The sequence below is a fragment of the Elgaria multicarinata genome, chromosome 11, assembly GCF_023053635.1.
Source record: "Elgaria multicarinata webbii isolate HBS135686 ecotype San Diego chromosome 11, rElgMul1.1.pri, whole genome shotgun sequence".
In the NCBI taxonomy this organism is placed as follows: domain Eukaryota; kingdom Metazoa; phylum Chordata; class Lepidosauria; order Squamata; family Anguidae; genus Elgaria; species Elgaria multicarinata.
Window position 1 is genome coordinate 12201984 of NC_086181.1, and position 121896 is coordinate 12323879.

The 121896-nt window shown below is 45.4% G+C and overlaps 4 protein-coding genes across 11 annotated transcripts; 2 read left to right on the plus strand and 2 right to left on the minus strand.

Annotated features, from left to right (window-relative positions):
- Positions 1-10903: 10903 nt before the first annotated feature.
- COPZ2 (COPI coat complex subunit zeta 2) lies at positions 10904-37823 on the minus strand. Of its 2 annotated transcripts, XR_010025953.1 has the most exons (10): positions 37635-37823; positions 35506-35574; positions 32054-32135; positions 30355-30446; positions 29113-29168; positions 25122-25199; positions 22080-22131; positions 21838-21965; positions 18207-18245; positions 11653-11715 (listed from the first exon to the last, which is right to left on the minus strand). XR_010025953.1 is itself a non-coding variant. In XM_063136450.1 (9 exons), exons 1-9 carry the CDS (start codon positions 37773-37775, stop codon positions 11668-11670), a joined length of 657 nt encoding a protein of 218 aa, XP_062992520.1. In that variant the 5' UTR covers positions 37776-37823; the 3' UTR covers positions 10904-11667. The 2 variants fall into 2 exon arrangements, 1 of the variants encoding a protein (XP_062992520.1); XM_063136450.1 differs by lacking the exon at positions 21838-21965 and having other exon boundaries at positions 10904-11715.
- A 12657-nt stretch (positions 37824-50480) lies between these two features.
- NFE2L1 (NFE2 like bZIP transcription factor 1) lies at positions 50481-81273 on the plus strand. Of its 3 annotated transcripts, XM_063138539.1 has the most exons (7): positions 50481-50572; positions 56078-56304; positions 56606-57105; positions 73844-74059; positions 75478-75567; positions 76113-76274; positions 78025-81273. In XM_063138539.1, the coding sequence occupies exons 3-7, from the start codon at positions 56608-56610 to the stop codon at positions 79345-79347; spliced, it is 2289 nt and encodes a 762-aa protein (XP_062994609.1). In that variant the 5' UTR covers positions 50481-50572; positions 56078-56304; positions 56606-56607; the 3' UTR covers positions 79348-81273. The 3 variants fall into 3 exon arrangements, with proteins under 3 accessions (XP_062994609.1, XP_062994611.1, XP_062994610.1); XM_063138541.1 differs by lacking the exons at positions 50481-50572; positions 56078-56304; positions 56606-57105 and adding an exon at positions 71389-71502 and having other exon boundaries at positions 76113-76337; XM_063138540.1 differs by lacking the exons at positions 50481-50572; positions 56078-56304; positions 56606-57105 and adding an exon at positions 73400-73658 and having other exon boundaries at positions 76113-76337.
- A 1822-nt stretch (positions 81274-83095) lies between these two features.
- CBX1 (chromobox 1) lies at positions 83096-95964 on the minus strand. The gene is made up of 5 exons (XM_063137620.1): positions 95750-95964; positions 90294-90464; positions 88564-88741; positions 86787-86881; positions 83096-84492 (listed from the first exon to the last, which is right to left on the minus strand). The coding sequence occupies exons 2-5, from the start codon at positions 90443-90445 to the stop codon at positions 84348-84350; spliced, it is 570 nt and encodes a 189-aa protein (XP_062993690.1). The 5' UTR covers positions 90446-90464; positions 95750-95964; the 3' UTR covers positions 83096-84347.
- Positions 95965-100793: 4829 nt separating this feature from the next.
- SNX11 (sorting nexin 11) lies at positions 100794-119721 on the plus strand. 5 transcript variants are annotated; one of them, XM_063137778.1, is made up of 9 exons: positions 100794-100886; positions 107608-107705; positions 108114-108165; positions 110699-110785; positions 113657-113757; positions 115186-115284; positions 116220-116432; positions 117435-117572; positions 118275-119721. In XM_063137778.1, exons 3-9 carry the CDS (start codon positions 108142-108144, stop codon positions 118459-118461), a joined length of 849 nt encoding a protein of 282 aa, XP_062993848.1. In that variant the 5' UTR covers positions 100794-100886; positions 107608-107705; positions 108114-108141; the 3' UTR covers positions 118462-119721. The 5 variants fall into 5 exon arrangements, with proteins under 5 accessions (XP_062993848.1, XP_062993851.1, XP_062993852.1 ...); XM_063137781.1 differs by having other exon boundaries at positions 107611-107705; XM_063137779.1 differs by lacking the exon at positions 100794-100886 and adding an exon at positions 100889-100974.
- Positions 119722-121896: the final 2175 nt, after the last annotated feature.

Consider the following 121896-nt stretch of genomic DNA (forward strand, 5'->3'; position numbering starts at 1 on the left):
GGAGTAGACTTCAGAATTGTGGGATCTACTTTGCTGTTGTTTTACTAGAACCCAAAGTTCTGCCAAACAGTGACTCACAGGGCAAAGCAATTTATGTACTATACCCCAGTAAGGCCTGCATTCACAAATGCTAACCTGCCTCTGAGTCATTATGGATAAGGGATTCTAACTGCCTAATTTAGACCTAAACATTGCTATTAACCAACTGGAGAGACTTGGGGCGTAATCCTATGCATTTATTTATTTATTTATTTAAGGATTTTTATGCCGCCATTCAGCCAAAAAAGGCTCTCATGGCGGCTTACAAAAGTATTTCTTGACAGTCCCTGCCCACAGGCTTACAATCTATGCATGCTTAGACAGAAAAAAGTCCTGCAACTCCCAGCATTCCCCAGCTAGCATGGGAGCAATGGCATCGTGTCCAGCCCAAAGCTTAATTTTTCCACCACCACGAATTAAGTTCTACCTAATTCAAAGAGCTTTTCTACATCAAGTATTTATTGTGCATTCGTGATTCCTTACTCACAGTTGTTTACAGGTTCTTTAGACAAAGGGCTCTTCTACACCAAGCAGGATATTCCACTATGAAAGTGGTATGAAAGCGGTATATAAAAGGCAGGAGCCACACTACTGCTTTATAGCGGTATTGAAGTGCGCTGCAGGATCTACCCTAATACTTTATAGTGGTACTGAAGTGCACTGACAACTGTTGGGGCACATGTCACATCTACACCAAGCAGGATATAACACTATGAAAGTGGTATGAAAGCAGTATATGGTCTGTGTCATGAGCCCCAACAGTTGTCAGTGCACTTCAGTACCACTATAAAGCATTAGTGTAGATCCTGCAGTGCACTTCAATACCACTATAAAGCAGTAGTGTGGCTCCTGCCTTTTATATACAACTTTCATACTGCTTTCATAGTGGAATATCCTGCTTGGTGTAGATGAGCCCAGAGTTGTGATCCTTCAGTTTCACTTCTATTTTTTAAGAGTACTTTCCGGGGGGAAGGGGGATTAGAGCAGGGGAAATGGCATATTATTTCTGAAAGCGAAAGAAAAGGTAATTTCCTACTTATGCAATCATGATATTCCGCTACAGCACAGCACCACCAAGAAGTTATGTAACGGAAAAGCAGGAAAAGAAGACGCTCTTTCTGTAGAGTATGGATCTTGGTTCTGTGACGAAAGGGAAAATAGATAACATGGATTAAAAGCCCCATGTAGAAAAGCTCTAGGTGCCACTTGAATAACAAGATACAGTATATAATGTACGTGATCTGCAGGGAAATAATTGTTTTTTAGTTTTCAAAATGAACAGCTTTTTTTTTAAAAAAAGTCTTACCTGCCTTCCAGATGTTTTAGACTACAACTTCCAGCATTCCTGACCATTGGTCATGATGACTGAGAGTGATGGGAGATGAAGTCCAAAACATCTGGAGAGCATTTGGTTGGAGGAGCCTGGCTCATAAAGTTGAACAAGAAATATGCAGACACAATGAGGATCAGAAAGAAAAAACCTTGCTGATGTTAGGCAGCCCTGGGTCTGGCCAGTGCACCTGTGTGAAAGACCGCCTAGGAAGCCCAGGTGTGCTGCCTTGAGTTCCATGGCTGAAAGGTAGGACATTGTTTTGGGTTTCCTATCAGATTTCTGTGGGTAGGGCTGCCCTGGATTGCCCTGCAGACCTGACAAAAAGAGTGTTGATAGTCCGTGAAATTCAGGTGATGTCTTTCGATGGGAGGTACATTATCCTAAAACGGCTATAGAGTAGTTATGGTTGGAGGCTGCAAAGGGAGGGACTGAAGTTTAGGTGGAGACAAAGAGAGACACTGATGCACGTGGCTGGCATTGGGCCTGTTCAGACAAAATGCTAAGCCAATTAGGCCACTAACCCTTTTGCAGCAAATGTTTAGTGAGCGTGTTTAAACTGTGGTTATGTAGCCACCATGGTTAGGAATGGTTCACACGACACACTAAGCCATAACGTTTAGTTCAAAATGCTTAACCACTGTGGTTTAGTGTGTTGTCTGAACAGAGTCATTATGAATATGCAACCCCCAATGAGATTGCAGCATGTTGTCTGAACACAGCCATTGGGGGTTATTCAAAAGTTAACCCAGGCCTGGCCCTACCATTAGACAGAGTGAAGTAGTTGCCTCAGGCAGCAGATGCTGGGAGGTGGCAGCAAGGTGTTGGAGGAGAAACCTGTGTGCCATGCAGCCTGCCTTGCACTCCCTAACTGAAACTGCTGCTGTCAGGTGTAGTGGAAGATTCTATCCCATCATCAGCATTAAGGACAAATTCTTCGCCCAGTCCAGTCAGCTTTTACACATGGAAAGGGAGGCAGATGCCATCTTGTTCTTCACCTAAGGCAGCAAAAAGCTCTGGATTGTTTTTCCTTCAATGACCCAGAGTTCTGGGTTCACACATTGCTTCAAATAACCAGCGGCTGAAAATGGATGCACAGTGGAATCAGCGGGCGTTCAGGAGGCAATACACTCACTCACTCTGGTTCGCCCCTACCAAGTCACAGTTTAAACAACGCATGAATTGCCGTGACGTGTGCACCAGGTCACAGATCCCTGGCTGTCTCCCTAGGGATCTGATACGGGAGAACGGGAATTTGGCTGGCTGTTGAAGTTTTTAAGCTGGACCTCCACCTATACCTGACTTCCCCAACTGGGTGCCCTCCAGATGTGCTGGAGTGCAACTCTCATCATTCCCAGCCAGAAAATTAAGAGTGCAAACTTATGCATGTATAGACAGAAAGAAGTCCTATAACTCCCAGCATGATTGGCTGGGGAATACTGAATGGTGTAGGATTCCCCCCCCCCATCCAAACATGCATAGGATTGTGTCCTAAGTAATGAACATTTTGCTGCCTCCCTCTGCTTAATGGTAGAGCCAGGCCTGGTATGCCTCTTGCATTAGCTGGCTTGGAGCTCAAGTGTTTTCTCTGATGTTGGCTTAAAGGTTGCTGCACCTTACTATTGTTATCTTGTTTCTAATGGCTTAGAACCAACCCTTTCTTTCATTCTATCTGGACATTTGATCAATACTGCTGCTCATCACATATGCACACACTAGTAAGCCCCATCCTACCAGCATACATGATGTTGTGACTTTGGTATCTGATTACACTGAGTAGGTCTACCGCTACAATTTCACCTTAAAGTGTCACCGGATGGAAATCAAGAACTTGACAAAAATAATGTTCACGTTGCTCAGTGATTGTGGGTTGGATTCCCCCAGGGTGGAGGAGGGGGAAAGAACCCCAAATCTAGAGTCCTGCTAAGCTCACAGGGCAAAAGGTGGTGGTGGTAACAGCTGCAGGGGAAATAATAAGTCTGCCAGCTCTAAGACTGGCGTACGTTTCCCCTGGGCTGACAGGGGAAAGAGAGGGCTTTGGCTCCAGCCAAGGGCTTCGGATCCAAAGCTGACCCGGATCCACCCTGGCTCAGAATGCTTCCTTTTTGCCGTTGCTGTCATGGGAGCACTGACGCAGAGTGGCAAGGGCAGTGGATATTTCTACACCCACCAGTAGGCAGCTCTATATTGGGGGAGGGGGGCAAATGGGACAGTGACCCTCCACCTGTCCGACCCCCCTTCTGGCAGAAAGATCCCCCTGCAACATGTGCAGCTACTGAGTGCCACCCCTGATCTTCTTCTGTCCTCCTCTGTCAATTAAACATCTGCCTTGCCCTCCACCCTACCAGCTCCAATTTCCACCATTTGCCACTACTTGCTATGGGCAGAGAAGGAGAGCCGTACCATCCTATGGCCCCTGGGATGCCCTCGCAGGAGTGCAGCCTAGTTGCGTGTAGTCCCCATTGAAATCAATGAGACTTAAGCCATGACTAACTTGTTCCATTGAAACCAATGGACCCTCGGTGCCTGTTTGCCTGCATGCTGCTCTGCTTGTATATTTGCAAAGTAAAACAAATGTTACAATGGCCAGAAGTCTCCGGTCAGTATCACTCTCTACCTAGTAGCTCTGTCCCAGAACCACGGTTAGGCTGGTGGCTCCAATGTCAGTGGATCAGTAATTCTGCTCCAGGTTGCAGTCAGAGACAGTCAGAACTCCAAGCTGGTTCGGACTGAAACCTGGAGCGGGTTCACCACCCCATTGACAATTGAGTCACCAGCCTCCACTGCCCAGAAAAATTAAATGTTCCACCGCACAACAAAATGTTCTTACGTAACCACTGGAAATCTGACTCACTGCTCCAGTCCAAGGACTGGAAAAGTGCATGTATGTTCCATGGATGCGAAGGCTTCCTCCTGTCTTTTAACCCCTGATGTTATACTTTTGCATACGGCTTTGGAGGATAAGATGTAGTAAGAGAGGGGGGGAGGGAAAGGAAAGGGGAGCGGAGAAACAAAGCAAAGCAGCCCCATTTGTACTTGCATTTAGTAATCAGGGAGGGTTGGTCTACATTTGAATGAAATTTCAGCCTTCTGTTTGTTAGGGAAGTATCCGATTTGAGTAAGGAAAAGGACAGGGGCAGGCTTTGGAGGAGTAGAGCCTGAGACATAATTTTTCTCCAAGAACTGAAAATGCACAAGGACCGTGAATGACAAACTGCCTCTTGCTGTTTTGCTTCCCATGTACCACCGTGTAGTGGAGGCCCGGTGGCTCTGATGTCAGTGGGGTGGTGAATCCTCTCCAGGTGTCAGTCAGAACTCTAAAGGAGCTCTCCAAAGTGCTGAGCCCTATCCCCAATACGAGTTCAGCACCTCGGATAGCTCCTTTAGACTTCCGACTGGTTCAGACTGAAACCTGGAGTGGATTCGCCGCCCCAGTGACATCAGAGCCACCCGTCTCCACTGCCACCATGCATGATAATATCAGCAGGACTCTGGCACCTGCCATGGCATTTTGAACTTCTTGATCAGCCTTCCCCAACTTTGTGTCTTCCAGATGTGTAGGACTACAGTTCCCATCATCCCCAGCCACCAAGTCTTCTCTTGACTAATTCCCCCAAAATGCCACAGCTGAAATTTGCCGGGATGCCTTTTTCTCTGATGTGAAGGCCCTGTTACTCCCTTAAACTAACATGTGTGGAAGCCAGCTGCGATTGCTCTGTGGTGAGGAAAAGGTACTCTGCACATGTGCAGAGCAACTCTGTTATTTATTTATGAGGCCTGGCTTTCAAAAAGAAAGAAAGAAAGAAAGAAAGAAAGAAAGAAAGAAAGAAAGAAAGAAAGAAAGAAAGAAAGAAAGAAAGAAAGAAAGAAAGAAAGAAAGAAAGAAAGAAGAACACAGGGAGCTCGTACACGTGTGGGTTTAAAGTAAATCTGCATTACCAAGGAGTGCCAGTAGGTGGCGATGCAGGATCACAAATAGGGCTTCCAAATGCATTAGACGCTGGGTGGGGACCATCGAGGGAGCAAATTTCTGCAAAAGAGACTTCACTTGCAAAGAACTACCTACGAAGGGCTGGTGCTTTTCACAAGAGGAAAAATTTCCTAGAGCATCAGGGAAAGCTAAACCCAGGACGAGGTTGTCTCCAAGGGCAATTGCAAGCATAGGGACTGGAAGAATCCACAATGGATTCAAATGATTCCAGATTTCTATGAATCCGACTCACAGAGTCTGCAGCAGACCGGCTTTTCCCAAGTTGCATGCATAGAAAACATTGTCAAAAAAAAAGAAAAGAAGACATTTCCCCTGTGGGGTAAAGCATAAAAATGCACTTTTGGGGGGGGGGGGTTGCACTTTTTCGCAAGTGCACATATGATCAGATGTGAATTTGTGGAAATTTGGGAAATTGGAAAAACACTGATTTTGTCAACAGCATGGGATGAAAGCCACCTGACAATTCGCAAAACACAGACGGGATGGATTTTACAAAATCTAGGCATCCCTACGTGAGGTGCCCCCCCCCCCCCCCCCCACAAAACCAGGGCCATGGAACAAGGTTTTCTCCAGTAATCTGCAGTGCTTTATTCTGGGATTTATTCATTCCCTTCCTGCTGTTTTCCCCAACATTCTTCACCTCAGTTGTTGCTCTCTCTAATCCTAATTGTGAACATGAGTGGGAAGTTACTATAACCCTAGCATTGTAGGCCTCTTGTAAACATCTGGTTGGAAACACAACTCTGGTCTAGTAAGGCCTTTGCTCTGATGCAGCACAGCAGCACTTACATTCTGAGGGCATCTTTTCCATCCCATTTACCGCCTTCCTACTAATTCTTTCTGCAGGTACGTGGTACTTTGGTTTCATTAAAGTCCTCTCCAGGGTTTAATTTGAGCACCTAGACTCAGTCCCAGGACATGGGAACTAGTGTGCGAATTAGGTCTGCCAGCCAATTAAAAGACATCCGCAGCTCCAAGTGTGGTCACCTGATGGGCCGTTGCATGACGTAGACCCTGGCGGAAGCACTGCTGCAGTCGTTGCCCCATTTGTAGGATGAGGTAAAAAGAGTCATGTTGGGAGTGGCTCAGGGGAGGCTTCGGCCCTCCAAAATCCAAAGCCCCCTCATCTTTCCCCCACCCCACTCTGCAACCAAGATTCCACCAGCCAGGATGGAAAAGTAGGTCAGCATTGCTGGGGTCCTTATCTGCTCTCACTTTGAGACCAAAAGGAGAAATTATCAGGATGAAAAGGGGGGGGGAGAAGGGGGAGGGAAGAAAAACCAGGGGAAAGAGGGGGAAAGCTGCCCCCTCCACCTTCCTCATACACCCTAATTGTATGAGATTTCAGCAATTAATTGATGAAGATCTGCTTCAATCTGCAAATAAATAAAACCATAATCTTCAAAGAGAAAAGAGCATATTTTGTGTTTAGATGACGTATGTATGTACGTATGTATATGTAGTTTATTTATTTAAAATGTTGTTGTTGTTATTTCTTACCTGCCTCTCCCTTTGGATCAAGGCAGGGAACAACATTAATACAACAATACAATATAAATCAAAAGGTTGGATCTGCCTTCAAGAGGAAGGGCTTTACTTGTGGAAAATCCCTCCGCTCAGTTTTGGGGATCCCCTTTACCCAACACACCACAGCTCACCCCATCCAGCCAGGTCTCCTGACATTCGGTGCAGCATTTTCAGGGGGCTGTAGTATCTGCCATGGGAAGGAAAGTCCGCTTCCATCAGTGTGGTTGCTCCAGTGTAAATCTGGGTCCAACCCTTACTATTATTTTATTTAAGTAGGGTAACCATATGGAAAGGAGGAACAGGCTCCTGTATCTTTAACCGTTGTATTGAAAAGGGAATTTCAGCAAGTGTCATTTGTATGCATGCAGCACCTGGTGAAATTCCCTCTTCACCACAACAGTTAAAGCTGCAGGAGCCCTGCCCTGTTTTAAATCTGGTCACAGTATAGCTGCAGTATAGCTCCTGCAGCTTTAACTGTTGTGATGAAGAGGGAATTTCACTAGGTTCCCCATATATACAAATGACACCTGCTGAAATTCCCTTTTCAATACAACTGTTGAAGATACAGAAGCCCTGTCCTCCTTTTCACATGGTCACCCTAATTTAAGTACATTTATATCCCACCTTTCTTCCATCCTGGAAACCAAGGCAGCATAAATGGGATTCCCATGGCAGTCTCCCATAGCCAGACTTACTTAGCTTTAATAAAATAAACATATCATGTGACCCTAGGCCATGCTTTTTCTATACCATACTGAGGGTAGTTTACAACAGTAGCAGGCACCATCTTAGAAGAAGCACTGTCCTGTGTGGAAAGAAGGAGGAAAGATTAACTATGCATTTTTATAGTTAATATTTTTTTAAAAAATGTAGCCGATCAGAAGGTTTTTAATCAATTAATCTGATTGATGGACTAAACCAGGGGCAGGCAGGTGTTTTGGATTATCTCATCACCCCCAAATGGCATAGCCAATGGTCAGGGATTATGGGAATTGTAGTCCAAAACATATGGAGGTCACCAGGTTGCCCACCTATGAAGTACACCGTGCCGCTCTGAAGTTTAACACGTATTTAATGCTTTCAGAGTTGCAGATTTTGTTGGAGAAGACGGCATAGAGAGTATAACATCTGGGATGAGAGCATATGTATGGTTTCTAGAACTGTTTTTGTCCCAGCAGCTGTTTTTGTTATACGTTAAGCCCCCCAGATTTTAGAAAAGCCAAAGCAGATGCAGAACTGCAACTCCTTTTCTCCCAACCATCTTTATCTTTTGATGGCTTTGTTTTGGTTCTCTGTTATTCTCAAATCAAAAGAGCTCTCTGGTGCCCGTTGGCTGCCTTTCCGTGTATTTACATACACTGGCCATGTAGTCATACATAAGGAAATTTCACATCTGCTGGGCCATGATCTCTCTCTCTCTCTCTCTCTCTCTCTCTGGTCCTAATGTAAAACAAATGCTAGGTTCCCCCCCTCCTCCTGCTCAATCCTCAGCCACCCATGTTATAAATAAAGGAGCGAGGCCACATCTGACTGTAAAAACAACAAACTTGGGCCCCATGCTGCACGTTGGGGGTACAATGGCCCCTAAAAGAAAAATAGTTCAGTGCAATAAAATGCACTGCACAGCCTGTAGCTGGGGAATCATTTCTGGATGACTTATAAACCTTTCCAAAATCAGGCCCTTTAATGGGGTAGGGGCGGAAACGGTGATTTCACTTACAATTCCCTATGGTTTGGGCAAGATGAATACTGCTGTTCTGTTCAGCTTTCCAAGCCAGTCCAATGGTCTGGTGTGCAAGGGAAAAAGCAGACGGGGGGCCTGGTTAGGGTTGCCATCCGGCCCTAACCTTGTTTCCTTCACTACAGGTATAGGAATTAAGCAAGGGAGGCCTTTTCTGGCCTCTAGCCTCACATCAGCCTTCCTGTGCACTGCAGTCTTCTTTGGAGACGTTCCTGCTGGTAGCCCCACCATCTGAGTTGAAGTGGGTACCAACTGGACAGAGGGCCTTCTCAGTGGTGGCCCCATCTGCTTATTAAACTCTTTCCACTGAGAAGCTCTCTTGCACCATCTGCAGGAGCCGTGCAAGAATGCTACTGCCCAGTGGATTTGCGGGAGGGATGGAAGCAGACTGGGCACCAGGAATTACCATTGGTGGTGTAACCTAATGGATGAGAGAATGAGCTGGTGAGTCCATGGTTCAAATTTTGCTTCATCCATGAAGTCATTCAGCTGCCTTAGGCAAATCACCAGATCTCCACCTCCTCTCCCTGCTTGCCATATGTAATAATACTGGCCTACCTTACAGGACTAGTGTAAGAATTATTGTGATATAAATGATTACTGGTAGGTTAAATAAATAAATAAAAAAGAGGAGCACATGGAAAGTCAGGAGAACAATTAAAGCTATTAAGGCTGCAGTACTGGGATATTTCTGGTACTTACAGTACAGTAATGGGATATTTCTGGTACTTAGGATTGTGCTGGAAGTGTGCAGAAGGTTAAGGCTCAAGGATTAAGCTGGGTGGAGCAGTTTTGAAATAGCTAAAAGAAAAGCTGCCCCAGGCGGGACGGAAGCCAACCATTCATTAAAAAGCAAAGAAAAATCAATCTGCTACAAGTTCCAGCAAAGCAAATTTAGGTTGCACTAATATGAAGAAATTCTACTTCATGTGTAAATGTGGCTATTATTAATCGCAACCCCTTTTCCAAGGGTATCAGAGTATGACATACATAGATGGTATCTTTTTTTTTAAAAAAAATGCTCTTACACATAAGGTAGGATAGATGGAAAGAGACAGGCCAAGTCACCCAGCAAAATTTCTGGCCTCTTTAATTTTAGGGCAAGTTTCAAACGAGATTCTTAGTGTCTCCTGTGTAAGATTCTCTCCACCATTCCGTCATTCTGGATGGGTAATGAAGCAAATGTTTCAGGGGTACTGTAAACATTCCTCAGCCTAGTGCTCTCCAATGTTTTCGAATACAACTTCCATCATCCGCAACAGCAGGAGCACTGGTCATACTAGCTGGGGATGATGAGAGTTGTAGTGAACACATCTGGAGGGCACCAGATTCAAGAAGGATGTTGTAGAATCTGGTTCTCTGAAGCTTTTGGGAAGTGAAACACACTGGTGTCCTCCAAATGTGTTGGACTACAATTCCCACCATTCTATTGGCCATGCTGATTGGGGATGGTAGCATTTGTAGTCCCAACATATCTGGAGGGTGAAAACTGGCTTAACCCAATTGTCCCATTTAATTCCACTCCATGAATGGAAAAGCGGCTTCTTGCAAATGGACCTGCTCTATTCAATGCAGGGGTGGACAACTCACAGGCTGCATGCCCCCCCCCCTATATTTGTGCCCCCCTCCTGAATTTGCTGTAGTGGGTGAAAAACTGGGGATTTTGCAAGGAAACTTGCTTGGAAGCAGAATTGGGCTCATGTAAGCTTTTCAGGTTTCTTTTACCTCCACCTTAAGGTTTCTTCTACCTCTGCAACCCTGTGTTCATAAAAAAATACTGTGATGGCTTCACCTGATAGGCAGGTGAGATAGAGATGACATCACAGGCTAGTAGAGGGTAGTATCATATCTGTCAGTAACCCTGAAGTTCAGAGTCATGGTCGGCAACTAGTTTGGCTGGATAACCATTTCAATAAGGCAGTAAGTTGGTAGATCAAGGCCCATCCCCTGCCCCCAAATGGCTTGGCTCCAAGGCCCATTGTCACAGCTACTGCAGCACATCTGGGATTGGCAACCAGGTGGTAGGGGTCTTACGGCACCAGTCAAGTGTCCTGTTTTGGCCAATTCACTGCCAACCCTTCGCTTACAGCAATCAACACAAGGATCCATTATGAAAGATCTCTCTGTCACGTGAAAGGGAGAGGATTTATCTGGGACTGCAATGCCATTTTACCCCCAAAACGGTCAGGCTTCAGTTGCCAGCGGGGAGCAGTTGTAAGGGAACCAGAGCAACAACGGTGAACTAAATAGAAGCACCGCATTTTTAAAATGTTACTTAGATCGGTAAGCATTTTTATTTTTACTTTCCACATTTATTCCACTGCTGCATTCAGTCTAATCCAGACTTCTATTAGAATACACACCACACGTACAGCCTGCTGCTTCCGCCAGCCGTCCAAAGAATCATGAAAAACTGGCGAGACTGGCCCAAACACACGTCTTCCTTTCAGCCATCTTTGTGAATCTGCGGAAGGGGTTCTGGTGTATTCTGGAATATCGGCCAAATGGCCAGGCTGGCAAGGGTCGATGGGAGTTGTAGTCCAACACAATTGGAAGCCACCAGGTTGCGGGAAGGCTGCCCAAATGAATTTGTGCATGATCAGAGATGCCGCGGATCTAATAACCAAGACCAGAACGTGCTGCCAACATTGGAGAAGTTAGACAGATGGGCCTCTGGCAGGCTCGTATTCTCCCAGTTGGGTCAAGTTATGCATGCCATTGTAAGCAGCCACGTGATGGAATCAGGGCTTGTGGGAGACACAGACATCACCTGCCACCCTCCTTGGAATTCCCTGTTCCCTCTGAAATAATATGTATTGTTCCCTGTTGTAATGTAAAGTATTTTGGGGGTGGGTGGGGGGGTCTGTTTTGAATGGGCTATTCAGACCCATTAGCTGTACAAAAGCCCTGCTTCCGATGGAGATGAAAAGGGCTAGGACCGGTCTGTTGACATTTAATCCTTGGAGGCAAACGGGAAAGGCTTCAATAAGGCAGTAAAGCAAACAGTTCAGTCAAGATGCTCCATTTGGTTTGGTTGTTTTATTTTAATAAGGACCACTTAATTTGTTCTTTGGCAGATTGCAGAACCTATGAACAAGTGAAGGAAGAAGAAGAAAAAAGGAGAGAAATGAGAATGATTAATTCCTTCCATCTCAGGTATTTTGTCACATCCTTTCCCAATCAGCCTCACGTCTACTCCTCCTACGCTCCCAGAGGCAGTTCTATATTGGGGGCAATTGGGGCAGTGCCTGCCACCTGTCCCCCACCTACTGGTGGCAAAGAGATCCCCCCCCAACTAGATACATGTGCAGCTGCAGAGTGCCACACCTGATCTTCTCCTGTCTTCCTCTGGCAATCACAATAGAACAGCCTTCCTCAACCTGAGGCGCTCCAGATGTGTTGGACTACAACTCCCAGAATGCCCCAGCCAGCTCTGCTGGCTGGGGCATTCTGGGAGATGCAGTCCAACACATCTGGAGCACCCCAGGTTGAGGAAGGCTGCAACAGAACATTCAACATCTGCTCTGTCCTCCATCCTACCAGCCCCAATGGGCACAGGCTGGCATCGTATTTCCCATATCATGGCATGTTCACCTTGCTGGCTGGCTAAGAGCATGTCCAGATGCAACAGTCATTCCCAATGTTCTGGTTCAGCCCACTTTTTGACGACCTCCCCCCACCCCACCCCTTCGCCCAACATTTCTGCTCTAATTATATGCAGGAGCATTCACAAGATGGTCTCAAGATCTACCGAGAAACAAAACAAAAATGTTCTTGTTTTGGTCCCGCTCAGCATTCGGTGATTGTTCACAAGGAGCCCACTGCAGGTTTCATTTTCATGTTTTTTAGATATCACACTGCATTGCGGACCAGTTGGCTGACATGGCAGTATAAAATAATAATTAAACAAATGAATGAACTGATAGGTTGGATCCAGGCTTAGTCATACTTAGGATAAATCCACTGGAAATCAATGGGCCTTAAGTTAGTCATGACTTGCTTGTGATATGATTTCAATGGGCCTACTTTAAATATGACTAAATCCAATCCAATGTGTTCGCTTTCTCGAACTATGGAGACGGCAGGAATCCAAAGATCTTCCCAACCCAACTCTATGCTGCGAGACAGGACCATCCAACACTTGCCACCCCACTGCCACTCATCATCCTACAGCAGCCTTCCTCAACCTGGGGCACTCCAGATGTGTTGGACTGCATCTCCCAGAATGCCCCAGCCAGCTGGCTGGGACATTCTGGGAGTTGTAGTCCAACACATCTGGAGCGCCCCAGGTTGAGAAAAAGGCTGTCCTACAGCAATTGTGCAGAACCTCTTTCAACCTGAAGGCTGAATTCCATTCTGGAACTCTCGGGGCCCACATTCCGATGGTGGGCAGGGCTAAAGCAAAAGGGGTGGGACCAAAATTCCAGCATAGTTTAGCGTCAGGCTCCTCCTGCCAGAAACTGAGCCTGAAGAGAAGCATTTCAAGCTTTTAGAATTGGTTGAAAAAAACACAACTGTACAAAAGTTGGGAAACCACCAAAGGATTGGTTGTTAGGGAATAGGACTAGGACCAGGAGAAGGGGGCATACCTTTCTGTGGACTTGATTTGGGCCCTGAGTCTCAGGTTCCACACCCCTGTTCTACAGGTTTCAAACTATGGTGCCCCTCAAGCAGAAAGCAGGTGCCCTGCAGAATATGCCCACAGTACAACTTATCCCAGCAATATGCATGATGGAGATGTGACTCATGCTGCAATCAATTGCTGTGGCTCAAATTCCCTACAAGTAATGGCTTTTAACTTGGAGACTCTTCTCCAGGGGCCAAGTCCTGGTGAACCTTGGCTCAAATGAAGTCCTTGAATCAGTCCTATGAAAAGGAATGCAATTTTTGAGGCGTCTCAAGGAGAATAAATCGCTGGACGGCTAGATAGACTTGCTTTGGCCATACCGAACGCTAGGTGGCAGCTGTGCCTTTTAGATGGAGAAGAAATGTTTGATGGGAAAAGCTCACTGAATGCAAAATTAGGATGTGAGGCACTTCAGGGATTTTGTGGGGCCCTGTGCAAAAGGATGTCGAAGGCCCTCCAACTCTGTCTTTTGGAATTATCCTTAGACAGAGGAAAAAGTCCTACAACCCCCAGCATTCTCCACCCATCTAAACATGCATAGGATTGCAGCCTTAACTGATTTTATACAGCTCCCAGATGGGGCTTTTAGTACAGGCCTGCAGCAGGGGTTTATTTAGGCCAAAGCAAGATAGGTAGGTAGGAATCTGGGGGTTGGGTTGTGCTTAAGCCTTAATAGGGTGACCATATGAAAAGGAGGACAGGGTTCCTGCATCTTTAACAGTTGTATTGAAAAGGGAATTTCAGCAGGTGTCATTTGTATATATGGGGAACCTGGAGAAATTCCCTCTTCATCACAACAGTTAAAGCTGCAGGAGCCCTGCCCTCTTTTGTATCTGGCCATGCTAGGCAGGGCTCTGCAGCTTTAACTGTTGTGATGAAGAGGGAATTTCACCAGGTGCTACATGCATACAAATAACACTTGCTGAAATTCCCTTTTCTATACAACTGTTAAAGATACAGAAGCCCTGTCCTCCTTTTCATATGGTCACCCTAGTTTAAGCTAATTCACTGTGTCTGAATACAATACCCCCGCTTTTACTTACTTTATTTTTACCTTATTATATATTACCCCATCCTCCGTGGATGGTCTCTCAGGCCAGATAACCAATGTTTACCAAAAACAAAAAACATGCTAAATAAAAACATTAATTGTGTTTCTACTTATCCACTTAAAAACACTCACTGAAAACAAACCTTTCAATCCAGTTTAAAGCAGTGGAAAGTGCTGACAGATCCAATTTCGGTGGGGCTGATTCTTTCAGTTAGAATCAGCTGGAACTCCAAAGGAGCTATCCAAGGTGCTGAACCCTATCCCCAAAATAGACCCATCACCTTGGAGAGCTCCAGTAGAGTTCTGGCTGAAACCCGGAATGGATTTTCAGCCCCACCAGCCTTTTCTGGTCCAAAAAGAACCATAAGGAGGGAGAACCAGCAGGGGGCAGTGAAATCACCCCATTGGCAACCTGGGCAGCAGAGTGAGCAGATCACGGGACACCTGGTTGCAGACATCCCCACGATGGAGAGATGTACTGTTTTTCTATTTAAATTGTAATAATTTATTTCCAAATTTATATCCATACATATACTGTAAATTAGCATAGGCAATTTTATGCCATTTATTGCCATCCTTATTGGTGATGTGTATAAGTGGCCAAGCTACTGTTGAGTGACATCACGTCAGCACCTCCATCTAAAAGTGACACTGGGGATGATGGGGAAGAAGGAAGAAATCAAGGGAGGGAATCGAAGTTAGGCACTTCTAAAGTCTCTTGATTTCAGAGGAAATCCCATGTGCGCTTAGCTCTCTTTCAGAGGAATTAGTGGGCCACCAACATAAATGGCACAACGCTGCCTATGCTAATTTATATGTATAGATATACATGTGGAAATAATTACTATAATTTAAATAGAAATACCACACCTCCAGCCAACTTTTATACACAAAATTAAGCAGTGGGGCAGACAGAGCCAGGTATCACGAACCTAACAGACCCCATCCAGCCATTGGGGTATTTTTGTTCCCCCCCAAAATGGGCAAAGCAAAGGGAGATGCTCATGCTGATATTTATATCCTGCCTTTTTTCCTCTTGCAAGGAAACCAAGGCAGCTTGCGCGATCCACTTCCTCCTCTCCATTTTTATCCTCTCAACAACCTTGTGAGGTAGGTTAGGTTAAGAGTCAATGACTGGCCCAAAGTCACCCAAGTAAGCTTCATGGTGAGGTGGGGACTAGAACCCAGATCTCCTTAGTTATAGTCCAGCACTCTAACCACTTCACCACACTGTCTTTCAGATTTGACCCAGGGATGTACCCTCTAGGAGGCAACAGTGTCCCTCAGTGCCAGTCCCTCTCCGACTTTCTCCCTGGCCATTCTGTTTTACCTGGGCAAAGTGTTATTGCAGTTGCAAGATACCTGGTAGTCCCATAGCACTAATTAGAGGAATTGTTGATTGCCCTTGCCTAAAGCTACAACTATGCTACTATGGGCTAACACAGACTCAAACGGGTTTAATATTTCACTCCCTTTTGCCAAGGAATCCTGGGAAAAGTAGTTCTGCAAGGAGTACTGGGAATCTCTAATGGAGAATTCTTAGGGTTCTCATTGTACTACAATTCATGATAGACCAACTATATAAAACCCATACCAGTATGGAGTCTAGGGCCGAGTACTAGTAGGACGTTTTGCAAATTAGGGCAAAAAATGTTAGCTCCTTCATAGTGAATGCAGGAAGCATTGCCTTCACTCTGAGTTGGCTTTGTAACAGCATGTCCTGAGCAAGGAGTTCAACAAGAGCCATTAACCAACTAGGGCTGTGCAGGGACCCCCCCCCCGATCCAGACCTTCCAGATCAGATCTGAACCAATTTGGATCGATCCGGACCTCTTCCGAACCAATCCAGATCTGAATCCGGAGCAAGATCCGGAGGTCCGGATTTCTCCCCATAGACTTACACTGGAAAAGAAAAATGCCTATAACTTTTTTATTTTTCAGGATACACACATGTAACTGGGCACCATGATAGCTTCCACATAGGATCTTAGGCATGGCCACTTTGAAAGAAATGGGATCATCTCCTGGTTTTTAGCGAATTTTTAACGATTTAACCCTCAACCATTCCCCCGATTTACAAAACTGCATTAATCTCCATCATTTTTCAAGATACACACATGTAACTGGGCACCATGATAGCTTCCACATAGGACCTTAGACATGGTCACTTTGAAGGAAATCGGATCATGCCCTGATTTTTAGTGAATTGTTAAAGATTTCAGCATTCCCCCCATTTACAAAACTGCATTAATCTCCGTCATTTTTCAAGATACACACATGTAACTGGGCACCATGATAGCTTCCACATGGGACCTTAGACATGGTCACTTTGAAGGAAATTGGATCATGCCCTGATTTTTAGCGATTTTTTAAAGTTAAACCTCAACCACAATATCCTTCAGAAATAAAATGTGTATTGGAAGGTAACAATGAAAGTGCATCTCAGGACAACAGCATTTCAAAGGGAACACAGTGTTCCCTTTGAAGTGCTAACATTGTCCTGAGAAGTCCGGAGCTCCGGATCGAACTGAACCGATCTGAACCTCCCCCGACCCGATTTGGACCCTATAACCAACCAAAGGTCTGGGCACTGGAGGTTGGTGGTTCCGATGTCAGTGGGGCAGTGAATCCACTCCATGTTTCAGTCAGAACCAGTCAGAACTATAAAGGAGCTATCCAAGGTCCCCTGGGTGTGGGAGAAGAGTATGGGCTTAAATATACGCTGTTCCTGATTCAAAAATTGCAGCCAAGTCTGTTTCCCATAAGCATTACTGAGGCACTGTCTTCCCACCATCATGAACCAGACTTTTATGCAACTGAAAAGACTGATCCCAGGTGGAAACCTATTTCCAGATAAGGTCTCATTCTGTAGATTGGGGCAACTCAGTTAAAGCAGAGGGAAGTATTTTTGCTGATGGGGCGAACAGCAGCAGTTCAGACCGACCAGTTTTATTTTGTCAACTACTAGTAGTTGACAAGAGTCACTTAGCAAAACCTGGCAGGGAAGCCCTACTGCCTGTCCCCTTGGGCTACATGCCATCAGGATTAACTTGGAGAAGTTGATTTGTATGGAGACAGCTAAAAAAGTGGGGAATGAGAAATCTAGGGGGGGTGTAATTCACTGTCAGCATTTTCCAACCTGTGTTTGGATAGCATCTGGTTACAGGCAGCTTTATTTCCACACTTGTTTCATACTCTGTATCCTTTGCTATGTAAACAACAGACACACATGCACTTACCTCCATGACCACATACTGATGTGATGCACATTCTGCGCAAAAACATCAATTAGACTCCTAATGCTATGCTTGTTTTTAAAGAAAAGCTGCTTTCGGGGAAGGGGAGGGGGAACTAACCCTTCACCCTACTCTTTTCTCCTGTGGTGTTTCAAATACATGTTTTACAAGGGCAAACAAACATCTTTGTGGGATGTGGGACTGTCCATATGGAAGTGGCAAAATGTTGCATCTTTTCTGGAGAGGTCCTAAGACTGCTTCCAACACATAGACCATATACTAATAATAGTAAACTCATTCTCTGAACGTGGATCTATAGGTAGCCAAACGTGTCAGCAGGCTTCAGGGGAACCACAATATTTGCAAAACCCAAGTGGGGGGATGCCCAAAGAGTCCAATTTTGGGTGCTTCTGCCCAGTGGCCACAGAATGGTGAGTGTTTAAGGGGGGAATGACAGAAAGCAGTGGTGGTGGTGATGAAACCAAATAGAGAATTCGGGGGGGAGGAGAGAGGAGTATTACCGGCAAGCTGAAACCCTGAACAAGATCACTCCACGCTCAACAATTTGTTGCAGTCTACATCACAAAATTTAGATCACACAATCTTGCTACCAGCTAAGACAGCAGAATATGAGACAAACTCCAGGTGACTTGAGTAGACTTACCTGAGTGACACTGTGCTCTGATAAAGAGCTGTCATCCACCTAAAATGGGAGGGGGAAATGGTTAGGATAGCTAAGGGAAATGAAGATTACCTGGGAAGAGGGGCAAAGCAAGGGGAAGGACCAGAGGAAAGTCAAGGAAGCCATGAAAGGCAAGAAGTCTTCCTTAAAAAGGGGAAAGTCTCGCCCAAATGGAGAAAATTAAAACAACAAATGCAATCCAGATTGACAACAAACCAAGCAAAGAAAGAATTAAAGCTACATCACACCGGGGATTAACACGCTCCCTACCTTCGCTTCTCTGCCGGTGTTTTCGTTCCTCAGTTACTTCCTCTTTTCAAAACAGGAAGTACAGAACGAGCACGAGGCCCATTGAGTCCGCTGCTTTAATGGCGCTGCTTCTCTTGCACGCACAATTCCGAGTTTAAAAAAACATCGGACTTAATGAGGGTGTTTTTTGTCACGCAAGAAAGGCCAGAAGGGGCGGAAGGCACGTGGGAGGCTGACGACTTCATGCGAGAGACCTGAGCAAATTCCGTGAGTACCCAGTAACGAGTATGCGATAAAACGCTCGTCGGATGGAGCTTTTAGCAGAGCAAATTGTTGAAGCATAAAAAGGGTAAAATGTCCTTCAGATAGATCAGAAGCAAGAAACTAGCCAGTGATACAGTAAGGATCGTTTTGTCAAAAGGGATGACGATTTTGGAGAGATACCTCTAAACCTCTTTTTTCAGGAGGGAGCCTGTTGAACTTCGCCAAACAGAGTTATAACAGATAGGATTTCAGAGCTAATTGACAAATTGCAAAGTAAAAGCAGGGCTAGATGGTATCCATGTGGGTTGAGAAAGAATCTTGTCTGAAATTCTGGAGAGCTGTTGCCAGGCAGCGTAGAATGAGTGTGGGGAATCTGTGGCCATCTCAATGTGGTTGGACTCAAACTTGCAGGGCATGGCCTATGATCAGGGATGATGCAAACTGTAGTCCGACATCAGGAGGAACCCAGGTTCGGCACCTGGTGTTGATAATACTGAGTTAGAGCTCCATCTGACGAGCGTTTTATTGCACGCTTGTTACTGGGCACTCATGGATTTCTCGGACGTCCCGCACATGACGCTGTCTGCCTCTCGCGTGCCTTCCGCCCCTTCTGGCCTTCCTTGCGCTGCAAGAAAAACCAGAAAAAGTCCAGTTGCTGCTCTCTCCTGCTTTGTGTGGGAGAAGCAGTGTGATTACAACACCTGACTGAATGGGCCTTGTGCTCCTTGTTTACTTCCTGTTTTCAAACAGGAAGTAACTGAGTGACAACAGAGAAGCGACGGTAGCCAACGTTTCTTCCTGGGTGTGATGGAGCTTTTAGATGGGTCAAGGATTTAATTTGGTTTAAGTCAACTTCCTATGTTCCTAAATTCTCTATCAGTTCTTGGGACTGCTGGCAGCTACAGTCACCCCAAGGACTTTTCAACTACAGGCCATAAACACGGAGTCACAATAACTGCTGGGGGTGGGTAAATGCATGCTGGGATAGCTCTGCAAGAGCCAGAAGCCTGGCAACTGATATAATCCCCTTCCAATCCACCATCAGAGAAGCAAACCTATGTGAACTGTGTTGCTATTTAAAATAAAGAGCAAGGCATTCACACAATACTCACCCAGGTTTTTTAAAACCACCACCATGCTGCAGGCTCACATCAGCCTTATGCAAAGCAATCATGCAAGTGGAGAGAGTCTCTGTATAGCCTGAGTAAATGTGAACATGGGGTTGGATCCAGACGCAGTCATACTTAGAGAAGACCCATCAAGATCAATGGGACTTGAGTGATGACTCACTTAATTCCCTTTGATTTGAATGGCTCTGCTCTAAATATGGCTGGATCCCGCCCCATGGCTTGCAGTGTTACAACTGCTTCTTCACTTCTCACCTTTAAAACTGCAACTCACACAGCATGCTTCGAAACCTACATGACCACGCCATGCCACCAGTGGTGTAGTGGTAAATTCTGAAGCCCAGACACTCATCACGGCAGCCTGCCACAGCCACGACCCCAAGGAAAGGCTAAAAATGCCAGCAGCTGTACTGATCCATTTTTTTTTAAAAAAAAAACAGTTCTAGCAATGCTCATCTCTACAGTAGGTCTTTTATAAAGCTACTGGCTCTTGATTGCCCATTCAAGACCAGGCTACTCCAAAAATACTTTGCATTAAACTAGAAGCACATCTTCACGAAGGGTTTGCTCCGGAGTTGCTTCGCAGCGGCAGCACAACATCTACATGATGCAGCTGGCATTGTGAAGCCAGCCAGGGGCAAACTCTGGAAACTCTGCTCCAAAAAAGTTGGGCACAAAAAGTCACCATGGGTGCCCCGACTTTTTTGGCAGCACAGCCCATGGCACCCCCTGATTGGTCGCCATGGGTGCCCCACACCTCTACAAAAGTACAAAATATAAAAAGGGGGAAGGAGAGGAACGGGTCCATTCCTCTCCCCCTTTTTTTAAAAAATACAGTATCCACGGATACATATAATAAAAATAAAACAGTGGGGGGGGGAAGGAACGAGGCAGCAGAGGAGGACACAAGAAGGACTGGGAGAACCAATTCTTTTCGCTCTGGCTGCCCATTCCTCCCCCCATTTTCATTTATTTTTTATAATCTCCATCTGCAGAGCACCACAGATACATTTAATAAAATGGGGAGGGGAGGAACGAGGCAGTCAGAGGGAGGAGAAGTGGTTCTCTCAGTCCTTCTCACATCCTCCTCTGCTGCCTCGTTCCTTCCACCCCATTTTTATTTTTATTATATGTATCTGTGGAGCTCCGCAGATAGAAATTAGAAATAAATAAATAAAAGGGGGGAGGAATGGCCCCGTTCTGTTCCTCCCCCCCGTTTCCCCTCCCCCCCCCGACACGTGGGCTGGAAAAATCACACTTCCTTCCCTTGCAAATGCCGGAAAGGAAGGCAAGTGCGGGTGCAAGGTGCCTCATGGCATCAAAGCGCCCCCTTAAAGACGGGGGGCCGGGGAAAGCTCACAGCTATATATTGTTGCTGAGAACATTCATTTCCTCTCCCCAGCTACTTTGGGGATTGCAGTTAAGCTCAGAGGGAAGAGGGAATTCTGAGGGGGGTGGCAGATGAAGTTGGCATCCCTGCTCAGAAAAAGCTCCTGGTGCTGCGTCCCAGCAAGCCCTGGTTCTACCACACCACTGCAAGCCATAGACACACGTGCGGTTCACATCTGGGGAGAACACTAGAACATACCAGTGGAGGCTGGTGGCTCCAACGTTAGTGGGGCAGTGAATCTGCTCCGGGTTTCAGTCAGAACTCTAAAGAAGCTATCGGATAACTGCTTTAGAGTTCTGACTGGTTGACTGAAACCTGGAGCAGATTCACCACCCATCGACATCAGAGCCACCAGCCTCCACCGGACAATACTGTGCTGGATGGCCAAGGATCTGTTTTGGATTAAGGCACTTTCCTATGCTCCCAAGTTCTCTAGCAACTCTTGGGACTGCTAGCAACTAGTCCTCAAGGGCTTTTCACCACACGGGAGAGGGAATCTCCCCTGACAATGAGGAATGGTGTCAATCCAGCCTGCCGGCATGCTGCATTTATACAACGTGCTTAGAAAGAAGTGGTGTCTTACTCCTGCCTCCTGTTTCTGAGAATGTTCCGCTATTTGTAGAACCTCTCGGGCAGAATTTCACTGTTTTCTGAGTTACCCGTGATGTAATCAAAGAGAACAAAGCCATAAGCTGCCGGCTCCAGGTTCGTCTGGGGTGGAAAGAGTTTCAGGAGGAAGATGAGCAGGTGGATTAAGTGTAAAGATGATTCCAAGAATTAAAAGAAAACCAAAAACATGGCAGAGGAGAGAGGGTGACAACTCACCCTAAAATTCAACTTCTGGATGACTTGCTGGGGATCGCTTTCCAGAATCACACTAGATTTGAAAAAGAAAGAGAGAAAATAAGCAACTTGTTCTGCATCTCTGGTCATGGACAACCCTGGAAGTGACCATAAGAAAGGTCTTCAAGACCATCTTTTTTGTCCTTTTGTGCTCAATAATGGTGTAGTTGTTATTCGGCTGTTATGAGGTGTCCTGAAAAGTGATTCCGGTACAGAGAAATTGCATTTTCCCCTAGCGATCTAGGGGAAATATTTTGTTTCTGTCCAGTGCACTTATTTGAAGAAACAGATAGTACAAATTTAAGCTGAGAAATGCCACAAGCACCTATTGGCCAGTGCCTAGGGCGTCAGAAGTGATGGACACCGCTGCAGGGCTCCTCGTGCAATGTTTGACACTTATTCTTTTTCTGCAAGCATGGCAGCAATTCATCAATTCTAATCCCCTCTCTTGAAAAGGAGGAATTTCCTTTACTCATGAATCCCAGGCTGAGCAAGCCTATGTGTCAGGGGTGGGCAACCTGCATCCTTACAGCCACATGCAGCCCTTCGCCTAATTTCAAAAGCCCTCTGCAGGCAATCAGTTGAGATCTCTGGCAAGAGTGATCTACCTCTTCTTCAACAGCCCAGTGGGTGGGTTGGAAAGGCTGGGAGAGAAAACGGGGTTGGCAGCAGAGATGGGAAACAGGTGACTCCACCAACTTTTGATCACTGGCTACAGCCCTCCCCAAGGCCAGCATGTGAACCTCCATGTGTCCCATGGAGAATGCAGCCCTTAACAGAAAAAAAAATTGCTCACCTCTGCTGTCATTGATATGTGTCCTTTGAAAATCTGCTCCTTTTGGGGCCTGACGGATCCCCACTGCCTGCCTGGCTCGGCTCGCATTTGCAAACTCAGCTACAGGCTTTTTCTGAAATCTGGGAACATTCTGCAGGGTGTGTGTGTTTTTCCTTTCATCAATAGTAGGGTGACCATATGAAAAGGAGGACAGGGCTCCTGTATTGAAAAGGGAATTTCAGCAGGTGTCCTTTGTATATATGGGGAACCTGGTGAAATTCCCTCTTCATCACAACAGTTAAAGCTGCAGGTGCCCTGCCCTCTTTTAAATCTGGTCACTCTAGTATAGCTCCTGCAGCTTTAACTGTTGTGATGGAGGGAATTTCTCCAGGTTCCCCACATATACAAATGACACCTTCTGAAATTCCCTTTTCAATACAACTGTTAAGGATACAGGAGCCCTGTCCTCCTTTTCATATGGTCACCCTAGTCAATAGAAAATTACACAAATTCTGGCCATAATGTGTGTCAATTCCAGCTGTAATTTGCTCAAATTGTGACCACAAATTATGCAAAATAAGTAAATTATGGCTGCAGTTCACGCAAATTTCACCTGCAATTTGCACAACTTTCCACTGATGAGAAAAAAAAATGAGAACCAGAAAATCCGCCAGATGGCCCAACTCCATGCAGATAGAGTTGGCCCAGCTTGCAGGTAAGCAAGCCAAAGTCCAGCAGGCTAAACTGCTGAAAGCCCAATGAATTCACACACACCTGGACAGATCCCTCCAACATCCCTACCTGCTATACACACTGACCGAGGCATAAAAACACTGAACACAGAGGGACTTACTTCTGAGTATACACGCATAGCATCGCACTGACTATCTCAAAAAGTAGAGGGGACACATTTCAGATTAAAGTAGTGGCACGTTTTTAAACATGGGTTAATTGAATTCACATTTTAAGCTGGATTCATTAGTGGGGTTAACGTTTAGCTGTACTTTCTGGACAATCTCCAGAGGGTTTTTTTTTTGTCTCTGTGAATTTGAGGAGCCTTGAAAGGCTTTGGGGCAATATTGGTATACTGGATTTTAACAATTTCTTCTGAGTAAGAACTTTCACCTATTTATTTATTGATAATACTTTTATACTACTTAATATACTAAAATATCCTGTGTGGTTCACATTAAAAATGCAATATAACAATGTAGAATACAACAAAAATAATAAATAATTAAAAACATTACAACAGAATAACAACAGAATCCCTTCCAAGAAGGGAAAGCTCATGTGAACAAGTGTGTTTTTAGGAGGTGTTTAAAACCTGCCACTGTTTTCTGCCTCTTTGTCAGGATGGGGCTACGGCTCCCTGATTTAGTTTCTGACTCTGATTCGGAATTGGAGGCAGAACTAGAGGAAGCCCAGCCAAGACAGGAAGTGGGAGAGGAAATTCCCCAAGATTCTCCAGGAGTTAATGAAGAACCTTCCCAGGGACTTATCGAGCAGGAAGGCTGGGCTCAGAGACCATCTTCCTCCCTTCCCATGTAAACCTGGCCTTTGTCGGAGGGGGAGGGAGCACCTGAATTGATAGATGCCAGAGCTCACCACCGAGTTAAGTGGGCAGAGCTGAGGGGAGGCGGAAGGCGATCCGCCAGAGTAGTTGCTTGTCAGAAGTTCAGCTGGGAAGACCCTTCCTGAAGGCAGGATCCCAGAAAGAGCTGGTCTAGCACAGTGAAAAATCCATGCAGTAGTTGAAAAGGCAACTGCCCTGCTTCAGTAGCTATCGTAATAAAAGTGCTAGTTTGCCAATTAGGCCCAGACGACAGCTCCCAGCCTTTGTAGTCACTTTAGAGGTCAAGAGGTGCTATTAACTGAATAAAAGAGTTTGTGGATTGCACAGCAAGTCTCTGTTGCCTCACTACTCAGCAGGAGGGCTTGGTATCCCTGACACTCTTGACCACACATGGGACATTGTTCAAAAGGGTGGGTGCCACTACTGAGAAGACTGGCTTACATACCACTATCTGGCAATAGTCCATTAGTCATGGAATGACCAGTAAGTCCTCCTCAGAAGATCTCAGGGGTCAACTGGGTCTATATAGGGGAAGCCGGTCAGCTAGGTATCCTGGTCCTGACTCATTTAGGGCTCTGTAGATCAACAACGAAACCTTGGCTTAGTAGCTAGTATTAACTCCTTCATCTCTCTCTCCCCTTAACATGTTTTCCCTCTTCCACGTGAATCTCACCCGCCGTCAACGATCTCATCCACTATAAGAAACACTCCATCCATGTTCTCCACCAGGGTTCGCTTCTCCACGTTCTTTCTAGATGCAAGACAAAACAAGGCAGCTATGAACGCTAGAGACATATCACCTGCCCTACAGATATACACAAGTAATCCCTGTCCACTGGAGACTCTGGGAAATGAAGCCCTGCCCTCTTTTGCATCTAGTCACTCTAGTATAGCTCCTGCAGCTTTAACTGTTGTGATGAAGAGGGAATTTCACCAGGTGCTGCATGCATACAAATGACACCTGCTGAAATTTTCTATAGAACTGTTAAAAGATACAGGAGCCCTGTCCTCCTTTCCATATGGTCACCCTCCTTTTACCAGCTTTGGGTGGCATGCCCAATATGGCCATTCCTGGACCATATTAACTTAGCTACAGTAGTACAGTCATTGATAACTTCAAGATTGGATTATTATAATGCACCTGATGTGGGGGCTACCTTTGGGCTTGGTCCAGAAGCTGCGGCTGGTGCAGAATTCACTGCTGAGTCTGCTAACTAGGGCCTCGTTCTTTAGCAAGTTACACCTCTGAAGGTAGGCTGAGGTCTACTCAGCGTCCCTGCAAGGTAGGCCCCACCTGAACGTCCTAATTCCTAGGCAGCCACCTCCCTAGCCCTGTCCTTAGCCAAGAAGAGCCAGCCCTTTGAGAAATAAAACCACACACACACACACTTTAAGGACCAAAGCAGGTTTATTTACACAAACTAAAATCTAACTTGTAAGACTCTGGTCAGGCAATAAAAGCCAAGGGGAAGGGAGAGAGGGGAAAGAGAGAGAAAGGGGGGGAGTGAGGCAAAGTACAAAGGAAAGGTTAGCAGCAAGCAATCACAGCATAAAACTTGCCACAGCTGGTCTCCCCTAAAGTATCCAGACACTTAAAGCATAAAAACCTATCTAAACCCCAAGCAGCATCTCCCAGCTCAGAACAAATCTTCCACCTGATACTCGTGTAGCCCACAGGAAGATGGAAAGCCTTGGCTACCTGCTTCTTTATCCCCTTGCCAGTTGACGGGTCCCATGACCTGCCTCCACCAATCCTATCCCCTGACGAGGCCCCATTCCACAACACATTCTTTCTCACAGCGGGGACACATCAACATCCCAATTAGCCTTGATAAACTCCCAGGTGCTGTGGTAGGAGTCGAGACTGCCGGGCACAGCCAATTACCCAGCTATGAGATCGACCTTGAGGAGGCTTCTCTGGACTCCCTCCTTCTGGCCCAGCAGCCCAGGCCAAATTAGATAGTGAAACATAATCATCCGGACAAGACTTAGTTGAACAAGACCGCAGCCATTTTGGACTGTCCTTCACAACACCCTTGCAAAAAGAACTGCACTTGCTGACAATAAGCTACTGGGCCAGGTTCAAGGTGTTGACGTTATCATATAAAGCCCTAAACGACTTGAGACCAGGTTACTTTAGGGACCACCGCCCCCCCCCTCGTGCCTCTGTCCGACCTTGCGGTCATCTGAGGGAGCATCTCTGAGGGTGTCACGTGCTTCTGCGGTTCGCCTCAAGAGCATTTTCAGCAGAGCACTTAGGGTTTTAGCACTCACCCTCTGGAGCGCTTTGCCAAGTGACATTAGATATTCAGACGTCTTCTTAAAACCCATTTCTTTACAGAGGCTTTCCCTGAAGCGTGACCCAGCCAGCTATGGTTTGTAGAGCACAACAGAGTGCTCAGTTTTATTCCTGATTAATTTGTCTTGTGCTGCTTTTATCGTTACATTTATTGTTGTTTTTATGGCATTGAATTTATGTTCGCCACTTTGATACCTTTGTGGAAAGCTGTAGATGTATTTGGATAATTCATAAAGGATGGCAGGGGCAGCTGGAGCTTCAGCTATAGATCCCCGTCCACTGAGAAATTCTCCTGTGCCAATCCCATTGAAAAGAATCAGAGCAGTGAGCTACTCTAGAGCACAACAGTTTCCCAAGGAGCTTTGCCTTCATCTGCAGCATGTAGCTTGGCTTACTTGCTTGAGCCATCTGACATTCTTTGTTCTATAGGCAGCCTTTTTTGCAGTGTACTTATTCTCTATTTGTGACAAAGAACGATCTAGATCAGTGGCAGGCAGACTTATTTATTAAATTTATAAAGTGCTGCATAAAACAAATTTATCTGGACTTCAGGTATGCGGGATCTACTTTGAGTTTTTTGTTAGGACCGGAGTTCCACTAACTAAAGCCAAATTAAAACTAGTGGTCTGGGGTGTGGTGGAGAACATACTTTTAGAAATAAAAAAACAGGGTGCTTCTGAGCATATGCTGAGACCAGCAGTGGGTTTTCAACACCAGAATTGAGCCCGCAATCCAATCACACAAAATTCCACCCCTGGTTCCCATCCCCCATGTTTTCTTCCATCTTAGTGACGTAATTAAGAATGGGGAAAAAGAAGCCTTTTTTGTTGCCGCTATTCTTAAATGATTGAGATCCCTGCCAAGAATTCCATTTTCTTTTTGTGTTTTTGCAGTTCGCAAGTTCTCATTTTGAAAAGGCCTCATAGTGGGCAAAGTACCTGTGTGTGTGTTATCTCTTGATGTCTCTAGTCCCAAGGTCAGAAAAAGGGCCGCTTAATTGGACTGAATGATCTCAGCTGCTTTCTTTTGGGAACTCTCTCCCCACCCCACCCACACACACATACCCCACACCCCGTTTGTCCAATGCTGGGCCTCAAGGCGGCTTTACAAAATTAAAACATATACAGGTAAAAGCTATAAGTAAAAATATACAGAAGTTAAAAACACAATTAAATAAGTTTCAATATTAAAACATTTCCACATTTAAAATACATATTAAATTTTAAAAGTCTAAAACATACTGTAGATCAGCCTTCCTCAACCTGGGGCGCTCCAGATGTGTTGGACTGCATCTCCCAGAATGCCCCAGCCAGCTGGCTGGGGCATTCTGGGAGTTGTAGTCCAACACATCTGGAGCGCCCCAGGTTGAGGAAGGCTGCTGTAGATGGAGGTCCACATTATTCAGCAAAGGCCTGCTGGAATAAGAAAGTTTTCTCCTGCTTCCAAAAACACATCAAGGAGGGAGCCAGTTTAGCTTCCCTAGGAAGGGAGTTCCAGAGCACTGGAGCAGCCACCGAGAAGGCCCTCTCCCGCGTTCCCACCAGGTGTGCCTATGATGGTGGTATGACTGTGAGGAGGGCTTCCCCTGAACACGGGCAGGCTCGTAAAGGAGAATACGGTTTTTCAGACCACCTGGACCTGAGCCATATAGGGCTTCATAGGTCATAACCAGCCCTTTAAATTGTGCCGGGAAACAGACTGGAAGCCAGTGGAACACCTTAGAGTTGCCAGGGGCTTGAGCATATAACCAGGGGGTTACAGTTCCCCATTGTCTTCATCTTTCATTTGCCTTTTCTTTTTGTCTGGGCCTGTCCTATTTGAAGACCCGCACCTATGTACATATAAACGCAGCTTTTAAAGCTCAACTAAAAACTTTTCTTTTTCCTAAAGCTTTTAAAACTTGATGTTGTGCGGACTTTCTACTGTTAGTTTTACCCTACCCTGTGCCTGCTTACCCTACCCTGTTGGCATTCTCTTCCCCTCCTTATTGTTTTACTATGATTTTATTAGATTGTAAGCCTATGTGGCAGGGCCTTGCTATTTACTGTTTTACTCTGTACAGCACCATGTACATTGATAGTGTTATATAAATAATTAATAATAATAATAATAATAATAATGTTATTTTTCCCTTGAAAGATTTGTTTCCAAATGGATTCTGGTTCTTGTATGTCTTTTATTCCCAATAAACACGCTACCTGTTGTTTGTTTGTGTACTTCGTTCTAAATTGTCTCAGTACTAAATCCAGAGCCTTCCTCTTGGTTAATGCTACTGTTGAAGGTTTTAGGCCCAAGTCTTAGAAATAGAGGGTGCTAGTTTCCTCCCCACCCCATTTCATAAATAGGGATTTCCCATGATACTCACCGCAGCATGTGGTTGAGAGATTCAAAGAGACAGATGAGAACTGACATCAGCATCAGCTAGGAAATAAGTGGGGGCGAGAAAAGAAACTCACATAAACAAATAGAAAACCAAGGGTTCTGCTATTACTGCTAAACATGTATTTCTCCCTAACTGCACTAGGTGACATGCAGAACAGTCTGGAAACAGGTTGCTTTCACATGAGGACCCTGTAGCTCTGTTGAGGCACTGCTTTTCTGAAATCATCTGGAAGGAGAATCAAAATGGATCAAAAGAATTACTATAGCACTGTATTATTTGGCAATGAAGCATCTCACTGTATAACAGGGGTCCAGAACCTCAGGCCCAGGGGCAAATCCATCCCTCTAGGGTTCCCCAGATGGTCACACACCCTTTCCCCCAACCACTGATTTTTTAAAAGGTTTTCTGGCTTTTGTATACTTTCTTCCCCATTCTAAAAGGTTGAAATGGTCCTCCTAAGGCGTAGAGCATTTTTCCCCCAGTGATTTATTGCACACTCATGATTGGCCACTCAGGGAAGTTTGCAGATGTTGTATATGACATCGTCAACCTCCAGGATGTCTCCCACACTTTCCCCTCTTTAACCCACTTTCGAAAAGATTGGAGATAAAGTGATAAGGGATGCCACTACAGTACATTGGTAGCGCCATCTAGTGGTTGTATAATGAAAAATATAGACTTTATTGAGAGAGGAAGTCTTTGATTCAAAGCACATGTCCACCCATGTAAAGAAGCTGATTTATCCTGCAAAGAATCTGAAAGCAGAAGCCCCGGTAAACTTCAGGAGAAAAGGCCTGATGTGGTAAAGCCCTTAGTTACTGGCAGGAAGAACTTCAAGCAACAATATGCTGGTATTTTGGCCCCACCCCTTATTCCCATTGGCTCTGCCCACCATTGGAACGCAGCCCACAAGAGCTTCCCCTAAATGGAATTCGGCCCTGGGACTGAAAGTGGTTCTTCACCCCTGATGGTACAAGATGTTCCTATAAGGTTTATTCAAGGTCCTGCTCAGCAAAGGTTGCCTACAACGTTAATTAGAAACGTGTGGCTTCTTCCTCTAATGGCTTCCTGTTCAATATGGCCGTGGCATTACTGCTGAATTCTGAGAAGCACGCGTGAAAGACAAATAAAAATCAAATACAATGAAAATACAAAGTATTCTTCAGCCACTCTTTTGCTCATTTCCATGTTAGCTAAGAAGCAGTTCCCAGAGGAACCATTTACCTCATTTTCATGGGGACTCCCCACCACGTAAAAGAAAAGATCAATGCTGCTTTTATAGACAATGGTCAGACCTTCTAAGAAAGCAATCTCACCTGAGAAGAATTTGAGAGAGAGAGAGAGAGAGAGAGAGAGAGAGAGAGAGAGAGAGAGAGAGAGAGATGATTAGTAGGCAGGGTCTTGAAGTATCCATCATGCCCTGTCTCATTTGCTTGTGTATTGGCTTGTGACCTTCTTCCTGATACCCATACTTTTGATATCCAACTACTCAGCAGTACTCATATTGCATCTTGTAAGGTGGTGAAACTACAATGAGCTACATCTTTGGCTGTGCAGGCTTGTTTGCCTTTAAAAGGTGACCAAACCCCTAGTGTGCAAAACTGTCTTAGAGTTGAACAGTTAAGTGGTTCACCTTATCTTTATTTGGCTGCATCTGGTCTAACCACAGTGTATCCTAATATTAGCACAGCAAGGCGGAGCAATTCTGCTAAGGGCCAGGGACTAAGGGCCAAAGGCAGGCCTACTAGTCTTCATAACAGACACCATTGGCATGATTTTTTAAAACTTGTTCCGCTTGCATAGGTTTACAGCAGTAGGAGAGAAACAGGATTTGGGCTTGGCAGACAACCTTGTGACTAGGTGGCAAAAGAGAAAAGCACTCCTGTCCTTCCAGATCACAGCTGCTATTTGTACACTGGTACGTCTCTGAAGCACAAACCACTGGAAGGGAGTTGTGTAGGTCAGCCAGTCTAACACATTTATTCATTATTTATATATTATTGCATTTATATCCCACCTTTTTTCCTGCAAGGAACCCAAGGCGGTGTACATAATCCTCCTCCTCTCCACTTTATCCTCACAACGACCCCTGTGAGGTGGGTTGGACTGAGAGTCTGTGACTGGCCCAAAGTCACCCAACGGGTTTCCATGGCCGAGTGGGGACTAGAACCCGGATCTCCCGACTCCCAGTCCGACACTCTAGCCACTACACCACACTGGCTCTCACCATTGGGAAGATGCCAGGCTGGGAAAGGCTGACCTAGGTAAACACGTAGTTATCATCTCACTCTGCTCCCTTATCAGGAGCTAGATTTGTTTTGTGGTCAGACCAAATTCACTTCCCCCCCCCCAAAAAAAACCCTTCTTAAGGTAGCCTGTTGACACTCGCCCTTCTCTGCCTTACTCCATGCCCTGTCTCTTTGTCACTGTAGCCCACATGTAACAAGAAGCCACGGGTAACATGGGTGAATTTCCTCGTGGGGATTCCTGTGGCAGCAGCTGCCATTTTGAATATTTGGAGAACTGCAGGGGTGGGCCACAGTTTGATGTTACCCGCAAACCTGGTGAGGGTGGGGTTTTGGGTGGTTGGCAAGCCACTCAAAACACTAAAATGACCCATGGGTTCTGGATGGTTTGTCAATCACCCCCAACATCCCACCCTCACTAGGTTTGCACTGGAAAACAAGTTATGCCATGGTTCGAATATTCAAAATGGCAGCCGCCCCTGCAATTGGAAGCCCAGTGGGGAAATTCAACCATAGTGGCTTCTTGTTATGTGCAAACCATGTCTGTGTGGGCCTCTCTTTCTGTTCACTCCTAGCTGCTTGAAGAAGAGAGCTGGGGTTGTAGGCCAGGCGGTACAACTCAGCAGGCCGGATTATGCTCTCCTGGTTGCCTCTAAGTAAAGTGGCCTCATACTCACTGTCAGTCTTGTGGGTTTTGTTGAAGACGTTTCTCTCAAAGCATTTCTGTTCTTTCGTAGATGGAAACATGTCATCATAATACTGTAGAGAGCCAGAGCAAGAAGCTTAAATCAAGGATGAGACAGGACAAGAGGGAAAGAATAATCTTTGTCCAAGCCTATTTACACCAGGAGTGGGGGACGTAGAGGCTGTGCAGATGTTACAGGGCTCCAAGACTGAGTCCAAATGACACAATAGTCAACAGTTGATTAAATAGTCCACGGTAGACTAAATAGTCCATCATTGACTATTGTGTCATGTGGCAAGCATTTTCCACACAACGGTTGGTTATTTCACAGAAATAACCAATGGAAATAATCAACAGTGTGCAGAGTTAACTATCTGCACAACCGTTGATTATTGTGTCATCTGGCGGGCTCCGTTGACTATTTCACGGGCCTATAGGGTCGTGAGGCAAGAGCGGTGGAAACCCCTGCCGCTTTTGCCCCGTGGGGCTTTGTGGGCCTGTGTCATTTGTCCCGGGAAGCGTGTGGGAGCCGCCAATCATGCGATGCCCCACACGCCTCCTGGGACGTGCACAAATGCAGATATGGGCGGAGGGGTGGAAGGACCTCTTCTGCAGCATCAAACCGTGGGGAAATCCCGCCCGTGGCCCAATACCCAAAGCCCATTTGTGGATATCGACAGGGTGTGGAGGGAGACACTCATTGTCTCCCTCTGCGCCCTGCCGATATCCACAAATGGATAGCGGGGGAAGGGGGAAGCGATACACTCAGCTGACGCTGTCAAGGACAGCGTGAAGTGATCGTCTCCCTTCCCCCTCCCTCTGCTTTTCATTTGGAAATGGGGTCGGGGGGATGCTTCCATCCCACCAACCCCATTTCCAAATGGATAGCCCTAGCGTGGCAGAAATAGATGCTTGCCTGACGCTGTCCTTGACAACGTCAGGCAAGCGTATCCTTCAGCCACACCAGGCAGAGGGAGACGCTGACCTGTCGCTGTCAAGGATATCAGCAGGGATGGGACATGCACGTCCCAGGGAACATGGGGCACCATGATCGTGCCATACGGTGCTGGTTCCCATGAGAATCCCCCTTCATGCTGGGTTACCCCACAATTGGAACAGGAGGAGGAGAGCGCGGCACCAGGTACTCTCAGTGCGGGGACCTGGCACGAAGGGGGATTCTCATGGGAACTAGTGCTGCTATTCCGTGGAGAGAACAGAGGGGTTGGGGTGGGCAATAGTCAACTCTGCGCTAATAGTCAGCTCCACGGATGACTATTTAGGGGGTACCCAAGACAACATGGTAATAATCATCTGTGGAGTTGACTATTTGCACAGGGTTGACTATTGTGTCGTCCGAATGCAGCAGCATCCATAACCACTGGTGTTCCTGGCTGGCATGAATGGGAATTGGAGTCGAACATCTGCAGGGCTCCAGGTTCTCTGACTTTGGTCTATGCTTAGAATTAGAGATTTTATTTCCCTCCTATGGGGAAGAACATTTTCTAAATATGTTCTGATGCCCCTTGGATGGACATTTGAGATTCCTGGGGGAGACACCACCCATTTTTTAAAAACAAACAAACAAACAAACAAACAGAAAAAGTCTTCAGAAAGCCACATGAACTCTACCTCCAAGCAAAGTTGGGTGAAAATAAATTAAAACCCTCTGTTTCCCCAAATGTAGGCAGTTCAACACCCTCCCTTGTTTTGACTGGGCTGGCTGGGGCTAATGGGAGTTGAGGTCTAAAACATTCTTCTCCATTCAAATTACCTGAAGTTCAAAAGCCCCTAGATGTAAAATTTGGTAAACATCTGTGGGAGAACAGTCTTCATGGGAAATAGACAGCAACAGTTATCAGCCATCATAGCTAAATGGGGCCTTCATATTCGGAGGCAGTATACCTCAAACACATGAGGGTAACTTAAGAGTGACCATATGAAAAGGAGGACAGGGCTCCTGTATCTTTAGCAGGCCATAGCTAGGCCTAAGGTTTATCCCAGGATTGTCCTGGGGTCAAACCTGTTCATCTAAGTGCCACACAGGGCATCCAGCACTCAGGCAGGGACGAACCCGGGATGATCCTTAGGTCTAGCTATGGCCACAGTTGTACAGAAAAGGGAATTTCAGCAGGTGTCCTTTGTATGCATGCAGCACCTGGTGAAATTCCCTCTTCATTACAACGGTTAAAGCTGCAGGAGCCCTGCCCTCTTGACCAAATGCAAAAAAGGCAGGGCTCCTGCAGCTTTAACTGGGCACTTCTTACAACAGAACACTTCTTACATTCTCATGTTTTAATGTTAGGGTAGGCAACATGGTGCCCTCCAGATGTTTTGGATTACAACTCTCACAACCACTGACTGCGCTGGCTGGCGCTAGTGGGAGTTGAGTTCTAAGACATCTAGGGGCACCAAGTTGGGGAAAGCTGCTTCAGGGAGTAAGCCCCTTTGAACACAGTGGGAATTACTTCCAAGTAAATGTAAATAGGGTTACATTGTAAGGTAGATAGAACCTTAGTACACCATCATATTTCAACAGAACCAATTGTTTATCTGTGATTTGGGATTTTTTTTTTATCTTGTCTCCAAAACTGTAGTACAATTGGAGAAGATGCAGAAAAAAGGGTGACTTGAAGGATGCCCTTCATTACAAAGACTGGCTCGAACAACTTATCTTTTTATGACAAAGGAATCTGAAAATGTAAGTGTTGTAGAGAGAATGAAGAGGGCATAAGTGGTGAAATGAGAATGAAAATTATTCCTTGTCAGAATTCAAAAATGTTGGTTCATTGGTCAAAATGGATGTGTTTACCTTTAAGAGAAAAGGAGGTTCTTCCCACAGTTTTGAGAATCGACTGATGATACCCACTGAACCCAAAGACTGTTTGCTTATAACCAGTGGGAACAACCTTTTAAATGGACTGGATGGCTACATGGAGGAGCAGTATAGCTGGGACTGCTAGTCGTGGTGGCCAGAATGTCTCACTTTGAACAGGATGCTGGAAGTTAACAAAAGAAGATGAATGTTGCTTTCTTGCATATCCCCCGGAGTGTGTGGTTGGTCTTTAGCTAAACGATTCAGCAAAGTAATTCTTAACCTCTGGGATATGATCAACAGGCCTGCCCCAATGGATCCAGAGAATGGTCTGAGGGCCCATGATCCTATTATGTTGTTATAATTAAGCCAGTCTCACACCGATTAGCGTATGGATGTGAAATAGTCTGGGAGGTTCAGATAAGCCGCTCTGGCTTTCCTAAAGGACACATGGGATAATTATCATTTGTAAATGTCAGTGAGACAAATAAAATAAATCTAAGTCTATATTCCATCTCTGATATTTGTCTGGCCTTCATGGATCCTAAAGAGAAATTCTGTATTCCCTCTCTGTAAAATGGTGTTCATAACTCTACCCTGGTCTTACCAAAGCTGAACTAGAGGTATCCTACCTTGGCCAAAAGTCGCTGCCCAAAGCTGTCCAAGATGAAAACCGCCTTGATGGTGTAAAGGGACGGTTCCTAGGAACAACATGAATGGTTTTTTAGGGGCAGGGCTATGATGTACAGCCCAAAAAATGGTAAGTTAACCTCATGGAACATCCCATTCATAATACGTGCACACATCATCACTTGAATCTCCATGCAAGAGAACTCCCGTATTGCTTTTGCTTGTACTGTTGCTGCCATTGTTTTTATAAAGCATGGAAATAGCATATTTAATTCACATTACAACCTAATGTTCCCTCTATTTCCAGTGTTCATGCTGTGAGTGCCATTGCTTTTGTAGCCAAAGCAACACCACCAATACCCAAAGGGGAGGCATCAGTAGGCCCAGGGGAACCTCAAGGTTTGCAGAAGAAGAAAAAAAACCTTTAGAACAAAACCCTAAGGGTGTGGGACCCCCCAAAACAGGCGATGAGAAGTGAGCATGTCTGGTACCCATGGAATGCTGGCGGTAGGGGGAAACCGAAAACCAGGGAAACGGGATGGAATGGAATGGCTGGAATCATGAATAGCAACACTCTATGCTGCAATATTTGTTGCAGTTCCATTTGTATTGTTTAGGGAGCAATCTTATGCATGTTTAGACAGAAAAAGTACTACAACTTCCATGATGGCTGGAGGATGCTGGGAGTTGTAGGACTTTTTTCCATCTAAACATGCATAGGATTGTACCAATAATAATAATAATAATAATAATGATAATAACAATGTTAGGGTGACCATATGAAAAGGAGGACAGGGCTCTTGTATCTTTAACAATTGTACTAAAAAGGGAATTTCAGTAGGTGTCATTCCTATGCATGCAACACCTGGTGAAATTCCCTCTTCATTACAACAGTTAAAGCTGCAGGAGCCCTCCCCTCTTGACCAGATACAAAAGAGGGCAGGGCGTTTGCAACCTTAACTGTTGTGATGAAGAGGGGATTTCACTAGGTGCTGCATATATACAAATGACACTTGCTGAAATTTCCTTTTCTATGCAACTAAAGATACAGGAGCCCTGTCCTCCTTTCCATCTGGTCACCCTAGACAATGTGACACCACCAACATGCATGGAACTTCACAGTATAACATGCACAAAAACCCAGGGCATGATTCAACGTTATTCCATACCCAACAATTACTTTGGCTTGTCGTTATGTGCAAACCAGGTCTGTAGCTTTCTAATATTGTTGTCCTCTGAATTGCAGGATCCGCGGATCCACCTCCATTTCCCCAGCTCCAGAGTGTTGATGTCTACCTAGCCTTTATAGTCTAAGACCACCTGATACATTTATATTGTCACATAAGGTATTTTGTATATAGGCAGGACATAAATTGAAGAAATAACAACAACAACAATAATAGCATCTTTAGGTAATTACCACACCACCCCTTCCCCTATAGGAATTACTCTCATATTTGGAGTTCTCCCTGAAGCACACTTACTTTAGATATTACTTCTTTAACTGTAGCCTAGTGAAACCTGCAGATGACACGATGCCACGTCAGACTGCAGGTAGTGGCTAATAGGATAGAATATTTCCCCAAACGTTACATAGTAAAGTAGCATGACAAGGGGAGGATTCGGTTACCCTAAGTTCGAATATATATATATATATATATATATATATATGTATGTATGTATGTATGTATATATATATATATATTGGGGGGGTAACATCTCATTTTTGATATGCAGGGATTTGGGTTTCTTTCTCTCTGTGTGTTTTTAAATACCTCGCCCCCCTTCCCCACACACACACCTGCGGTCTGAAGGGATACAGTCAGGTGGGCCACCTCATCAGTCAGGTGGGCCACCTCATCAGTCAGGTGGGCCACCTCATCAGTCAGGTGGGCCACCTTGTCAAGGCCATCGTATCCTGTCTATATCCTCTTTTGGAAAACTTTCCGATGCGCCTCCCCAGGAACACGCGCATCTTTTCATCTCTTGGGCAAGGCGCTTCAGAAGAAAGTTGGTCAAAAGTTTAGAACAGGAAAGGTTGGGAGGCGGCTTCTGGGGGGACGTTTCCGCGCAGGCATTTGATCCCGTTCTCGCTCCGTCACACCATTCGCAACCCTCCCCACTCTCGTACCAGCATCAGCCCCGCGGGGATTTCCATGGCTCCAGCCGGCACTCCGCCGGCGCGATCCCCGCCGCCGCCGCCGCCGCCTCGTCCCCTTGCAGCGGCCCCGAGGTGGTCGTGCTGACGTGGCCGGGCCTCTGCCTTTTGCATCTCGGAGCCCTCCACGGCAGAGATCAGCTCCAGCCGAACTGGGGCTGCTCCGCCCCGCTCGGGCATTGGGTGGGCTGCAACACCCTCCCTCCGGTTTCCAGTGAATATATAAGGCAAGGCTCACTCCTAAAATATGTCCACGCTGGGAGCCGGGAACAGCGGAAGAGGGGGGAGCAAAGAGGTGGCGATTTGTAACCGGAGAGGAAGGCGGGATGGTGGGTCGTGGGGGCGAGGAAATCACAATACGAAGTCACCATCGTCTTTGTTTTTCCCGAAGAATCCAGTCTTGCCCAGCCTGGCGCCGTCCAGATTTGTTTGGACTACAACTCCCAGAGTTGGCTGGGGGATTCTGGGAGCTGTAGTCCAACACATCTGGAAGGCGCCAGGATGGGCAAAGCCAGAGATAGATAGATAGATAGATAGATAGATAGATAGATAGATAGATAGATAGATAGATAGATAGAAAAAGACAAATTGCCGAGAATGGGTGGGGAAATGCCGTGGGGAGGGGGAGGGGGAGTTGGCGGTTATCCATCACCATGGTTTGCGATTCTTAAAAATAATGTATTTTATGGAACTCTTTTTATGTGCAAACTTGAGGCAGGGCGATTGAAACGAGCGTAAGTGTGGCGGTAGTGGGCAGCTGGCTACTGATAAACTCTTGTCCTTCTGGCAGATTTTATTAACCCTCTTTCCTCCCTTTATCTGATAGCCGTTTCTCTTTCTGGATGTTTATTATCAGGGCTAAGCTGGAGCCCAGGATTCCAAAATTGGTTTTGGACATCAGCGTGCTTAATGCCTGCATGCGATATTTTAGTCATCCACACTACTGCTTTATAACAGTTTTGAAGTGCACTAACAATTGTTGGGGCCCACGACACATTCCATATACTGTTTTCGAACTACTTTCAAAGTGTTGTATCCCGCTTGGTGAAGATCTGGCCCTTATAGCAACCTTGTAAAGCAGGTCGGTATTATTATCCCATATTGCAAGATGGCTTGTATAAGGCAGCCTTTCCCCGACCTGGCGTCCTCCAGATGCGTTGGACTACAACTCACATTATCCCCAGTCAGCATGATCATTGGCTATAATGGTGGGAGTTGTAGAACAACGCATCTATGGGACACCAAGCTGAGGAAGGCTGAATTGAGGACTTACTTCAAGGCAGAGGGAAAGAAAGCTCAAGGGTTCCCCGGATAGCCACACCCCTTCCTGTGAGCCCACGCTCTTTTCCCCCAACCACTGATCACTGGGTGGTTTCTCTGTTTTTGTTCAGCCTTTTCCTCATTCCAAAAGATTGAAATGCCACTCTTAAGGCTTCGTTGCTGGCAAGAAGGCTACAACATGTGGGTATTTTCTGTACTGTCTGTAATTTTGGCCCCACCCCTTTGCCTTTAGCCCCGCCCCCACTGGAATGAACTTCTCTGAAATTGAATTCGGCCTCAGGCTGAAGGAGGTTCCTCACCTCCACCATTCTATGTATTGAAGCTGACTGGGCAAGGCGTTGAATCTTACTTCCCAGAGGATAGATCGGCCTTCGGTCAGATTCAGCAGGACTCGTCTTATAGTCATACTTCAGGACTTCTATGTGTTCCTATGTTACGGTATTAAGGGTGCAATCCTATGCATGTTTAGAAGGAAAAAAAGGCCTACAACTCCCAGCAATTAAGTTCCTGGGATTTTTCCAAACCTCTGGGTAGTCTTACCGCTCAAAGATAAAGAAGAAAAGACCAGAATACAACACTCTGTCCCTTTCTGGAGGACTTTTATCCAGCGTAGGACTACTTTCTGTCTATTATAGAGCTGGGAAACTTTCCTGAACCTGAGCACGGTAATGGGCTGGATGAGGGCCAATAAACTGAGACTCAATCCAGACAAGACAGAGGTACTGTTAGTGGGTGGTTTGCCTGTCCGGCTAAGTGATGTTCACCCTGTTCTGGAGGGGATTGCACTCCCCCTAAAGGATTGGGTTTGTAGTTTGGGGGTGCTCTTTGATCCAGAACTGTCACTTGAGGAACAGGTGAACTCAGTGGCAAAGAGCACCTTTTATCAGCTTAGGCTGATATACCAACTGTGCCCTTATCTGAACGGAGATAGCCTAGCTACAGTTATCCATGCTCTCATAACCTCTCGTTACTGCAATGCCTTATACGTGGGGCTGCCTTTGAAAATGTTCCAGAAACTTCAACTGATACAAAACAGGGCAGCACATTTACTAACAGGGACTGGCTAACGAGACCATATCGCGCCAGTCCTCTTCCAGCTTCATTGGCTGCCAGTCCAGGTCCGGGCCCGATTCAAAGTGCTGGTATTAACATTTAAAGCCCTAAACGGCTTGGGGCCAGGCTATCTGAAGGAATGCCTCCTCCCGTATGTACCTGCCCAGACCCTAAGGTCATCCTCAGGGGTTCTTCTCCATGAGCCCCTGCCAAAGGAAGTGAGGCAGGTGACTACCAGGAGGAGGGCCTTCTCTGCTGTGGCACTCCGGCTGTGGAATGAGTTCCCTAAGGAGGTTCTCTTGGCACCTACACTATATTCTTTCAGACGCCAGGTGAAGACCTTTTTATTCTCTCAATATTTTAACAGTCTATAAATTAATTTTAACTTTGCTGTTTTAAATTTGTATTTCTGCACTGCTGCTGATTTTATCCTGGTTGTGCTTTTATATTGTATTTTAAATCATGTTTTTATACTGTTGTTTTATACTTTGAATGGTTTTAATTTTTGTGAACCGCCCAGAGAGCTTTGGCTGTTGGGCAGTATAAAAATGCAATAAATAAATAAATATTGTTTGTTGGGGGGAAACAATATCAGGGGGGAAAGTAGTATGAATGTGGTTCTATGTGTAAACAGGATGAAAGCAAGGCACTTCTGAAGAAATAACAAAGACTGCACCTGAGCATCTGCAGAGTGCTCTCTTCTCTCCCCTGCCCCTCAGATACAATCCATGGCTAAATAATACTCACATTTCAATGGGACTTTTAGTTTAATTTTTATTAAATTTTGAACTGCAACTTCTTCTTGAATCCATGTTCCAACAGAAATTCCTCATGCTGTTTGCATGTATGGAGAATGTAGATAGGGAGACATTTTTCTCCCTCTCAAAATACTAGAACCCGGGGTCATCCCATGAAGCTAAGTGGTGGGAGATTCAGGACAAATAAAAGGAAGTACTTCTTCATACAGCGCATAGTTAAATTATGGAACTCACTACCACAAGATCTAGTGATGGCCACCAATTTGGATGGCTTTAAAAGGGGGTTGGATAAATGCCTGGAGGCAAAGGCTATCAATGGCTACTAGCCGTGATGGTTGTGTGCTATCTCCAGAATTCGAGGCAGTAAGCCTGTGTGCACCAGTTGCTGGGGAACATGGGAGGGAGGGTGCTGTAGCACCATGTCCTGCTTGTTCATCCCTGGCTGATGGCTGGTTGGCCACTGTGTGAACAGAGTGCTGGACTAAATGGACCCTTGGTCTGATCCAGCATGGCACTTCTCACGTTCTTATGTGTTCATGAGAATGCAACAGGAGTTTAAAAGCGCCAAGCTTGGTTAACCTGACATTAGGGCCAACAGCTCTTTGCTGGTGTGAACAAGCGCATTGTAAAGTGGAGATGTGGCAGATCTAAAGCCGTAGCTACACAAGTGGGAGCTGTGATTGACTGTCGCTTCCCGGCACAGGCATACTGCATATTTACAAACATATAACTTCCCTTTATACTTCATGATGTTCACACGGTAAATGCAGATGGAATGTGGAAAGCACAAAGAGAATGAAAGTGTGGATGTGTGCTTACTGGTTGTGTGATCCACACAATTAGCACTTACTGGTTGTGTGATAGCATCCGGTTCAGGCCAGCCTTGCACACACAAGACCAGATTGCAATTCTAGTTCAGACAGCTAGGTCATCAGGTTAAAGCTGTGTTCTCAATCCGTCCATAGCCCCTGCATCTTTGGAACAGCTCCAGTCAAACAAAAAGCATCCCCTCCGTCGTCTGGCCGTTTAATGAACACGTTAATGATGCTTAGTTCATCTGAAGAGGGTCCAGATGTTTCGCTACTAATTGCTTCAGTGGAGGGGAATACTAAACACCCACAAGAAGGGTTCTAAATGTCGAGGATATCCAGTCTTGAAAGGATAAGCAGACTGGTGGAAAGGTTTTAATTAGTGCATGAAGGGAGGGGGCAGTTAATTAACTTGGATTCTTCACTGCATTCTGATTGTAGTTTGATAAAAGAGGAGTTATGAGAAAACAATGGCTTATTCACGCAGGCCTTGCATACCTAAACAGCTGCCTCCACGTCAGTGTTCCATTCTTGATTTCTAATGGCATTTGGGTTGCCAAATTTTGGTTCAGAAAAATCCTGGTTCCCTGGGCGGGGCTGCAGCAAGGGAGAATCAGTAGCTTACGGAAGCTTGGAATAATCTAGTGGATAAATTGCAGAAAAATCTGGTGAGGAAGGAGGCCTGGTAGAAATTCTGAGGTTCTGACAGAAGCTGTAACTCAGAATCTGGGGTTTATTGGGTTTTCAGACAGTGATATTGATTCCCTGAGTGCACACAAATTTATTGGTATGTCTAGTAAAATATTGCTTGGTTCACTATCCGAAGTGCAATATTCACATTGTGAGCTACCTCAATGCTCTGGGGTTGCATCAGAGGTGTAGCCAGGCAGATGGCAACCCCTGATTGGTCGCCATCCGCCCAGGCAGTGGGGAGGGCGCGACCTGAATGGCTGCTGGAACGCTCCTGCACTGCCTCCATGGGGAGAAGAGTCTCCCTTAAGCTGGGGGGAAGGTTCTCCCTTCCTGGCTTCAATCCCCACAAAGTAGTGGGGAGGGAAGCCAGGGAGGGATGATAGAGGCAGCAGCAGCGACAGCAATGACTCTGGCTCCCCCCACCCATGATCCATATAAACCCCACACTCGCTCCTTTGTGTGGGGATAACAGGGTGCAACCCTGCAGGAACAAAAGCAGAGGGGTTTCAGGGAATGCGGTGCCAACTATGGTGGCAGCTGCAGGAGCAATTTGTGGTGGATTGTACCCCGCGTCTGGAATTTTGAGGGTGTTGTGGGCACTCCCGCAAAATGACTGCCATACGAGTGGTTTACCCATTCATAAAATGGCTACCATGGTGAGTGCGGGCAGTCACAAATTTTTCATTACCTAGAATGCAAAGTGGTGAGTTAAAAGAAAAGTAACTTGCCCAAGAACCTAAATACAAGACAGAGGTGGGAGTTCTGAGCTCCAAAACACGAACCACTCTTTTGAACCCAAATAAAAATGGCACTGGAGGGCAGCTCTTTGCTTTGCAGTTTGCCAGTCTCCCAGTTAAAATTAAAAAAAGAAAAGAAAATTACAAACCCAGGCGAGGCAGGGAGCCCGGTGGGTGCCATTTGGATTTTTCACCACAAGCACCAAAATGTGTTGGCCTGGCCTTCTGTTTTAACCTCTGTTTAACAAAGACTCCTGTCCTGTGGCACTCTGCTTTTGAGTCTACATTTGCCTCTGCTACTATCTGCAGGATCTATGAACAGATAAGATTCAACAAGGGAATTCTTTCATCAACCTATATATTTCTCTGTAGTACAGAACATTTATTAGATCAACCCAGTCCTTGCTGAGCCACAGCCAGGGGTTGTGAGATGGAAGTTATTTTTAGATTTCATTCTGGGCTTATTTGAAGTGAGTCTCTAAAGTGCATGACATTTGATGAGTGACTAGAATTCCAAACCAAACTAAACCACACAAATGTTCCTTCAATTAACGAGAATTGTGCTTGGTCTTAATCTGATTTGAGTGGACCAAGCAGCTCCATTAATCACTCATGATCCTTACAGTCACTGCTGCAATTTGAGCTGTGTGGGAGGCTTGGGCAGGGGAAAATATCTCCTCTCACTGCCACTAAAAACTCACTCAGTTGCTCAACAAATAAATAAATAAATAAATCTAAAAATAAATCACCCAGGTATAAAAGGTGGACCCTTAGGTTAGGACTAACCGGCCTAGGGTTCACTCATGGAATAAACAACCTTGTTACAGCTACCGGCCAACTATTCCTTTGTTAAGAAGAATGCTGGTTAATATCATGAGTGAAGGCTGATTGTTTCTTTAACGGAAATAAACGGTAAGAGATGGCCTCATTCTGATAGCTGAGGGAGACTGTGCCCCCGTCTTGACAGCAGCACATTGGCACTGGGAGGCCTCGGGCTCCTGCACTCGTGCTCATTCCTGGCATCTGCACCAGAAGGACCGCTAGTGTGGAGATGTTGCCACCAGATCTCCTCCCTCTGGCTGTCCCGTTTCCCTACCTCTTTATTTAGTTTTTAGTTTTTATTTATAGATGCAAAGGATTGCATCTATAGATTTAAAAAAAATTAAAAAGGGAAGGGAAGGGGGGAGGAAGAGAGGGATGCGGGCCGCCCAAATCTGCTCTCCTTCAGCTATGGTGACCAAGCAGCGGTTGCCATCAGCTATGGCATGCCTCCATGTCCAAAAAAGTCAGGGTAAGTGCCCGACTTTTTTAGAGCAGAGTTTAGGAGGTTTGCCCCTGGATGGCTTCGGGATGGCGGCTGTGTCATATAGATGACCTGCCACCACTCCGAATCCACCCCAGGGCAAACCCCTCGTCAAGACAGGCTTTTGAATGACACTGGGGCAGGGAGGCAGCCAAATTGCTCTCTTCTGCCTTGTAGGTGTTCCTGTTTGTTTCATTTATGTTGCGTCTGTATATCTGTAAATAAAGCAGATATTACAGAGGCAACTTAAAGTGTTTCAAGACAAGTCTTTCAGGGCTAGGGACCCTCTACCTGGAAACTCCCTTGGTTTCCTCTACTCCCTCTTCCAAAGGAAAATTAAACCTGATAGCACTACACATCAAATGTCTGTCATCTCCTAGAATACGTAATAATCCTATTGCCATAGTTCATTTCAGGTAAAATTCAGCTACCTCTGTGTCCCCCAAAACGTCTCCAGAGGGTCGGAGCACCCTCCTAACAATGTGCGATGGGGTTCAGAGTGACAGAGGAATGAAACACTTTCCTACTGTGAACTTCCTTAAATTAAGTTATCTTGGGATCCAAGTCATTATCTCAGTAATGCTTACAGCCATTCAAGGTTGGCCACTTATGTTCACCATGTTGCAGATGAGGGACTGAGCCTGAGAGAACAGTGGCTTGCCTAAGTCTATGTACAGTGCAACCCTGTACATGTCTACTCAGAAGTAAACCCCATTGGATTCAATGGGACTTACTCCCAGGTAAGTGTATATAGGATTGTAGGCTAAATTAGTTTGTGGCTGAGTGACATTTGAATCAGGGACATTCCAGCTCTCACACTTGTTACTTGCTTATGTGAATACACTGTGGCTGTGTTCGGACAACACAATAGTCAATGGTGGGTTAATAGTCAACTCCACAGTTGATTATTAAGGGGGTACTCCCAACACATCATGATTATAATTAACTGTGGTGTGGATTAAGGCCAGCATTGAGTTGACTATTAGTCAACGGTGTGTTTGATTGACACATCCCCCACCCTTTCTCCCCTTCAGTCCTCCCACTGGTATCCCATCAGCCACTGCAAGTCCTGCTGGCTGGACTAGAGCGGCAGCTGCCGCATTGGTCGCTCTTCTGAGGGGACTTTGTAGTCACTGAAAATACCCAACTCTGTGTGACAAAATAGTCAACGGTGCCCAACACATGTCACGATAACCAACAGTTGTCCAAATAATCAACTCCGCACAGCATTGGTTATTTCAGCCAAATAACCAACTGTGGTGTTGGTGACACAATAACCAGCTGTTGACTATCTAACCCACTGTTGGTTATCATGTCGTCCGAACCCAGTCTGTGTGTGTGCATGTATATGCACGTATGACTCTTCACTTCACCTGATTTAGGGGTTCAGGACAGTGTACATAAGCAATAATAAAACATCTACAAATACAACTTAAAACATTTGGGTGAGTAAGAACATATTATAATAACACTACCTTTCAGCCCTTGAAGCAATAATCATTTCAGTGACTGTGAGCGTGTGTAAAATGCCTTTATACCACTCGGTAACTGCACCTGGAATTTGGGGACTGAACTTCCAATCAGAAGGTGTAGATTCTAGTCAGGTTAGATCTCGGCATTGTTCTTTTTGGTAATTAGCCACTGGATTGTTTGGTACAGTAATCATCCAGATGTCTTGATGGGTAGCCAGGGATGACAGGTAAGGTTAGATATGGCTCTCGCAGGCTGCTGGATATAGCACATGTGACTGGGATGGTGAGTTTGGAAACTTCAAGAGATATGGAGAACATGGTGCCATGGAGTTGTTCTTTGAACTTGGTTTTAGCTTAGCTCAGCATTAGAAACCTGATGGAAGAAACCAATAGAGCAAAGAGGGCTTGGGACAAACATGGAGTAACTTGCAGCATTCCCTTAAGCCAACCCTCCTCCCCAAACTAGGGATTTCCAGATGTCTTTTGTTTTAGAGGAGTGTCTCTTTGCCACTCTAACCCAGTTAGCAGCTTTGTTGAGCAGGTCACACCCATGTTTATGTGGGTGCTGCTTTACCCAACACACCTGTTCAGGCAGCTGGCTCCTTTTTTTAAACACAGTATTAAATTACTGTATTAAATAGATCTGGTGATGCAACCGGTTCCACAAGCATACACTGGATATGGGATGTGGCAAGAGTTGTTTGATCATTAATGTGTGTGTGGTGGTGTGCCTGTGTAAGATCATTTATCCTTAATGTACTTTAGCTGTTCTTGTAGGAGGCTGTTTCTCATTCTTTCCTTGATATCCTTTCATTATTTGTAAATATAGAAAAGTTGATTTCTGGATTGAAATTCCAGGAGTGTTCCTTCTCTTGGAATTGTAGTTCCTAGCTGTATCAGCAGCACCCCAAATCCTTTAGCTACAATGACTACTTGGTATGTTAACATTTGCATGCTTGTTCAGGTAATGCATGTTAGAAGAAAAAGATCCCTCATACTCATATAGTTTAATGCTGAAAAAACTGATTCTAGATTATTTTGGCTTGCAGTTGACCTCTTGCAGGTTAAGCTTGATTTGACTTTTTATTTGCACTAGAGCTATTTTAACAGAAATGATAAGCATGGTAAGCTGCTGTGTGACTACTCAGAAGAAAGCAGGACTGAATCACTCAGCAGCTTATTCCCCTGCCCTTGCCCCCCCTCACCCCCAGCAAAAAGCTCTTATCTCCAATCAACAGCTGGAGGTTCCCCATCCCTGGGTTAGAGTATTGGATCTAGACTGGGGAGACCTGAATTCAAATCCCTGCACAATTGACAAAGCTTACTGGGGCAGGATCTACACTACTGCTTATAACGGTTTATAATGGTTATGACAACTGTTCAGGCCCAGGATACATTACATATACCGTTTTCACACCATTTTTAAAGTGTTATAGCCTGCTTGGTGTAGATTGGCCCTGGGTGTCTGGCCAATCACTGTCCCTCAGCTTAAGATACCTCAAAGACTTGTTGTAGGTATACCACACTGACCTCCTTAGAGGAAGTGTAAGATAAAAAATAATAACAAGCAAATAAATTACATTTAGTTCACTTAAGCTTTCTCCCAAATAAGTGTGCATGGGACTGCAGCTTTAAAATTCATAGGCAAGTGTGCAATTTATGTGGATGTGTGGAGTGGAATATAGGCTGTGCTTAGTTTAATTTCTGAAATGAGAGGTGCCTAAACTCCCTGCCTATATGTAAGACCCCCTGTTCAGGAAATGTATTTCTTGATGCCAAATGCATTGGGATTGCTTGTCATGATTATTCAGGGCACTCTGGCATGCTTACTACGGTTTATCATTGCATCAAAATTTGTTCAGGGCTGAGTACTGCTGAACTGCCTGCCTCAAATTAAGCCCTGAATGAAAAGAGGGTACCCTTAGGATCTGTTGTAATAGTAAAGCCAAATCAAGGAGTGATGGCAAGATGTTCTGTATTGATTTGTTTGATCATCGTACACAGGTGCTGGTCCTCCAGTACTTTTGACAGGGCAGGGAACACCTTTGACATCTTTTAAGCAGTACCCAATCTAGGACAGGTTGTGAAGATCTCGCAATAGCAGGGTGTGTTAGTCAAAGTTAGGGCTGGGAGGAGAACTGGTACACAACTCATAATGTCATCAGCAATGAAAATTAGTAATTAAGATTACACAATTTCTTGGTAGTAAAAAGACAGAGAAGTTAGGTAATGCTTGGTGCTATAACAATTTAGTAGGTCAGAAATGATGGATGCTTCCAGACGAGGCTTTTATTGTGCCAACCACCCTGTTTCATTCAAGGGATTTTACAGAGAGGTCCAGACATTGCCTACTTCCAGTTGTAGTCCTCCCATGGTTTTCTATCACTTCTTTTATCTTTTTTTCTTACCACACATACATCTGTTAAATAGGGAAAGATGGAATAATTATACAATGTCTTTTGATTTGTAGTGCTAGGAGTCATCTATCTGGAAACATCCTTAAGGGCTGCTTTTGCACATAACACTAAGCCATGGTTTATTATATTTGTTACATGGTTTGTTGCTTTAGCCATGAATTGTCTTGCAGATAAGCAAACAAACTACAGCCTGTTACTCCTATTTCTGGTTTGTTTCTCTCCTGCTCAGTTTGCCAACTTTGAGAGCACTTTCATTTTCAGGTTGCACTTGCTGGGCACACCTTTGTTTCAGGGTAGACAGCAGTACAATCATGCCAGGGATAAGTCATGATTCAAATATCATGACAAGCCATTGTTTAAACAAAGTAGACTTCATAAGCCAACAACAAATAATGGGTTTTATTTGTGGTTTCTAGTTGGTTTCAACAAACCACAACATGGCTTGGCGTTACTTGCAAATCAGACCAATGAGAACGAAAAGGCCTATGAAACAAAGCCAAGGGAGACCCTGTGAAAACTGGCACTGGTCACATGAAAACAGGAGCATGTGTTATATCATGTGAAAATGTAGCATCAGCCTGGTCTACATATGCAGCAGAAATAGAGTGGAGTGCCACTTCAGATTGCATAGGTGTTGTGTGTGTGATATTTTTTTAACACTCACCTACATAAAATACTCCCCCCCTCCAGTAAAACAAAAAAACAAAACTGGAACAGTAGGAAGGTTCTGGTCCAGCGGGCGCCCTCCCAGGCCTCATAGAGCCTGTTCAGATGCACAGGGTGGGTGGGTGCATGGATTGGGGTACTATGGAGAGGGAAAGGGTGATGGAACCACAACAAACAGGCCTGCCACACGATTGTGGAGCCCTGCCCTGCCCTCTGATTCTGCTACACTCTGTCCCTCTCCCTAGTTATATCACTGAGCTCCACTTGGTGTAACCACACATCCCGCCATCCTCAACACTCTGAATGGATGCCTGGGAGCAGCTCCATTGACAAAAATGGGGGGAAATGGCCAGTGACCATGGAGACAGTCTGTGGTGGTGAGAGCATTGCTGGAATTGGTAGGGTGACCATGTGAAAAAAAGGACAGAGCTCCAGTACCTTTAACAGTTGAACAAAAAATGGAATTTCAGCAGGTGTCATTTGTATGCATGCGGCACCTGGTGAAATTCCCTCTTCATCACAACAGTTAAAGTTGCAGGAGCCCTGCCCTCTTTTGTATCTGGTCACTCTAGATAGCTTCTGCAGCTTTAACTGTTATGATAAAGAGGGAATTTCACCAGCTGCTGTATGCATACAAATGACTCCTACAGAAATTCCATTTTTTGTTCAACTGTTAAAGGTACTGGAGCTCTGTCCTTTTTTTCACATGGTCACCCTAGGAACTGGCACATCTTGAAAACGGAGTTTTGTAACTCAGTGGAGGTATACTTGCACACACTCTTGTATCTCGCATTTTGGCACTTAGCTTTTAAACAAGTTTTTATGGATTTTTAAAAAACTGTTATGGACTTAGTGTGTGTTTTTATCTTGAAAAAGCCTCTGTTATTGGGGAGGGGGGAGCTTTAAATGTTTATTTTAACGTTTCATGTCGTTTCGCTTCGAATATTACACTAGTATTTTGGGTAAAATTTCAAGTTTTAGTGGCCATTTCCGTCGGGTATTTTTGTTCAACACTGATAAGGCGGTGATAATTTAAAGTTCAGGAATAGTAGTGATCTCCATTCATACAAGTTGACCGCTGAATTGCCTTTTGAAGTCTTCGGTTGGTTGCTAATGGCAACACTCCCAATATGGCGCCCCTTCGTAAGACTAGACGCGGGCCAATAAGCGCTCCTGGAGATTACGTATTGTGGTGGATGGGGGACGGGCAAAGACTGGCTGCGGAAACCTGTGTGTAAGGACATATTGTCCAAAGACAATGGGAAAAGAACTGGTGGCTTTTTGACTGGCGGTTGGTTGCAAATGCTGTCGCTCACACCACGTGGTGTGAGGAGCCTAGCATACGTTTAACGGATTGGTGAATTTGTGCTGTCAGTCAGCGCGCGGTCCGGCCGGCCCCCTACCACAGCGATTGGTGCTTTTTGCTTGTCAGTTTTTTTGGGTCACCCTCCCCCGCTCACCGCTTTTATCTGTGGGCGCTCTAATTGGCCATCAAGTTGTCACTCGCTGTGAGGTTTATGGGTGGAAGGCACTATTTGTCCTCTGATTGAGCAAATGAGCTGCCACTCTTTTCGCTCCTTGAGGAGGATTGGATGGGGCCGCGTGGAGGTGGGGAGAAGAGTGGTGGCAGACGGGTGCTGGTGTTTGGGCTTGGGACCGGTACCGGGGCAAGGCCACCCGAAGGCAGCAGCGAGTGTTGAACGGCGGTAGCTGTAAGGGAAGGTATGCCGCGAAAGAACGGGTGATGCTAGGTTTATATGAGGGGAAATGGATGGAGCTAAACAAAGCAGGTGGGAGAAGAAAAGGGGCGCGTGAAAGGTACCGTGGGGGAGTGAGGGGAAGGTAATTGGGGGGGGGCGGCAGAGGGGTAGACCTGTAGTAGATAAAAGAGGCCTCTAATTGGGGCGTTGGTGGGGAGGGTCTTTAGGGGACGGAGAGTAAAGAACGGGGGCGCGGAGTAGGCCAGGTAGAGGAGAAGAGGCTGGACGAGTAGTGGTTAGGGTGTGAGAAGAGGGGGGAGAGCTCAGAGGAACGGGGTGCAAAAGACAGGCTGAGGAAGACGGACCTGGGGGGGGGGGGGCTGGTCATGGGATGACTGTGGAAGGGTAGGGGGCGAATGGAAGTGAGCTCTTGGAGCGCGGGGGACGGGCTGATGGGTGGAGACGGGAGAAGTAACGCGAATTGAGGCGTGGGTAGGACCTGGAGCCTGTGGAGTAGTTCGATAAGAGTGGGGTGTACAGAGGGGTTCTGGAGTTAAAGGGGACGGGGTGGGCTAAAGGGGGAAGCAAGAGAGGCTGGGTAAGTAGGTTTGGGGTGTGAGGGAGTTAAGAGTTAAAGTGGAGCTGGAGAAGTGAGGGTTGGGGAAACTCCCTTTTCTGGTTTCTCTAGTGTAGGGGAAATGAAGGCAGCCTAAAGCGAGAGTTCAGGTGGGACGGAGGAGGAGGAGGAGGAGGAGAGTGTGGGAAAGGTTGCTAGAGAGTGGAAGAATCTCTGTGTGACTGTGGGGTGGGGTCTAACTGGATGAGGAAAGTAAAGAAGCCGCAAATCCAGGGTGGATAAGAGGGGAGTGGGGTTGAAAGAGCTGAGAGATAGGAGTAGCACGGGGAATAGAACCAGATAGCAGTTGAAGGGAGGAGTCCTAGAGGAACTAGTTAAGAATAAGGGAAAGCCTTCTAGGATGGATGCAACTTGAAAATTGAGTGTGTTCCCATGGCTGTTTGTAGAGAAACCAATTCATTCCAAGGGCTGTTCAGTGTCATTCAGAAGAAAAAACATTTGTGTGGATTTATTTTGTGACAGTACTACTAGGGAAATCCTGGCCTATCTCATAAGGCTGTTATAAGAACTACTCTAATAGTTTCCACAGGAGTAGCTGTGTTAATCTGTTGCAGAAAAAGTAAGAGAGAATCTTGTGGCATCTTAAAGATGAATGCATTTATTCTGGCATAACCTTTTGTGGACTACAATCTACTTCATCAGATGCATGAAGTGTTATCCAAAGATTCATATATATATATATAAGTAGAGTACACATAGTTGATGAGAGAGGGAATTAAATGCAGAAAGTACTGACAGCGGCAGTCATATTATTAACCAAAAAACATATGCTAAAATCCATAGTAGTGTAAGTTGAAGAACCTAATTTGAATTTCTGAAGCCCCCTCCCATTCTCCATCTTAAGAATGTAACCAAATGTAGACTTCATGACCACTTTCCCTGCCCCCTCCCCTCCCCTTTTTCTTTGTTTATCTTGCTTGATTAAAGGTTCTGAAGAACTGAAAACCTTGTATTATTTTTACTGTAAGAGTGTATTATATTTATTTATTATTTTTATTGCATTTATATCCTGCCTTTTTTCCTCCAAGGATCCCAAGGTGGCATACATAATCCTCCTTCTTTCTATTTTATCCTCACAACAACCACCCTGTGAGGTAGGTTGGGCTGAGAGTCTGTGACTGGCCCAAAGTCACCCAGTGGGTTTCCTTGGCCAAGTGGGGACTAGAACCCAGATCTCTTGACTCCCAGTCCGACACTTTAGCCACTACACCACACTGGCTTATATGTGCTCTTACTTAGCATCCATATAGTGTTATTTCTGGGTGTTTGCGTACAAAGAGTAAGACATTTATTATGGTATAAGTTGTTGTGGACTATAGCCCACTTCATGAAATGTTATCCTGAGTTTCCAGTATATAGGTTCTATTCTATTTCCAGATGGTATAATAAGCATAAAGGTTTTCCATCACACTGCATACGTTAATATGCCATGAAGTTTGTGTTGATAGAATGAAATGTAGATGGCACTGTAAGTATCTCAGGTGCTTTAGTGGACCGTGCGTGTGTATATGCACACACATGCATGCCAACACGTGCCTGTGACTGATTGTGGGGGCAGGTCTTGATGTTTCCCACAGACAATTATGCTATGTCCCAACCTGTTCTGACAGACTTCTATGAAAGTCAGTTCACAAAGACAATCTATTTCTGTATGTGAGTGCGTGTAAGTGTAAGCACTGAAGCATCCCACTCTCTTCTGGGGGCGCCTTATGTGTGATTGTAACAGATTGTGAGGCTATATTTTCTTATGGCTAATAAGAAAAGAAACCTATGCATTCCTATCCATTAGGCATCATTCTATTTCTCCCTGGAGTAGAGTGCTAGAAGAGCAGAGGCACATGCTAGAGTGTGTGGAATGATTATGGATGAGACAAAGAGCAAAATGGGAGACTTCAGGGAGTAGGAAAGCCAGTGTGGGTGTTATTGAGGATCGAGATTACTGGAGTTAGGAACAGAGGCCTTAGCTAGACCTAAGGTTTATCCTGGGATCGTCCCGGGGTCATCCCTGTTCATGTAAATGACACACAGGATATCCCAAGAGCTGGCAGGGATGACCCCGGGACGATCCCGGGATAAACCTTAGGTCTAGCTAAGGCTGGAGTATTTGGTGATTAGGAGGGTTTTTAAGGAGATAAAAGTGGGGAAGTAGACTAAAAAGGAAAGTAGGGGATTATTATTTGGAGAATCTTTGGACAGTACATACATACAATCACACTCTCTTAAAATAGATTCATTAACCCAGAACAACTGTTGCTTACTGATCCCATACTTACTATCTTAATAAAATAGATTGAAATCCCCATTCCACAGAAAACACACTAAGTAATATCCCCTTTTGTACGCCATGTTTTGACTGTTTGGATTGTGAGCGTGAGCGAATCCTTGAGGCTGCAGACCTGTGCGCATATACCTGGGAGTAAGCATCCTTGAATTTATTGAGATTTACTTGCAGGTAGATAGCATAGGATTGCATTGTAAACTGTGATGGGCTAACTATGTGATCTATTGTATGCAACCTTGGAATGAGGTGAGGGTATTGGAAAAATGAGCAGGTAGTTGGTTAGGGCAGGGAAGTAGAAGTTTCTAGAAGGGTGAGGGACAACTGTTAAAGGCGTGCTTCCTTTTGTTGCTGTATAAATAGGACAAGCTCTGAACTAGCCTGTGAAAAGATTTTGTGGTATTACCTACCTTATCGAAAATTCTCAAGGCTCTTTTCCTTGCCATTTGGATGCATTTTAAGGAGGTTTAAAATGAGACTGAAATATGAGCCAGGAAAGTCACAGTGATCGAGAAGTTAGGATTAAAGAGGAGGCATGTCAAAGACCATGTGGTAAGGGGATTCCTACTCTCCTAGATATTTAAAAACAACAACAACAACTTAGAAATCACATGTCTCTGATGGGTAGGGGAAGAGAGAGTGCTGAAATGTAATCGGATGCCAAAGCAGGGAGTTTGGGTTAGTATGAGTACACAATTACTCTTAATAGATCAAGGTGTGGATTTTGAAACTTCTTGTCTCCTACTTACAGATGGTGATGAGGTTATGATGTAGATTAAAGATTGTGATGTAGATTAAAGCAAAATGTTACAGGTTCATTGGGATAAAAGTTGTGTTGAAAGGCCGTTTCTCTAAGACCAGAAGGATGTGTTGAGGTACATGCCAGCAACCATTGTGAATATTCAAGCCGTGGCAGTCAGTCCCTGTGGCTTATTGTGATGTGTGAACCAATGCAGGATGGGTTGTTGCCATGCTTATCAAACCACCCACAACCCAAAAATATCCCACGTGTTGTGAGTGGTTGTTAACCACAGCAACAAACTACCCTTGCTGGGTTTGGACATCACAATAAATTGTGGCGAGTGCCTGCCACAGGTTGAATATTCACAATGGCCACCAGCACATGCTGCAATCCGCTGTAGTTTAAATAAGCCATGGTGGGCTGTGGCGATCATGCAAACCATGCCGATCCTCTTTTTACAAGTGCTTATTTATACTTTTAAATTAATTTTTAAATTTTACACTGGTGATAAGCAGTCCTTATATATTTTCTCTCTGTAGCAGTTTTGGAATGGCTATACTGAGCCTTTCTTATTCCCATATTTCGTAATTACAACTGTCAGAAAGTGCTTTTATATACATTTTTCTTGACAACATGGAATCTGAATAGCAATTTAATGCTATAAAAGCCACCACAGTATATTGGTAGATGGACATTTGCTAGGTAGTAGCTACTCTGATGTGGGGGTTGTTCTTGATCCCCACTGCCACAACATCCTTCTCAGTATAGCTTCTGGGGCTCACTCTTGCTCCTTAAAACCATCAGAGGGTCTGGATGGTAGATTAAGGGGAATTGGAAGGTGAAAGAGGTCAGATCTCTTTCCCAAATAAGCCCAAGAAGCTAAATTAATGTGACAGTGAAACACTGGCCGACCGGCAGTCCCCCCATCATCCCTCCCAGTGTGTATTCCATAAGCACTGATGCTGTAAACTTGTTGAGAGTTGGTATTCAAAACTTCAGAAGAAAAAATGGTTTGAGGTTCCTTTCAAATTAATGTGCATATAATAACAAATATTTAGGTTCTGTACCTTGTAAATAGGGGAAATGTGGAAGTCCCAAAGTGTAGACTCATCCCCTGAAAAGAGTGCAGGAAGATAGGCAAACGTCATTGAGTTTACATACAACATCATAGATTTGTATGTTGTCAGTATACTATGCAAAGAGATGGATGTCAGAAAACCTGGCAGTCCCTGGACTGGGGACCAGAATTAGGAGGAATTTGACCATCTAAAGAGGTGGCTTAACAAAAATATTTTGAATCCTTTTCTTACTGCATACATGTAGGCTTTGTCCTTAAGTGCCATCAGGTTGTGTATGTGAATTGGGAGAAATAGCTGTAAAGATGCCTTGCCTTGTATGTTGGTTAATACCTCCCCACCCTTCTAAAGCTGAACCTAGGCACTTGCACTCATTTTAAATTGGCCAGAAAGTCATGCTAAATAAAGGCACAATCAGCATGCTTCAAAATCATTGACTACAAGCAGTCAGCAGGTAGAGGATAAAGGGAGGCAGACGCCAGTGTTCTTGCAATGTTGCTGTTCATTGACTCTACTGTGTCTTGTTGAGGAGTGAAAGGGAGGTGGTGAGGTTACAGTGGAAAGGAAAACGTTTATGTTGCCTTGAACTATAGAATGAAAGTGGATAGGAGAATGAAGGCAGAACTGAACAGTTGCATTTTGTTTCAGGATATTCTTTTTTTGGTGAACTAGGTAGACCCTGTGTATAGGTTTCTTTGGGGCTCATAGATCATAAAAGGTCTCAGTGTTTAACTGTGCTCAAAGTGTGGTGTCTACAACGCCTTATCACCTTCATTTTTTTGGCTGTGTTTCAGTTTCTGACGAAACCCACAGCAAGCAGCGGAAGAGCCTTTGAACCTTCCTCTGCTCTGGAATCTTGGACTTTAACTGCTCCTTCAGGAAGCTTCTCAGAGCCGGAGGAGGAAGGAGGAGGGGGAAGGAGTGAAGTTACAGCTGTTCCTGAGGACTTGTCCCATCTTGTAGTTGGTGCTGGAAACTGGAAAGACTCAAGGAAGTTGCTGCATGTGGACTCTTTGAGACAGTAAGTCACGTGGGTTTATATGCAACCACCTCGGCTCGGTTACAAAATAGTTTTGCATCTCTTAATAAGCAGAGAGCACCAGAAATAGGAGCCCTCTTGCTGTGAGACAGTTTCTCTCCTCTGGAGATTTTTAGAACGTGATTCTTTTGGTGGCAGTTTGATTGCTTTTAGATTTTATTTTAAAATAGGTTTTGAACACTGTAATTTGAGTGCTTTTGTTCTTTAAACAGCTGTGTGGAGAGCTCGGTTGATAGATAGTGTGGGTTTATTAAACTTCTGCTGCATGCACTTTCCTTTACAGAAATGCTTTCTCTGAAGAAATATTTCACAGAAGGACTCATCCAGTTCACCATTCTCCTCAGCTTGATCGGTGTGAGGGTGGACGTAGATACCTATCTTCCCCCTCTGCGGGAGATCTTTCTGGGCCAGAGCTCTGCTTACACCCAGACACAGTTCCACAACCTGCGGAACACTTTAGATGGTTATGTCATCCATCCCAAAAGTGTAGACCTGGACTACTATTTCACAGCTCGCCGGCTTCTTAACCAGGTGAGGGCCCTGGACAGATTTCAGGTGCCCACGACTGAAGTCAGTGCCTGGTTGGTACATCGTGATCCTGAAGGTTCTGTCTCTGGTGCCCAATCCAGTACAGGCATTGCCCTTGATAACGGCAGTGGCTTGCAAGATGGAACTGTTCCAGACAATGTAGTAAGGGAAAATGGAGCAGAACAAGGATTTGTTGAAGAGCTGGAAGATCTAGGTGCGGTGGCTCCTCCAATGAATGGTGATCTAACTAAAGAGGTATGTTGTTGTGTATAGTACAATATGCAGGCTTCAGGATCTCTCCATGACTTTGAGCAATAAAGATGTTTATCATTGCCCATGGTTTAACATCTCGCTGACTTGGGACACACGGGGTGGGGGGGATGCTAGGAATTTTTCCTTTTTTTCATTGGAGGCATGTTAGTCTGAAATTAGGCAGGTTCTTTTTGTTTGTAGCGTTTGTTTTTGTTTTGAGGCATCTTGCTCAGTAATGGCACCTGCTTATTTTGCAGCATTAGGTAATAGTCTCATTGCACACACATCAAATGGGTGGTGATTTACTCAGCTCTGTAGTACTTCCAGGGGATTTTTCTTTTTGGTTTTCAAAAGAGCACTAGGTAGGGCAGGTCTTTTCCTTCCTTCTAATTTCTAATCCCCGTGCGCAGTGAATGCTACCTTTTCTAGTTCCTTCCTTTCCTCTCCCTCCTTCCTGCTGCTTCATAAGGTTTTCTTTATGAAGGCCTATTCTGGTTTAGCCTGTTTGTATTTGTGCTTTGCTTAGTGATGAATGCAATCAGCTGATTGTTTACATGGATGCCGAAGCCCCTCTCCCAAACACAGTGTGGAATGGTCATGTCGATCTGCTTCCAGACCGCCCTAAATCCCTGGCATCTTGTGTTGCAAATGGACAGGGTTACTAGAGCTGATGGCCAGGCTGGGGGTTGTTGAAACAGCTGTTGTAGTTGTCTTCCGTTCCTGTCATGTTCCCTCATCCCCCTCCACTGGCAAAAATAGGCTAAAGATTTCAGACTTCTTGCCCTTGGAAATCTAAAAGTGAAACTTGCTTTGCATGTGGGGTTTCCCCTGCAGCAGAAGTAGCTTTTTGAGAAAATGAGAATGAGTTACTTAAATAGATTTGTGTGTGTGTTTAAGTATGTGACTTGCGTTTAAAACAGTTATCAAGGCTTAAAAAATGGATTTTTCTTTTTCTTTTGTTCTGGAAAAGCAGGAAATGCATGGAAGAAAGTCGTGTGTGTGTATGTATGTATGTGTATGTGTGTGTGTTCTTAAATACATCATATCTTTTAGACCGTCCTTGGGTGAATGAGGGGGGAGATGGTTGTAGGACTGCAGTTCCTCATGCTTGCAAACTCTCCTCTATCTGAAAATGTAAAATTTAACTACCCATTGTCATTTTAAAATTGAGACCATTATCCACCTGCATGGTGGGGTGAGAGGGATGAAGATTTCAGAGCACTTTATGTAGAACCAAGTTCTATATAAACAGTGGTTTGTCCACACCTATAGAGTGGTGGTGGTGGGGGGAGAGATTGAGTGTTCTTCCCTGTGTGTGCACACACATATACTTTCTACTAATGTTTTTAAGGTTTACATGGTAGAAAATACAAGCATACATCACATTTTGTGGATTCTGGGCAAGGACACTTCAGAGGCTCCTAAACTATGAATTTAAAGATCAACACTATACTTGCTCACCCTTCTAAACTCATGAGGCCTCCAAAGTTTCATGACGTTGGCAAAGGAGAAGTTACTGAGGCACAGCTGATTGGAGTGTGTGTGTGTAAGGAGTATGAGGAGAGAGAAATCTTGTAGGAAGTGCAGAAGCTCCTATTTTGCTGTAGTGTGTTGTTTTGTGACTAAGCCTTTACACCCCCTTGAGCCCTTCATTTTCCTTGAGCTGCCCAGCCTTTTCTGCCAGTCATATGTGGAGCAGGGGCTAGAATGGCCATGCCATGGGTTTATTATAATTTGGTAATATTTCACATGGCACTTAAGTGGTCAGCACACTTAATTTTGTCTGTAATATTACATACAGCAATGTAAGACAGCCAGTGTTCCCCTGTACTTTAGATTGTGGACTGGGGTAGATAGTGGAATGCCAAAGTGGGAGGTCAGTGGCTGAGGTTAGACTTGAACTGGGGTCTTTCCAATTCACAGCTCATTCTGTTAGCCATTGTATTATACCAGCTTTATCTTCTCTCAGTATTGGTGTGCAGGTAGTCGGACCACGCAAAGTTGCAGCATTGTGTGGAGATAGGGACGCAGTCACTTTGGTGGCAGTGAGGAGCTCTTTTTTCAGACATGGGCCACAGAATATTCTGGATTTGAGATCAATGATCCAAACTTAGAGGATGGCTGGCTGGACTCTTCCACTCCCCTCCTGAGCAGGAACAAATGGAGGACAGAAAGGAAGGATTAGGAAGAAATTCAGAGAAGATGAGTTTGTATATATCGCACACACATTTCTACTTACCAAGTTCTGGCACTTTAGAATGTTCAAACTGCCATATAAATTCTATGGGTAATATCTAAGTCTGCCCACATGCCTGCAAGACCTACCGCTAGCGCAATGGGGAGCAAGCAGTTGTAAAAACAACCCAAAGCGAGCAGAAATGCTTGTTTCCAGAACTGGTCAGGTCAGTGGAGCTTGCAGAAGACAGCTCTGCTGACCCGTCCCAATCTGGAAACAAGTGTTTCTGCTTGTTTCCAGGACTGCTTTTAGAACTACTAGCTTTCTGTTGCATGAGGGGTCACTCCTGTTTGTGCAGCAGATCGTGTGGGACCATAGCAGCAGCCACGGATATTGCCCAATGTGTTCTTATTTTCTCCTTATAAGATACTGCTTACAGTTTTAGTGACAGTGATGTACTAGATGATGCACAGAACGGAAGAAGGCTTATGTTTTACTTTGGATGGGCAATATAAAGATGCTCAGGAATTGACCAAAGTAGGGGAGAGGGCTGTTATGGCCATAGAAGAGCAGAAAATGGCTGAGTTTGTACATTACAACAGCCCACTGTGGTGTAATTTACCTGCAGGTCAGTTGTGCCATGCCAGGCATCCATCATTTTTGCATGGTGCCCATGGGCACCCAGTGTGCTATGGCTTGTCATTTCATGTGAACATAGGTGGCAGGGTTTTTTTCAGGGTAAGAGAACCCTCAAATAATCCTAAAACAAGCCATGGGTTATTTGAGGGTTGTCTTACCCTCAAATAGCCCATGCCAGCAGGGTTCACATGACACAGTAAGTCATATGCCCACAGGCACCCTGCAAAAGTGATGTTCATGGGTTCTCGGCACGATGCATGGGTAAATTAAGCCACAGTGAGCAGTTGTGTTGTGCAAACCAGGTCAAAGTCAGTAGAGTCTTCAGGAAAGGCTTCATGAAAGGAGGTCTCGCTTTAGCTTGGGTTTAAGTACTTGCTTGATGCTTTTTGGATTGAATGTTCAAGTATGGGACACGAGATGATTGGCTGGAAACTCAGCCATTTACTGCTAGTGCTAAGCACTAGCTTTGAGCTAGGGCTCTGTACCTTTCTCTGACACAGTGTTTTAACAACTGTCTTAGTTTTCTTCCCCCACTCCTTCCAACTATGCACTTCATTTAGTGCTGTTGTGTGATGGATTGGCAGCTGCACTAATACATGTAGTTTCTTTCCAACCTGATGGAATGGGTACATAGTGCATCAATAATTGGGAATGAAGTAAGTGCTAAAATTGTATCACTTAAGCCTGTAGGATGGAAGGGAAAAAAGTGGACCGACTATCTAGGCTAGGCTTATGCTGTCTGCTCGTGTGGTAGCTCCCAGGGGTCTATGGTAGAAGATTCTTTTTGCCAATCCTCTTAAAAAACATGCTGGGGATTAACCCTTTAACCTTTAAAAGTAAGCTCCATTGCTGTCTTATAGCTGTAGGGATTGTGGAGTCGGGTGGGGCCTGCTTTGAATACTAGGGATGAAAAGTAGCAGCAGGAGGGACCATGAACAGTTTGATGCTGTGCTTAACATAGTTGGATTTGGATATGGAAAAGCAAGTCTATAACTTTACTTAGGTTTGAAGCTTATTAGGTGGCTTATGCAAGGCACTGTCTCTCAGCCTAACCTCCTTCACTGGTTGATGTGAAGTTTAAATACTGGTCTGAACTCCTTGGAGGGAAGGGCAGGATATGTCTGTAATAGATAGATTGTGGATAGGGGAGCAATAGGTTTGAGGTATTATGGCCCTGTGATGAGAGACTTGTATTAGGAGCTGGAAGCAACTGGGTTCAAATGTCAATTTGTCCATGAATTTACCGTAAGACTTTGAACTTTCTCTTGCTTTCTCTTTCAGCTTCAATTTGCCATAAATAACATCGGAATAGACTATAAAGCAATTGGCAGAGTACTGGATCCCCTCGATTAGTATAAAAATGGGGAACAAACTGCTGTAGAAGTAGCGCTTGTGGGATATTTCGAGGAAAGAGAAGCTGCAGCAAGCAATGCCGTGAGGTCTTGCTTCAGATGAAGGTTTTTTGGTCTGACCTTGGTCGATGCTGCTGTAACTGTGAGCGGTGATGTTAATGAATGCTTTGTATCAGAAGTAAAATGACCAATATGGGCAGAATGGATGATACAAGACAATGGTGATATCTGTTGGCTTGCTTTCCTTCTTTGCCCCCTAAAACTTGATGCAGCTCCCAAATGCATTGCCAGGTGTGAACTTGTGTTTTGTTTTGCTTTTTGAACACCATTTCTCAATGTATGTTCTTTGTCCACTGGATGCAATGAGCCTGCTATGAACCCTAGCTGGCTTAGACTGGATCCACCGACAGGGAAGTGTTCGGGCTAATCCAAATACCAGCTTGCGTGGGAGGTAAGCATTGCTGCAACCCTCAAAACATTTTTCCTCCCTTACTCCCACGCTTGCAAATGCCATAACTGACTGGCTATGGGCCTACACCCCCTCCTGCAGCAGCCACGCAGCCTCCCCCTCCCTGATCAAGCAGATGTGGTGTCCCCTGTGCTGAGAGAGCATCTTAGTTTAATTGTTTGTCTGGAGACAGTGGCAGAGCAGGGTTTGCCAAGACTGAGCCCTGGAACATGTGAACTGGTAATGAAGAGCTTCTGATCCTTTAGTTTGCCATGTCTTAATCACAAGCTAGACCCCATCCGATAAGCAGAGAAATCAATTTTATTGATTTTAAAATTATTGTTTATATCATATATTTCCATAAAAGAAAACGCCCAGGTGGTTCAGAATATAATCAAAAACATTAAGACCAATAAATAAAGACAATATAAAACTTTAAAAATAGATAACTAATTTTATAATTTTGGGAGGGACATGCTTGAATCGCAACACTTCCCTTTTCTATATGTACTTGCTATTTGAAAGCAATGAGTGAACCTTTCAAAGCTGGTTTCTGTGCCATTATATCATTTGAATGGTTCTCAGTGGATGGATTGAAGACGGTCTAACTCCTCCTTGGGTCTGTTCATCAGTGGATGCTCCTGTTCTTCTCTATTCTTGTCCCTGTTTATAGTCCAGATCTGTCAAATGTTTTCTAAAGCAGTTCTTCATCTCAGATGCATTTTGTTCTTCTGTGCTTATCACATCCCCCAGTCTTTCTACCCAATGTTAACTTTCACAGTTGCAAGAATACTGCCTCTTAGATCTTCTTTCCCATGCATGTATGTTCATGCACCTACCTAAACAATTTTGCATTGTCCCAAAATTCCCTTGGAGATATACAAGATTACTTGCTTGTGATGTGAAGCGTGGAATCTTCTTTCAAAGCTATATTTGGTTTTGGTTTTCTTCGTTGGGATAGCTGAAGCATTTGCTGGGGAGTGGGTTCATAGGTGTAATGTTGAAGGCATTACATTGGGACAGAATTGAAGCTTAGTAAATGGGAATTCACATGTCAGTCTTCCAATGTGTCTTTACTGTATGGATGTTCTTTGACCCCAAGTCATTCTATAAAGGACAGGCTGGTTCTTGCCAATTGTTGAAGGTACAAGCTTCTCCTACTTTTTCTTGGCATCCAAGGTTTGTGTTGTGTTAGTGCCCTGAATGGAATATTGCCTCTTGGTTCTGTCCCTCTCTCTTGCTGTTTTGGTAGCCAGTGAACGGGTCACTGTGTCTGACTCCCCACTTCAGCCGCCCAGCCTTTTGTGGCTTTTAGCCAGAAGTGGCTGTGAAAGATGGCAGGTACTGAGATTAAAGTTGCCTAAAACTTGTGATTTTCTTTGAATTTCCTTTGAATTTCTTCCCTCTAATCCTTGTTGTGTTTTGGAGTTGGGTGAAGTTAAACAGTAGTAAATCAAAGGCACTTTACTCTGCTCATGCTCAGAGGAAGTTCTTTGCTTCAAGGTGAGCATTATTATTATTATTGTTATTATTATTACTACTACTACTACTACATTTATATACTGCCCCATAGCTGAAGCTTTAGCTCAATTTAAAGTTTAGATGATTGGAATCAGAGGTAGGAGGGAGAAACCCACCCCCCTATAAAAATACAAAATATATTTCCAAGTGTTTTCTATGTACTATACTGTGCATGGCCAAAAGTTGTAGGTTAGCAACATCTGCAGGGCTGTAAGTTCCCTGCTCCAAAATATAGGGGGGATGATGATGATATTATTAACAACAACAAAAACAACAGCGGCATATTGCAGATGGGATCCAAGTCTGAAAGGAAGTTACTTTTAGCGGTCTTATCATTGAAGTGAGAGATGAACCAGGAACTTTCAGTTCATAGTTCATGCTTTTAATACTACACTACACCAGCTCAGAAGACTGGGTTTGAGATGCCCTTTTGTAGAAAGACCTTGGAACAGGAGCTTCCTTGTAGTCATTAATGTAGTGTATTACACACTTTGGAAATGTATGTGTATGGGGGAAATCCACACTTCTAGCCAGTCACAATCCTATTTATGTGCTTTTGTGAACATCCTTCACCTTGTATTTTGAGATTTAGCATCTCCCCCATAGAGAAGAGTGGAAGTCTTGCTCTTTAGATTTTGGGGTGGATTTTCAACTGTAATTGCTTTTCCTACCAAACTTTTTCTGCCCTCTCCTGCCAGGCTACACAGAGAGCTCTCTCTGTATCATATTACCTGCCTCCGCTGTTGTCAATACTTGCTTTGCAACCTTGCCCTGGAATGAGTTGCCTTTAGTTGCCCTGACCCCATCAACCCTGGTTGCTGTAGGCAAGAATTTTTCCCCCTTCAAGTTTACGTTGCATTTCAAACTTTCTTCCTTCTCCTCTCCTAGCACACTTCTGTGGAACTTGCCTGTTTGTGTTCATGTTTGCCTTTCTCTCAAGCTTGGTGCCTCCTTGACTAGCCTACCTGCCTGGTCTGGTCATATTATGAGTAGTTTGTATATGCTTGACCCTTTCTTGGTCACTATAAACCAGATGGTGAGTGATTTGGGTGCTTCCAGACAGAGAGCTCCAAAATTCAAAGGCATTGCAGCTATTCCACCTTTTTACTCTTTAATGGATTTTTTTTGTGGAAATAAAAAAAGATGGAAGAAGCAGTGGGAAAACACAGGAGGGTTACAAATGGAAGACGCATCAACTGGACTCCTGTAAGTTCCATGAATGAGGCAGGGTGATGGCATGATAAAAAAAATCTCCACTGGAAATATCCCACAAAAGTATTGGGCAGCTGTACTTTTTCTGAGCTATTTCCCAATCAGTGCCTTCCCTTCTTTGGCAAAGGGTGGGAATCAGGTGACTATGAGGGATGCTTGTATGTAGGAGTCCAAAATTTTTGTGGCTGCTGTTGCCTTTACTTTGCATCAGCAATACCAGGGCAATGCTTGTAAGGCTGACAGGGTTTTCCCTTAGTACCTCTCGCTGATTTTCCTATCTTACAATTCCATAGGCTGAGTACTATAGGCAGCTTGATCTAGAAAGACTTGTTCTCAGGATTATGGTGTCCTTGTAATATTTGCACAACAAGGGGATAAAAATAAATGCCCAGCTCAGGCAACATGTGATGAGAGCTGCTAGAGTTAGTATTATCCCAGTGTGACCCACCCCCACCCCAAGCCTGCCACTACTCTGGCAGTACAGCAAGAAGATCTCCTTACCCTTTGCTGTGTTTTCCCCAACCCCTCCCCTGAATGCAGGGAGGGAGCAGAGTTGTCCCTTAGGCAATGACTGTAAACATGGGCCTGTTGAGAACATACTGTTTCCCTCAAAGCTTGAGAGATGAAGGGCTCCCTCCTCCTCCTCCTCGTTGCCAGACATGAGGGTTAATGGAGTTTGCATGAACTAAGTGGACCAAGATTTTCTGTTTGAGGGCAGATAGTTGGCCTTCCTCATGAACAAGGGCTTCTGGACAAGCTGTTTAACATGATCGGGCCGTATAGAACAGACTTGTATAAAATAGGCAATGCGTAACAGGAGCGAGACTTCAAAGATGCTGGGCATCATTCTTGCTAGGAGACAGCAGATTTCTTTAAAATAATGTGTTACCCTGAACAAAACCTGCTGACTGCTAGTAAGAATGCAGTTCAGCATCTTATTAAGCTTGACCTTTGTGTTTCGTTGCATTTTTTGGCACTGCTGTTGCTTCTTTTCAGGGCTTGGCATTGGTTTGGCATTGTTAGGCAGCTGCTGAACCCCTTGATCTCAGGGTGGGCCCACTCCTAACTCCCAACTTGCTTATAGGTAGAACTGAGCCCACCCTCGCTCCCTCCTTTCTTCCATTAATATGCACTGCCACCTGTGAGGGCACGTTCTCTTATTTACTTCAGCCAGCAAACCTTCTTGACTACTAGGAGCAGGAGCAGGCCACTGCTTGCCTGCCTGCCTTCTCCCTCTTTGTGACAGCAGCAAGGAGGAGAGATAAGAAACAGTTGCCTGTGGTGGTGTCATACCTAGTAATGGAGGGGGGGAGAGAGAGAATGGGCCCCACTGAATGGCTTGTTGCTGCCAAGCTTATTTTTGTGCTGTATAAAGTAGTAGGATTTCAGCTTGACTGGTATTACCTTGGCGGACTTTTCTTTCTGCTTTTTGTTCAGGCTCCAGTTGTAATACTTCTGCAGGCCTCTCCTACTTCAGTTTGATTTACGACCTAACTTACACTCTGCTCTGCTCTCTACCACTAATACATCCAACACAGCTTTCCCAGTTCCCCAAGGAGCTACAGTTATCCTCCAATCCAGGTCTTTTGTATACTCCTTTATCCCCCATAGCCTGGCTTCATTTACGTGATAGTGCTGCCTACAGATTTTGCCAGTGTATGGCTGAGACTAGGAGGGGATGAAGAGGTTAGATTAAAGCTTCAGCACTGTTTATTGGAAATTAAAACATGTTGGATGGTAGGCCCAACCGTCGTGGAGCTCCTGCTGAAACAGTATTTAGTGCTTTAAATAGTGCTTGCTTTAAAAGAGGCTAGGTCTCATTAAAAAGTCTGTCATGGGCTATCTTGTCTATCACACTGGGTACCAGATATTCTCTTATGCTTACCATTATTGTGGTTGTTTGGATATGAATGGCAAAACTTGAGTGTGGAGAATCAAGAGCTCACCCTGTGTCTTCATAGTAATTATGAAGCCAGTGGTGGAATGTAGTTCTTGGCTTTTTCTGTCAGGCTTTGCTCTTGTTCTATATAGCCTCTCCAACAATTCTGAGAACAATTGCCCTCAAATTTGTGATGCTATGGTATATCTGGATGGAGCCATGGAGCCTGTTCAGTGCCAGCATATTCATGGTAATATTTAAACCTTTTTAAAAGCTCTTGGACTTTTTGCATTTGGTTCTCTCTCCACCCTGCCTGATTCATTAGGAAGCAGGGTGCCATTTCCTCACCTTTCTCTCAAGATCTATTTCTATTTCTCAATCTGTCAAGAAGAAGCTCCTTTTCCGCTGTGAGTTTGGTGATCACAACTGTGTTTGGCAAAAATACAGTGCAAGGTGCAAGTAGAAGAAACTTACTGTGAGATCAGTTTTTTTTTAAAAAAATAGTAATAATCCTGCACGGTGGCTTGGTGTGGTTCCCCATAGGCTATGACTATACAGTGAGCGGAGTATGCTAGTTGAATGGCAGTACAACCTAAAGCTGACCAGCATTCCATGTAGTTAGAGCTGCTATGGAAATGTGTAACTAACTGGTAATTGATGGCGGCTTGTCAGTTATGATGTAGAATAGAAGAAGTTGAACATATGTCTGCTCACTTCTGTGCCTGAGAAGAGGAGGTAAGATTTTGACCAATAGCGATTAAATTAAATTGAACTGTAAAAATGATTTACAGTGCAATGCTATAATGTCTTCAGAAGCAAGCCCAGTTGACTTAGGGAGTGATCTTATGACCCCAGTTAGCATTGGGTTGGTGGGTGGGCTCAGGATAGTTCAGTTTCCTGGCTCCAAGGGCAGAGACAGGGCTCCGACCTTAGAGACAGAAAATGCTGCTCCCCGCCCCCTCCTCGTAGCCCTGTGAAGGGAACCGTGCTGACTGTCTCTCCCTGCTTGGAAAACTAAGCATGCAGATGGGCAAAGGGGGGCAGTTCCAAGGGTTGGAATGGGGAGAGACTGGGGCAGCTGTGCTGTGACATATCGAATGGCTGCACCAGCCTCCTTCCTTCCCCCTCCAAGGTGCTGCTGCCAGGTGGGCAAAATCACCCCTCTTACAGGCCTGCAAGGTGGCTTGACCATGGAGGCAAAGATTGTCTCTGCTGTCATCCTGCTCTGCTTTGGATACTTGGCAACCTCCAAGTTTGCCAGCAATTCACATAGGGTTGCTCCCTTAGAGGGGCAATCTTATGCATGTTTAGACAGCATGGCTGGCTGGGAAATGCTGGGAGTGTTATGACTTTTTCCTGTCTAAACATGCATAGGATTGCACTCTTATTATTTAAGTGCTTCTCTTTTACCTGAGTCTTCCCAAATCCATTCGAAGTACATCGTCTGAGTCTTTGATCATTAGCCGATTCCTGTCTTATCCATTTTAATAAACATGGTAAACCCTCTAGACAGGGATCTGCCTGATTATTATTTTTTAGTACTAGCCATTAAACAGAGTAGGCTTGGGCAACTTTTTTGCCCCTGAGGGCTGCATGCAGAGATGGGTGGTGTTTTGGGGGCTCCATGCATTCACGCAACCTTCCTCCTCATTTTCCCACACCATTACCCCACATCAGACTCTCTTTCTCCTTGCCACTCCCCACATCTCAGCATGCGGGGTTGAGGTTGACTTTCCCCTTCCTGCATGCCGAGATCTCTTTAAAAGTGGGGAATATGCTGGTAATGGCCCATGCAACACTGGCTTTCAGAGGCTCTCCTTGCTTGGGAAGAAAAAGGGTAGATCCCTCTCTATTGTAGCAGGGAAAGATTGTGTTCTCCCAGCCCACCAAACAGCCGTGTGGAACTCTGGGAGGAGTGCAATCTATATGGTGAGGAATGTATATGGGGATGGCTCTCATTGCACGTCTTACTCTCCACAGGCAGCAGTGGGGAATTTGATGTTGATACAACTTGGGCATCTGTATGAGCCATATGGAAGGGCCTGCAAGGTTGTAGGTTGCCCATACATGTTAAATAATAGGATGTCAGGTAAGGTTAGATGGGCTGTTATGTATGGGAGTAACTAGTATCTGTCCTCATTCATTTCTCAGGTTGGCTATGGATGTATTGATGGCTTCAGGCAAGCCTTTCTCGCTCAGCCTTGGTGTCCACTTGAAATACGAGGAGAAGGTTAATAATACATATCTACCTTACAGGGTCGTTGTAAGGATTACTGAGACTAAAATGTTCCTGCTGGATCAGACCAGTAAAGGTCTGTATAGTCCATCATCCTGTTTCCCATAGCGACCTCCAGGGAATCCACCAGCAAACCGTGCAGGCACCAAGCCTCGCCTGTTGGTTCTACCTCAGCCGCTGGTATTCAGTATCATAGAGCCTCTGAACAAGGAGGCGCCATTCAGCTGCTATGGTTAATAATTGGTTTATCAGTAGGCTCACTTGTATGGATTTGCGTCTAAGCCAGTGGCCAGTACCCCATCTTGTGGCAGTGAATTGTGTGAATCATGCATGGTGTCTGGAAGTGCTTTCTTCTGCTGTAGATCAATTTCCTTGGGTGCCTGTGTGTTCTAGAGTTTGTAAGAGTGGGAGGAAAACATCTTTCTCAACATGTATAATTTTTAAAATTGCAATGGTCTACCCCATCCCTTGCTCAAACTAACTGTACTCAGAAACAAGTCCTATTGAGTGCGGTGGGACTTCCATGTAAACGTGTCACAGCCTCAGATGCTTTTGTGCTGAGTAATGTGAAGTGCTCTGAACAACTAGAGGCATCACCTATATAAATATTCGTGGAATACTGCTGATTGACTCTGGGAGTGGCTGTGGTGGTGTTAGACTGACCCCACCTCCATTTCCACTGAAATCCTAGAGTAAACTTTGGATCGTGGAGCTGAAAAAGTTCCAGGTGCCTGATTGCGCTGGCACTTAAAAATGCCGCGCTGGCACCTGTTACACATTTTTTGTTTTAGCCCTGGGCTGGGCTGGCACATCCCCCACACATCCTGCCCCATAATGCTGTTGTGTAAGAACCATAAATATTTTTCCAGCCATGCTGGGAAATGCTCATGTTTAGAGTTGTTTGTGGTTTGTGAAAGTAACATGCAGGTGTTGAAATTAGTATTGCGCTCAGAATATAGCATCCTAGGAATCCCTGCTTTCTGCTGAAGATAAGGAACAAGCCGAAGTTGGTCTCTTGTGGCTGCCAAACTAGTCTTGAAATTGTGGTGCAGATTTGTTGAAATCTCAGAAGCTGGAAGGATGTGTGAGCAGAGTTTTGGGTAGTGGTTGTGGTGGTAGAGGGTGCTTCCATGCTCTGCATTGCATTTCCCTCCTTCTCTTTCCTAAAATTCAGGAGAGATTAAATTTGCCAAAAGAAGCAACTGGAACATTTGCTTTATGCATGCAGGGTGCAGATATTTTTGGGTTGCTTTTGATGCCGTATTGTATTTAATGCAAAGTGTTCACAGTGCTACATATATCGTTGCATCTGGTCTGACATTTTCTGCATTTGCACTGTAGGAACAGGGTGGGAAGAGGCTATTGAAGCATGTTACTCAGACTGTTCTACCACTAACTTTACATATATGTGAACACACCTAGTCTGCTATTTACAGCTTCTGATTTGGGTAGCAGCCCCCCTCCCCAGCCTCTGTGTTGATATACACCAAATTCAAAAGAAACAAGCAGCTCATTGGTTGATCCATTGGTTGCATTTCCCATCTCCCTGTGATTCTTGCACATGTGGATATGTGGCACAGGCCTTTGGTTTCTCACCATCCTCACCCCATGCCCTCAGCTATCAGGTGGAACCCATTGCCCTTTTGGGAGTTCAGAACTTTGTCCTTGTGCGAACCCATGAAGCACCCTCAGTGGGCTGGTGCTGAATTGGGGTGGGGGGCAATGTACACAGCAGTGCCAAAACTGGAGAGAGAATTCCTACTTCTTGTTCCATTCCTCCACCCCAAATTTCTTGAAAGTTGTAATGCACATCAAGGTCCCAGTGTGACAATGGCTGGGCCACAAAATCCTCTCGAAGCTCCCATTCCCAGTAGCGGGGGTTGGAGAGTTTCTTATGAGATGCTTTTTTTGTCTCTTGCCTGTACATAAGATACAAAGCCCTCTACCAAGTCAGACCTCCCATGCTTTTTATTCCAGCTTCCCTGCTGCATTTCGAAAGCAGAGGGAATTTGGGTTGATGGAGAAGAAGGAACTTTGGGTAATCACTGGGCAGGGAAAAGGAAAACGTATTCTGGGCAAGGATGTTGTCAGAAGGATATACTTTGTTAGGTGATGCTCAAGGAATGAGAGAATGTGTCGGCAGTCGTTTTATTCTTTTCAATTCTCCCCCTGCACCATCGCAAGCATCGCTGCCTGGCTTGGGTGGGGCATCCTGGCGTGGGAGCGTCTCAAGGAGACAGAGGCCCAAACACTGCTGCAGCTCCCAGGGCGACCTGGGCGGGGTGGAAGAGATGAGAAGCCATTGGCTTTCCTCTTCGCATCCTAGGTGACGCGTGCAAGGAGGAGCCCTTTCGCCTGCATCCTCAGCAGGGGCCCGAGGCGTGGGATTGGCTCTTTCCGCAGCCTAGGTAACCAGCACAGGGCGGAGCCTGGCTCCCTCTGCATCCTCCGCGGTGACCTGGGGGAGGGGATTGGCTCCGGCTGCAGCCTAGGTAACGGGTGTGTGTGTGGGGGGGGGGTGTTGTCTCAGTCTCGCTGCAGCCTCAGCACGGCACATGGGGTGGGGATTCCATCTCTGCAGCTTGGGCATTGAGCAGGGGGTGGGGATTCGCCGGAACTCCTCTCTAAGCGACAAGCTGTGGAGAGCTGAGGATTGGATCTCATGCTGGAGGGCGGGGGTGGGTGGGGGGAAAGGGAGGAGGGCTGGCTATAGCACAGCACCTGTGGGTCACATGCTAGCAAGGAGGGGGGCTTCCAAACAAGTCGGGGGCAGCTGGTAAGCCTGCCAAAAAAAGAGCAACTGCTTAAATGAAACCGGAGATGTCTGTCCGGCACCCTGCCTGGGTGACCCAGCTCTGCCTGCCCGGAATCTGCGCTCTACATAGACCATGATCTGGGTGGACAGCTCTGGGAGCGGCAGCTGGGGACATGAGAAAGGTATTCCTTCCTTTTAACCCTTTGCTCACCCCTCATGCCTGCTTGCTGCTGGCTCTAGGCTAGATCAGGCCAGATCTCTCCTTGCCAGGCACCTAAAGGATATGTGATCCCTTGATGAGGGACAGGCTGTGAGAGAAAGGGGGAGCATGGGGTTTGTTAATTGGATGTCCTGATCAGTACAGAAGACAGCTTGCAGCTTGGAAAACTGGGCACAGTAGGCAAGAGTCCTCAATTTCTGTGGGTAGTGGTAGTGATCCCATTAAGCAGATGATGTGTGCGTGCCGAGGCGTCTTGCGCCAGTGATCCCTGTGGAAGAAGGGTGGAATTGGATGGGCAGAGTTTTAGTATAGGTGAATACTTGTAAGAAGGGGCAGACTGTGGACATGGTGGTATGGTGGTGAAGGAGAGTAAGGATGTCTTTGATCTGTATGGGTGTCCTGGCCATGGTGCCTGGGGTGGATAGAGATGGGTACCTTGCTAATGAAACCATGGTGGGGGGTTCACAGAGGCTTTGCTCACTCTAAGATGTAAATAACCTTCTGTTGGGAAAGGCATTCACCTGGGTCAGAGTCCTTAATTTGAATGGGAATTTGCTGACGAGGAACACACTGTCAGAGAATGGGAGAGGGCAAGACACCCATTTGGATCAGATGGTCCATGGAATAAAGCTTATGTCTGATGGGATGGGGGACAGAGATGCCTAAACTCATCATTACTTAATTTGGGTAAATCTCAGAGGGGAGGAAAGAGAGGTAATCCACACGAGTGTTTTGAGCCAGCTAGGCCCTGGGAGAACAACTGAGTTTTTTGGGGTGGGGATGCTGAAGGTCCAAGGCAGAACAGGACTGAGAAGAAGAACTCACAGATACCAAAAAGCCTGTTTTGTAAGTGAGTCCTGAAATATTTCACCACTGATTGAGGGTGATAGAAGAACTGGGACATTCAGGTAGAAGTGTTAGAGACAGGGGGATGATTCTGAGTAGCATTGCTAGACAGAAGAACCAAATGCCCTGACATGGAGGGAGGAGTGGGGTAGGAAAAATAACGACACTGCTCTGTTGCGTATTCTCTGATGCTCTGAAATAAGGGGCACTTTACTATTTGGTTCTTTCTTGGAAGAAAGAGGCAGCAACTTAAAACGAGTCCATCTGACACCCCAACATTCTGGATCCCTTTGTTCCTTCTGTATGATGCAGGAGCAGAACGGTCGTTTGGGGTGGGGTGTCTGTTTTCCATGGGAAATGGGGACGTGGAGGGGTGGGGCCCCAAGTACAGGCCACCGATGGCACTCAACCGCGGGATTGCTTGTCATACTAAAAGAACAACTGCCTGTGCTACAGGGTGGGGAGGCATCTGTGTGGCTGGCAGTTCCAGGGCTGGGCCTGGGTGAAAGGGACACACTCTTGCAGTGTGCGAATAAATATAGCCTGGGGATGGGTTGGCTTTGTGAAAGGCCTGCCCTGCGGAGGGAGAATTTGCAGGATCCTGTGCGGGGGAGGGGGCTCTCTAAAGGGAAGGGGCATTCCAAAGGGGAAAGTATGTCTGGAGTCTGATCCAGATGAGGCGCTGAGCGCTGCTTTGCGGTTGGGAGACGGCAGAGAGTTTTTCAGGAGACTGCTCTCAGCTGGAAGGGCTGGTTAAGGTAGGCAGCTCTGCTGTCTGGAGCGAAGGGAGCTGGCAAGGCGAAGCACGCATGGCAAGCCGGGTTCTCGAGTTGCATCAGGTGGCTGAAAATGCAGAGAATCCCCACCCCTTTATGCAAATCCCCAGAATGGCACCACAGGCTGATGCAAGCCCGCTATGGAGCAGCAATCTGGAATGACAATTGGCCCTCCCTCCCTCCCTCTTCCAGCCAGCCAGCCAGCCAGCCAGCCGTCTGAGCGGTTAAAGCTGCAGACTCCCTCCTGCCTGGACAGAGAGAGCACTGCTGCGTAGCATGGGCAGCAAGGAGGAGACAGCTCTGTTACTGTTCATGGAGTTCCCAGTCTGTGCCCCGGAGCAGCCTCTTTGCAGAGCCGCTCTTGGCAATCTCCTAGCGCAGAATGGCTGTAGGTGGGGGGAAGGTGTGCGGAGCCCCACGACAACGGGGATGGTCCAGAAAAGGAGTCAGAGAGGTGGGGCCGCACCCCATTCAGAATGAAGGGCGGCACTTGGAGGTGAGCAGGGTCAAATGGTGGTGTGGGGCGGATGTCACAGGAAGGCTGAAGTTATGCTGGGGCTTCGGGTGTAGGGGCCGGGGGGCATGTATGCTGAGAGTTTTGCAGGGGAGGGCATCCTCCAGAGAAGGGGCTTTTGAGGAAGGGGGGAGTCATGTTTTCTTTCCCTTTTCTGTTTCTTCTAGGACATTGATTTAATTGACATCCTGTGGAGACAGGATATTGACCTTGGAGCTGGGCGTGAGATTTTTGACTACAGCCACCGCCAGAAGGAGAACGAAGTGGACAAAGAGCCGAGCAACGGGGAGGAGCACGGGGATGGCTGGAGGAGCAGAGTGGGCAACATTGCCGACAGGGCCTTGCTAGTGGATGGCGAGACAGGGGAGAGCTTCCCTGCACAGGTGAAAAGCCACTCCGGGTGGGGTAGGACCGCTTTCCCCCACTGTTCTGGGACTGTTCTCCATAGCTGCCCAATAGATGAGAAAGGAAGCCGTCTGCTGCCTCTGATTGGCTGTGTGCTTGGGTAGGCCTCGGAGCAAAATATTATCTTCCCAAGGGGAAAATTGAGGGCAGCCTGCAATGCTGGAGAACTAGTCCTGAGACACTGATGTTGAGTGTTGTTCCTGTCCAGGAAGCAGGCAGGGCTGCTTCTCCCTGTTTGCATTGGATTTTGGGTGCGTAGGTATTAGTTACATTTAGGTGTCTGGTTAAAGTCCTCACTGTGCTCCATTACCTCCCGTTGCCTACAGCAAATACCTTTGCTCCTGTTTGGGGTTCACGCCACCATCCTCTCATCTTCTCAGGGTCCTGGTTCCTTTCAGCCTCCTTTCTCTCTCTGCCATCTCTCATATTTTCCTTTTCGCAGCCACTGTTAGGCCATTTCTTTCTCTCTCTATACGTTTTTCTTTTATCTTAGCCCACCCTGAGTCTTTTGAGTAGGCTGTGATAACCTATCACAAGAAAGGAATAAAATCTTGATTCCCTGGGCCGAGGTGGCTTTGAGGTTACTGACGCTGGCCACGCCAGGTCTCCTGGTCTGCTCGGCCAGTCTGCTGAGTGCCTGGCCCAGTCCTACCTGTGTGTCCCTGTAATACTACCCATGCTATTAGTGCTGGTCCTCTACAAGAACACTGGGCAGGTGACAGCCTCTGGAATGGCAGAGTGGGCCGTGGGCAGGTTCCCACCCCAGAACACTGCTCTTGGGGCATCCTTCTGGAAGCAGCTGCCTGTGGGTTGCATCCAGTTCTGCATAAAGAGAACTTACAACTGAGTAAATGTGACTCTAGGAGATGTATCTTGATTGTAGCATTTCAACCTTTGTCAGAATGTGGCTTTTTGTTGTTGCAGGGATAAGGCAGGAGAGGTACAAGGCCAAAGGGAGGAAATTGGGCTGAAGAGGGTGGAATAGGGACGAGAGGCAAGGAACCGGCTGAGGTGTTGGAATCCCTGTCCTTTACACAAGCCAGACCCCCTACTGGTTGCTGAGATTAGGTTTTAGAAAGCAGGCTTGTGGGTTGGACTAGATCATTGGTCTTTAATTGGTGGGTCATGGTTTACAACTGGGTTGCATCCCAATCTAAGGTAAGGCACACACCAGTGTTAATGCCAGCTTTTAAAGTTCAATTGGAGAACAGTTGGGGTGAATGGAGAAGGAGATAAAGGTGAACACGTACAGTGAAAATTGTGTGGGTTCCACGTTGCCAGTTGGGATTAAAGGGTGGCCCTTGGTCTGAAAAGGTTGAAGGCCGCAGGTATAGACGACTTTCATGGCCAAGCCATAGTGCAATAAAGTGACTATTAAATTCTTTCCCCCTTCCAGGTGCCAGGGGTTGAAGACCAGACAGCCTTGTCCTTGGAGGAGTGCCTTAGGCTGCTGGAGGCCACATTTCCCTTTGGGGAGAATTCGGAGGTGTGTGCGTGTTGGCCCTTGGAAACGGATTAACTGCTTAGCTTTAACTAAATAACACTTGTTATTTCTACATACATTTTCAGTGTAAAAATAGACTGGACAATCTTCATCACATGTCCTTGCCATAACCTTGTGAGATGGGATAGGCATTGAGAGGAGAGAAATGTCCAAAGTTACGTAGCTGATCAAGGGGGGAAAACGTGAAACTCATTGTCCTGCTTGTATTACGCTGCTGGTCTTTACAGGCCTTGCAAAGCGAATCCTTCCAAATCAAGAAAGACGCTTGCCCTTGTTCCAGGCACAGGGCCAGGTAGATTAACAGGAAAGCAAGGTGGTGAGAGTGCCACTTCCCACCCCGGCCGTGCTTTAAAGCCCTTTATACTGTGAACACTGGAAATCTTGGGCGTGGGGGATGGTGCCACAGTCTGTATCACAGACTCAAGCGCCTGTGAAGTTAATGCAGGGAGAGGTGTGTGGGCAACGATTTGCTGTTTCACATCTCACAATCACATTCCCACCAAGAGCTAACCCTGTGTTGCTTTCAGTTTCCAGCTACAGATGCCCCCAGCTTAACCGAAGCTCTGCCTAGCGAGAGTGGGCCCTCCATTGTGCCAGACGGGCTCCTGTCTCCTCTTCTGACAGAGACAGAGTTGCCCTTTGATCTGGAGCAGCAGTGGCAGGACCTCATGTCTATCATGGAAACACAGGTGAGGAGGGCTGGCTTCCTTCATATGTTGCCTTTTCAGGTCCTCCAACGTTTCCTCTCCCAGGTGGGTTTGCCATATGACTTTGTCCTGCTTGCATTGGCTACATGTAAGCAGTGCATGCCAGGGGTGTTAGCCTCGCAGTCTTCTCAATGATAGAAGCAGTTGGCTCTTGCCATAAGCCTGGTTCCAGTAATTAATTTGGGCCAGGGCTCAGTCCCAGTCATTGTTTTTTGTTAAACTTCAGGCAAATTTGAAGTAGGATGTTAGCATATCTTCATTGGAATTCCCCTGCTGTAGAAGAGAATCTCTGCATTGCCCAGTGTCTTTGCTATGATAGTCAGGACTATAGAATAATTTTTTAACTTCCATACAGATCATTCACTACAAATGGAGAACATTGAACTGCAGAGTTGGAAGGATCCTAAAAGCTGTCTGTTTCAATCCACGTCTCAAAAGCAGGACACACATGGCACCAAGTGATTGCCTGAGCCATTTGCTATAGAGGAGATCAAAACAAAAGTACAACCTTCAGAGTCATCATAAACCAGTGCAATCTGGAGGATGATTCCTCCCAGGCCTCAGCTGTGCTGGATCCATGTGGTCTAGTCTAGTGGCCGTCCTTGCCAGAAATCCAGAAGAATGAGTTTTGGTAGTAGCTTGCCATTGTCTGTCTCTGGAATCTTTTTAAAAACCTACCCCACCTCCACAATCTGCTGGTTCACATGATGCAACAGCCACCATGGCTCAATTTAGCCATGGGGGCAGTTCCATCAAGCTGGACACCCACAGGTAGCTGGTTTACCACGGCTTGCCATGTCATGAGAACCCAGGCTGCAGGTTGTTTGAGGGTTAAACAACCGTCCATGGCTTGTTTTAGGATTATTTGAGGGTTTTCTAATCGTCAAAACAATCCCAGATGCCTGGCTTTGCACGACGCGACAGCCCTGGAACTAAATTAAGCCATGGTGGACTGTCATGTCGTGTGAACCAGCCCAATAGGCTTCAGCAGAGCCACAGCTACTTCCTTCCCCACACATTTTTCACCTCTGGGCTGCCAGCTGGGTGGTCACGTTACACTCTTCCAGAGGCCTGGATTTTGCCTAGGTGTTTTTTTTTCTGACCATCAGAATGAGTTCTCAGCAGTGTGTCCTGTATATAAGACATTTCCCCTCTGTCCTCTGAATTTTTTGTTTTTGCCAAGAGCTAGGTGACTGGAGGGAAGGAGAGAGCTGGCCAGGATGCAGAAGCGTTGAATTGATATGGAACCTAGTTTACCTTGATAGTGCCCAGGTCGGCTTGGCTGTGGCTTTCCTAATAGAGGGAGGACAGTTGCCAGTAAGAATAGTGTCTTGTTGTCTAAAAACATGATGTGGAATGTTTTGTTTGCAGAACGAGACCCATGTCCCAGCGCATATAAGTGGAAGAGAAAGGCATTCCATACATGCGAATGTACTTAAACTTCTGGAACAATGTCCTTAGAGCAGGGGTGGGCAACCAAAACATCTGGAGGGCCACAGATCCTCTCAGCTTTAGCTCCAGCCTAGGGTGAGGGTTGTTGCGAGTTGTAGGCCAAAACATCTGGAGGGCCACAAGTTACCCATGCCTGGCTTAGAGTATGAAGTATTAGAATTACTGTCTTCTTTCTTAAGATCCTCTTTGGGGACTTACTTTATGTGCTTGTTTGTTCACCATGTGGTATAGTGAAGAATGGTGACATTGGGAGCCTGAAAAGCACCTGTTTCTTTTTCAGGGTATGGAGGTGAACAGCACAGCAGCTGCAGAGACCCTGTACAACAGCACAGGTGGAGACGTCCTGACGGCCAACTACAGCCTCGCCCCGGCCACCCCTATCAACCAGAATGTAAGCCTGCATCAGGCGTCACTGGGCGGCTGCACCCAGGACTTCCCTTCCCTGTTCAGCTCTGAGCTTGAGAGCCCTTCAGGGGTTGGGAGCTCAGCTTTGTTGCAGCTGGTTCCTGACAACTCCACTGGCTTCAACACCACGTTCGGCTCTACCAATCTGAGTGGGATCTTCTTTCCTCCCCAGCTAAATAGCACTGTAAATGAAACGTCTGGGCCTGAACTCCCAGATCCTCTTGGGGGGCTCCTGGATGAAGCCATGCTAGATGAGATTAGTTTGATGGACTTAGCTATTGAAGAAGGCTTCAACCCCGTGCAGGCCTCCCGCCTGGAGGAAGAGTTTGATTCCGACTCAGGGCTTTCCTTGGACTCAAGCCACAGCCCTGCTTCCCTCAGCAGCTCAGAAGCGTCGTCGTCATCGTCGTCATCTTCAGCCTCTTCCTCCTTTTCCGAGGAAGGTGCTGTAGGCTACAACTCGGACTCTGAAAATGTGGACTTTGAAGATGCAGAAGGGGCTGTTGGGTATCAGCCAGAGTACAGCAAGTTCTGTCGAATGAGCTACCAGAACCCTTCTCAGCTGCAATATCTGCCTTACCTGGAGCATGTGGGCCACAACCACACCTATAACATGGCCCCCAGGACCTTAGACACAGATGAGCCACAGCCAGCCAGCATGGGGAAGAAGAGTGCCAAGGATAAGCAGGCAGACTTCCTAGATAAGCAGATGAGCCGAGATGAGCACCGAGCCCGAGCCATGAAGATTCCTTTTCCCAACGAGAAGATCATCAACTTGCCTGTGGAGGAATTCAATGAACTCCTCTCCAAGTACCAGTTGAACGAAGCCCAACTGAGTCTAATCCGGGACATCCGGAGGCGGGGTAAGAACAAGATGGCTGCCCAGAACTGTCGTAAGAGGAAGCTGGACACTATCCTCAATCTGGAGCGGGATGTGGATGATTTGCAGAGAGATAAGTCAAAGCTGCTCAGGGAGAAGGTGGAGTTCCTCAGGTCCATCCGCCAGATGAAGCAAAAGGTGCAGAGCCTTTACCAGGAGGTATTTGGCCGCCTGCGTGATGAGAATGGCCAGCCCTACTCCCCGAATCAGTACGCCCTACAGCATGCCAGTGATGGCAGCGTTATCCTAATACCACGCTCCTTGGCTGAGCAGGAGGGCAGGCGTCAAGAGAGGAAACAGAAAGACAGGCGGAAGTGAAAGATGACGAATGTCGGCAGGGGAGCATAAAACTTGCTGAAACTACATCCTGGAGAAGGGCTGAGCCCAGAAGAATTTGAAGGAACTTTCATGCCTTCTTATCCAATATATCTTCTCAAACCATGATAGCTGCCAGTCAGTGTATAGGAGCAGACTGCTGGGCAGGGGGCCTACAACTCTTGAGAGGCAGAATGGCAAAGCATGTTGGGAAAGACCTGTGCCCCCAGCAGCCTGGAACCCATTGTTGAACGTTGTGGGAGAGGGGGACTAGCTGGCATAATGTGTGTGTGGGGAGGGGGGTGAGTCTCAGCAGAGGGTAGAAAATTTGAATTGTTAAAGCTGGAATTTTTTTTAAAAAGGAAAAAAAAAGCGGTTAAGTGGACAGACTGAGCAGGCTTAAGAGAGTATGTTATTTTCCTTTGAACTTCCAAAACATGGATATTTCAGGTAGCTGGTTTGTTTTTTTTAGAACCAGTTTTGACATCAGTTGTGTGCTATTAGAATATGCAACTGAATCCCACGAGTTAGCCATCATCTCTTCCTAGATCTGTATGTGTGTACGTAACTACAAGTGGAACACAAGAGGTTGTGTCTGTTTAGGGGGAAAGGGAGATGTTTTCTTAACCCTTTTCAGCTTGAGGGGATGTGAGATTCGAGTACGGCCTTTCTGGTAGGTGTTATCTGCCATTAACGTTGGGAGGGTGAGACTGGAAAGGGTTAATAATGTTACCATGGTGGTGCATCTTCCCATCGCCCCTTTCCTCACCAACTGAAAACTCACTAAGCATGTCACTGCCCACAGTGAGGAGCCAGTATTATGCTGGGCCAGCATCAAGAGGCATTACTACAAGACGATGCATGGTAAACTGCATGCTGCAATGCCATCTTTTCCCACCAAATGCTTGAGGAGAGACTGCTTTGGGCGAAAAGGGATGGGTCAGGTGTGAAAACTGCACCTTCACCTAGCTGGGGTTATTAGGTGGGAATCTAGTATGTGGTGATCACTTGGTCAAGGTCTACAGCACAATGGGTTTTGGTCCCATAAAGTGGGCATGTTGTGTTCAGAGAACAGCCATCTACAGCAAGCCCCTTTCTTAATGGGCACTTTGATTTTGATTTTTTTTAGGGCACTGTGCTCCTACGTTGTTTCCCCAGCCCCAGTAGGGTGAACTTAGTATGCGTGTAGGAAAGAAGGGAGATGCTTCCCCCAGATGATCAAAGCTGCTGAAAGTTCTTTCTGCCATAAAGACTCGATGTGTTAACTGTGATTCCACAGCTGGCTTCCCTTCTGTCCTTGGGTGTCATTCCAACTTCCCCCTTCCCCCCTTTAAAAAAAAAATAGGGCGAAGGGTGAGGGTAGTGCCTTGAACACAGCTGGCCTCAAGCTCCGAGGCAATCCTCGAAGCTGTTAACTTGCAGTATAGCACAGCTGGGAGTATTACTGACCTTACCAGCAACTGATGAGCTAAATGGCTTTGGTTTTTCCCAGCCAGTCAGTCCTGTGTATGTGATGGCGTGTGAGGGCATAGCACTGAAATGGGCATCCTCCAGAGGGTTGTGGGGGTATGTAGCACTGTTTATGTGGTAGAGGGCAAATTTTGCAGTCCGACGTTCTGTAAGGTCTTGTTTTCTGAATGCCATGATTTCTTGCAGGATGGGTTGGGTGGGGGGAGTAAACTAATGTTGCCTCTTTCACCTCTCTCACTCCTGTGATTTGACAGCATGAAACCTGAAGCACAAATGTGACAAGCTGTGGCTGGGTTGCCAGATGGTTAGGATGGAGCCCTGATGTGTGCATGTGTTAATTTATTTTCTCCTTTGAGGTTTTATTTTGAATGGTTTCTATGACCTGTTGGGGGAAGAGGAGAGAGAGAGAGAGAGAGTGTGAGCACAGGACAAAAATAAAATGGCTTATTCACTAGTTGAGCATTTGTTTTATGTGTCTTTTTTAAAAATGGAATTACCTAGTACCAAAAACTAAAATGAACGGGTACTTGCTGCTCAATTTGTCTTCACAGGTGTAGAGTGGTAAAAGCGTGAGGATGTCTATTGGCATAAATGGCCTTTGAAATATTGTTTCATAGCTGAACTACCAGTGACTATTATTGACAATAACTAAATCAAGCCTTTATAGAGGTTTCCTGTGTGAAACTGTTAGGTTCTTGAGTAAATATGGAATTGATGTTTTGTCTCCTGCATCCAAATACAACAAATTCATAACTTTCTGTATGTTGCTTTGGGGTATTGTGCTTTAAATTTGAATTTTAAAAAATTGAGTGTAAAGCAGACTTACAGTGGAGGTGGTCACATGTCTACTGCTCCATTCAGCTGATATTTACCCTGCCTTTGGGGTCCCATTGCCTGTGTCAGTAGCATTCAGAAGAGGGAGAGCCACCCAAGTATCCAAAAGGAAATAGGAAGGGAAGGTGGTTTGCCTGGAGACAACTTTATTGTTACTGTGGATCAAGTGGTTATATACAAGGTTTTCAACAAGATAGATGTTTAGTTGTCACAGCCTTCCATATCAAAATTAATCTGAATGTGAGCATACAAGCTATTTTATTCAATTCCGGATTCAAGTAATTTATGGGGAGGAGCTATGCATTTTTAGAAGTCAGCCATTTGTTAAGGAAACCCGGGATGCATGTATTAATTTGGGACCAAGTATTTTGCTTCCACTAAATAGCTGTTCAAATAATTTGGAACTGCTTCTGGTCATCTAATGGCAGAGGAAATAAGTGATAATTTGGGTCTCCAGAACAGTCAATGTGGTGAGTTGGTATCCCAACCCCCTACAAGTATTCTGATGTTTAAGAGTTTGGCTAGCCTGGAATGGGAGTATTGTAGCACTGTTTGAGGTTTACCAGTATGGGGGTAGAGAGAAGGATGCTAAAGGACCCCCCCTCCCATTGTCTTGAACTGTGGGCAACTTGCAGCCTTCCAGATGTTTTAGTTGTAACTCCCAAGATCCCTCCCTATTGGCTATGCTGGCTAGGTCCCACACGTTTCCTTTAAAATGCTAAATGTTAATACTGGACCAAATCCCTAATCATACTGGGGTGGATTGCAAGCTACATTTCAGCCACAATGCTCGCCCTTACCTACAATATTTGGAACGCTAAACCGCATTTTCCACATGAATTTAAGCCACAGCTATGCTAAAATGCTATTTTCCTATGGGTAGTTGTTACTATCACTCACAGGAGAGATCACAAAGTAGGAGGAGGAACCAGGAAGCATACATTCAGCCAATGGCTATGACTTTGGTCTAGTTACATTGCAGTGAGGAATAGGGCAGATTGGAAGTTTAAGACATGGAATGGATGTAGACTAACTAAAGGGCCACTTACTCCTAGACAATTCTGCCTACTCATTGCAATACACTGATTGGATAGGACTCCTGATGGCTCAAGAAATTCCTAGTTGGTTTTGAGTTTCACAACAGATGGCCTCATTCTGTTTTTATTGCTACTCATTCTACCTGGTTTTAATTTTGTAAGTTTTTTTGTTATTCTTACAATCAACTTTGAGGGGCTGTTCTTTGGCTATACTATTCTTTATTATTAGAAAGACTCTTCCTGCTTCTTTAGTGTTGACACAGCGAAGTGACTGATGTTCCTCTACTGTGTTAGGCAAAAAACTTAAACACATGTATCTCCTTTCCTTAATCATGGCTATACCTCTTCACATTGTGAAATAGTTGCAAGGAAGACTTTGACCAGAGGAAGAGGAAAAGAAAAATCAGGACTATAAATCTAAAGTTTTATTGAGACAAAAAGACAGTTCAGTATGAAGTTAAAATCCAAACACTTAAGTTTTAGACAACATTTTCACAGAAACCTAAAACACATGCTTTATTTTAAAAAAGGTTTGTACAATACATGTCTACATACATACCACCCCATGAAGGAGGAGTTGTTGGTGGCTTGCTAGGGTTTGAGCAAATTCAGAGGTAAAATTATGTCCTTTGTAAAACAGAAATCTGCTAGATTAAAAATGAAATCAGAGGACTAGGGCGAGGAAAGCAATCACTAATGCCCAAGTCTGAACAGAAGATAGGTGTTTACAAAACGTTCTGAAATCTACATTGTGCTGTATAGGTAGATTTCATACCCACTTTCCTTACCACCCCCAGACATCTTGATTCTCAAATTCACATATATAAAGAAAAATAAAAACTAAGCAGGACCCCAGAGTTGCTGGACAGAATAAAATAAGGTTGCAGAAGTTGTAAGAAAACATTGTGTAACTTTGGGATTGCATGTTGTCACCTGGACTAGAGAAGATCAAAATATCTGTGGAAACTACCTTCTCTCTCGTTTTAGAAGCCTCATCTTGGTAGCTGGCTGCATTCATGGTTGCAGTCTCATACCATAACTTTTCACACTTCGCATTCATTGCCGCCTCTCAGTTAAGTGTAGGGGATTTCACTTGCAGGACGAGGCATATATTTTGTAAGAATCATATTTCCGGATACAGAACACTGTGAACCACTCCCCATACCAAATCAATCAGAACGCACCCCCCCCTTCCCACCCCAACGATACACCAATAATAGGAAAAAGGAAGAAAGAAAAACTACACACATGCTAAGCTGTAAAAATGCAGTTAACACTATTGAAAGAGGCTGCAAATCACAGAGATGGTCGTCGAAGAACACGCAGCCTCCACCTGCTGTCCCTTTTGGCAGCCTGTCCAACCCCCAGGCTTCATCCTGCATGGAGTTAATTTTGCTTCATCCCCCAAGCAAGGAACCGCTGGGAAACACTCACCAGTTCTCCCCTACTTCCCCAGGTATATAGGATGAGAAAGGAAGGAAGGGGCAGAGTGCCGCTACACCAAACTATCGAGGGCACAGAAATTGTCCTGTTTCTACAGGGGGTATCTTTCCCTGCCACCTCAGCCAAGTGCCTCTTCACTTCCTCTCATGTTCAAACCCAGTCCGATGTTTTAATACAAAAGTCGGCCAGAGGAGGGATGGGGACAGAAAGGTGGGCAGGTTAGTTCTTGTCATCCTTCTTGTCATCGTCCTCCGAGGGATAGGAGTGCCATGTCAGCCTCTCCTCGTAGAACGAGATGACCACCTGTGGGCACTTGATATTAGCTTCCTTGGCAGGGACCAGGTCAGCTTCGTCAGAGTTCTTCCTGCAGAGTCAAGTAGCAAAGGGAAAGTTGGGATTTACCCCAGAAGAAAGATATGAAGTGCTCTTTCTAGTGTTAAATTCTTTTTACTAAATACAGCTGAGACTGGTGTCATGTAATCTGGAAACACCTGCTCTAAGTCTTTAAAGAACCCATTATCTTTCATTTTCACCTTGTTAGCATAGCAATTCTGCTAGTTCAGAAGCAGTCTAAATCTATGGTTTGTGCTTCATCAGTTCACTGTTCAAGTAATGCTGAACATCCAGTGGTAGTACAGCCTCTATTTGGCTCGAATGACATTGCAGCTGGCTCTGTATCTATTGCCATTCTCCTAAATAAACTGATGATCTTTGCCATTTTCAGAAGATAGCACCTCTCCCTGCTTACTCAATGCAGGGGAATATAGGCATTTTCAGCTTTTCTTCCCAGCACGGGGCAAAGCAAACAATACAAGTAAGGTAATCCTCACTAACATGGAAGTTACAAAAGTGGAAAAAAATGCCATTTTCAGCTACCAATGTTTGACTAGATGGGAATAAGTGCTTGCTTTATTCCCCACTACTACAGGTATCCTACAGAGCCACAATCTTATCAGATCTCTTCATATATCTGACAACGTAAGCTGTTGGCCAAAAAAGATCATGTCCCAAGGAACTGGAACACCTGAGGTATCTCAACACTTAAGGTCCAGTTCACCGAATCCCTAGCCAGAAATCCTGAACATGTTGCTCCAGGAAAGGCCTCCAAAAGAGTCCTTACATGCATATATCCAGGTAGATGCCTTTCCATACACCGCTTGCTCAAAAAAGGATGGACAGATTGTGAAACAAGTAGCAGTGGTATGGGTTTTCTGGAAAATTTTGAATTAGAAAAATTTCCAATGCAGGCTAGGTTAATTTGCATGTCATTTACATCAGAAAATGCTCTTATGCTCCCTAGAGCAAGGGTAGGCAACTTGTGGCCCTCCGGATATTTTTACCTATACCTCCCATCATCCCCCACCACTGGCTATGCTGGCTAGAGCTGAAGGCTTAAACATCTGGAGGGCCACAAGTTGTATTTAGATCTGTCCTAGAGAGGTCTAATTTAGCATGTTATTTTACTTGTATTTAGTAAACAGCAAAGCTATTAAAAAAACCTTATTTTTTGTCCCAATACACCACAAGTATTAGACCTGAAATATGTGAGGGGGGAAATTAAAATATACTTAATGTAATTAAAATATTTTATTATATAGATCTTTTATTGGAAAATTTAAAGACGATAGGATGTACTTCCCTTACACTGATTAAATTTAAGGAAAAAACAAAGGTACTGAAAGTAGTTGACACGGTAATGAATTTTAGCAACCCAAGGAACAGTGCCTGATATGCTGACGACCATTTATATCAACAGTTCAACTGTCATCCATAAAGTTTGTTGCAGCATCTTCCACTTTGTTGCCACTATTTATTAGTTTCATTTCAGGAGATTGCCTAATGTTGTATTTGCGACTGGCAAACATTCATAATTATTAAGAAATTTATGAAATGGAAAACAAATGTGGAAAAATAAAGGACTGGAAAAATTTCCAGAAAATATTCCATTTTGGAAAAAATTCTGCTTTACATCACTGGCTATGAGACCTAGATTTTTCCATTTATGATGGAGAGCAACCACTTTTGATCTGGGGTCTGGATTACTCCCCACTGGACCAAGCTGGCAGGTCAGATGATGGTAAGTGGGTGAAACCCTACCTTGAAACCATGGTGCCATCCACCCTTGCCTCGTCCGCTTTATTGGAGGGTGAGTGGCACAAGGGAATCTCTTTGTTGTCTCTTATTGGAGATAGCATGGTGATTCCACCCCCCTCAAAAGGTGGACCCCACAGAGAGTGATAAACCCTATGCAGGCTGGACTGGGCCACACACAGGCCAGATTAGGTCCGTGGGTGGAAGGTTGCCTCCCCTGATTTATGACCACAGAATGCTTGCGTGTGGGAGATGGTTTTATATTTATATTTCCAAGTTTTATATAAACAAGTCAAGAAGTCCAAGCAAAAGCCCAAGACAAGCAGATCAAAATTCCAGAGGTAGTCAAAGCTATGGGACAGCATGCAAAAAGCAATCTATAGCCAAGCAAATTTGCCACCCCCTCTTTTCAACTTTTAATGCTAGAGGATCAAGTGTCCTGCCTGTGGGGGCACCCATACGATTAAGCAGCAGCATCCCTAAAAACTTTACATCAGCTTTCTGATGACATTACATTCCTTACTTCTGGATGTACGGGGGGAAATGTAGAAGAAAAACCACACTTACCACTTCATCAGGAACATGAGCTCCCCACTGGAATCTGTGGCACCAATAATCCGCTCTGGTTCAAAACCTCTTGCAAAGCCTCTTGGTTTCTCAGCCTGAAGAAAGAAATGGCAATGTCTGCAACTGCTGCCTTCAAAAGCAGCATGGAACATAGGAAGCTGTCTTATACAGCATCAGCTTGTTGCCTGCTCCTATTCTAGTCTGTTACATTTTTACACAACTCACACCAATGTTAGACTACTGCATTGAGCTCAAGACATAAGACACCTTTCAAAATCTCCTCTACCAGATGTGATCTTGCCATACAACACAGATGTTTTAGACTATGACTCCCATCATCCCCAGCCAGCATGGTCAAAAGTGACAGTTGTGGTCCAAAATGTCTGGAAGACAACAGGTTGGACAGCAACTCCATTGCTTGCTAGTGCAAAAATGCTTGCAAACCTGGGTCCTACACCTTCAGGGCAGGAGGGAGAGACAGAGAACCAAGTGTAATCACAAGAGGAGAGAGCGTATTCTTTGTTGGTACATTCTGGTTTCTTCCTCAAACGGGCTCAAGCCTACCTAGAAATTATTGGCTGTAAGCTAGACAGAAGTTCTCCATCATATTACCACTATCACATATCTTCTAGAGCTAAGCATTGAAAAGAGGTTTCACTGAGAAGCCAATTAAGATTTGCTTCAGGGAAGGCTATTGGAGAAGAGGATGGATGAGAGGGAAGGCTAAAAATGGGATGGGGAAAGAAGAGACAGGGAAGAAAGTATAAAAGCAAACAAATCACTTGGAGAAAGTAAAGAGAAGAAGATAAGGTGGAGAGGAGTGTTGAAAAGGAAGATGCTAAGAATAGCAAAGGGATGGAAATGCTGAAAGGAGAAAGGGAAGATAAATGAAGCATGAGAGAAGTAGGGGCAAATAATGGAAACAGCAGAGAAGTAGAAAAATAACAGCCAAGGCAAAGAACCATGTATGCCAGATACTGGGGATTGTCTGGCTGTTTTTTCTTAACCACCCAAAACTATTATTGAAGTACCCATTACCTCAAAAGGGGAAAAGGGGAATAATGGGGTTAGATGAAGTGTAGAAGCAGAATATATGCGGTGGGGGACAGAACTGCTACATGCAAAAGAATGTAAGGCAAGGCAGAGGTCAGCCTTTACAATGGACAATACACAAGGGAGAAGTAGAAACCCTCTTCAGCAATCCAATTACCAGGCCCTTTTTTTGGGTACTAGCACTGCACATAGGAAGTGTGTGTGATTAGGATCACAGCCTTTTGCTTCCACCATCTTAACTTAGTCTGCATACAAATCCACACTACCAGGCACATCCACAAACCTGGTAAAGCATATATGGCCTCAACCTCTAGTGGATATGAGATTGGGACGAAGGCAGACGCTCTAGTGGGAAAGCAACTCAAGTAGCACCACAGATAAGTGATAAACATGCCAGCTATACCCCTGAAGGCCACTACTGAGCCATTGCACTCAAATTTATCTGGCTCAGTTTAAACAGCACAGATGTTTTAGTTTTTGCATTGTTTTATTATATTTATATATTTTCTAGTTTTAAACTTTGTTTTGTGAACCACCCAGAGAGCTTTGGCTATTGGGCAGTTTAGAAATTAAGAAATAAACAAATGAAGCAATCAAAATCTTTACTACAAGCTATAACTGTCCCCCTCAGTGTAAAAACTTCTATCAGTCCTTCTTCATTTGTCCTTAACTGCAAGGCATAAGCAGACCTCACTGGGCCACAGATCAAGAGCATCTGCCTTACCTCCTCTCTCTTTTTCTTTGGTCTGCTTTCCTCCCCCCTATCCTCAGAGTCCGATTCAGCCTTGCGCTTGCTTCCCTCTGACTTGTCACTCTCATGTGCAGTTTTCTGGGATTGCAGGAACTCCGCAATGAGGTCGGGGCAGTCAAGGTTCTCCTCTGGTTCCCATGTGTTATCTTCACTGCAACCATACAACTCTTATTAGCTGGATAGGACTGCAAAATATCAGATTTTGTAACTAGAATTTATGCTTTCATCACTTAACAATGTCACAAAGAGATGCTTTGACCCTATTTACAAGTAACAATAACCCATGGCTTGTTGGATCTGCAAGGGAGTGGGTGAGCTGCTTCACTCGCAGCTTCCCCTTTGTTTCTGGTTTACAAACCAAACCGGGCACACCCCTTCCTTTGGTTGTTTCTGTGATGTCTGAACCCTGAGTTATTTAGGGAGAAACAATCCAAAGTGTTAACCCAGAGTTTGTTGTTGGGTTAAAATTTTGGGACGATTCTCCCTCAATCCAGAGTGCCAAGTTTGGACATCACAGCAAGCAACTGGGGCATTTCTGGGCTGTTTTGTAAACAGACAACAGAGCGGAAGTGTCTAATGGTCACAAGGCAGCACACTCAATTGTGCCCACCTCTCCTGACAACCCATCGATTGCCATTTCGTGCAGACCGAGCCCTTGTTTATAAATGGGACCTTGAAATACTTGGCACTCAACAGCAATACATTTTCCAAAAGTGGGAAAATATTAAGCCTACCAATTTTGCACCCAAAGGCAATTTCTGCTGGAATGCTGACACAGCTGCTGAGATTTCTGGGGAAATTTCTGGAAGTGCAGAAGCAAATTCCCCCTGTGTCTGACCAAAGTTGCAAAACTTCAGAATGTTGCTTAGTTTGACTTTAAGCTGATGGAATGCAACAGGATATAGACAGAACAGGGGGTGACAGTGGCAGAGGGAAATTACTAGGCTTTCAGCTATCTATATATTATTCTCGACAGTCTTGGTCTCATGAGATGGAGCTAGATATACATTATCTGGAAGAAGAAAAGAAAAAGTGGAGGAGCAGATATAAAAGCTTTGAAATTGCTACTTGTGCCTATACAAGGACAGGATGATTACCTGTAGGTCTAGTCAATTGGTTCCAAAGCACCCCTTAGGGCAGACCTGAGAAATATTTATTTGCTCAGAGGTCATATTGTCAGTCTGACGTTGATCAATGCATTACACTCAAAACACATACAAGCACATACACAAATGGAATCACTCATTTACTTTTCAACAGCAGCCAGACTGGGGCCCAGGTAGCTCTCCAAGCTAGAAAGTAATTTTAGGGAAGAGGAACTCATGCCTGTTTCTGAAACATCTTTTATCTCCAGCAGGAACACACTGTATAATGCCCCACCAGTCTCTAAGGCTGAATACTAGACACAACAGATGAAACTGAGGCTAGGAGGTCAAACAGAAATGGAGAGGAACTCGGCTGAGCTTTAAGTCTGAGATAACCACCAGCCCAGGCACATCACCATGGGATAAGATAAAAACAAAGTCATCTTCTGCACAGCCACAGCTGTGGTGAATAACAAGACAGATTTCTTGTTACTCACCACATTTCTTAAAATGGAAGAGAACTGGAACTTCAACACCTGTGTCACAAAAGTGGGACAAACAAGCTCCCAATTTAATGGGTTAATTTCCAAAGTCAAAATAAAGGGAAATCAGCCTTACTCTGAGAAGCCCTTCCACTTGAGCAGGTACTCCACTTTGCCTTTCACTACCCGCCTGTCAAGGACCTTCTCCACTACATACTCTTCCTCCTCTTCTTCGAGGACCTCCTCCACTTTCTTCTTGTTTTGCTTTTTCCCCATTGTGCTTGCCATTTTTGCGGTTTAAAGGAGGCTATTCGTGATGGAAGAAAAAAGATTTAGAAAGTACAAAGGAAACAAATAAAAATAGCAGAAATAGTATATGATAACCAACTGCAGCCACAAGAGTACAGTCAGGACTGGCCTCAGGATAAACAGAAGCCCTGGGGCAAGGAGTGCCTTTAATGCTCCCTCCCTCACGGTCAGTTTTGCAGGGCCATCCAGAGGATTTATAGGGCCTGGTGCAGGTGTGATGACCATTAAGAACTTTGCTCAAAACCTTGCTCTCTCAGCCATTGTGTTTTAGTCTGCACAAGCCAAAGTTCAAAAAGTCACATTCTGAACAGTGGCAATGCACTACGTAACACAGCAGAACTATCACAGGTTTTACTTTTAATATTTTTTTCTGTTTTGTAGCAATTCCTATCTTTTGGTAGGCGTTATTTATTTATTTTTTAGAATATCCATTATTTTTATCTTTAAAAATAAAGAAAACTTATAAATACAGCTTTATATATATTATTATTAATAATTATTATTTCTATAGTGCTTATAGTGTTTACAGTATTTGCCACAAAGTAAAGCAGTGTTCCACTGATTTTTACCTAGCACAAAGACATCAAAGTGAAAGCTGAAAAAGAAACATACTTTAAAGCTAACTGTAGGAAGATTGTTTTGCAGTTTGCACCCAAGCAAACTGAAGAACCTTGAAGGAGAGGCTACAAACGCTTGCTTTTTGCCACCCTAGCTCACTGTAGACAGTACATTAAAAATACACCATTGAACTCAGCACACACACCCCTCAGTTTTGGTACCCTGGGAGATTGCCCAGCTTGACCACCCCTCAGGTCAACCATGAGCACAATGGATATCGATGGGGTGGAGATAAGCTCAAGCCTTGCTGCATAGTATCCATCCACACATACTGGAACACAACATATATACATAGTAAAACACTGAAACTTAACCACTGCTGCTGCTCTAGACACTACAAGAAATGGTTACAATTGTGCACATTTGTTCAACATGAACCAGGTTTGCTGGCAAATGTAAACATTTTTAATGCAAAAGTAGCACGGCACATGCAACATCAGGCAGTGCAGCTACAGCAAAGGAACACATTGGCTAAATGTAGCAAGGTCTGTGCAACAAAGTTTTTCTGACAAAATGAACAGGATCAGCAGGCGACAAGAGCACTGTGTTTCAGCTCAGGAGTTCTTAAGTTCTTCAGGCCAGCCCTTAATGCAAAAAGTAGAAAAGGTTTCCCACCATATTCCCCTCAAACACTTTAAAAAACAAAGGACCTATGTATTTGACTGCATAGCCAGCACGGCACTGGTGGAGAAAGAACATCCATGAGTGGTGGAGGCACCACAAGGGCACCCAGCAAGCATGGAAGATTAAACAGCTTGCTTCTTCTGGAAATGAAAAGTTACAATCTACTGGAAAAAAGAAAACTGTGCTGGCCTCCTGCAGGCAAAGCATCTCGCAGCAGGAGGATGCACTTGTCTCAGTTGGGGTCTGATAAAACAGACAAAAGGGGCCGTCAAGCACAGCCAGGGCTTAGAGGAAACAGGTCTCGTTTGCGGTGAAGGATGGTTGGCTAGGGAGAGAGACCTATGAGCAGCAGTTGAATGGGGGAGGAAGGGGGATGATGTATAAAGGAGCATGCATTCGCCAAGATTAAACTGTTCTAGTTGGCCTCCCTAATGCTGAAAATCGTAGATCTGAGGGAGTTAGGGCTCTTATGAGTTCTCAGCACATTCACAAAGCTGGATCCAGACTAAGTCTGAAATCAATGTGACTTAAGCGTGGTCAGGACTAACTTGTGCAACTAAGCTTGTCTAGATCGAACATATAGTTTCCAAAATTCCTTGAGGGAAAAGCCAATGTTAAAACTGTTTTGAAGTAATTTTGCATCTGTAATGTAGACATTTTCTCCCTCAAACTGGAAACAGAAGCACATGCAGATTGCAAAGCTTGGCAACACAGAGACTATCCTGCCCCATCTCAGGGTGCCTGAATGGGAAGATTTAACACCAGCATGCTCAGAACACTGAATACTATCAAAGGCTCTCCATGCTGGGGAGAAGAAGGAGGGCAGACCTCTCTCCACCCCAGCTGGGACAGACAGGACTCTTTCCAGCACACCAAATAGCTGGTGGGGAGAATGGGAAGAGCATGATCTACATGGGAAAGAAGATGCACAGTGAGGTCTCTGCCTTCACAATCGCAGCCTCTAGCCTGCCAATAGCTGTGTGGTGGGCTGGGAAATTGGGGGCAATGTGGTGGCGGGGAGGACTTTGGCAGCTATGCAGGTCACATAGAAGATCTGCGGGGACTGCATGTGGGCTACCAGTTGCCCATATGTGCTATGAGTGGAAAGGGCAAGGAGAGGTGAGTGGAATAGATAGATCCGCAGAGTTTGAGGCCACATACAACCATAAATGTGCCATTGTCTCCAAAATGTTTTGCAAACAAAATGCAATATTGTTATATAAGGATAGGGGAAAATATGTTGGATGAACCTTTTTTTTCCTTCCAACACATTTGATCAACTATAATAAATATTCCAATTCCAGTCTTTGCTCTTTTCCTCAAAATTATAAGGGAACTGAGATTAAGGCAATTTCGCAGGAGCTTCATTGACCTTAAAACCTTGTGCAGTTCAATCCCCTGACTTCTCATCACAAGCCACCTTTGACTCAGTGGCACAGGCTCAAGAGGTATCATTAGGACAAATTCAGTGCTATCTCCACATTAATACAGCCCTGAGAGGTATTGTCACCTGTATTCTCTGTTCCCATTAGTAATAAATACCGTCTAAACCCCCTTACTATCAAAGTATGCTTCTTCCCCATATTTCATTCCTCATATCCTTTCATAGCTCCATGTATCTGCTGCTGCTTCACTAACCAAAACGAAACCTTCCAGTATTTCTTCCCAGCATTCGAGCCATACACCTCCTAAATACATCCTTGTTATATAGACAATACTTCACCACAGAATGGTGGATTGAAACATATCAAGGGAATTTAAGTAATAGTTTTCAATCACAAAGGGAAAAGGCTAATTTTACAGTTCTCCATTTAGATACTTCCAAAATAAAAGCACAATGTTTGTTCTATAAATGTCCTGCACAACTTCCACAAAGTAAATGAACACAATCAAAGCTAAGAGCTGGTAGTACCGGGCTAGTCAATTTCTACACAAGATACAAGGTAAAATGTGTTCTTTGATGATGAGTAAGCACAGTCAAATATTTATTCTTACATTATTGATTCTGAGCCAGTTAGAGATCAGGTAGTTACTAGGCATAAAAAATGGCTCAGTGCCCAACACCTGTGATGGCTTGCTGGTTCCTGGTCCACAGAATCAAACGATAAAGTGATGATGATTGACAAAAAAGTTTTCCTCAGTTTGTTCTTTACAAAGAAAAGCAGTCTTTGACAAGAGGGCCAATTACTTTAAAGACATTATGGTTGCATTAAGCTCAAATTTCATTTTAAACCTTAAGAGAAAAAAGTAAAACTCATTGCTTTTTATTCATCCTCACCAACTATGAAGTTACTTTTTTATTGGAGCAGCTAATGTTCAAGACACTGGATGCAAACTTTTGAATTACACAAGTACAGATTAGACTGAGATCTGCAGGCCATAGGGTCAAGGTAGTGGAATTCCGTGTGTCTGGCTAGTGAAAAAGGTACTTTTACTAATGGAAAATGCCTGGTGTCTTTCATCCTGCATTCTGTAGTTGCGATATATAGTATTTTATATGGCTGCGATATTTGTATTTAGTACTGTATTTTATTATTTTAAGTTACCTTGGGAATATGAATAAGCATTGAAAGGTAGGATATATGTCACAGAAATAAAATAAATACTATCAGGAGCTGCAAAATGAATGTTCATTGAAAGGCTCCATTGAAAGTTTCCATTTAACTGGGGAGATCTAGGTTCAAATTCCTGCTCAGTCAAAACTCTCTCAACGCAACCTTAGGCTGCCTCATCTACCTCATATGGATATTGTAAGAATAAAATCGGTCAAACCCTGAGCTCCTTGGAGAAAAGGCAGATAAAAATGTAGCAAATAAATTTCTCTCACACCACATGCAGCATTCTATTTGCTAATGTGACCATAGTAAAATAAATAAATACAGTACTGTTGTCTGGATATATCTCAAATAGCACTCCAATAAGGAACATTAATACTATTTCAAGTAGATCCAAAACAACTGAAATCAACACTTCATAAATCTCTATGTTTTCTTAAAGTACACCCCCCCAATTCCCTCCATCTTCTAAAAACTATCTATGGAGAATTTTTCCAGCCTCATTTCTTGCTTATCTATTGATTCCCTCCTAACCAATAATGGTCTGGCTAAGCTCCAAATCAAGCAACACATCTATAATAGATTCTCTCCCCAACACCTTTATACCTTGCTATACAAATAACAGTTTTTAACAATAAGCACCCCTCCATAGACTTTCCCCCTAGTCACTAATACATGGCAAGAGTGCCTAACTGTCCCCCCCCCCAATCTAAACCCTCATAAGTACTTGGGGAGGTCATCTCACATTTGCCTTCCTTGGACTTGCAACCCTCACCATCTTTGGAGCAACTTCCTCCATCACACATAAAATGCACTCTGAATCCCATTCACACATGTACACATATCTGGAAGATCCATATTATATGCATCTTAGCAATTCTTTACATTTCACACTACATATAAATGCACACCTATTTAGACTCATCCCCGTGTAACGGTCCTTTCCGACGATATTTAGCACAACCCCCCCCCACCTTTCGGATACCCCATCACAAACCAAACACACTCTCCCTAGAAAGCTATTACTATTACTATTGATGCAAGGTCTATATTTCACCCCTCTAGCACATTTCACCCTCTCGTTTAAAACCATACATAACCCCAACTAGCTCGCCCACCCCGTATTACCTCTTTTGGGAACATCCCATTTTTACGCACTCCTTTGCAAGCCTTTCGCCTCCCCCCCCCCACATATCCACTCCTTGGACCCCTCTCCCGATGGCACACTTGTGGAGGCCCCCGTGGGGCTCCACTTCTTTCGCCTCCCTCCACTCAGAGGAGCCCCCCGTCCCCCACACATTACGCGCACCCTTCCGTGTAGTTCCTCTGCCCCTTCTCTCAGCACAGCCCTTTCCCGCGTATTTTTACACATCGCTCTTCCCAAGAACACCCCCTCAGCCCACCCCCAATATGGCCGCCCAGCCCTCATAACCCGCGCGCGCGATATGCCCGCGCGACCCCCCACTTGGCCCCCCTCCCCCTTTACCTTGTTCAGCCCCACTCAGAACGCACGAGGGGAAATAAGAACAAACAGGCACGCGGGGAACGCGACGAAGGTGCGAGAGGCAGTTGGGACAAGCCGGTCCCGCTTGAAAGAAGGAGAGAGCGACGGTTGGACAACGGGCCTCCCCAGTTCAATCCGCCTCCGCCAAACAAAAGAGCGCTGCAACCCCTCTACCCGCCGAGACGCACTGCGCATGCTCCGTCTAACCTCCTACGCCCCTCTTTCCACCTCCCACCAAGACCTCCCCTCGCCGGCGGCATTCTGGGAGCGGATGTGACATGTTTTATCTTTCTTCCGGGGCCCATAGACTTACCAATAAATTCAGAAAGACCGTTCATTTCCGGGTTTCTTTATCTTTCCTCATCATCGAAAGCAGTGGAGAAATCCAGGATTGGGGAACAGTGCCCCCCCTCCCTTCAACAAAAGATTTAGGTTTGGTTTTTTTAAAAAAAAACTAGCGAAGATGCATTTCCTTTATTTTTTAAGTATTAACAGCGCAATCTTATGCATATCTACTCGGAAGTAAGTCGCATTGAATTTAATGGGAAATTGATTATATAAGACTGCGGCCTTTAAAAGGCAACGCGGCAGGTAACGGAGCGCAAGATTTCTGTTGCATCTTGAGGGGGCAAAAGCATCGAAACTGACTTCTAATGCAACCGGAGGGCTGCTTTTGAAAGGGGGATTTGGGGCTGAAATTCTAAAACCGCTTTAGCCCCACGCTGCAGCATTAATTAATTAAGTCCGCGCAAATTTACGCTTAAATAAATTGGTTAGTCTTTAAAGTGCCACAACACATTAAGACGTTTGAACATTAACATAGCAAGCCTTTCCCAACCTATAGTATGGGGCTACTGAGCTGTATTGGCACTGGATTTTTTTTGGTATGGTTAAAAACCAAAAGTAAAATAAAACAACAAATTTCACACGAAATAAACTGTGAATCGGGATGGTGTAAGAGCCGGGATGGAGCAGCACAGAATGGCACGACCCCTTTACTTTTTTAAATAAATGCCAAAAACAATGGCATATGTTAGAGATACTTGAGAACAACATTTTATGACTGAAACCTTTGCAAGATTGTGTTGTTGTTGTTGTTATTAACCCCACAATGCCCAGAACAGAATGGCCTGAAATGGCAACTTCCAAGTGAGCCAAGCCAACTACATCCACCAGTCACACATGACTAGATGGGTTTGATATAATAAACTACAAAACTTCCACGGAAACCACGTTTCAGTAGCTGTTCTGGGCAACAGTCCATATTCTGGGGGGAAAAGGCCCAGAATGATAACTTCCAAGTGAGCCAAGTCAACCAAACTTATCAGTCACACATGTCTGGATGGGATTGATATAGGCTACAAAAGTTCTACAGAAACTACATGTTGGTACCTGTTCCAGGCAATAGTCTATATTTGGGGATGGGACGGGACTGGAATGGCAACTCTCGAGTGAGCCAAATCAACCAAACTCATGAGTCAGACATAACTACATGGGACAGATGCAGCGAACCACAAAATATCCATAGCAACCATGTTCAGATACCTGTTCTGAGCAATCATCTGTATTCTGAAAAATGGCCCAGAATCATATTCTGAGCTCCCACTTATCCAGAGCAGGTTGGCTGGATTAGTTTCATTTGAAGAAGAGCATGCTGAAGACTTGTGGTGTTTTTATACTACTTTTTGGCAATCAAAGCTGATTGTGTAACACATCATCATCATCAAAAGCAACCCCAAGACAAAGTCTAATAGTTCAATCCTATATATGTCTGTTAAGTAGTAAACCCTATTGAATTAATGGGTTTTACTCCTAAGTGTATATAGGGCTTCAGCCAAACAGTACAATCCTATATATTCATATACTGTAATTATTCCATTTAATCTACCTGTTTGTTTTTAAATTACTTCAAGTGCATTGCTTTGAACATTTTGAACATTTATTCTTTGTAGAAAACTATACCAGTATTCTAAGGAGTCTTTTTTAGTTCCACCTCCTTGAGAAAGTTTCTTATAATAAGTTATTTTATATATCCATATCCTATGCATTATGCTCTTTATACAGTCTTCTGTTGGAGATTCTTTCCCTCCGCAAGTTTTTTTGCTACTACTATATGTGCAACTATTAACGTATTCCCTTTCACTTTATGTAACTATGGGATTATTTTATTCAATCTCCCTAATATAAGTGAGTTCAACAGTACATGCAGTCGGATCTTCTGCATATGTACTTGGAAATTAGTCCCACTTAAATGAACATTTACTCCCAAGTAAATGTGCTGAGGACTCCAGCATCATTTGGCTGACTACAAGTATAAGGTAAACATTTGTGTAAACAAGTGCAGTTGTTTTTCCTTTGATAAACATTAGAGATTACGTAATAAAGGGAAATGTATCATATGCCTTTGAACACACACTTACTACCTACCTTGATTGCCCTCCACTCCCACGATTCCTTGACACTTAAAATGTAATTTATGCCTGTTTTCACCCTTAAAAAACAGAACTCAGAAAAGCACTATGCAAATAGGAATAGATTTGTTTTTGAATTATTTGAATCATGATGGGTGAGGAACAGTTTTAGCCCCTATTCTGAACATTCCCAGGTGCATCCCTGAGATCCTTGTGATATGGGGTGGGATACAAATGTCTTAATAAATAAAATAAATAAAATAAAATGTTCTCCTTCATGTGAATAGCTGCTATTTGTTTCTAAAAGGAAAAGGAAAGCACTGCACTTAAGGACACAGCTCAAATGAAGGTAGGGCTGTCGTCAAAGGTAGGCAGGGTTGGGCGTTTGCAGAGGACTCCCACCCCAGCAGTGTCCACTGACACAAGCCCCCGGGGACTTGCTCCTCCTCTTTACCATTGCAACTTACTTCTTCACCGGCCTCTTGCTTTCATTCAGGCAGACTCCATAATGAGAAGGAGGAGAAGCAGATGGCACTGGCTACTTGCTCACTGACTCTCTGCCTGTCAAGCAAGCAAGTGATAGCAATGATGTGAAAGAGGAGGAGGAGTGGTAGCAGCTAGTGACACTGGTGGGGAGAAGGTAGGCCCACTAAGGGAGGGGGCCCACTGAAGGTGTTTTGCCCTAGGGCAGTGGTTCTCAACCTGGGGCGCTCCAGATGTGTTGGACTACAACTCCCAGAATGCCCCAGCCAGCTCTGCTGGCTGGGGCATTCTGGGAGATGCAGTCCAACACATCTGGAGTGCCCCAGGTTGAGAACCACTGCCCTAGGGCCTTCAGAGACCTGGAGCTGGCATTGAGTGAAGGCATCCTTTCCTCTCTGCTTGACACTGGATGCCTCAGCTCTGTGACAGGGATCCCACAGAGGGATGCACTATATCTCTGAGCATAAATATGTACAAATGAAGGTGGGGCTGTCCTCAAAGGTAGGCAGGGTTGGGCTCCCACCTGGCCTTGCTATATACAGGCGGTCTCTTACATTGCACACATCATCACGGTGGGCATGATGATGAAATAAATTTGGAGGCATTAATTGCTTCAGAAAAACGTATTGTCTTGCTTGCTATATGTTTATAATGGCTTAGCACCATTCTCTAGCTTTAGGGGGACAACCACCACCTAGTACATCCAACTTGGGACTTTTCCACTTTGAAATGCAGGTGCATGTTAGAGGGAATTCAGTATCGGATTGCTTTCTCATGTAAAAAAAACCCCATTTCTACCCCTGAAATATTAGCAACAGAAAGAATTCTAGTCTAGCGTTCTCACTTGTGCTTTGTTTTCATGTACAAGGATTATAGAATCATAGAATAGTAGAGTTGGAAAGGGCCTATAAGGCCATGAAGTCCAACCCCCTGCTGAATGAAAGCATACCTGAAAGATTGCTGTCCAACTGCCTCTTGAATGCCTCTAATGTGGGAGAGGCCACGACCTCCCTAGGTAATTGGTTCCATTGTCGTACTGCTCTAACAATCAGAAAGTTTTTCCTGATTCCAGCCGGAATCTGTCTTCCTGTAACTTGAGCTCTATTCCATGTCCTGCACTCTGGGATGATCAAGAAGAGTTCCTGGCCCTCCTCTGTGTGACAACATTTCAAGTATTTGAAGAGTGCTATCATGTCTTCCCTCTATCTTCACTTCTCCAGGCTAAACATGCTCAGTTCTTTCAGTCTCTCCTCATAGGGCTTTGTTTTCATACCCCTGATCATCCTGGTTGCCCTCCCTCTAGCTTGTTTGCATGCTTCTTGAAGTGTGGGGCCCAGAACCTGGATGCGATACTCAAGAAGAAGCCTAGCAAGTGCTGAATAGAGGGGGACTAGTATCTTGCGTAATTTGGAAGGTATACGTCTATTAATGCAGCCCAAAATAGCATTTGTTTTTTTTGCAGACACATCACACTGTTGGCTCATATTCAGCTTGTGATCTACAATTCAAAGATCCTTCTCGCTTGTAGTATGAGCCAAGTATTCCCCATCTTGTAACTGTGCATTTGGTTTCTATTTCCTAGGTATAGAACTTGGCATTTATCCCTATTAAAATCCATTATCTTGTTTTCAGCCCAGCTCTCCAGCCTATAAAGATCACTTTGAAGATTGTTTTCTTATGGCCAATATGACTGCCTTTGTATTCTAATTCATAAAGGCACCCAGTATTTGCATGTTTACTTGGAAGTAAATTCCACTATGTTCAATGCCGATTACTCCTAAGTAAATACATAGAACAGCAGCCTAACTACGCAATCCCAAGCAAGTTTAAGTCCCCAAAGACTTAAATGGAACTTACTCGCGTGAGTGAGCCCCAATGAATTCCGTGGGATTTTACAAGAGCGATAGAACCAGCAGCAAAAAGGTTTGGAATACAGGATGCATTCCACAATTACGAAATCCAAAAACATAATGAAATTTCATCCCTACAGGCTATTACTTCTTGCTTGGGAAAGAAACTACATTTCCCATCTGCCCACGCGCCCTGCGACTTGCCGCGGAGGTGGGGTCACGTGGGAATCCGATTTAAAAACAGTGTGTGCATCTGTGTATAACTGTCGGGCTTGGCCATTCTTAAAGGAGCCGCATCACGAAGAGCACCTTGGGCGGTGTTGGAAGAAAACAAACAAGACAGTAAGCAGAAAGGAGGAGGCGCTTGGATTAAGGGTATGAAAGATAAGGGAGCGTCAGAGCTCCACCCGTTAAAAGCATGCTTTAAAAAGAGAAATAGCGTGGAGAGGCGAATATTCAAAAGGTAGGAAGAAAGAGTAGCAAATGGGATTGTTAAGCTATGAGGTGCGGGATGGCAGGCTGCAAAGAAATACATTGTCAGGTGGAGGGGTCCCAAGTGGTTTGGTTGCTGGCGGGTGGTGGTCCGACTAGTAAGCCCAGAAACTATGAATGAATGCTGGGCAGGGCGGAGGCGGAGAAGCGCCTCTTGGCTCCGAGTCGGTCGCGTTCTAAACCCGGGCATTTCCCGTTAGAAGGATCTCGGGGGACAAGCGAACACTTTCCTCTTCCGTGCATCACGGTAAGAGTTGCTGCCGTTCAGGGTTCGACTGCACAGGGCTAGATGGACCAGATGTTTGTAGTCTGTGTCAGGGAAGCTTCAACTTCAAGAGACCCTTGACGCTGCCCCTCCTCCCGCGTCGCTGTACTAGGCCTGTGGGCATTTCATAATTCTTGTATTCTTTCTCTTGCTGCTGTAGGTAGTGACACGCGAGAGCGTGCAGCGTCCAAGCAGGACGCACTGAAGGAGCGCATAGAAGCACACTTGACGCACCCTGTCTACTTGTGTGCGTATGGTAGCATAAGAAAAGGAGGTGCTTCTTTGCTTGTGGTAGAAGGGATATTAGGGTGGGACACAACAAAGGTTTCTCCCCGGAAAATCTAGCCTGGACCCAAATCATTTTTTACAAACACAGACCTCTTCAGTGTGAACAGCCACGAGTAGCTACTACAATTTAAGTGAGGATTTTGGCTCCCAAAAAGGGGGAAGGAAACAAAAACGGAGAGGGTTTGTGATTCTGCAAGTGGGCGTGCAACAGGGTCAAGTAACTTCTGGTATGCAGGGACGGGCAGAAGGTAAGATCAGGATGTACTGCCAGAATTCTGGGTCACTTGCAGCAGATCAGCAAAGGGGTCTGACCCGAAATGTTTAACAATAATAGGAACAACCTGATCTTTTCCACCTAAATTATGCAGCTGAAGTGAAGGAACCTTGGGGTAACCAAGAGTGAACTTCTTTGTGAAAGGACATTGAGTTTAGTTCAGTTCTGATACTGAAAACAAATTCCTGGACTCTGGATGTGTTGAGAGGCACCCTGTTCTTTAATTCTCAATGTATGTCTTTTTCACCTGGTCTCCACTGGTGGAACTTGGGATGCTAGTAAATACAATGTAGATCTAACAAGCCTGAAATCTGCCCACCTGTGATATCTGCCCACAAAGCACCGGGAGCATTGTTGTTTTTGGGGTAAGCAATAAAATTAACCAGTGTTGTTAATCTCTGGGTGTGTCTGTGCCTGCTGCTGACCTGATGTCGCCCTGATGGCACCCAGTGAACATCTAGTAAAACTTGGAATTTAAACCAGGGACATTTATCATAGTTCCTGCTCTTCCTTGTGGTCACACTGGGATGTCTCCTTGTTTCCACGACATTGGAAATGGAATTAGGGGCTAAGCCCTGATGGAGAAGGGCTGCTGAGGCAGGTGTTCAGGAGAGACTTGAACTGTAAAAGGAGCAGACTGAAAGTTAGGCAGAAAATCTATGTACAGATTTGGGGATATGACTTTGCCTTGGCAGGTGAACACCTCGTGCTCACTGCTCAGAAAGAAGGTATTTGAGCAGCAGGAGTGGCAATTGGGACTGAAGGTGTTCTTCCGTGGCCTTTTCTGTGAGAAGCCCCCTATGGCAGGGATGGAGAGTGCACCTATTACATAAGAGCATAAGAACACCAATGATGGATCCGATCACACAGTGACCAACCAGCCGCCGTTGGGAAACCCACAAGTACCCAACCTGTGGCTTTCCAGATGTAGGACTACAGCTCCTACCATCCTTGGCCATTGGCCGTACTGGTTGAGGATGATGGGATTTGGAGTCCCAACAACATCTGGAGAGCCACAGGTTCCCCATTCCTACCCTATGGATTGGAGTAGCTATAACTGGCCCCTCTTCACACACATGGACCAAAATATAACTTTTTAATATAGGTGGGGCGGGGTTCTTAAGGGTGTAGCTGACACAAACATTTTGCCTTTTTATGGCATGTGATTGTTCAAAGGTCACTTGTAATGACCTTTTGGCTGTGCCTCTACAAGATGAAGGGTGATGTTTACTCTGGAATAACTGAAGGACTTGTAAAGAATAATGGGGAAGGACTTAGCTGAGTTAAATTGGTCAATAAACAGTGGAGAGAACTCCTGCGATACAGTGTTTTGGGCTAGGGGAACCATCCCTGAACCATCTGCACAGGTAGAGGGTTTAATCCCTTGCCCCTGTTGTATGTGACGGTTCGGAGATGGAATTGGGTTTGGGCAATGCACCCCCAACTTCAGTTCCCTCTCCGCAGGTCCTTTAAGCTACTAGGGCAGGGGTGCAAAAATGCGGTCTGCAACCTGTGTGACCCACCCGAATCACCTGCATCTGCCCTTGCAGTGACACTTGTCACCACTTGCTTGTCTCTTATAAGAGGTTGGAGATAAGGGCTGGGGGGGAATTGGGGGCTCAAGCAGGGCTGCTAAAGCTTTGATCCGGGCTGCTTCTGGGTCACTGGGGAAGAGAGAAGGCTGTTGCACCTAGGGTGTCTGCCTGCTTAGCAGTTTAAACAGGTTATGTGTGGGTGGGGGATTAATTTGGATTGGCCACCCTGGGACACTGAGGACTTGTGCCTGCACTCCGTGCTCTCGTGTTATTTAAATATTTTGGGACCTCTTCCCTCCCAAAGCCAATATTTTTTGCATATTTTCGGCATTCCTTAGGTATGTAGAAACAGCCTCCTTTGATCTGTTTGGGCCTCTTTTTTTGCTGCTGTAGTGGTAGATGTGGAGCTAGTCACTTGCTTTTAGGCCAGACAGTCGCATGACCCCCTTGCTAACTGATTAAGCTAGCAAGTTAACCTAGAGGGGAAGGCACTTTGGACTTGATCCCTATGTTCTGGGAGAAAAAAAAACTAAAAGAACTGAGAATACTCAGTTGATTGATCCATCTTCTGAGTGGCTCCTTCTCTGCTCCCTACCCAAAAGAGTGCTCTGAATTACAAAATACGAGGCGTTTGTCTTCTCCACTTGACGTAATGATTAAGCCCTGTTCTGCAAGACAAAATGCCTGAGCATTTATCTACGATTAACTTCTCAAGAGAGCTCTTGGCATTCAAGCCTGTTTGCAATTCATGGCTTGTGATATTGGAGTCCTACCCCATACTCTGACTGTTTGGAAATGGCTGTGGTTAGTCAGAGGTGAGGGAAAGCTTTCTGCGTGTGCTCAGATACATTTATTTCTCAGCTTCCACCAGGGCTGAATCCTGGTGAGCCATAGCTGAAATTAAATCCTAAATCAGCCTTCCCCAACCTTGTGCCCTCCAGATGTGTTGGACTGCAACTTCCATAATTTTCAGCCAGCAGGGCCAATGGCACTGCTGGCTGAAATTTATGGGACTGCAGTCCAGGACATCTGGAGGGCACCAGGTTGGGGAAGGCTGTCCTAAATATACCTGTTCTTACTACAATCCTCAGAGCTACTTGTACATTAGTTATATAGGGCTGGATACTGCAAGTTGTTATTTTTTTCCACTGCATATCCATTTCTAAGGCCTGAGGGCATAGAAATCTGTCTCAGAGGGGCAAAAGAAACATTTAGGTTATTCAGTATCTCTTAACTGCCTTCATATCCATCACAATGCCCCTTCTGATGAACTTTTGTTTATAGAAGCTTTGAAAGTAAAATGGGAATAGTGCTGTCTCACTTAAGACTGTTGAGAGATAAGACTTTGCAAGTCAATAGAACTGTTATCAGAACAATATGAGGACATATTAGCTTAATTAGTACTTGTACCTGCTAGTTTGCTGAAATCCGGGTGGTCAACTTGTGACCTCCGAAATGTTTTTTTCCTCAGAACTCCCATGATCCTCACCATTGGCCATGCTTGCTGATGGGACTTGTAGGCCAAACCTTCTAGAAGGCCACAAGCTGCTCATCCCTGGATAAATATATAGCCATCCCTCACCCAAGGGGACAGTTAGCATAAAGATTCCTATTAGTTCACAGTAAACTATTCATTGGCTATCAGGAGTTTTTTTTTTCTGACTTTTCTTCTGTAACAGATTTTTTTTCTGGTAAGAAAAAAAGACAGAAGTAGTGATGGGGAAGCATAGGAGAGCTAGAAATCGACAGTGATACCTGAACACACATACCCTGTGCAGTTCTGTGAATGACGCTATGCGATTGTAGAATTGAAGCCTTGTCTGGAAATCCCCCTATTCTTTCTAGCCCCACCTGACACACAATCTGGCCCTGGATTCAAACCTGACCAAATCTCCCAGTGATCCTGATTGTAAACTATCCTGCCATATGCATAAAATTACTTCCTTTCCTCTTTCAGCTAGTGGTGAAGGTAAGGCTGAACCTTGCAGTCATAGCCCAGGGCCCTGCACCCCACCCCCAAACGACCAGTCAGAGAGTGGCAGGTGATGAGGGCAACAGAAGGAAACTCCATATTATTCCTTTAGTCATGAGGGCTGCTAGGATTTAAGTGGCTTTGAAATGCGAAACTGCACATGCACAAAGGTGTGTGTTGTTGATGTTTTTAATCAGTTCTGGCAAACAGTGTTATTGTTCTAACATAGCAGAAATGAAGAAATGGATGTAAAGCCTGGGATGGTGGTTGGGGTGGGGGGTGAAGCAAAATGTTAGTTGTTTACTTGACAGCTGTCTAAAAGGGGCTCCCATTAGATGATTGGGACCAGAGTCTAAAATTCCCTATCTGCACTGCTGCGCTCAGCTGCTAAAGACTTCTCAAAGGCACCATCTGGAGGCCAACTCAGATGTTATTGCAGCAGCATGATTGTAGTTGACAACTGCTTCTGTGTAAGATCAGTATCAGGAGTTGCCACCACTGGGCACTTGTGGAAGCCCCTTGCCTCAGCAGGGCTCCCGCTGCCGACCCTGGAACTCCTTGGGGCTGCTTGTGCTCCTCTTTGCTGTGCCTCCCTGTTGACTCTTAAGCAAGTGAGCAGTGAAAGGCATGAGGGGGAGCAGCTGCCGCCTCTGCTTGCTCTGCCCTCTGCTACTACGAGCCTGTGCGGACGGGATGCAAAGAGGGAGGGCGTGGAGATGGGCAGAGGCAACAGCAGCAAAGAGGAAGTGGGCACAGTGGGGAGGAGGCTCACTGAGGGCAGCTTGCCCACCTCTCCCCAAAGCACTTGGGGTACTGAATGGCTGCTGTAGCATCTGGAATCTATTTTGTATGTGGGCTGTCTTGGATTGTGGCATGAGCCCATGTGCCAGTGCAAGACCTCCCATGAGGACGACTCAAGTTGGCATTTGTCATGCTGTCAGGTCCACCAGGGAAGGGAGCTGATTCCAAATGCTGCTGCTGCTGCTGCGTGGAAAACTGGCCGCATGGAAGTGATTTTCATCAGCTGCAGTGCTGCTGAATTGGTTTTCCTGGCATTGGGATGCTGTGTGTGTGTTTGTGACTTACTTAGGATCTATGAAGTGCTTAACATTCTTTACAGTTGTCACTCTTTCAACAACCCTGTGAAAAACGTTACTTAATTCTAATGAGGTGAACGGAGGACAGAGACACTTGTGATTGTGTTGTATGTCCTATGGGTAGCCTTCCCCATCCTGGTGCCCCCCATGTGTTGGACTATGAGTCCCGGCTGGCTGGGGATGCTGAGAGTTGTAGTCCAACACATCTGGAGAACACCAGGCTGGGGAAGGCTGATCTAAGAAAGAAGGTACTAAAACCGGGGCCTAGGCAAGCTAGCCTGGCTAAAGGGCAACCCTGAGATAGTGACTTACTGAGGTGAGTCAGTGGCTGACGCAGGGCTTGATCCTAGGAACTCCAAGACAATGTCCAACTTTCACTGTGGCCACATTTTAATGAAGCTTCCAAGTGTGGCTTAGTTTGGGCCTGGGTACTCTGACCTTTTAGGGTTGCCACCTTGCACACCCTTGCCTGGCACTGGAATAAACCCCATTGATTGTGTCAATACCGATGTGCACAGGAAGGTTGGTTGCACATCTCTGTGTGGGGCCTGGACTGGCTTGGGATACACAGAGGGTCTCTTTACCTTGAAAAGCATCTCCAGGGCACAGTTCCCTTGCATGTCCTAAGCTGAAGCCTGAAAGTGATGGCGGACAGCGTTTGCTTTCTCCTTGGGGTGCTGGCTTTATGTAGGCAGTGAGATTGTGGGATGTGGGGTGTCTGCTTCCAGGCAAGCATCTTACCTTCTAGACGGGACACTGTCTCGTGTTGACTGGACTGAGGTCTGGGGAGAGGGGAAATAATCTGGTTGGTGAAAGGTTATGACGGACCGGTTAAGTCATGTAAATTAAAACAAAGTGGCTTGTGTAGCATAATTCTGTTTCTGCTAGTGATGGGGAGGCGATGAGGACCCATGCAGGGCAGGAGTGAGCAGAAAATAGATCTCCAGATGATTGGGACTTCCAACCCCCAGCATTCCTGGCCATTGACCATCCTGGCAGGGGCTTTGGAAGATCTATCTTTTGTCCATCCCCGATGCAGGGCACAAAAGCTCCGTCTCTGCAATCTTACTAGGCCCCCTCATCCCCCTCATCCCCCTCTGCCCGAAAGATTGCCTGCATACTTCAAGCTGATCTATTTATTTTCTGTTTTCTTTTTTCAATCCCACTTTTCAGCAGCTCCTGTCAATGAAAAAAAATCAGATGCAGTCCCTACCCTGAGGCTTACAAACTAGAAGAACACGACACCCAAAAGAAGGAAGTGGAAGATAAAGGTAAACTGATCTCCCTCCACTACAACTCACCACTTCCTTCTGGCCCTGTCAATCATGCATGTATATTTGGTTGGGCCAGGCTGCCATTCCCTTGTTACGGTTTCTGCATGGATAAAAATGGAGCAGCTAGTCCTCTAGTGTGGCAGAGACCAGAGTGCCCTTCCCCTTATTTCTGCAACTCTGGGATATAGCCACAAGAACTAGAAGCATTCTTCTTCTTCTTCTTCTTCTTCTGAAGTGAAATGTGCAGGAAACTGATTTCTGCACCACCTACTCCGTTTCCTGCCCTAATGAGCATTAGATCAGGCTCCAATTCTGTTTAATAATCTGCCGGATGAAGTGCAACTGGTTTATAGTGTCCACGTGCACATGGGTGATAACTGTTTATCCTTTTCTTGCCCTGTACAGATGCTTCCCTCTGGGCTGTGGATGTAGGATGTTAGAACATCAAGAACAAGAGGTAAGACCTCTGGCATTAGTAGGCATGACTCAACCCTTTCCTGCGTGCACGCTACAAAAAAATGACAGACCCACAATCAGCATCCGAGAAGGGAAATGACTTCCAGCAAGACCAGAGTTTGATCTGAGTATGGCCTAAGAGGAGGAAGAGGGCACATACTTAGCTATGTCTTTTGCCACCTGCATGGCAGTTGGAGATGAAAATTGTGTCGGCATAGGCAGTCATGTGCTACCTCCAGTATCTGAAGCAGTAAGCCAGTGTGCACCAGTTGCTGGGGAACATGGGTGGGAGGGTGCTGTTGCACAATGTCCTGCTTTGTTGGTCCCTGGCCGACAGCTGGTTGGCCATTGTGTGAACAGAGTGCTGGACTACATGGACCCTCGGTCTGATCCAGCAGGGCTCTTCTTATGTTCCCAAGACGCGATGACACTTTTCTTCTGGATGCCGTTTCTTGGTTTCATGTTCAAAGTGACACACAGAGCGTTTCATCATTAGTTTGCCTGGGTCAGAGTCCCAAAAGGTTCATGCCCCCTCCCCAAGTCTGTTGCTCTCCTCCCTCCCTCCACACATACATAGATAGATGTGCCCTGGTCTAGAGAACCACAAGGGTGGCAGAAGGTTGGATGTATATAACTGCACCTGTGTAGTCAAACTGCTTAGGTATGACACAGGGCTGCTTGGGGACCCTCTTGGGCCACGTAAGACATATGCCATTCAGTTTGAGTGTCCCAACGCATGCATCCAGTACAGCAAGCCCAAATGTAGAAATCTGTTAGAATGGTACAGTCACAATGATTTCTCCCAGGTTCCCCCATGGATTCAACTCCTCCCCATGTTATACAAGCAGTGATCACAAGCCTGTAACTTCTTCTTATTGCCCCAGATGGTGTGAGTCAGATGCTGCATTCTTCTTTCTTTGGGGCTAGTTCAGTTGTGGATTCAAGTTCTACCATGCTCTCCCTGCCCTTCATCATCATCATCATCATCATTATTATTATTATTATTATTATTTACATTTAAATACTGCCCCATAGCTGAAGCTCTCTGGGCGATATACAAAGATTAAAAACAGTGAACATTAAAAACAAATATACAAAATTAAAAAGCATAAAAACAGACAATATCCATTTAAAAACTACTATTCTGGGGTCAGTTAAGAAAAAATTCAGCATATCCTGTTAAATGAGTAGGGGAAAAGTCTTGACCTCGTGCCGAAAAGATAACAATGTTGGCGCCAGGCGAGCCTCGTCGGGGAGATCATTCCATAATTGGGGGGCCACCACTAAAAAGGCCCTCTCCGTTGTTGCCAGTCTCTGAGCTTCCCTTGGAGAAAGCACCCAGAGGAGGACCTTAGATGTTGAGCGTAGTGTATGGGTAGGTTCGTGTCAGGAGAGATGTTCCGTCACGTATTGTGGTCCCAAGCTGTGTAAGGCTTTATAGGTTAAAACCAGCACCTTAAATTGGGCTCAGAAACATGCAGGCAGCTAATGCAAGTGGGCTAGAACCAAACCTTCTGGTTCCAGTTATCAATCTGGCTGCTGCGGCTTCTGAACCATCTTCAAAGGCAGCCCCGTTGCAGTAATCTAATTTGGAGGTTACCAGAGCATAGACAACTGAAGCCAAGTTATCCCTGTCCAGACAGGGGTGTAGCTGGGCCACCAACCGAAATTAGTAGAAGGCACTCTGTGCTACCGAGGCCACCTGAGCCTCAAAGGACAGATGGTTCTAGGAGAACCCCCAAGCTATGAACCTGCTGCAACCCCATCCAGAACAGGTTGAACACCCATTCCTCCCAGGTGAATGGGAGTAGGGGACTATACCTTAGAAACTTTATTTTTATTAACACCAGATCTTCTCTGAATACCAGAATTTGGGGTTACCCCACGAAATTGATTGACAAGCAGGTTCAGAATGGATTCAAGAAACTCTCTTCTTATAAGCAATGATTAACTTGTACTAAATGGCTTCTAGGTTAGAGTGATTTAAAAAGTGGTTTAGACCAAGGATGGGGAACCTGTAGTCCTCCAGATGTCAAATCCCATCATTCTTGACCATTGGCTATGTTGCGTGGAGCTGATGGGAGTCCAACAACAACCAGAGGGCGCCAGGTTCACCACCTCTGTGTTAGACAGAGACATGGATGGGTCTTCTCTCAGCAGCTATTAGCTTTCCTCTGTTTGCTGCCAGCATCTGGTACTCAATGGCATATTGACTCCATGTTCAGAGGCAATAAACCTCTGAGTCCCAGACTCTGGGAGCAAACAAAGGAATGCTGTTCCCTTCAGGCCATGCTTGTGAGCTTCCTGGATAAATCTGGTTGGCTGCTGTTGAAACAGGATGCTGGACTAGATGGTCCCAGGCTTTTTCTACATTCCTAACCAGTTTTTGTTTGTGCCTTATATTCTCCATCCTGGGAGACAGGGCGGGCAGGACTGTAATTATCCAACCTACCACAGACTGTGGGAAGATTGGGATTGGTGTTGGAATTATGGAGTTCCTTACAGGCCCTTTTCTCCTCTCTCTCCACACCCAGGAGCTAACCACCGTGCGTGTCCAAGATCCTCGTGTACAGAACGAGGGCTCCTGGAACTCTTACGTCGACTACAAAATATTTCTTCATGTAAGTATGGAAAGGTGGGAAGTGAAGGCAGTTGGAAGAGCAGCAGTTTGAATCACTGGGAAGATGGTTTATCGTCTTATGCAGAAAGACCTATTTCTGCCCCTGGATTTTATTTGGACGCATTAGAAACCAGTGAGGATCTGTCTGCGTTACGTATTGTATTGCTGTGCCGTGGTGGAATTTTGTACATCGTTTACATGGTTAAGGGTTAAACTGAGGAACAATCTGCAAATAATAATTGTGATGCAATAGCACCCGCAGCTGGTTGAGTCTTCCAGGAGGAGAAATGCATTGGCCGGGTATGTCACCTCTGAATGGTATGTCTGGACTCTCAGAGCTTGCCATGATAGATGCTTTCCCATGAAGCTTAATGGTGGGAGATTCAAGATAGATAAAAGGAAGTACTTCTTTTTATAGGGCATAGTTAAACTATGAAATTCACTACCACAAGATGCCATGATGGCCGCCAACATGGCTGGCTTTAAAAGGAGATTAGAGTAATTCACAGAAGGAGAAGGGCTCTCAGTGGCTGCTAGTCATGATGGCTCTATATTGCCTTCAGTACTGGAGGCAGTATGCCTCTGTATGTCAGTTGCTGGGGAACAACAGCAGGAGAGGGCTATTGTGTGGAGCAAATTTCTTCTTCTGTTGATATGTAAAGGCCTAATTCTATTCCTCTTCTATACATTTCAGTCAAGGCGTTTGCAATTCTTAGCTTTACTTATAAGCCAAGCTTCTCTTTGTCCTTGCCACTAGCTCCTCCTCCCTGTAGTCCTCTTGTTTGGGGACAGGCAGGGACGTCTTACTTGTGCCTGTCCCAAAGCTATGGAGAAGGCCAGAAGCATCAGGAGTATCTCCTGGTGCTCCTTCCCATCTCGAAGCTGCTGTGCAAGTGAGAGGCAACTCCGCCTCCCTCCCAAGCCCTCTTACTGTTTGGAAGTGAAGCAGTGTTGTCTTTGCACTGAAGCCTGGCTTATCCCAGGCTCTGCGCAAGGGCATGGAACCATACCTCTAGCTTCAGCCCTCTAGCAAGTGCAAAGGGAAGGAAGGCGGAGTTTTCTCTCACTCGTGATGCAGTTTGGAGGAGTAAAGCAAGGCAAGTGAGATTTGTGCTGCTGCTGCTGCTTCCCTTCTTCACGACGCAGTGCCAAGACACTGCCGGGAGCCCTGCTTCCACCTGCCCATTCCTGCTGCGATCAACAACCCAGTGACACTCCTTTCTGGGTTGTTTATCATGATGTCTGAAACCAGAATTATAAGTTGTTGGGCAGGAACAAGCCAGACTTGTAACCCACAGTTTGTTCTTGGGTTACAAGTCTGGCTTGTTCCTCCCCGTTCATGGACAGCAACCCAGGAACTGAGCATCCCTGGGATGTTTAAGCTCAGTGGGAATCAGCATTCTTGCTTGCATGTCATTCTACCAGCCCATGGGTTAATAAAGTGTGGGTTGTTGTGACTTGCAAACCCGGTGTTTCTCTGAATCATAATGGCAATGGTTACATCCTGGAAAGCCAACGGACGCCAGTTGATCAGCTTCTTCAGGGTTTATTTCAAAGGGCACATTTGTTCTTGGCTGCTCCCCTTCCTTTGCCAATGGAATCATGGAAATACATTGTTGGAAGGGACTTTGGTGGTCATCTAGTCCAACCTCTTGCTCAGTGCAGGACTATTGCACTGGCAGCCTCCCTGACTGATGAATGTCCAGCCTCTGCTTAAATATCTCTAGCAAAGACAAATCCATCACCTTCTGAGGCAGCCTATTCCACTCTCAAACCGCTCTTAGCATTTGGAAGTTTCTCCTGATTAGCTGGAATTTGCTTCCGTACAATTTCTGCTTATTTATTCAGAAGGGCAGGGATGGAACCGACAGAAAGCAGCTCTTCGCCATCTTCTCCATGTCAGTGCTTCAGATATCTGAAGACAGCAATCATGTCTTAACTTTTAACTCCTTGCCCTTCTTTTCTCCAGGCTAAATATATCAAGCTCTTCCAACTATTCCGTAAGACTTGGTTTCCAGATTCCCTCACTATCCTGGTTGATCTTTTCTTTGCCCCTCCTACCCCTTTCCCGGCAATCCAGGTATTTTGCCTGAGAGAAAGAATGAAGCACAGCCATTGAGTAGTACCAGCGTTGATAGAGCCAAACTAGCTGTAAGGGAATTGAACTGTGCTAGTTGCTGGGCTATAAACAAGTGACCTCTGGAAAAACGAAGGTCTGCCATCCTGAGTTTATATGATGACCTTGGGGATGGCTAAGAGCCAAACCAGCTAGGGGCCCTGTCTGCAGGTCCAGAGACTGGACCACGAGATCATGCAGGTGAATAGGGGTGTCTAGCGGCATGTTGTTGAATGTGTCAAATTTCCTGGTGTGTTTGTCTGGCCGTGGCTGGAGAGCAGAGTGCTGGGCTAGCTGAATCTTTAGTTTGTTCCCCACAATTCCATTCTTATTAGGGCTCTCTTCCCATTGAAGAATTCTTAGTCGATTAATTGCCTGCCTTTAAATTTGCATGTTACCAAAGCTTCCTTATAGGTGCCTCCTTGAGAGCTTGAAGAAAATGTAAAACTACCAAAAATCTGTTGCTATTTATTTCTAAAGGTATCAAAGATGGTCATCCTTTTAATACCAACATAGACTCAAAACCCAATAATTCCAAAGCATGTTCTTTGTTTACTCGTCCATCTGTGAACAAAAGCTTCAGTTGAGTGCTATAATGTGTGAAGTTCTATCTAGCTCTTCTGGAGCAAAGGGTTTGCAGTACTAGTCCTGTCTTAATGTAGTGGCCAGCAGAGGGAGACAGTTTGGAAATAGAGGCTGAGATGTTTGGGAGGGGGAAAATCCCATAACAACACTGTCTCTTCTCTCATTATACAGACCAACAGCAAAGCCTTCACAGCCAAGACATCCTGCGTGCGCAGACGGTACCGTGAGTTTGTGTGGCTGAAGAAACGGCTCCAAAAAAACGCTGGCTTAGTGTAAGTGTGAAATGGCAATCTTTTTCAAGTGGCCCTATGTGCTCAATTGCCAGATCTGCTAACCCTTTGAAAATGTCACAGTGGAAGTTAGAGCCTTTGCCAATATGTAACTCTCTGAACTGAATATAAATCTAAGTGGGACTTCTAAATAGGTTGGATGAAAGGGAGCATTTAAAATGTGCTTAAAGCATAGCATACAGTCGGTGGTGCAGGGTCCCAGAGCCCATGAGCCTCCTAAATGACCACTCAGAGAGCAGCAGGATAAAACTCCATTTTATACCTGTCATCATGGAGCAGGATTTATACTTGTAGTGATGATGATAGTGCTATGATTTTAGTGAGTTTAAAATGCAGAACTGCATACGCTCAGATTTCTTCTTCTTCTTACGATTGGGAAGTAGTTATGTTACTGTTCTAACATATCAGGTATGTAGAAGCTGTTGTAAAGCATGGGAGGGTGGTGGGGAAGGAACATGAGTCGTGTGCTTCACAACTGAAGTAATTAGGTGACCCATCTAACCTGCCCCCATAAGATCATTGAGTTCAAGGCCTAAGATTGCCTAGCTGCACCACTGCATCTGGTTATGTTTTTAAGGCTGTAAGGAGCCAGAGCTCATTGACAGAGCGCAGGCCTTCCACGCAGAAGGTCCCAGGTTCCATCCCTGAATTCTCTAGGTCAAAGGCATAGCAGTGATGGGGCAGTGTCCCCCGACTCTGATTTTGGGGAGCTTCTGCCAGTCAAAGGAGATGACACTAGGCTAAATGGACCAGTCGCTCAACTCACTATAGGGAAACTTTTTGTATGTTTTGTTAGAATGTCAGAGGCTTGAAATGGACCTTTTGTGGCAGCCACACTCTGATGATGATCTAGCACCGTTTTGGTGCCCTACAGATGTTTTAGACTCCCAACTCCCATTAGCCCCCATCAGCATGGCCAGTGGTCAGGAATGCTGGCAGTTGTAGTCCAAAACATCTGAAGGATACCAAAATGGGAAAGGCTGATCTAACATCTTTAAAACTTTTCCGTGAATCCAGCTTGCTTGGCTTAGTGCTGAGGACCTTTCTAATGTAGGAGCTTCAGTTCGCAAAAGCGCTGAGTTTTGGCAAGGAGAACTGTCATGATCGAACGGTCCGGTCCAGCTGCTGGGAAACTTGTATCTTGCTTATCTGCTTAGCTACTGTTGTCAAAATCAAATGAGCCACATGTTAGCTGCACTGGAAGTTCTTTCATTCTTGATGGGAACAAAGTACGGGAGGTAGCTGGTAGAACCGCTACAATTCCAGAGTTTTGACTTCTTTACAGTACACAAGAGGATGGGGTATAGCTGGACTCTAGCTGATAGAGGCACTCCCACCCACCCCGTTCATGTGGAAGCAGTCTGAGAGGGTTTTCTTTCTTTTATCTTGCCACCCACCCCCATCCTCCAGGCCTGTTCCAGAGCTGCCAGGGAAATCCACTTTCTTTGCAGGCAGCACTGATGAATTCATCGAGAAGCGCAGACAAGGACTTCAACAGTTCCTGGAGAAGTGAGTGGGACATGTGGGGTCAAGGTGGTGGAGGGCTGAATTATGACTCTGGTCATTTGCATACGGAGAAATATTGAGGTCTGTTGGGTCCCTCCAGGTTGGTCTTCATCACCCGATTTAAGCTGGTAGGCGAGAAAGTGGGGTTGCAGCATGTCCTCTGGGGATCGTGTACACAAGAACAGTTTCCTCAGTGTGTTCCACTCCCTTGAATCTGTTTGCCTCCTCTTGTTTTTTAGTGTAGGACAGGGGTGGGCAGCTTGTGGCCCTCCAGATGTTTTGGCCTACAATTTCCTCATCCCTCACCATTGGCAATGCTGTCTAGGGCTGATGGGAGTTGTTGGCCAAAACATCTGGAGGGCCACAAGCTGCCCACCCCTGATCTGGGATATAAGTGAGCTTTGCTTTAGTTGCATTTCTTTTATATGTAGTTGATCACCTCCCCCCCCCCCTCTTCCTTCTGTTAAGAAGTGTGGGGTATAAACTGGAGTCTTCCCACTTTTTACTTGGGAGAACTCTTTTAAACTGAAAGAGGGCCCAAACTTATTACTACTTTATTTAATTAAATGCCTCATGAAATAAATTTCAGCATTGTAAAAAACTTAACAACGGCGCAAAAAATACAAATAAAATCCCTTCCAAAAATTAACAATGTAAGACTAATAAACATGCCAACAAAACTAAAATGACCATCAGATATTGAAAGTTTCTTTTATTGTGGTTTCATCGATTTGTTTTTAGGCTTGTTTTAATTGAGCTTATTTTCATCTTGGTTTTATTACCATTGAGTGACATTATTTTGGTGGAAAGGTGGGAAACCAAATAAATCAATATAACGGGGAGCTCCAGAGCCTGGGTTTGGCTATAGAGATCTGACCAGGCCCCGCTAGATGTGTGTTTAGTCCTTCCCATCTCCCTTTCTCCACTTTCCTCTCTAGGGTCTTGCAGAACGTTGTACTCCTTTCGGACAGCCAGCTCCACCTCTTCCTCCAGAGCCAGCTCTCTGTGCCGGAGATAGAAGCATGTGTCCAGGGCCGGGGCCCTCTGAGTGTCACAGATGCCATTCTCCACTACGCCATGTCTAACTGCGGCTGGGTGCAGGAGGAGGACAACCATTCCGTTTGGCTGGCCAGAGGGGACTTCAGCAGCAGGTAAACGGAACGAACGTGTGAGGGCAGTTCTTTCCAGATGCTGAATATTGGGACGCGAAGCCATAATACAAACATCCCAGTCGTCTTCTCCCACCAGTTCAGAACTGAAGAAGGAAAATCCGTATTTGGGCTGGTAAATCCATTGCATGTGAGCTCCGTTCCGGTCCCTTCTCTCTCCCCAAGAGAGGACAGGTGGAGTAGATTAGCACCCAACACCCCAGCTGGGTGGTGCATTTTGTTTCTTCAGTAATTGTGTGGGCAGGACTTGGGATGCACAAACCTCATCCAGGAAATTGTGAGAGCCATGGGTAGAGCTCATTCGATCCTTTCAGTGGTTCTCCTACTGCAGGCTGCTTTAGTAGTTGGATTGCATCCCTTTCCCATAACCTAAAGAAAATTATGATTGTTCTTGAAAGGCTTTTTGCCTTTTTTAAAGGATGCTGTTTTGCTGGATCTGTATAATACACTCTACTTCATTTTCTTCAGTGGGGCTTTGATCACAGAGTAGACTTAAGGCTCATCTACACCAAGCAGGATATTCCACTATGAAAGTGGTATGAAAGCGGTATATAATAATTATATCGATATATATATTTGTTACCGCCTCTCCCTCCGGATCAAGGCGGGGTATAAAAGGCAGGGGCCACACTCCTGCTTCATAGTGGTATTGAAGTGCACTGACAACTGTTGGGGCCCATTGACACAGACCATATACCGCTTTCATACCACTTTCGTTGTGTTATATCCTGCTTGGTGTAGATGTGTCATGGGCCCCAACAGTTGTCCGTGCGCTTCAGTCCCACTATAAAGTGGTAGTGTAGATCCTGCAGTGCATTTCAATACTGCTATAAAGCAGTAGTGTGGCTCCTGCCTTTTATATACCGCTTTCATAGTGGAATATCCTGCTTGGTGTAGATGAGTCCTTAGCCTTGACTACTATTCCCCCCCTATTTCATGTGTTTGTTTCTCCTCCCTCTCTTCATCCCCCACCCACCCACCCAGGGCCGGCCCTACGATTAGACAGAGTGAGGAAGTCGCCTCAGGCGGCAGATGCTGGGAGACAGCAGCAAGGTGTTGGAAGAGAGAGCTGTATGCCACCCGGCCTGCCCTGCACCCCCGAAGTGAGCCTGCGGCCCTCAGGTGCAGTGGAGGACACTGTCCCATTGCCAGTATTGAAAAAAGATTCAACTTCCAGTCCAGTCAGCTTTTGCCCATGACAAGGGGAAAGGGGGGAAAGGGTTCTTTTCCTCAGGCAGCAAAAGGTCCTGCCCCACCCTCCCCAAATTCATAACTGTGCTTAGGGCTTGGTCAAAGCAGCTTCACCACACTCTCCAAGAGGTGAGCCCTGGCATCCTTTGATACTGCAAGGGATTCTTGGGAGCATCCTTTGATGCTCCATTCCAGTGGTGGCCGGGACTGAAAGCAATGGGGGTGAGGCCAAATACCAACGTATGGTAGCTTCAAGCTCTTCCTGCTGGTAACGAAGCCTTATGAGAGGCATTTCAACCTTTAAGGAGGGGGAAGAAATCACACAAAAGCAGGCAAACCACCAAACGTTAGGTGTTTGGGAAGGGGGATGTGGGCATCACTGGGGGATGTGGGGAAGGGGGTGTGGCCCTCTGGCAAATCCCATAGGGTGAGACTGGGACCCAGGCAGACCAGATTTTAGCTTGAAGGAACATATTTACACTACTAATGTAAAGTTGTTCCCACCGTCATGCTTCAAGGCCAAGGACCTCTGGGCAATAGAGTTCTGTGAATGAGCCAAGGATTTTGAACACAGCATTCTCTCTCCCTCTTTCTCTCTCCACTGTCTCGAAACCCAACCCACCCTTTCTCTAGTGCACCAAGCTTTGACGGACGGAGCCATCTTGCCCAATGCTCTGTGGAACCCCTCCCCCACTGGAGTGATGTCAGCATGGAAGACAGCCAACTGGAGAGTCCTGATTCTGAGGGAGATGAGCAGCCGCCAACAGGGCTGCTGCAGGGCAGCTCTGTGGCATCCACTGACCTTGTCAAGGAACCATGAGAGCAAGTAGGATGTGCTTCAAGCTGTACATTGACCTCTGGCCCTCTCCTGGAAATGTACATTGCCTGTCAAAACTCCAGAGCCTGACGCTTGTGCTGTCACTGAATCCTGGAGAGGACAACCAAGCCTGGACCAGTGGGATGCTTGTGAAGCTCAAGCTGATGCTTAGAAATACTGACGTAGCTCCAGATGCTACAGGGCGCTCCTGTTCTTGTGGCTTGATCCTCTCTTGTAGAAAAACAGAGCTGGCTTCCAGCAAGGGCTTGTCAGTTGAACGCTTCCTCCCACCTTTTGTAGATTTTGGCAAGCCATCTGAGGCAGGAAACCGCTGTGGTTTTGTTTTGGCTGCATTCTCTCTCCCCCCCACCCCTGCAACCCCCTGCATCCATAGCTGGTAGTGCTTCTCGCAAAGGCCCAGCTGTCTTCTGTTATCCTGTAGGCGTGTCAGAACTGCTTCGCCTGGGGTTGGACTTCCCTTTGTTACACTGAGCCAGAGAGCCCACCTGCTGGCCACGGATGCCAGGCCCACATCTGGGTTCCCCTGGCGGAGCTGTGTGCAGCTGGGATGAGCGGCTAGGCACCCTCCCCAGCTCATTAGCGCTTGAGCTGTGTGTGTTTTGTCTGTGGAAGTCAAACTAAGAAGGGCATGTTAAAAAGAACGTAGAGTGGGAAATGGAATGTTGTTCTGTAGCCCTCTTACATGCTTGATGCGTGTTTGGGGGAATTGAATTTCCTGTTGTATTTCATTGCCTTGACAGCACACACACAACCAAACAGGTTGATGAAACCCCATCATGCACTCCAGAAATGAAATACTGCTCTCGGCATGCCCTCACCTTTGTATCACGCCCCCCACCCCCACCATTGTCACTCTAGAGGCGGCAGAGCAGAAATCCTCTAGGCTCCAATACAGTACCTTGCAAAGTCCTTCTCTGACTTGCCCACGCTTCTTCTGGGTTGGAGAAAACAGAACTGAAAACAACGTGCTCAACCTTTTTCTCGTCTTTGTGCCCCCATCCCCAGTTTGATGCGCTACACGAGAAGGACTTCCGATGATACCTGTTTCATCTTTTCCCCCCTTCCCCAACACCCACACACTTTTTACTTGAAAGGGTAGCAAATGTTTTGCCCCATAAATTGGAAGGAGAAACTCAAATGTTAGGGGAATTTCTACCGGAACCACATATTTACTTTGGAGGCTGTGATTTTAAAATGGCAGAAAAGCTCCTTTTCCTTCTCAATTAAAAGCACTTGGTCTTTTTTCATATCTTCTTCTCTCCCTACACCCCACACCTATCCCAATAAAATGTACAGGCAAGTAGAACAACTATTTCACTAAACCTTGATCATAGCAAAGTTCCTAATTCTCTATTTCTCTTCCTCCCCAGCCTCACGTGGTTATGGTGTATTTTCTTTTTATGATACATTTCAATGATCATAGAGGAGAGTGGAGGACAGGAGAAAACGCATGCAGAGAGAAAATAGCCATGCTAGAATAACAGGAGCTCCTTGTCTTTTGGTGACATTTCCTTCTTAAAATGGTGATATGCAAGCCATCGAGAAGCTGAAGAAGAAAGATTCCCCCCACCCCACACACAGAGACTAGTCAAGATGGTCAAAAGGGAGATGTTTAGTATCAGCCCCTCAACTTTTCAGTCCTTGTACCTACAGGTATTTCTCTCTTTACATGGAGTTGTGGCACAACAACATCTTATGGGAAATATACCTTTTGTTCTGGATTGGTCCCTAAGCGGAAAACACAGTTGCTATGAGGTCTTTAAGGAGAAATGAATGAAGATTGGCCCAAGTTTAAACAGCATCACCAACTGGTAACTATAGGTTTACAGCTTCAGTGATATATTGTATAGCAATCCTATCAATTACAAATTCAGACATACATCCTGTCAGCCATTGACTGCCTCTTCCAATTACTTTTAACTTGGAATGTAAGCTACTAGGCATTCTTCACATACACCCATGGCAGTGGGGGAGTCGCTGGGGTTAATAGAGCAGCTGGGTGGGTTTGGGCCAATTGCAGAGGTCTTTCCCATCCTAGTAGGTGCCAATTAACTAGGAAAGACTCATGTTACTGGTCTCACCCATGTGATGACTTCATTCATACATGATCTCCACTAGCAAGGGTTTTGCAGCACAAGGGAGTCACCTTGCTACATATAGCAGGTCCATATGAAGGAGGCCCTAATAACACACTGAAGTGTGCATGTGAACTTAACGCAGGAGGAAGGCTAGCATGTGCAAAAATAACAAATAACACTTCAATATCAGCACTTCTTTCTCCCTAATCTAGGAATGTGAGATTTAACCTTTTCTCTTCAGGCAGTGCTTTGATTTAAGGCAAAATTTAATTTTTGGGACCTGTTGTGCAATTCCCACACCAATGAATAATCTCAGCAAACCCCATATCCCTAGTAGAGTGTTTGGAAGATAGTAAATTGATGGAAGATAGTTCAGACACTTGACCAAAGAAATGGGTGAGTGAAAAGGAGAGTATAGTGGAGTCAATCCAGGTAATGAGAAGTCTGGGAGATTTTAGTGTCCTTGGTGGGGTTTGGGTTAACATTTAATAATAACCAGCCCTGAATATGGCAGCAGGGAAGGCCTTCGGTAATTCTTTCCACTTCTCTCTCTCTCTCTCTGTGGGGGTGTTTGGTGATGGGCAGTGTTTCAACTAGATTTCAGTGGGAATGGGTGGGTTTACTTTGTTTAAACTCCAAAACTACTTTAAAGGCTGATGTATCTGGAGGGGAAAACATTTTTTTCTTATCTAAGTTGGCTGGGACATGAACCTGCGGATGTAGTTTTCCCTCTTATTGCATTAATTGGAATTATTTGCTCAGTAAACCATTTTCCGTAGGGGACATGTCCTCTTCTTGTGGCCCGTTACTTCCTGGATTACATACGTGACAGTGGTGTATGGGCTGCTGCTTGATGGGGGTCCTGTTTTATAGCAGGGAGGCTATTATGAACTTCTGATCTATTTCAGCTTGATGATTCATCTCAGTGTGTCATAGGGGTTAAGAGACTGAAGTCCCCAGTTTGAATCTCAGCCATGAACTCAAGTAGCTTTAGAGACTGATTGATTTAAGGGCATGTTTATAGATAGAGCAAAGTCCTACAACTTCCAGCATGCCCCAGCCAGTAGGAGTTACATGGTCTGTCTTACCATGCATGGGATTGTGCCCTTAAAATATTTTCATCCCACTCCTTAACCAAAAAGGCTCCCAGAGTATGCAGTTAGTGAAACAAGACAGTCTCTGTCCACAGGCTTACATGTAAAAAGACGCGACACACAAGGAAAAGGGGAGGGGAAGGGAAGAGGCAAACAGGGCTGCTTCCCTTCCCATCTCCCTCTGTACAGCCGGTTGGAATGACTATGGCGATGCTACTATGCCTTGGCTTTTCCTCCTTATCTGC

Bases quoted from the DNA above. Each gene is read 5' to 3' on its own strand.
- COPZ2 (XM_063136450.1), bottom strand. From the start codon at position 37,775: ATGCAAAAGGCAGAGGCCCGGCCACGTCAGCACGACCACCTCGGGGCC. The intron at 30,447-32,053 runs GTGAGTATGAGG...AATTCTTCTCAG, and splicing joins CAAAACCCACAAGACTGACA to GTGAGATTGCTTTCTTAGAA. The intron at 22,132-25,121 runs GTGAGATTCACG...TTTCAAATCTAG, and splicing joins GATGAGATCGTTGACGGCGG to TGTGATTCTGGAAAGCGATC.
- NFE2L1 (XM_063138539.1), top strand. From the start codon at position 56,608: ATGCTTTCTCTGAAGAAATATTTCACAGAAGGACTCATCCAGTTCACC. The intron at 74,060-75,477 runs GTGAAAAGCCAC...TCCCCCTTCCAG, and splicing joins GGGAGAGCTTCCCTGCACAG to GTGCCAGGGGTTGAAGACCA. The intron at 76,275-78,024 runs GTGAGGAGGGCT...TTTCTTTTTCAG, and splicing joins TGTCTATCATGGAAACACAG to GGTATGGAGGTGAACAGCAC.
- CBX1 (XM_063137620.1), bottom strand. From the start codon at position 90,445: ATGGCAAGCACAATGGGGAAAAAGCAAAACAAGAAGAAAGTGGAGGAG. The intron at 88,742-90,293 runs GTAAGGCTGATT...GTATGGTTGCAG, and splicing joins AAGTGGAAGGGCTTCTCAGA to TGAAGATAACACATGGGAAC. The intron at 86,882-88,563 runs GTAAGGCAGATG...TTCTTTCTTCAG, and splicing joins CAAAGAAAAAGAGAGAGGAG to GCTGAGAAACCAAGAGGCTT.
- SNX11 (XM_063137778.1), top strand. From the start codon at position 108,142: ATGTTAGAACATCAAGAACAAGAG. The intron at 116,433-117,434 runs GTAAACGGAACG...CCACCCACCCAG, and splicing joins AGAGGGGACTTCAGCAGCAG to GGCCGGCCCTACGATTAGAC. The intron at 117,573-118,274 runs GTGCAGTGGAGG...CCCTTTCTCTAG, and splicing joins AGTGAGCCTGCGGCCCTCAG to TGCACCAAGCTTTGACGGAC.